Below are 144179 nucleotides of genomic sequence, written 5' to 3' on the forward strand. Positions count from 1 at the left end.
CTGAAGCTGAAAAACAAGCATGGCTGGACAGGTGCATCCTGGGAAAATTCTGGTTTTCAGCTTCTACTTCCAGATGGTTTCCTCAGAATATGAGTTGCTTTCTTGCTTCCACAGGAAATCATCTAGCAAAAAATGTTCTCAATGCATTTTTAATTTTTTAAGTAAAAGGGAGCAGTGGAGGGAGGGCCATTTTTAGTTTGCTGAGGTGGAGATATGTGTACTTAGCCGGGTCCTCTAAGTCACAAGTGTCCTAAGCAATGTGGTGGTCAGAGAAGTTGATGGGTAACAATATTTCTCCTTTAAAGGAAATGTGGTAAATAGAGACACCCTTAGTTTTTCAGACCCCAATTTCTACCCTCTCAGAACATCTATGATCATCTTCTTCTTGAGTCAAGCAGATGTCTGTAGTTTTTGATGGACCTCTTTAGGAGAGGCAAGTCCATGACAGTGGCCCTAGGAGCCACTCTGAAGTGCAGTGTGATGGAAAGACAAAACATCAGCATACTGAGTGACGTTCTTTAGGATCAATTAGTTACTATGTATAACTTATTCATTTTAACGAAAATGAAGACAAGAGGGGTGTTCCAATAGCACAGGGGCAAAATGTAAACAATTATATGTGGTATCATAGCCTTGGATCAAGTTGCTTTGTCCACTTTATAGAAAGCTCTTATGGTAAGTTTTAAAACTGCCAAGTTTTATTTTTATGTGCAGCATTATGAGCTAACATTTTAAAAATGTCTTTTATTTGTGGCTCACCAGCACAAAGACTTGACATGGAATTTTAAGCTGTAATTATACTTATGAAATATGGACCATTAACCATCCCTGGATAAATCTCCCTTCCACATGATGCTATGGGTCATGCCCTTCCCCCTCGCCCCCCCCCCCCGAATAAAAAACCTCCATAGATTCTACCCCACAGGTCCCAAAACTCAAAGCTACAATGCTGTTTCGATGCAGTGCTTGTTGCTATGGAGATTTCTGGGTGGTTTACACAACAAAACCTTGCAGCTTTTGAATGGGAAAAGGATGTAAGCAGCAAGCAGCATGAATGCAAATCTAAGGGTCTCTTTCAATAAATAGCTTTGGACTGTCTCTGTCTACTCATTATCATGATCCGTGTGTGTGTGTGTGTGTGTGTGTGTGTGTGTGTGTGTGTGTGTGTATGTATCAAGGAATTTCTCTCTTCTTCTTGTATATCCTCCATGGATTAAATATGTTCATAAAACAAATAAACAAACAAACAAACCTGTAATAGGTTCACTCCGGTAGCTGTAGGAATCGGACACAGTGTGGAGTCATCTCTAGCGAAGTGGAAGCATTTAGGGAGTGAGGCTGGCTCTTTCCAAAAACCAGAGAAACAGTGAGGATGCTTCTTACATAGAAAACACTGTTTTTGCTGTGCGTAGGCTCATAGAAGCACTCAGGCTCCTTTACATGTATGTATGGTTTGAGATTCTGTGTGGTACTATGAGAAAGACACACCTGTGATTGTCCCCTTGCTATGATTGTCCCTTTGCCCAGTGGCCTTTTATGGCTCTTATGGTGAGAATTGGATGTAGACTGAGGTCATCTGTATTGGGATTGTTTGCGTTTTGAGCTGAGCCTGTAAGGAGTCCACTTTCCTTAAGTGTGTTCCCGCTGCCCAGCTGGAGAGTTACTCATCCATTGGTAGAGCGAGGGAGGAGCTTTGTGCTACTGATCAGCTCATGGTCCACCATGGACTCATGCTGTACCGCTTAAGGGGAGCTATCGCCCGTTGCAGCAACAGTTTTCACACCAGGATACAGTGTAGGATGCTTGGTCATGAGTCCTTCTATATTTTCTATGTTGATAACTCAGTGTTTAGAAAGAGATATGCAAGGACTCACAATAAGCTTTGAGATAGAATCTCATGTGCCTCACACTGGCCTCACACTCTGTATGTGTGACCTTCTGATTTTCCTGTTTCCATCTCCAAGGACTGTGATCACGGGATGCTAGAGACAGAGCTGGGACTTTCCCACAGGCTAGGCAAGCACTGAACCAACAGAACTACTTCCTCAGCCTTGATTAAAACCATCCGTTAGCTGCCGATAAGACGCATTCACAGGGCTTTCATCCAAGCTCTCTTTCTTCGTGTCCTCAGCTACACGCAGAGTCCCTCTAAAACCATACATCAAAACTAGTCTTCCTATCTTGGTGAGTCCAAAATTCTGAATGTAAATCAATATCTATCATATCTTGTCATTATCAACTTAAAACATCTGTCTAGACCTAAAAACATCTTAACCCCTAAATAACTAAGCTCAATTGTAAGACTAAACTATCTGGTCTTGAGAGACTTGAGAAGGAATGAAAATTGAGTAATTGAGTAAACAGTAAGTGCAAGTTAGCAGCTTCCAAAATGAAAAAAATGACAGAGACAGTTTGCTGCCTGAACAGTTACATAAAACTCTCCATAACATTGGAGTATCATCTTCAGCCTTCTGGCCCAGTATAGCAGAAAGACATATTTGTGAGGCAGGAACTTTTGAGGACTTGCTTATCCTGTCTTGTCAGAGTTTGGCCATCGGCTCTGCCTGCATCCAAGCTTGCCCTTTTTGAGGCAGAATCCTGTCTGTGGTAGAAACAAGCACATTTTGCCCAGTGGCAAGACTGCAAAATACAAATAGCCAAAACACTAAGAATGTAACATTTATATAACTCCTGGCTGTTTCATGGTTCTTCTTGCTGTAGGTTGTCTATTGTATATATGTATAATAATGTAAATATATGTAGAACATCTTAAAAATATTTAATAAAAAACAAAAGAAAACAAACAAACAAAAAACCCTGGTCTTCCCTTAAGCTGCTTATTTTGGGCATTTTGTCACAGTAATGAGAGAAGTAACTGATATAACAAGCAAAGTTTCTGCTGACACAGAATCTGTTCCTTAGAGTTCTTCACACACACACACACACACACACACCAGAACATACATGTAGATATTTCACAGAACATAACTTACAGAAGGTATGTTGAATGAATGAATGAGTTTATCAGTGCCTAAATTTGCCAATCCAAGAAATCTGTTTTTCTATCCTAATACAGGAGGACATGAGCATTATTTATTTGAGGGCTAATCTAAATGTGAGAGCAAAGAATTTTCGTATGCTCTTCCTACTCCATTTCTTTCTTCTAATTTGAGGATGTCTTCCTTTGGCAGAGTCTATGAATACATATTCGACTTGGGTTTTTTTTTTGTGAATGAATCTGTACATCTTAGGAACCTTTTATAAATAAAAATTACATCAGCAATCCAAGCATGTATAGTGCACTAAATAAAAATAGATGAAAGTAATGATCGTCAATGTGCCATTTTAAGTGCTAATAAAAATAGGAACATTGTCATTTTGATAAATAATGCTGGTGTTGAGGGAAATGTGCAAATTTTCATTTCTTCCTTAGGAGACGCAAACCTACACCCATCTAAAAGCAGTCTGGAGTGATGACACGGTAGGCTGGTTCTGTGCCAGGGGAACATTCATTATCATCTCTTTTAATAAAAGTGCTGATGGCCACTTCTCAGTAATTCCTCTTAAGCAACAGATCTGAGGCTTCAGTATGGGGCTGCAGCTGTTTTTCAGCACTTGGCATTCTTAGTAGACAGAAAGATGTATTAAGAGCTAATGTTAAGACCTAGTGGGATAGTGCCTATCCTCAGTAAATAGTCTTTTTACCAAGCAAAACCAAAATCAAGTGTCTTGATGGCCCTCCCAAATGTTTATTTTGATCAAGACTGAAATAGCTTGCTTGAAATTGTCTATCACTTTTAACATCAACAAGTGTCTTGCCTGAAAAGATTTCCGAGGCTTTATCTAGTCTTATTCTGAAAATGAGGCAAGATGACAAGTTTGGCTGAGTTACTAGAGTTTTGTTATTAAAGGCTCTAAGAAGGGGTAAACTGTATGGAACAAATTCACTCCATTTTGTGCTTAATCCTGCAGCACATGGAAGGGTAGAAGCCATCTGGAGGCCTTCTTGTGGCAGGCTGTCCTCCGTCTCAAAACAGAGGCTGCTCTGCCACCCCCTACAGCTGTTTCCTCTTCCTTGCATCTTTCCTAAGTGTGACACTCCTTTTGGAATATTCTGTACACCTAATAGGCTCTTAATAAGTAAAATTTACTTCACTGTTCTTCATATTGGGTGCGTGAGTGACATTAAACAACGTCTTGATTCTATTGGAAATAACCCCAAGATGCTGAGATTTGCAGAAAGGCAGTTTAGTGAGGAGTTTGTCAGGAGAATGAAGCCTGTGGAAAATGAGGAAAATGATGTTGGGAATGAGAAGGTGATATAGTCCCAGAAGCATCTTGACTGTGTCTACAGAGCACTTTGTTGTCCTGCTAACTGTTTCTGGAAAGACGGCAAATGTCAAGAGAGAGTGCTACCTTGTAGAGTTCTGTGTCTAGATAGCTATTAGCATTGAGTCATCAGCTGCCAACATTCTCAGCGTGGGTCTTCAAGGGAGATATGGGCCACACCACAGCACCCATAACAAATACATGTTTGTTGAGTGAATTAACTGTTGCTGCTTTTAAGTGTAGGCGATTCCCACAGTACTGAGGTGAGGAGGAGCAGAGATGATTGGGTGAAAAACAGGGACGTTACTTTAAAGCTTAGGGGAACAATGGAAGAATATGAATCTTGCGACACCCCTGTATAAGAGTGGCAGAATGAGAATTACAACAGAGGTACATAGGGTAGAGTAAGGAAACCTCCCTAATCCTTGAGGTAGACCAGGCCATTGCCTGTTTCCAATATTTAATGATTTTTTTTTATTTGATGATTTTTTTGTGTGTGTGTTTCCCTCCCCATCTTATACCATGACCCTCCTAACTGCTTTTTGTAGTAATGACATGGATCTCCGCTTTTTCCTGTGACCCCTGCCTATAATCCTGGAACTTAACAAATACTTGTTTATCATTAGTTAAAGATCTAGGTCAAAAGTCTTTCCTCCCTTAAGCTCTTTCTGAGTCTTCTCTATGGACTAGGTAGAATTTGCCGTCTCCTCTTATATTTGGCCTCCCTATTGAATATGTTCCAGTTTGTTTATTTATTTATTTTGCCTAATGTTTGTCTCTCTTGCTCAGACTATATCTATTTGGTAGCAAGAAATATATATAAATGTATATATTTACATATATATTTAAGTAACTTCCAACTAATATTGCTTTTGGCAAGTAGTAAGTACTCACGGCTGTATGTGAATAGAGCTAATGAGTTACATGATACTAGTGCAGGGTTCCAGTAGTGGAGGGGACCTGGGGGTGTACTATAATTTAACAGAAAATAATGTTCATGAAGAAACACATGAAGTAAATTTAGGAATTTATTAGCAAGACTTTTCATTCTGGGGCAGTGGGCTCACGTGAGCCTATAGGAGTCAGGTAGAGAGAACCCTGAAAGCTTGTGTGAGAAGTGCAGTATTGTTCATAGTGTTCTCAATATTAGCACACCCACAAAGTCTCCCTCAAACTTGACTCAGTGACTCATTAGGTGCGTGAAGGACAAGTTGAGCACCATAAGGCAAAAAGAGCTTCTTCTTGAACAAGTATAGCAACAGTCAGTCCGCAGAGAGGCGACGATGGGGCACTTAGCTAGGTCAGCCCAGGGCAGGTCAGAAACAGAGCATGGCCAGTCACAGCAGGCAGTGCAGGAAGGTGGAGAACAGGTGACAGGAAGAAGGCTGTATCCTCTCTTGGCGAGACACCGACAGATGATCCCACACTCTGCCATCTGGAAGGCCTGCTTCCAGGTGGGTGGAAATGAGGATTCAGAGAACTTGGCAGCAGGTGATAGGTAGAGTCCAGCAAGCCAGCTGGCAGTAGAACTCTCTGGAAGAAGTGATGAAAAAAGTAATGGGAAACCAACCACAAGACCAGGACTCGGGAGAGAATCCGCTCTGTGTGAACGCCAGAGAGAATGAGATTGGAGCCGCTTATCCTAAGACTAGCAGCAGGTGAGGCAACACGGGAGTGTCGGGGGCTGGGACGGCTGTGCAAGGAGTGAGGCGACTGCAATGACAAAGTAGCATCAGATACACAGGAGGCACACTCAGCAACCTCCAACAGAAAGGGTTTTGCAGATAACGTAGATAATAAATCAGTCTTCAGGCATGGATGTCTCTGGGATACAGGCATGGTTGCTAGTCTGATAGTAAGACTCAGCATCCTGTGGAGACTCTGCAGATGCCACATCAGGCCACCACTGCCAAAAAATTTTGTCTGTTATTTGTCAATGTTTTTTGATGAGTTGTTATGAAAGACCGCTGCTATCTACTCCCATGCCTTGTGCTGATCTGTGGTTTCTCTCAGAGCTCCTGATGTGTCTCTTGCAGTGTCCATTTTCCATTACTCAGGATTAGTTCCTACTGAGGCAACATTTTTTCAAGAGAGGCTCAGCTGGGCAGTGGTGGTGCGTGCCTTTAACCCCAGCACTCGGGAGGAAGAGGCAGGCGGATCGCTGTGAGTTTGAGGCCAGCCTGGTCTACGAAGTTAGTCCAGCACAGCCAAGGCTACACAGAGAAACCCTGTCTCAAAAAAAAAAAAAAAAAAAAAAAAAAAAAAAAAAAAAAAAAAAAAGAAAGAAAGAAAAGAAAAAAGAGAGGCTCTATTTGGCAGTGTGTGTGTATGTGTGTGTGGGGGGCATGATATCACAGAAAACTGGCTGGCCTTTCTATTCAGTCACCCACCAGGCTCTGGAACTTGAATATAACCTGTTTCTCTTACATCAAATGTTGTCACTGGCTTTGCCAGCTGTGGTCTTGGTGACCTGGTTGGTTGCTTGGTTTCCTCTTGCCAAGGAAAGATAGCATCATGTCCTGCTCTACCTCAGTGGAAGATGGGACAAGAAGAAAAGCAGAGTGGGAGTGACAGGAAGGCTGGTGGCATGGTAATCCAAGGTCCCCCAAGTCCCAACTACAAGGCAGATAGTCCCAAGGTGATATGTATGAGGGACACTAGACAGGCTTGGTTGTTAAGCAATTCAGCCAGCTTAGCATGTCTGTTCTTCATCTAGAAAATCCCTTTGCAGAGACATTCAGGAAGATTCTCCACATTCTAGGAAAGTAAGTAATAGGAAAATGCTAAGAACTGAGGCACACCTGCCTCTCTTGTCCGCTGTTCTATACAAAGCACCCAGTCAAGAGATCAGAAGAAAAGTAGAAGTTCCTGGATTGAGTAAGATGGTGTCAAATGCAGGAGCAGCACTAGAAAACAGATGAGTGAAAGCCGTGGTGTTTCAGGTGGCACTTAATACAAAGCTCCAAGTCCTGCCTACCCTCATAAAACCAAGAGGGCTTAGAGTGCAGCCAGCCCATTTAGAACGACACAAGGTGGGATGACAGTCTCTGGGTCAGATCTCATCAGTTTTGTGGGCAGAAAAGCAATCTACCAGTAGTTAAGCACACACAGCTTGCTGAACTGTAATAGGGATAGATACACTCTGACCGGTGGCTTATACCTGTAACTCTAGCACTCCAGATGTCGGGGCAGGAAGAACGCTGTGGAATTCTAGGGCATTCTGTCTTACAGGGACGAATTCGGGGCTAGAATGAATTGCAGAGGGAGACTGGCTTGAAAAAGAAAGAAGGACAGACGTAGTAAAGAGGAGGAAGAAAGAAAAGAAACAAAAGCAACAAAAAAAAATGCAACAAAATAAAATATGTTTACTCATTGTCCGTAAAAGAACAATCCACCTTACGTTTCCTTATCATATAGTCTTTTATAATTAACGAAACGCTTTCTGTTCTTTATCTTACATGGCTCTTACCAAGACCTTTGTGTATAAAGAAAGAGTGATCTCACAAAGCAAGCTCCCCTGACATGTGCTGGACACTGAACTCAGAGCTCCTTAGCTTTTGTTTCTCTGTATCATTCCCTCTCAGGAAGGGCCAGACAACGGGAGAGACACACCAAGTCATTTCTACCTTATTAATATGTTGCATTTTGTGCTATCCCAGGGGCTGTCATAGAGTGAAACTGCATTTCTGTCAGCTCCTTCAGTGTTTTTTCTCAGCAGTTCCAAGAGCCTAGCACGATTGTGCAGACACCAACCTTGGATTATGTCATGAGGTCACGGTAACAATCTCCACGAATGTGTTTTATAATTTCTGGTAATTTTTATATGAAAACTACCTTTTACAAGTCCAGTCCCTCTTTCTATGCTCTCTCCCTGCAGAATAGCTCAATTCTTGAGGGTTTCAACATATAAATTAGCTAAGACTTTGTGTCTCATTTCTATTACTGTATATAAAACCTCACCATGCCATGAACATATTCCTTCCAGAGACACCATCCAAAGTTTCTCTTTGAAAATTTCATATTTAACTTACACATTCAAGATCACGTTGAGCTTCCCGAAGTAGAAGTTGGAAAAATGAACCACTCAGTGTACATTCGCGACTGATGGCTTTGCTGGCATGAAGACACAGAGCTGTAAACAGGCTGGAAGTGGCTCTGTACTTACTGAGCAATGCATCCAAGCACAGGTAACTCAGGTCAGTGTTCTGAAGAAAATAGATTCCCACAAAATAAGGAACTCAATACCAAGTGGCCAAAGGACCTAAAGCAGGTATCACTGATTGAATAAGCGCCAGGGAGAAGATTGCCAACAGAGCACAATGAACAGAAGCTGAGGAGCTGAGGCAGGCCTAGAAATCAGATGAGCCAAAAAAAAAAAAAAAAAAAAAAAAAAATCCAGCCTGTCAGGCTTATGAGGAGTGACAGGGCAAGAGGCTTAGGAGGCCCTTGGATGCTGAGATAATTTTAAGCATTGTTGAAATCCTTTGATGGATTTTTAGAATATCATGATTTGTATTTATTTATTTGTATCATGAGGTAAACTTCCAAAAATGCCAGAAAATTCCAGGAAATAGAGACCAGGCTAGAGAATAGACTTTGGATTCAGAGTGGTTAAATGAGGCTTCAGCCCCTTAGCAAGGTTGGGCAGAACCTGGGGTTCAGTCCTTGGCCACTAGAGCAGAGCTCTGAGGCTTTGGATCTAGAACCCCCTGCTGTTTCTGCTTATTAATGGGCTAATGGGGGGGGGGGGAAGTAGGCGTTTCTTCCATGTTTATTCCAGCAAGATGGCACCAGGATGGGGGTGTAGTCAGAGGAAAACCCAAATATGTACAAGTTGTCCATTTCTTGTGTTTTTTCCCTTTTCTTTTTAATTACTATTTTTTATTGTTAGGGTTTTTTTTTTTTTGTCTGTTTTCTAAAGCGAGAGAGAAAGCGTGTGGAGTTGGGTAGGTAGGGAAGGCAGGAGGATCTAGGAGGAGTTGGAGGAAGAGAAACTGTGATTGAAATAGTATGATTTTTTTCAATTAAAAATAAAAATATTACCTAACAGATGTTTTCATCTAGAAGGAATAACTTTGCAATATCACTCTAAAAGATGTATTTGTATGAGCTACACGGGAAGGCAAAGACTCACCTCTTTTCAGATGGAATTAAAATTTACGTCGGTGTTTGTTGAAAATATGTTTTTCTCGTTTTAACATCCAAATTGCCACAGATCCTGCTGATATTTCCAACGTGACATGACTAGCTGTTCCAGGTGGTCTGAGCAGGATGGTGATGAGCAGGGCAGGCTAACCATGAGGCGAGACTTTGTCAGTCAGCTGTTCATATTTACTGTGGTCCTGGAGTTGTTCACAGTGAACAAACCAGTTCATTCCCAACAGCTACAGATTTGTAACTATGGAAACCGAAGCGCAAAGGTAATTAGTGGGCATTTCCAACAAGTAACTCTGGCTTTAATCACATTGTCTTTAGGTAATTTGCATACACAGCCTAATTGTCAGGGACAGTGAATAGCTTTTCCTGGTCTCTAATGAACAATTACCTGAACAGAATGACTGAATTTTTGTTAATGACCCAAGAGATTCAGATGTATTCAACACACACCCGACGCTGACAAGCTCTGCCCCTAAGAAGTGGAATGCTGTGAGACAAACAAAAGAAAATCATGTTTTCATTAAGTTCATATTCCCTTATCCTCATTACCTCTTCTGGTCTTGAAAGGACATGAGCACAAGCCCCATTTTTGCTTTCTCCACAAACAAATTCAAGGCAGATGGGTCAGGTTTTTAAGTCTTTCCCAAATACTGTCAGTAAAGTTACAGCATGCTGTCCTTTAGTTGAGAAAGGCAGACTGTCAGGCCCTCCAGGCCTCTAGAGGGCACTAGCAGGCATCGTCCGTGCCCCTGCTACCAGGGCATCTTTACTCAGGCAGTTGTGAGTCTCTCTCTTCTTGACTGTGATTGTGTGACTTGTTTGTCAAAAATAGAGTGGGGCGTAAAAGTGATGGGAAGCTGCTCTCATGGCTGCTCTTTCTCCCACTGGATTCTTGTTGCATCAGTTTCTTGGGAATAAGCAAAGGAAACTTATTCCAAGTGCTACCATTTCCTTTTCAGACTCCATTTAATCATAAGGAGAAACAAATTTAAGGTCCCAGGCCCTAGGGGAGCTGGGGAACTTCCCAAGATTTGAACAGCTTCTGTTGTAAAGAGACAATTGTCTGGGTCCAGCCGTCTCTGGGACAACTTGTAAGGAGGCAGTTGTCTGAATCCAGCCATTTCAAAGACAACTTCTCCATCCTGCAGGCAGAGTCAACTCAGTTCAAGTTCTTAGGCCCAGGAACCAATTCCTAAACTGACTGATGGAAACTCCTTTGCTCAACCACTTATGTCAGACTATGATTGGACAGTGCTCCAGCCCACCCCACTCCCTGTCCCTTTATGGTGACATCCTTTAAATATGCTGTAGCTCAGCTTCCAAGTCTCTTTTGTGGCCCTGATTGATCAGGAGTGGATTGATTACAACAACATACAACAGCAGCAACAACAACGCACAACACACAACAACGACAACAATTGTCACCTGCATAGACCTAGTGTTTCAGTTATGTTGGGTTTAAGTGGATCCCACAACAAGTTGTTTCCTTGGTGAGGCCAGTTGCCATGCTCCAAGTCATGTGACAAAGAAGCAAGGCCATCTGACCAACAATGCCTAAATAACTGAGTTTTCAATCTGAAAATATGCAGAAAATGTATTTGGGCCAATAGCTTGGTATGTAAACTGGTCCTCAGCCATCCTCGGGTTGAGTTATCAGGTGATATTCAGCTTACAGTGATGGATAAGGGCACAGTTTATCATATAAATTAAGAAATTAGAATCTAAGTTTTATGGTTTTGAATGCTTGTGGTCTGTAGTATACCTTTGATAAACTCTTGTAGGCATGTGGCAGGTCAGGAATTTATGATGGCAAATGAGCAGAAAAGGATGGAAATTGGGAGAAAAGATTGGCAAAATGGTGGAAAGTGAGAACTTTGACCTGAATACCATGGGGATTTTAGCATATGCTATACATTGACTGATGTCTAGGAATCATATTTAACCTTCAAAGCCCTCTGTGTTTCTTATTTATTAGAGTGGGGAACAGGATCGGCTGATGTCAGAGAGGGATCTGAGGTGCACAAAGCACTTGCTGAATCCTCTCCTTTCAAGGGAAGAGTGAGGGAAAACATCTCTACAGCACAGATGCCCTTTGTTCTGGCTGTCTCATTCCATGCTCTGGTTTCACATGGAGCTTGAAGCTCATTTCCTGTTGGATTCCCATCTTGGATTGACATAGGTTAATAGCTAAGGATTACATATATATATGTATATATTGGGAAGTCGAACTAAGATTGCCAATGGATGGAATATATAAAGTATGATCAATTTTAGATATACAATGGTTTTCTCTTCCTCTGAATTAAGGTTTATAGGATCTCCCTGGGGTTGTGTGTTTTATAAGCCTTTCACCATTATATATGTTTTGTCTTTGGGGAAAGGTAGGTAACTAGCACAGCTTTGTAGAATCCCAACTAATCTGTGTCTGTAATAAAGCCATGACTAAGATCACACAAATCTAAATCAATAAAAAAGACTTCCTCTTGATTTTAGCCCACTAATTGTAAGAACCAAGTTCTAGGTTCTTTTGAACCTTAGGTTCTGCTCTCTTGAATGTTCCTATTAATCCCCTCCTCCAGCGACACCCAATATGTGAGTGGGCGTCTTGTTTCTTCCCATGAGTAAATCCTTTAATGCTTACATTTCTATCTTCCTGGGTGCCCATCATAGTGCTCAAATTGTGTAGTGATTTATATGTAAAGGACTGGCTCTGACTTCTTGATGTAAGGCATATGCACACAATGATCCTGTTTCATACTTTTAATATAGTTCTTAATAAGTTACATGAGCTGTTCAATATTTTATTGTAAAATGGCATTTTGTGTTAAATAATTTTGTCCTACTTTAGGTTAATATCAGCACAATTAAGAAATGTCAGGCATCTATTGAGGGGCGAATAGATAAAAGCAGCCTAAAAACACAATATAATAGTCTTCACCCCAAAAAGGATGCTTATTCCCACCTATGTCATGATAGAAGTAAACCTCAACAGATATTATGCTCAGTGAAATATCCTTGTTTTGAAAGATAAATACTATATGACTCCACTTCTCACATGTGAAATGTAGCCAATCTCAGCAACAACTAGGAGCAGCAACCAGTAAGGAGGGAGGGACAGTGACCCCTAGAATTTAGAAGTGGAGGTTTTCTGATGGGCAAGATGAAACTGTTATGGGGGTTTTCTGTTTAATAAGGTGAATGTTCAAAATAATACTAAATAATAACTCTTAAATACATAAGATAATAAAAATATTAGACAAAATTAGCGCTTCATCTTTAATAGGGTTGCATTAAATGCATTTTCAACTTATGCTATGTTCAGTCTGCAATGTGTTTATTAGGACACACACCATTGTGAGTAATAATCCTTTATTGGATATTTGGGCTGTCTCTTCACACATGCTACTGATTCCACAAAATACATAATTCTTCTTTTCTTATATTGTGAATGAATAACTAGCTAGTCAGGGTTCAGTATCTCTTAAGTAGTAGGACAGATGTTAGAACCAAAGACCGTGAGACATAAGCCTGAATAATTCTCCAACAACTGATTTATTGTGGCTTCGCTGCTTCAGTCTGTCAGATTCTTCTTTGGTTTTATTGTGACCTTTCTGACTATAAGACACCGGTGGTTTGAGAAAGTTCTGAAGAATTAGGGTAGATATATGATTCTTGAACTGGTAGAAACAACAGATGGGCTTTATTTCATTTTGTTCTTGAGATTATAATGTAATTACAACTTTTCTCCATTCCTTTTCCTCTCTCCAAATATCTCTCCTTCAAATTCAAGACATCCCCACACCTGAGGCTCAGGGAGCACTGAGAAAGAGGGCTTGGAATGGCTGCAGGAGCAAAGGATCAGGGAAGTTGCTGTGAGATTATGTCCTCTATTTATATCAGTAGCTATACTAATAAAGCCTCGTCGACACGACTCCTAATTGTGAGACAAAAAAGGCTGTCACAATGGACATACAAAAGGGAGCAGGGAAAACTGCACAAGGCCTCATTTTATCTTTAAAAGAGTTATCTTTATTTTTAACTATATGTATGTCTCTGTGCCTCTGTGTGAATATATGCATGTAGGTGCCTATGGAGGACAGTGGAGGGCATTGAGTTTCCTGGAGCTGGAGTTCCAGGTGGTTTTGAACCATGACATGGGTTTTAAGAACCAAGTGGGCTTTATGAAAGAGCAGTACAGACTCCTAACGGTGGAGCCATCTCTCTAGGCTCCAGGGTTATATTTTAAATCATGTGTTTTATAACACTTCAACTTACCATCATGTATTCATTGCATAGATATGAGTTTTAGATGAAACGTAAAATAGAAAGCAAAAAAGTTAATGTTTAATAATTTATAAAAACACCCCAGGGTACATAGTAGTTACTAATGCATTAACAGTGACTGAAAACATTAACTAAAAGCTGAAGAGAAATACCACAAGATCCAAAAAAGCATTAGTAGCTGAGCATTGCATGGATAATTGGTGAGCAAGAAATGTTAAAAAGTCAACTGTTAGAGAAATAAACCATAAGTGTTAGACATTTAGAAAATACCCTGAAAAATTTCAAAAAATATTATAATAGCTGAAAGACGCTTAAGATTTTGTGGTGTATAAAATTCGTAAGATGGGGCAAATGACTGGAACAAAAAGCCGCTGAGAGCCCTTTGGTTCTTTGCTTCCCTTCTTCCTCTGTAAGTCCTGGGATTTTAATGGAATCATTCCACTGAACTCACCTAAGCTTCATCTTTTTCTTTCCCTTACTCTGGGCAGGGTCTCACGTATCCCAGGCCTGGCCTCAAGCTCTCTGTGTGACTGAAGATGACTGAACTCCTAATCCTCCCATCTCCATCTCCTGAGTGCTAGTTTTAGAGAAACCATCCCTAGTTTATTAAATTCTGGAGGTCAAGCTCAAGGTTTCTGTGCATGGTAGGTAGGCACTTTATCACCTGAGCATCTCGGCCTCTGAGTCCTTATTTATAAATGGCTCAGTTCCAGGGACTTGACTTTCAAGTTAGGTCTTGGAATTGCCTAAACTTCAGGTTTTATGCCCAAATATCTAGTGTCCTTTTTTTTCTGTTATTTAAATTCCATTTCAAAATGTGATGTTATTATAACATCATTCTAATTTTTCCTGTTTTGTTCATGTCGCCGAAACAGGTAGATGGTACCTTAGAATCTTGTCTTTATTGGTATTTTATTTCCATGTGAATTTTACTTCTGCATAGATTCTTTCTGTTTGGTCAACTCCATGCCTTTTGCCCTGGTCCAATTTCTCCTCTGGAAATCTCAGGCTTCCTCAGATCCTTATGAATAATAAATATCATATCTGCAGGCCAAAAGTCATGATTACTTTTATCTAATATCTGAACAAAACCTATTCATAAACAACTGTTTATCTTGATAGCTTCTAAAAGCAGGTAACTTTTGTAATACTTATAAAACTGGCTTTACTTAATTCTTTACTGCCCAATATTTTATCACTAATTGAAAAAGAAAAACATTAATCTAAAGTGCGTGATGACACAGTGGTTAAGAGCACTTTGCTGCTGTTCCATAGGACACAGATTTGATTTCTAACATCCACGTGGTGGCTAACAATTCTGTTACTCTAGTTCCAGGGGGATTTTATACCATTTTCTGGCCTTTATGAGCACCAGCCATGCATGTGGCACATAGACATGCATACAGGCAAAACATCCATGCACATAAAAACAAATATAAATCCATCTGAAAATGTGTGGATTCAAATAAAGGTAGCTAAAAGATATGGTTATGATAGATATCTGGCTCTGGCCTTTACGATCTAAAAAATGTATGAGTGATGTCCTAAAAAGCTGATTTTCCTCCCCTTACTTCCCATGGTGGGAAAGGAGCTGAGGACATTTCAGAGCACTCATACGACTTTCCATTGTCAACGCGGCTGCACACACCTTGTGGGAATAGGTACCGAGAATCAATATTAGGAACACGGTGTAGAGAGACAGAACAATGCGCCTTCTCCCTGAAGAGGGAGACACGTTTTAAATGAAGCCTAATCTGACTAAGGGAAAGTGGAGCTTCTTTGTGCTGAATGACAATTACATTCTACCCTTTTGATTTCAGTAATTAATGAGTCAACATCATTCTCCTAATCAGGTAATTAAAATAAATAAAGAAATGAATAATTAGGCCCTGGATTTATAAGGCATAATGCCAATCCAGTAATTATTAGCCTTAAAACAGAGAGTGCGTTTCTAGCTATCATTCCATTTATTAAACAAACTGAGCTAAAGCAAGTCTGGCACTCTGCATTTTCATAACTCTTAGAAAAGGTACTTAAATATAGAAATGCTCATGGATAATTATGTTAAATGCTACACCTAGATCTTTAAAAATGTTTATTTTTGTATATGTAGTTATGCTGGAATATATTTATGTGTATCATGTGTATGCAGGAGCAAGCGGAACTCAGAAAATGCATTTGATTCCCTTATAAATAGAGTTACAAATAGTTGTAAGTCATCATGTGGGTGCTGGGACCCAAACTTGGATCCTGTGCAAGAACAGTAACTTTTCTTAACTGCTGAGCCTTCTCTCAAGCCCCGACACACCCAGGTCTTTATAAATCCAGCAAGATCATGAATTTATTTCTTATAAGGCAACATGAATCCAGTTAAGTTAAAATGTCTGACTCTTAAGAGTGTATGTTTCTGGAGTCCGAAAGGTGCTGTGGAGATTGTGCTGCTGCTTCTTATGTTGTAGGTTCAGATGTTGGGACATTCAGACTGTTAGAGACTGTATTAGAACTCATGCCTGCACGGCTCGCTGGGTCTCTAGGATTCTGCAGAGTTTGCCATCTCTGTTCTTCTCTCTCCTTTACTTGTTTTTGCCCTCAGCTACTCCCTACACGCCTTCAGCTGACAACCTGTGACCACCACCACCCTGCTGCCTCTTCTCTGTCGTGTGAGCAGCTCATACCTCACTACTGAGGATAAAAGTTAAGTAGCCAATAACATGCCAATCAGGAGAAGTTTTTTGTTGTGCCTAATGTGGCACGGGATGGCACGTACTGACAGATTTGGGAAGGGAACTGAATAGCCTGCTTGGCTATCTAGAAAGGCATGTATGTCAAGGGTATTTGCACCAATAGTGAAATAGCCCTTTATACAGATGAAGGGTTGTATTCCAACCAATCATAGGCCTTTGATGGACCACTGGGGGTGGTGGGGGGGGGAGGGGGAGGGGAGTGTTTTCTCATTTCTGGCCTGGATAAAAATGTTGCTAAGTTCACTATATTTTGTACTGGCAAAACCTTTGGCATAAACTGTTTGAAACAATTCTATCTGGAATAGTGATGTCTGGCAACCCAGGTGTGTTGGGTACCAAGCATCTGTGATGCAGTCCAGCTTCCTTCTGGTACCTGTGGTGTGTTCTGCTGCCACAACAGTCAGTCTAGGCATTTGCTAAAGATTAACTCTTGCTTCACAGTCTTTTGATAGAATTATGGATTTTTTTTTAGAGATATCACATGGAATAAACAGCTGTTTGAGTCAAATTTCTGATTTCATGATAATGTTTCTGAAGCATATTATTGCTTCATAAATCTAGAGGTTTTAGTTTTTCTAATGTACATAGGTTAAGTGTGGAATAGTAAGAACACACACAGTTTACAAAGTTGCCACAACCACCTGATGCTGAGTGGAATATAGCCTCCTTTTTGCCTTTAAGATGAGGGCTAATGTACAGAGCTATATGGAGCATCACTGGGCTATGGCAGAGAGGAGCAGAACACGACGCACTGAGCACTGGCTCCTTTTTTTTTTTTTTAAATCTGCTAAGACTATTTTAAAATTTACTTAAATTATTTTGTGATTTTTATCATTAAAACAATTTTTAAAAACTAGGGTAAAGCTTAGTAGATAATTCTAATCTTAGTGTCATCTTTGTTAAGTCTCCATGTGAATTTTTTGTTGTTGTTGTTTGTTTGCCAAGAAATTTTGGATTGTTTCATGAACATTTCACATATGGCTTCGGAGAGCTTGAATTTATACTGACAATACTCATGAGTTGTAGAACCCTGGAAACAGTTTAGTGCCCTAGAGATAAATATGTAGAACCTATATCAATTTTCTTTTACAGGTGTTAGGTAAGGTAGGCTTTGCAGTTATACACACTCCTCATAGACAATCAACTACTGTTATTAGTAGATGGTTTACTTACTTCAGTTATATAGTTAATATATAATAAATACAACAAACTATTTTAAAATATAAGCTTTTGTGACAAGTTCTTTTTTTCCCCTAGTATAAAAAAGTATAGTCTAAAGCATTGCCTAAGAAGCCAAGGGGACAAAGATAAAACGCCTCCTTGGCTTTATCAGAGCATTAAGCTTTGCTGCACGCTCATGTGCTCTAACGTGGCACGGGAGTCTGGCAAACACCTCCACTCGGTCTAGTCACCATTTGTAGGAAGGTAGGTAAGCAGCACCCGGTGCAGCACAAGACCGAAAGCATCTTTTCTTTTGGGTCCAGAAAATAGCTCTTTGTGGCCTACAAGGGCATCATGTGTTTCTTGTCCTGGGGGAGTTGTTGAAGCCTGGGAAGAGTAGAACCCATTATCCTAAGCTCCTGGTATTGAGACTAGAAATCAGTGTTCTCAGATCCCACCAGGGTTTCTAGGGGAGAGGAAGAGCTGATTCCCCATCGAAAGCTGGGGCTGTAGGTGTAGAAAGGAAAATGTATGTTAGGTGGCAAAACATGTAGTTTGGCTAGTGTCCCGTTCAAACGGTCTTCTGCAAGGGCTGAATCGTGAGGCATGATTTGTTGCTAGCTATCTTTTCAGACACCCAGAAAGTGTGATGGTTTCTAGAATCTCATAGGAGCTGTACCCAGCCCATACTCATCCCGAGAAGTGCCTTGTAGATGCCACCCAGCATTCCATTCGGCCCTTCCCATGAATAACCAGAGCTGTTTACCATGCTTGACATTTTCCTCTTCACGTGTTGGAGCAAGACCTTTCCTTCCTGGATGCACACCGTCGCTCAGTTTCCTCTGTGGGATACAAATGAGAAGAACCAACTCTACTCAATCTCCTTCCAAAACTGGAAACCAAACAAGGAAATCATGTGTTTTATGCACCTTTAGACAAGTAGAGGGTTGCTTCACCTTCATGTGCGTATGTGTCTGCCTCCTTTTCTAGGGTGTCTTGCTGGAACTCTAATCTGTATGTGGTTCTCACACCAATCATGGGCCTTTGTGTCTCTTTTCACCCTGTATTGTCTCTTTGGATACATCTAGGTACTTGAGTAAAAATATTCATGGGTCTCTCAGGCTTAGTTCAGGCCTCAGGCCTCAGGGTCTGTCACACTTCCCCCGTATGTGCTCTTCAATGGCCATTCCCATGTTGTGATAATATTTTTGGTACGACCCTTTGCTTCTCCCACTAGTGCATCAACAACAGGAATTGTTAAATGTACATCTAGGCTTAGTGACTAACAAGGAATATGCAGTCAGTAAGTATCACTCTTTGAAGTAAGCATTTATTTGTTGTCCCCATCTGACATATAAACTTTTTGAAGGCATATTTATATTATGAGTGGATACAGTGTTACAGATTATACCCATAAGCCATCAGCATGTGATAAGCAGGTGCTAGTAATGTTTTCTCTTTATAAAATATAGTCACAGATGATTTACAGAGGAAGAGTTTAATAATAAGTGTGGGTTTTTTTTTATAAGTGTGGGTTTTTAATATTCAGCTTTGTACTTTATAAATCACGGGAAAGAGGGAATTAGTGAGATAAAAGGGGAAAAAACACTCAGAGGTGGAAATAAGGGGAAAAAAGCAGGAAAAGACAGTGTCTAGTACGAGAGAGGACAAACCCATGAAAGTGTATTATTTGAAAAATTGATGTTTAGTATAGTTGTATGTGTATTTTAATGTTGTTTACTTGAAAGTAAAACTGAAATCAACTTGTCTTAAAAATGACAAATGGGTACCATAAATTATCCATATTTTCCACAGCCAGAGCACTATCCTGGTGTCTGTAAATGATTTGTATGCTGCATGGCAAGCATGCCCCATTGGGTACAATTATATGATTGTTTATTGAATAATTGCTCTTCTTGTCAAGTGTTTGATTGAATATTTGCTTGCTCCCTGTAATATTTTCACTGAGTAATTGTCTGCTCTGGGTAATACCTTCACTTAGTAATTGCTTGTTCTGAATAATATTTTCACTGAGTCATTTCCCATTCAGCATATTTTATCGAATGGTTTTCTTGTTGTGAGTCATGTTACCGTAAGTTTGATGAGTGTGACTTGCTGAATTCCATATTTTCTTTATATTAGAGTTTAGATATGAAACTTCCCACGTCCTTGCCCTGTACCTTCTGTGGGCTGCTCAAGGTTTGCACAACAGCTTTCTATTGTAAGCTATTTTCTAGAGCTGTGAACTGTGGTATGGAATGCTACAATTAAAGGAAAACAAAATGAAATTCTGATTTTATTGGAAAACATATCCTATTACCAGAAAGAAGAGAAATCTAACTCAGATTTGTGTGAACATTTTGGTTAAGCTGTCCCTCCAAAATTGCCTGGGGGCTATCTGAAATCATTTTTAATGACTGTAATATTGACCAATTTCATAGAGATTTGTTAGATAAAATTAAATGGCCATATAAGTGAAAGTAGTTTGAACTGGCTACTTATTAAATTCCAAGTACAGAGTAAATACAGGGAGGAAATGATCCAAGAAGTGAAACCTCTCATACTTGTCAGTCACCACAGGCTAAAAACACCCATACATCGCAATTTAGTAAGAGTTTTAGAGATTGCCAAGCAGGACAATGCACTCTAGCTCTCCCTTTTAGTTACTTATTCCTAACATTTAGAAGGAGCAGAATAATAGGTAGGAACTCACTGCTTTAGGGCAAAACATCTTTAAATTGTCTGGTCATAGCTTACTAGAAATTAGAATTTCCTTTTGTAACTCTAACAGTCACCTTTTATTAAGTGTGACACCATCCCATGTCTCATGGCTCCTCTGTGCAGCTGTGGTCCTCAACCAAAGCCTCGCTCTCTCTTATCAGTGCTGCTGAGGGCCCACGAGGTCTTTTTACAGCATCTGACTTTCAGTTCCTCAAGTGTTCCTGGTGTAGTTCAGCTCCTGAGGTCGCCCTGGCTGCTACCCGAGAATACTACCCTCCACTCTCAGGCATGGCTTCCTCCTAGCAGCCTCTGGACTCATGGGAGAACTACACAAGGCCAGCCCAGATAGTTCCCATTGTCGCTCGAAATACGACATACATTTTGGGTTAAATGCCAACCCTGGAGATGTAGTATAGGGAATTTCAATTAAAGAAGTATGAGCAGTTTCCATTTTGAATCAAAGTATAGTTGTTGTATATTACTGCTGGCTTTTTGAATGATGTTCATAGGGATTAGAGAGAGGTTCTCTCTTGCCTTGTCCTGTGTAAGGCAATTAATATGGGGAATAAAATATCTCCAGTGGAATACAATAAGGAAGACTTTATTTATTTTTAAAACATTTTATACTCTGGCAGTTATATACAGTGTACAATGTACTTAGGTCATAATCACCCTCCATTTTCCTCCTACATCCCCTCTCAGCTTCTTGTTCTCTCCCTCCCCCTCCTCTTTGTCCCTCCACCCCCCCATTTATTGTTTCTGATCAGTACTTCTCAGGAGTGCTTGTGCGTAGGGCCGTGCGCTGGCGCGTTGGAGATATTGATGTTGATCTCCTCAGCTAAGGGTGGGGCCTCCTGAGCCCCGCTCCCATCTGTGCTGCAGTGTTGACTGACTAGATCTTCCGGAAGTAGCCACAGCTGCTGTGAGTTCATGAGTGCATTGCCCCTTTTGCATTAAAAAGAAGACTTCTTTTATTATTTGAATTTTATTTAAATCTATTATTTCTAGGATAGTTAACTGAATATCGGTAGTAGCCTTTATGAGATTTTGGTAGAGTTTTTGCATACTTGTCATGGTAGTTACCAAGTCTATGTGCCTTTTCTCCTTTGAGTAAGTTGTGATCTCATCAAAGGAGTAGACGGTGTTTCAAAGTATGTTTATTCAGTACCTCAGATCGTTTGGTGCCAAGTAGTTCTGTTTCTTATTGGTCTAATGCACGGGTGATTGGCTTGAAAGGCAGGATACAAATCCATTTCTAGTGAGACAAAGGTGAAACAAGAACACTTAACATGGCCAATGAAAACACATGAAATGACTAGTTTAGAGAACTGTAGGCTCTGTCTTTCAGGGGACGTAAAATGTTTAATCTTTCGGCTCTAACATTAATATGGATAAATATCCATATAGTAAGAATAATTTCTTAGTATAAAATTCCACTGAATTCTTTCAACAAACAACGAAAAATTTCCCCTCTTAGTCACATAGTGTTGCAGTCACTTGATGTGCATCATTGAACAAAGCGGAGTTTATGTTCTGATATGGGGAATGGATTAATAACAGACAGTAATTATGAATGTCCAAATGGCAGTGTTGGGGAGAGCAAAAAGAAGAGCTGAGCAGTAATTTTCAGGAATAATAAAATTAAGAATTTACAGCTCTAAGGAAGTTGTTTACTAGTGCGTGTGTGTGTGTGTGTGTGTGTGTGTGTGTGTGTGTGTGTGTTTGGGTGTGCATGATGTGTGCACATGTATAGAGGTCAGAGAACAGTTTTATGGAGTCATTTCTTGCCTTCCACTTTCACATGAACACCAGTGATTGAACGCAAGTGACCAGGCTTGCACAGAACTCTTCTGTACCTGTTGAGCCATCTTGACAGTTCCAGGAATTGCAATACTTAATAGACGTTTAGAATAAACCTTAATTTAGGAAATCACCTAGCATCACAAATTTGAAGAGGAATGAATGCCACATGGACGTTTGCTGGAGCAACTACCAGTCCTAAGGTAGGGACATACTTGGTATACTCCCGAACGAGCCATAAGCCTACTGGGCCTGGGGCAACTAGGAAGGGATGTATGTGTGAGAAAAAGATGAGGTATCAGAAAAGCAAGACTCCAGACACCTAGGGTTGGCCTTCCCAAGGAGTTTGGTTCTCAGGATGAATGAAATTAGGATCCATTGCAAAGTTTAGAGAGAGAAAGAGTGTCACAGGTTGGCTGGCATTTGAGAGGATCACTCCTGCTCCAGTATTGAAAATAGCCCAGGAGGAAATGGCTGCCAGTTAGGAAGCATGGTAGGCTGAACAGTGACAAACCAGGGCCTGAAACACTCTTGGGTGAGATTTTTTTAGATAACTAAATAGAGATTTGAGTAGGTAGTTGGATAGGAAAGCGTGGCGCTTGCAGGAGAGCTATTTGGCTGCTGGTCTAAATTTGGGCATTATTGGCATGTATTTGGCATTAAAAGCCTAAGATGAAATGAGATCACCGGGGAAGGAAATGTAAATAGAGAACTGCAGGCTGACTCTGGGGAATAACGTGTGTTCCAGAGAAAGCGTGTATAAGAAAATAACCATTGCACAAATTTGTCAATAATATTAATGTTGAAAAATAAGGAACTTTTTAAGCCAATGATATCATCCCTTCGTGGGTGACAGTGATTGCAATGGCAGTATGTATAACTACAATAAAATATTCAGTAAAAGAAAACACAGTTCAAAACCAGTTCGTATACTGCAAGAATGAACAGAGACAGGGCTGTTATCACTTTACGGGAGAATAGGAGTAATTTGTGAAATTGCAGTCGTTTTAACTTACATATTCTATATATTCTGGGATATGCCAGGTCTCCGGTGGATAACATTGAATCAATTCAGACACTTTGTTTAGAACTACCATGTTGTATAAAAAGTAGAAAAATTAGCTAAGTTATTTTAAAGGCATATTTCTTTAAACCATACTCATTTTACAAGTGTTTTAAAAGCCAGGCATAATGGTGACTGCCTATAATCTCAGCACAGGAGAAAGGTTCCATTGATTTCAAAGATACTTCAGTACTCACACATCAACAGTATGACTGTAAGTCAGCTCCTGTCATTTTAACAGCATGGTAGACATTTGATACTATATGGCAATTTCATATGCTTTAAAAAGTTTTATTTATTCAGAATAAACCATCTAAGAAAAGGAAAGGAGGTTCTCCACTGTTTCCATACTACAGTGCAAAATTAATACTTGACTATTTATTTATTCATTAAATCATTCATTCATTCACCTTACATTCTGGTCATAGCCCCATTTCTCCTAGCCTCACAGTCCCGTCTTTCCTCCCTCTCCCTCTTCCCTATTCCTCAGAAAAGGGGAGCCCCCTCCCCTTCCCATCCACACCAGATCCTCAGGTCACATCAGGACTGAGCATGTACTCTTCCCCTGTTGCCTGGCAAGGTAGTCCTACCAGGGGTAAGGGATAAAACCAAGCAAGCAACTGAGGCCATTTCAGAGACAGCCCTTGCTCCCCTTACTAAGGGACCTACATGAAGCCTGAGCTGCCCATCAGCTACATCTTCGTAGAGGGCCTAGGTCCGGCCCATGCATTGTCTTTGGTTGATGTTCCAGTCTCAGCAAGCCCCTCTGGGCCCTGCTTAGCTGAGGGAGCACAGAGAAATATGAGAGTGGAGATCAGACCTGGAGAGTGCAGGCACGGGAGGACAGAAGGCCTGTAGAGAAGAGAGAAACTGTTGGCAGGGGCATCTCTGACAAACTGAAGACCTAAGTCGGGGTAGGCTCCTGGGGGTATATGAGAGGAAGCAAAGGCCATAGAGATGGAAGAGAACACCCTCTAACTAGACAAGCCTCCTCCTATTAGAGAGAGGGGAACACCAATCCACCCACGAAAACTTCAACCCAAAACTTACCCTGCCTACAAGATGTGCAGGGATACAGATAGAGCAGATAGAGCAGAGACTGAGGGAATGTCCAACCAATGCCTGGCCCAACCCAAGCCCCACCCCATGGGAGAGAGCCAGCCCCTGACACTATTAAGGATGCTCTGCTACGCGTGCAGACAGGAGCCTAGCAGAGTTATCCTCTGAGAGGCTCCACCCAACAGCACTTCCAAACAGATGCTGAGATAGCCAAACATTGGGCAATGCTTAGGAATCTGGTAGAAAGGTATAGAGAAGGAGCAAAGGAGTTGGAGGTGACAGTAGCTCTACTTGACTGTCTTTTTACTGCTATGATTTCATTAAATTATTTTAAATACCTTTTTTTTTTAGTTTTATTTTTCTTACATGCTGTTTTGATTAATGTGAAAATCCAAACAAAGGGAAAGTGTATCTTTGATGCCGTTAGAGAATTTTTAAGATAACTCTAGGGACAGATTCTTAGAGAAGTGGAATCAGCTTATAGAGGAGCTAATATTTGTGAACCTCTTTCTCTTTCTTTGTTTCTTTTTTCCTTCCTTCCTTCTTTCCTTCCTCATTCCATCCTTTCTTTCTTTACTTTTTAAGATTTTATTGAAAAATAGATTTTTTAAATAAAATATATCCTGATTACAGTTCCCATCCCCACTTCTTCCCCACTTTCTCTTACATCTAGATCCACACCATCCTGTCTTTCATTAGAAATCCAAGAGGCATCTAAATAATAATAATAATAGTAGTAATAATAATAATAATAATGTAAACAAGAGCAAACAAATCAGAATGGGACAAAACAAACTGGTTTTATGTTTTTATGGAATTTCTGTATGTAAGAACATGTGTGTCTCTGAGTCTATATGTGTTTGTGCTATTTTTTTTTCCTTCGGATCTTTTTCTTCTACTTTTAAAACATTTTTAAAATTCTTTTTTATTATTTTATTCATATTATATCTCAATTGTTATCCCATCCCTTGTATCCTCCCATTCCTCCCTCCTCCCATTTTCCCCTTACTCCCCTCTCCTATGACTGTGACTGAGGGGGACCTCCTCCCCCTGTATATGCTCATAGGGTAACAACATTTTAAAATATTTTAATTATTTTTTGAGACTTTTACATACAATACTGTATTTATGTGATTTCTACCCCTTTACCGCCATCTCTTCTCATTTTCCTTCTACTCCTCAAAATGATGACCACATCTTCTTCGTTATTGTTACATATGTGTGCACACAGATGAGTGCAGCTCTCAACCCTAGTCAAGTACAGTTTTGGAGGGAGGGCAAAAGATTGAGACTATCACTGAGATCTTCAGCTGGTCAAAATGTATTGAATAAATGACCATGGGGAACCCACCCCAAATCAATACATATACAATGCAAACCCTACACCTAAATCTCAGGGAAAATCATGAAAGAGGGGCGAAAAGAATCTAGGCTCCCTACATAAGGAGCCTACATAGGGACCAGGGTCCCTGCTGCTAGGTAAAGGCATCAGGACCAGGGTATGTGATATTAGGTAACACCATCTAGACATGACAGGGAAGCTGCACCCATGAAATCTTAGCACTGTGGTTGTCTAAACAAGAGCTACACAATGACATGACTAGTTGACATAATAACCCAGATGGGAGGGAGGAAGAGCAGCCAATAGTCTTGAAGAGAGAGGGAATCATTTTTCCCAGGAGTGAGTTCCCTGGTAGACTATGCACATCAAAGCAGTCAGCTCCAAATACATGTCCATATGAACAACACTAAATAGCACCAGTAGGTTGTGCATGTATATGTATGCATGTATAACAACAATTATTAAAGAAGAAGAGGTCATAAATCTGAAAGGGGCGGGGAGAACATGTGAGGAGATAGGTGGGGAGAGAAAGGGGTAGAAATGTTATAAATACAGTATTCATGGATGAAATTCTCAAAAAGTAAATATCTAAGAAAAAATATTTTTCATTTTGATTATATATTTTCATTGAAATCTTTTTTAAAAATTTCATTCACTTTACTTCTTAATCTTAGGCCCCTTACTCCTCCCCCGACAATGATTGGTCCCATCCTCCCTCTTCCTCCTATTCTCCCTCTCCTACTCCACCAGCCCACCTGGACACGTCAAGTCACATCAGGACTGAGAATATCCTCTTACCCTGTGGCCTGGTGAGGTAGACCACCAGGGGGAAAGTAATGAGAAAGCAGCAACAGAGTCCATGTCAGAGACAGTCCCCACTCCCCTTACTAGGGGACCCACATGAAGACCTAGCTGCCCATTGGCTACATCTATGTAGGGAGCCTAGGCCAAGCTTCAGTCTCTGTAAACACCCCTAGGCTCTGGATGGAACTAGAAAAGATCATCCTGAGTGAGGTAACCCAAACCCAAAAAGACATGCGTGGTATGTACTGACTTATAAGTGGATTTTGGCCATATAGTACAGAATAACCACACTACAATTCATGGACTCACAAAGATACTTTTTTAACGTTTCAATTTTTAATATTTTTATTTAATTTTAATTTTTCCTTTAAAAAATTTTTGGAAGCTGTTTAATTATACATCAGTTTAGCAAAACATCAGCAATTAATTTTCAGAGCCATGTTAAAGGCCCTGAAACTGTTAAACTCCATCACGGGTCTCTTTTTTTTTTTTTTGAAATATACATTTATATTATTACACATAAATAAAATAAACTATGTACAGCAAGAAGAACTATGAAGCAATCAGAAATTATATAAATGTTACACTCATGCTGTTTTGGCTAATTGTATTTGTCAGCCTGGCAGAAAACATCTTTCCTATCCTGCACTTCTGTTTACTCAGGTAATTAAGTTATATTCCATCTCAAGTCTCTGATGAGGTTGAAGACCAGATAGTTTAGTCTTACAATTGAGCTTAGTTGTTTAGGAGTTAAGATGTTTTTAGGTCTAGATAGATGTTTTAAGTTGATAGAGATGAGATATGATAGATACTGATTTACATTCAGAATTTCAGACTCACAAAGAAAATCTTAAAAACAACTAAAGCAATATAAACTAAAACTACTTTAATGAACCTAATGTAAAATGGAGTTTATTTTTTTTTTACTAGCTCTGAGTTCAATCCCCATAGCCTTCTGGTAGATGATTAACTTCCATATCCTGTGCTCTTACCTGAGTTTTTGTGACCCTGCATAAGTGGAACTAAGGACAGTCGCAAATATTATCGTTTACAGGACAGACACTAAAGCAAAGAGCAGTACTGGGGGTTCATCTTTGCCATCACCAAACTACATCAGAAACTGATGCTCCTTCCAACACAGCCTGGCGCTGTGTCCTTAGAAAGACAACAGCTGTTAGCGAGAGCTGGCTGGAAAGTAACTGACAACTCTGTGATTCGTTCAAGAATCATCGTCCTAAAATTACAGCTTCTTTGATGAAAACAATCTATGAAGCTGTCGTATAAACCTTAAGATTAAATTAATTTATGGCATGAGTAGGCATAAGAGAGACGAGAAAGTGCGTATGTGCATGGGTGAAAGTCAGCCCTCTCCTCCCCCCACCTCGCTTCTCCTACCGTTTCTGTCGCTGCTGCCACATGTGTGAGATGGCCAGGTTCTCCTTTCATTTCCACCCGCGTCTTTGGACAGATGCTAGGATTGCTGTTACAGACTCAAGGCGTCACACCCGGCTCTTGGACGTGGGTTTGAGTGCACGGTCAAATGGAAAGTACATTTTCCTGCTGAGTCATCTCACTGGCCATATAATATAATCTTGAAAGAATATTGAAGGAGTCAGACTTTGGGGGAGACCTGGGTTTGTTTTCCACTATAAAACCTTGACCTGGATGTAATGTGCCGAAGCAGACATGTCTAGTTGCATATGCATGGCCCGTCCTTCCTTTTTGTGTATTTTGTACAACACTAATGCACTCGCTCAAGATAACCCACAGTCTGGACCTAGTCTAGGTACCCCCACTAGAATTTCTTGGTTCTTGAAGGTTCCTTCTCTGTTTGGGGTCCTCTTCACTAAAATTTAAAAAAAGAAGCATCTGTTGCTTTCCTCACAAAATTTAACCATCGTTCTGGGATTGCTGTTTTCACCCCGTACTTCTCCACTTCGGCATCTTGCTTGAATTGCTAATTACTGGTTTACAGTGAAAGATATTGCAATCTCTAAAATGCAAATTGGCCTTGCGCTGCTTCAGGAACAGTGAAGAAGAGAAAACCGTGGGCAGTGGCTTCTCCCATTTTAATGAGGCACCAGATCAGTCATGATGGATTTGGTGATGCTGTAGTCACCAATGTGCCACCTGTTAGCAGTGTGAAGATTTACATCTCACGCATACCCATCATGGGCTAGTTGGAGGCTCTGCACATTTCCTCAGCAGCCCACGTTGATGGACATCGTACCATTTGGAATGGCATTGGAATGGCATCTCAGATAAACCTCCTTTTAAAGATGATGTATTTATGATGCATAAGGTGATGTTCCACTACACACAAATATAATGAAAGGGTTAAAAAATGCAGACCAAAAAGCAGAGTATTGAGGATATTACTTCCTGGCTGAGGTCTGAGGTGTGTAACTTATTTTCTGGCTAGTATGTTTCATTTGAGAAATCTGCTTTCTTTATATTAAGGAGTTTTCTCATTAGTCTGTGCACCCTACTGTCTCTTGTGCTGATGAGCCAGAACAATCGCATTGCGGTTGGTTTTTGAAGATGAACAGCTACTTGCACGCCTTTCATGGTTTGCGTTTTTGGGCCATTTTTTTTTTCTCCAGGGAGTCTTGCTTGACTAAGTGCTGGCTGGCATTTGTGGACTTCCCCAGCCTCTTGTCTTCAGGCAAGAAGATGATTATCCCATTTGACAAATGTGATGTCTGAACTTAGCATCCAGCAGACACAGCATCCACGATGGCAGGGCAATTTGAATATGGGGTAGGTGTTCTTGTGGGTTGCAAGCACTTTATTACCAGCACCAAAATATTAACTTACATAGATGTGATGCAGTGGCTTAAATCTAGTAGAGAAGGCTAAAAAATGGAAGCTTCTTCCGCCCCTAACAAATCAGATGTAATGAGGAAAAATTGAGAACCTGAAAATGGAAATTGCTTCCCCTGCAGTGAGCTGAAAAATGGAAAGTTAGCTCTTTCTTTTATTTCTTTTTTCAAACTTAATTTTATAGCAGGTTTGCTCAGCATCAACACATGCTCTTTTTTCCTTAGGATAATTCTGTTCATCAAGGTCACCAGAAGAATCCAATCCACTTTCTGTTTTAATCATAGGGCAAAGAGACACTTGAAAACCATCTTTAGCATCTTTCTTTTATGTACCTGTCATTTCTATATGCCAGAGGAAGCTGGAGACATTTGAAAGTGTTCATCTTTCTCTGCTGTGAGGACAAGTGTCAGTGGTTAGGATTAAGTACAATTTCTCTACTATGGTGTCTGCTTACCTTCTTGGGTGAAGACCTCACCACCAGGTAGGATTCCTTTTTAGGTAGCAGGGTGTTTCCCCCCACCCCCATTTTATCTGTTTCTAGAATGGGATACCTACTCTGTCTCTCGTTTACCTAGGACGATGCATTGTGCTGGTTAACCTCAACCTGGATAACCTCTTATTTCTGGCTGTGTCACTGTGACAAAGAATATAAATTTATACTCAGAGAAGTGAGAGAGGTGAATATTCACTCAAATAATGCAGCTTCCTTACATATTTTAGTTGATGATTGCTTTCAAAAAGTGCTAGGAGCGAACTACATATGAAAAAGCGAAGTTCACTTAACTCACAGTTTAGGAGTAAGATTGTTTGATCAGTATAGTGCCTGCTTTTTCCTTTTTTTAATCCTGTATAACACAATGAAGCACTTTTGGAAGGATGGATCATATATTGGAACATGAGGCCAAGGAGAGCAAGGGCTTTGTAACAACTCAGTAAGAACTAATTCTGAGACCAGGGTTCCCTTCAGAGTGCAGGGCTCTACCTCCGAAAGGTCCGATAGCATCATCTGAGGATCATGTTTCCAATGCACACATGTCTGGTGACCAAACCCTGACACAATTGTATATGGGGAGGTAAGGCTTCTGATATTGGGTGGGAGGACAAGAGAGGAGGTGCTGCTTATACAGTGGATCCTGCTTGATTATTGTTTATTGTATATTGAAGAACTCTACCTGAATGATTTCTCATTACAGCCTATTTCCACAATAAAAGATGAACAACCATACTTCATTGAACATTGTTCTGAGAGGAGAATAGTCAGAGCCTATGTGTCCTATATGGTTTCCCGTCCTACATGTACTCACATGAGCACACCTTCCTCCCCGGGAGAGAAAGCCCCTATTAGATATTGCAAAGTTCCATATCCTCTAACTTCAGTCTCCTTCCTAGGTCTCTGCTAACTTAGTTTTTAAAATTGCCCACTCGTGACGCGTTGGTGGTCTTGTGGTTGTGTCTTGATTTTCTTCTCTAGTGTAATTACTCCTGCTTTGGCTCCAGGACGTGCTGGCATCTAGGCTTTTGTGTGTTCTGACTTGTTTCTTTCTTCTGCCTAAGCTTCATTGATTACACAGACTATCTCTCTGGTAGTAACTGTATCATGGTCTATGATGCTGTACGATAGTGTACATGATGAATGTTCTTGTACGCTATGCGTTCACCCCTGGAACCCGTGAAAGTCACCAACTGTCACTATGGTTCTTCTGTGCTGTAGACAGCGTGGTTGACATGCTGGTGAAGAGGCTTTTCTGGGTCATCCCAGGCTACCCGTAGGCACTCTGAAAAGCAGAGTGAGTTCTTTGCCTGGTAGCGGAGAGGAAGGCAGAAGGAAAGTCATCAGAATTGGAAGAACAGTGAGGTGTTGACTAGTTGCTGGCTGGAATATAGGGAGAGACACCTACCAGGACAGGAAAGGGAGTCTCCAAGTCCGCTCCAAAGCCGTACGTTTATGACTTGCATTGCTGATGGAAGGCTCTGCCTCAGCCAATAGTGCCACCTCAGGGACCAAGCTTCTGACATGTAGGCCCGAGGGGAACACACTTCCAAACTGTAGGGATGACTTGGTCTCACCCACCCTGTTCACACTGACTTTGACTCAAGCAAAACATTCCATTCCCTTCCTTGGAGGTCAAATCCAAACCTTTTATTCTATATTTTCTGTGATAACAGTCTAATCTGCCATAGTCCCCATAGAACATTGGGTTCAACCTGTGACCTCTTTGGAAAAATCTCTCTCTCTCCAAAAATATTTACATCACAATTCTTAAGAGTTGCAAAATTACAGTTATGAAGTAGCAACAAAAATAATTTAATGGTAAGGAGTCACCACAGCGTGAGGCGGAGTATTAAAAAGTCACAACATTAGGAAGCGTGAGAACTACTACCCTAAAATATTATTTTAATGCCAGCCCTCAAAAACTACTGATGTGCGTGGGTTTATTTCCTTAATAAGTTAACTATGTTGATTACTTGAAACACACCAAATATTTCTTCCTAGGAAGTTGGAGGAGGTGGTATTTAAAAAGAAAAGTTTGAATGAATGTGAATCAGATGGCGCTGAAACTGCCGCTGCCCAGGCATAGAGCGCAGGCACCTTGCTTCCCTCCTCAGAGTTCTGAGCTTCAGTGGCCTTGCATTTAAGCTAGCTGGTGAAAGGACATATTTCAGTTTTGTATATTCTTGCTCTTGCACTTGTGAGCTTTAAACTTCTCTCCCACTCGGGCAATAGAATTTTTTTTCTAACTTCTTATTGGATGTTTGTACTTGTGCCTTATCCTTGGAGCTCAGTGTGCTTGTGGGTGATAATTTTGGATCCATCCTAGAAATATGGATCTTCACAGGTGAATATGCTTGGGAAGACCCTTCTGGATTAAGCAGAAGGGAGAGGTAATGTAGAAATGTAATGGGCAGACATTTCTCTACACGTGGTCCTGGGTCTGGTATTCAGAGCCACGTGTTAGATGCAGAGAAACCACATAAGGTAAGCGCTTTACAGCCAGGAAGACAGACTCTTATCTGAGGCTCATCCTTAGAACTCCCATTCCTACACACTAGACTATTCTGTGCAGTCTGATGCCTTTGGCCACTAACTGATTTTTGTTGTTGTTATTTGTTTGTTTTATCATGAATCCAGATGAAAGAATGAACAGGGGAAATTGACTTCAAGCCATGTAAAAATGTTTATTTTTATGAAAATTGTTCTTATGGTATGAATCTGAAACATCCCCGTCAGGCTCCTGTTTTGGATGGTTGGTCTCCAGTCAGTGGCACTATAGTAGAAGGCCGAGAATGTTTTAAGATATGGAGCCTAGCTGGTAGAATTAGATCACCAGAGCAGACTTCTGGAGGGTACACTGGGCCCCTGGTTCCTGCCTCTGTCTCTGTTTCGCGGTCTACTGTGAGGTGAACAGGCTCTGCCAAAAGTTCAGACTTTTCCATCAGAGCAATTTTGCCATAATGAGCCGAGTCCTGTTAAACTGCGAACCAACTAAATATTACCTTTCTAAAGTGACTCCTGTCAGGCATTCTGTCACAATACCTACATAGTTATAAACTGACTTAAGTCCAAAACAACATAATAGATTGTAATTACTACTTATGCTTAGTCATCAAGAAGCTTAGGACTTAGGACTTAGCTTTGATTTTGCTTCTCACTGATTGTAGCTAATTGCTGTAATGTTAGTTGGCCTCATATACTTTTCATCAGTAAAGTGATATAAGAATAAAGTATAAAGCATTTTTAAGTATAGAAAATTAAATATGAAACTCTAACTTTTATAACACTATGATTGTTTTAAAATTTTATTTCTATTTTAATTTATGTGTATTATGTGTGAGTGTCTACTTATATATGGGGTGGTGCCTAGAAAGGCCAGAAGAGAGCATCAGTTCCCCTGGATCTAAAGTGATAGGTGGGTGGAAGCTGTCTGATGTGGGGAACTAAACTTCTGCAAGAGCAGCAAGTGGGATGAGCCATTTATTTAGCTACAAATACTACAATTCATAAGTCTTTGCTGATTCAATCCTAGAAACAGTTTTGGGATAGATTGTAGAAGAACAACTACAAAAAAAAAAAAAGAATTCTTTCATTGTGGTTACTTTTCTTACTGTGTTATTCAAGTTTTTGTTGTTGTCACAAAATACCCAATACTGGATTCCTTATGAAGAAAGGAGGTTTATTTAGCTCACAGTGTAGAAGACCAGAATTAAAGACTCTGTAGCACTGTCTGTCCATCCTCTCATGAGGGCTGCTTGGCTTCCATAACCTGTCATAGAAATGCAGAAGGGTCATTTTGTGGAGTGTACAAGTCTTGTAATATCATGCTCTCATATAAGCATCTGGGTTTCTGGGAGTAAAACACTGGTCCTGTCCGAGGGCCTGGCTTTCTATGACCCAACCCCTCCTATGTTTGTGTGTCCCACTATATTTTATGTGTACCACATTGGTGACTGAGCTTGTAGCACCTGAGCAATTATGGTGCAATCCACACTCAACTGATGCAATCCTATTAAAATCAGATATATAGAAGTTACTGTAAAGCTTTATATTTTCTTTTAAACATTCTTTCCATGTTCAAATGCTGGCATAAAGGAATAAGAGTTTTCCTAGCTTCTCACTATAATATCTGAAAAATGAATAATTACAAAGTAAAAATGCATGTCCCAAGCAAAGGCCCAAATATGACCTTATTATAGAAATGATCAAATTCTCTTCTTCCTCTGAGAGTTGATACAGGTGATTGGACTAGTCTGGGAGGAAAAAAAAACCTCAACACTAAAAAAGAAGTGAGTCTGAAAATAGCTCATCTGGTTCTGTGAAGAACAGGAAGCGGGAATCCATCAGCTCTCAGACTGAGATCTTACAGAACAACTTGCAGCTACACATGGCCAGAGGGCAAGACCACAAGGATATGCTCAGGCAGTAAGGATCTTTTCTATCAGAACCATTAACACAGCAAGAAAACAAACAAACAACAAGCATATTAGAGAATATTTTTAAAAAACAAAATGGAAAGAAACAACATCTGGAAAACTCAAGAATATATAAAACCAACGTAACATGCCCTAAACATGATCTGAAGAAGGACAACAGCAAGAGACATTCCAAGTGGATGAGGAGTGAGGGCAGTGGGGGACCAGGAGGTCTCAAACTTAGACAAAGAGCCTACATGCACCAAGGAATGCCGGGAAAGTCTTCCTGAATGAAGACTGTACCAATTAGTTATGCAATACCAAGTTGTCAGCTCTGAAAACATACATACAAGTAACATTATAAAAACTGATATATATATCTATATATCTATATCTATATCTATATCTATATATATATATATATATATATGCAATAATATTGGAAAAGAGAGGCCATGAATTTGAAAGAGAGAAAGAAAAGGACATATGGAAGGGTATGGAAGAAGAGAAGGGAAGAGAAAAATGATTTAATTATAAGTTCAAATAAAAGAAAAAAGTGTAAGATTTAGGAAATGGGTATCCTTCACAACAAGGGAAAAGATATGAAAATGGAACACAAAGCCAAAGAACAGAAGAGGCAATGTGAAACAAATGTGAAAAATGAGAGTTATAAATGCAGAAGTGCTCAGAACCCAAACCAGAGTGCACTACCTGGTTTTAGTCATTAGAAGCTGTTTCTACAGAAAACTGAATTAATTACGTAAAGGTCAAGTTGACAATACCTCATGGAATTCACATTGCTCTAATGAGATCAGTTTTTTTTTTTTAACCATGCTTCTACACATTTATTCCAATATAAAACCAAAGCCTCCAAGACAGAGTTGACATTCTTTTTCTATTAAGATAGGCAAGACAACTTAATCTTTTGGGCCACCTTGCTACTTTTTGGAAAGCAAAGTTTTTTGTGTGGCTTTGTTTAACACACATTTCCAGGTTGTAGTTTACTTTAAAAAGATAAATGTAAGGGAAATTTACTGATGCAAAGAAACCTGAAATCCTAATAAACGTCAAAGCCTCCAAACAGGGCAAACAGTATAATACCAGCTCTTTCATCCTGTTTTCAGTCCCACTGTGCAAAAGGCCTTGGAGGTTGTCATCCTAATCCTCTCAATAAAAGACGGTGGCTCAGTCAGAAGATCGGTGTTGTAGAACAGAACTTCATATGGACATGCAGAAGGACAAGGAGTCCACCAGGACATAGTGGACATGACCCCTGGAGCAGGAGCTGCCCACTGAGATGCAGGCGGACACAGTGAGTCACTCCCGAGGGCCGCTATAGGGACAAATGTAGCTGGAACTCATGAGGTTTCCCTTCAGGGGTCCCACCATATTCCGACTGAATATCCACCAAAGATCCCTGGTGGTTCTGTCATAACAGAAGAGAAAGCAGGTGCTGTGTACCTTCCCTGTCACCAAGCCCCCTTCCGTTGGAAAACCTGCTCAGCAGAGGGCAAGAGTGAAACTTATTCCAATGGAAATTGTTTCACCCATTGAGATAAGTAAAACAAAGCATGAAAAGGACAAAAATAAAAAATATAAAATAAAAGCATAGTCCCCAAGACACAGGAAATAAAAGGAAAAACAAACTTGGGATATCTAGACACAGAGCAGGAAGAGCTATCTTTGGGAAGAAACGGCAGAAACCCTTTGGGAAAGTTCAGCCTCAAGCCTGACCAAACACTGAGGCCCAATCAGGTTACAACATGCTTCCCTCTCCCCACTAAAATGAGCATTCAGCACAACAACGGTGTTTTATGGTTGAAAAGCTGCAAGAATAAAGAATCTCTCAGCACAGCAGAACAAAGGCCAGCCCCACAGCCAAGAGCGGGCAAAAACAAGGTCAGTAGAATTGTCGAGCCTCTGGTGCCCATGGCCATAACAAAACATCAAACTCAGCCAACTCCTGGCAGGATTAAAACAAATCCTCACCTTCCATTTAACCTCAGTACATATTTAAGATACAAAATATATAGCTTTCAACAAAATGATTATAAAGAATGCCAGCGGCAGGAATAGTATAGTTTGAAAATATAAGTCACCTGAAACTGACTCAGAAATGATATATATGTGAAATTACCAGAAAAGGAATTTCATAAAAGTATGCTTATATGTTAAGGACAATAATGGAAGGGGATAGCCAACTTATGAAACTAAATTTGTAATGGCCTTAGAGAACTGGAAAATGTTAATGGCTGGTGAAAAATCAAGGCTGGATTTTAAAGCTCTGTAGCAGATGAAGAATGCCTTCAAGAGGCCGACCGTGGGATGAGAACAGAATGGCGGCGCTGAGAGTGGGTCCATGGAGACCTTCTAAGTCAGGGCTTCTCAACCTTCCGTTGCAGGGTGTTTGATGACCGTTGTGAACCCTGAGACTGCGAACTGTAAACACCTGTTTCTAGTTGTGGTGTGGCTCAGCCTTTGATCCTAGAGCTTTATTTGTTGTAAACAAGTAGTCGCGCTGTGGCTCAGCCCTAGCGCACACCTTTAGTCCAAGAACTTTCTGTACAGAGGAGTAAATAAAGTTAGCTCTAGGTCAAGAGCAAATAACCAGCTGATAGGGATTAAACAGAAAGGAGAGAGATTGAGAGAAGGGTATTTACGGCAGCTCAGAGAAGAAAGAGCTTTTGGCTTTTTCCTTCTGGGACGTGGGCTGAATAGGAAGGTCAGCTGGGTGCTTTCTCTGCCTCTCTGGGCTAGCAGGCGTTCACCCCTGCGTCTGACTCTGAGTTTTTATTGGTGGAACTGAATGATTGGGGCTTTCCTGTTTTCAAACAACAACCTTACTAATGTTGAGACCCTTTAATACAGTTCCCCATGGTGTGATGCTCCCCAACCATAAAATTATTTCATTGATACTTCATGACTATAATTTCCTACTGCTATGAATTGTAACTTAAATATCTGATATGTAGGATCTCTGATATGCAATCCTTGTGAAAGGGTCATTCACCTCCACAAAGGGGTCACAAATTACAGGTTAGAACCACTGTTCTAAGTTGAAGTAGAGAGAATAAATAGGATCAGATGGTTCATCACAGATTTTCAGATGATGAGAAGCATATGTCATTAGAGGATTGTAGATTTAAACAATGCAATATCACAAAACTCCTATTAGAATGGCCAGAGTCCAAGCCACTGGCCACACCAAAGGCCAGTGAGTTCAGGGAAACACTCATGCCTTGGTGGAAAGGCCAAAGTAATACAACAGCTGTGAATGACATTCTGGTAGTTTCTTACACAGACACACTTTTGACATGCTCCTTGTGTTTCTTGGCATTTACTCAAATGAATAAAAGTCTTTCCTCCATGCAAACACCTCCTCCCAGATGCTTATAGATACTTGATCCATTGTTGTCCAAACTTGTGAGCAAGTAACTTGTTTGCATTCGGGAGGTGAATTGTTAAATAAATTATGGTATATCCAGCGTGTTAGTTATCACTGAAGAGAAGCCTGCCAGCCATAGGAGAATGTAGATGGACTATAAATGGATGCAATTTTACAGGGCTGCATAATTTCTATACCACATGATTCCAACCGTACGCCATTTTAGAAAAGACAAAAATCATAGAGACAGTGGTGGCCGGGAGTTAGAGGAGAGGACATTCTAGTGGGATTCTAGATGAGAGAATCATGGGGGAAAGGCAAAGTAGAAGGACCCAGAGGGTCCTAGAAGCCTACAAGTAGAACATTATGATAGGCAGATTTGGGCATAGGGGTCCCGCTCAAACTAAGGCACCAGCCAAGGACAATACAGGCGGTAAACCTTAAACCCCTACCCAGATCTAGCCAATGGACGGAACACTCTCCACAGTAGAGTGGAGAGTGGGATATTACTTTCTCACATACTCTGGTGCCTCACCTTTGACCACGTCCCCTGGAGGGGGAGACCTGATGGCACTCAGAGGAAGGACAGCAGGTTACCAAGAAGAGACTTGATACCCTATGAACATATAGAGGGGGAGGTAATCCCCCTCAGGAACAGTCATAGGGGTGGGGAGTAAGGGGAAAATGGGAGGGAGGGAAGAACGGGAGGATACAAGGGAAGGGATAACCATTGAGATGTAACAAGAATAAATTAATAAAAAAAAATAAAATTAATAAAAAAAAAAATAAAAAAAATAAAAGTTATATCATAAAAAAAAAAAAAAAATAGTAAGAATATGAAGAGCGTAGGAGTATCTTAAAGAATTTAAAATCATTCCATATACCGTAATGTTGGACACATAACAGTTTATATGCATATTTCATATACAGGCATTTGTATACATGTGTGTTTTAATATAAATGCTATATAATTTTGGAGACCTTTGAAAAATAAAGTCTTATATACACATAGCTTTAAATATCAGACCCTCTTTTAGAGCAGCAATTGATGCCTGTAGATTAACCCGTTTACAGAAAGGCTTCATATACCCTCTTGCTCATGATGTACTTGCCATTTAGTTGCAACATTTGAGACAACTATAACAAAAGGCTAAAGAATTCTTCCTCGTTCAGCATGCCCAGCAAGTAGTTATCTGAGATTTTCATAGTTCCTATCAGTGCTTCCTGATGCTGGTGACCATTTGACTATTGGTTATGGAAACATTAATTTTAATGCTTATGGCTGAGGAAAAATTCTACTTCAACAGTAGTAATAATAATAGTAATAATTATAGTGTGTATTGAATTCTGGTTCTGTTTTATTTTTCAGTTTCTATAGGCAGATGAAACCACAATACTTTAAAGAAAAATTTTACAAACTAGGAAATGTTATTTTGATACACTTTAATCTGAATATTTATAGTCCTGAAGAAGTTTAAAACATCCTTATTTTTGACCTATAGCTGGTTGTGATCATTTTCCTTCTGGAAGCTATTTCATTACTTAACACAGGGATGAGACAAAAGAGCTGGTTTGAAAAAGCTGATGTGAAGCCAGTTGAGAGAACAAGATGTGTAGAACAAAGAGGAGAAGGCATCAAAATACCGTGTAAAGCGATGAAATGGAAGTAAAAGCCACCCTTAGATGACTGCCACTATATACATATACATATGTACATATATGTATATATATGTATATATATATATACAGGGTTGAAAAAAGCAATCTTAAACATATTAGAAATTGTAAAACAAGGCTATTTGGATCCCAGGTATGTACCTGATTAATGTTCCTACTTCAGTAACCTTAAAAGCTTATATATCTTGAAAGAACACCCCATGTGTAAAGCCAGAAGGCTTCAGAAGCCTCCTGACTTTGGAGGTTAGGTATTTGAGTAAGAGGCTCTGTTTCATACATCAGCTTTTGTGCTTGAGGTAGTAGCCAGTTTGTAAAACAAAGCTTAGGGGAAAGAATCCAGATTGAGGCTGGGTGTTAAGTAAAAAGAAGCCAAAAAATGTATAGGTGGGGTTGGGGCTCACTCCCAAGGCAAGGAATGGCTTACAGGCTAGTTCCCACAGTTTGCCAGTGCAGGTGTGCTCTGCTCAAGGGTTCCTGGACAAGTGTTTCAGGAGTCACTAACAAGGATCAAAGTAGAAATTTCAGTCGTGTCTATTGTGACAACTGATTCAGATCCCACCGGGAAGAGGCTTTGGGAGGTAGAACCCCAGCTAAGAAGCCAGAAGAGCGGAACCACAGAAAAGCCTTCAGTAGAATGAGCCTTGCAGTAGGATGAGCCTTGCAGTAGGATGAGCCTTGCAGTAGGATGTAGAATGCAAGTGATAAGAGAACAGAGTAAAAGCAAAAGTGATTGGTGAACTTCTTGGGGACATGGTGTGAGAAGCCCTTGTATCTCTCTGTAATTTTTTTTAATGTACAGAAATTGGAGGGAAGGAGAGAGAGAGGAGGAGGGATTGAAGGGGATGGGGAGAGAGAGACTATGAGGGAATGAGACTTGAAGTAGAAGGTAAGAAAATCAACAGAAACAGAGAAGGGTGAAGAGAGTCAGCACCCTCATGCCCTGTTGTTTGCTGTGAGAAAAGGAGCCGGTCACCCAACTCCTTTCTGTAAGAGAACTTATACATGATTAAGCTTCTAGCTTTCTTCACCTGGAACCTGGATGTGGCTTCTGTCATGCTCATCTGAGTTTCACCAAAACCTAAAGTCCTTTCTGACTGGACATGGAATGTCTAATCAGGCTTTGACTGTTGTTTCTAACAAAATCTCAGTCATTTGACTTTACCAATGTGGACTCAGGAGCCAGATGCTGGGGTGAAAGCCTGCCAGCTCAGAGAGGCAGCCAGTTGACTTTTCTCCTCAGCTCATGTCCCACAAGTCACCTCTTTTCCTTGCAGTCTCCCTTCTACTTCCTATGTATCTCTGTGTCCATCCTCCTGATTTCCTTTTACTCTCCCTGGTTTTTTTTTTTTTTCCTATGTTCATGCCCTGTCAACTGGTTGTTTGCTCCACCTCTTGACCTATGGTTGATTGGCTTTATCTAATACTCTTTACAGTATTCAAGCAGAAAGCTCTTAGATTAAAGGTGTGTGCTAAGGCTGAGCCACATCATAACTAAAACCAGGTTTTCCCAGTAAACATAATCTCAGTGTTCACAATGTGATCACATATTCTGCAACATTTGCTTCACTGCTAAAGCATAAATACAAGCTGCAAAACAGTTTGAAAAGCACAATTCACATGTATTCTCTGGCAACACAGGATTAGTGATATGAAGCTAAAATTACAAGTTAACATAGCCCAAAATGCCCAGATACTAACAGGTTACACCTTGTGTTTGCAAATATCCCACAAGTAAAATAAAATAATGTTGAAAATTAGAAAATATATTCAACTAAACAGAGATGGATCAGATAAACCAAAGAATATAGACACTAGAGCTATGATTAGAAAAAATATCTAAGGTGTGATAACAACATATTGAAATATCTGTGAAATAAATGAGTACTCACATATGTCCTCATCAAACTGTTCAAGCTTATTCAAATTCACTAATTTGCGTAGAAGAAGGACTTATTTTATGAGTTAGCCATAATCTTATTTGTAGAATTTTCAAAGACATCACTAAAAGGGAAGTTGTCTCTATCATCTCTTCATGAAAATAAATGCAAAAATTGTTTCACATAAGGTATTGGAATAAAATGCATTTAGCGTAGGCAGAAAAATAAAGTGTATCATAATATGTTGCATTTATTTTATAGTATCACTCCAAGTTTAAAGATGTTATTGTTTCATTTGTTTCCCATTTTCTTTCTCACTGAATTAACACCCCAACTTAGTGGAATAAATGCATCAGACATTTTCTTAGAAATAGCTCATAGAGATATGTTTTTTGGTGGAAATAGCTTCCTTCTTGAATGGCAGCACTAGAGAGGTCTGGTAATCTCCCACGCCTAATCCTTTTATCTAAGGCACAGGAGTGGGGAGGTAAGAAATCTCCATCCCCTCTGAAGCATGGGACGATTTGGTGATATTAGAGTTACTTAATCCTTTTGTAGTAAGACATGCCATATATTAAATATTATCAAGCCCAGCATCCTCATGATTAAACCCTTTAACTTTCATGTGTTCATTGAGAGAGGAGTTTGTAACAGTGAGAGAAGTAAATGCCTGGAGAAGAACGCTGACCGCTGAGGTTTTCATCATCTCATGGGTGAAGTAGTGAAAACCATTTGCTATCAGCTGCCTTGTCATCTTGTGTTGTAATTTCATTGTCTCCACTGCAGACTAGAAATATACAACTTTTCATTCACCATTGACAGTGGAAAAAGAATGAAATATTTTAAACAATGCATCAAAAACAAAGTTAATTAAAAGAACTAATGTTGCTGTCAGTGATTTAGGAAGACCTCACTTATTAATATGGGAGTTCTCATTGGCTAAAGCACAAAGTGGGCTCTAAGTAAATTCCTTTTAAAAGGTATTTATTTGTATGTTTATGCCCCATCCTTGGTTTTATGAAATTTACTTAGAATGAATTTAGGTGTAAACATTCGTATCTGAAAACAAGCAAAAATTTTATTAGATATGGGAAGTCCATAGAATTGACAAGTAACACCAACCTCAAGACAAGAATTGTATATAACGGTGGATGCTGGGACAAAAACTTGTGACATCTGTGTTCATGAGGTGAAGGTGCCTGTGATAAAACAACAGCTGCTTTTGTCAACTTCAAGGTGAGTGATGTTATTTTAGAACACTATGGTTTTACCAATTGAAACACACACTCCTTTTTTCTTTTTCTTTTTGAGATCTTATTTTTACAACATTTATCACTTCCTCTTTCTCCCTCCAATACCTCCCATATCCTTCTCCATACTATCCTTCAAACTCATGCCTTTTAAAAATCAAATATTATTATGTGCATATGTGTATTTATGCACACACACATACACAATAAACCGAAACTGTCTTTCAACTCCTAAAATTAAAAGGGAGCCTGTAATTGTATGTCACTGCTTTGAATTGTTGAGGATATAAAGGGAAAGAGAGGCCATTTCCGAAGAAGAGCCATGTTGTGATTGTGACCATGAATATTGATGAACAACCCCTTCTTTGAACCTTCCACAGACGACGATTATACATCGCTGTGCTGAGAGTTCTGAAACTTGAATTCAGAGACAATTTAGTGAGTGAAACTAAATGAGAAGAGGCAGGGTAAACAGGGTTATTAATGTTTGATTATCAATATGCCATCTCCATAACATGTACCTATACATTAATTATCCTTTTACTACAAATGGCCAATAATCTAGGTCACAAAGACCTCACAATAATTATTTACTGCATGCTGTAAAAGCCATCTGAGATTGTTTACAAAACATTCAGTAACACATAAGAAAGAACAATAAAAAATTAAAACCACATAGTTTTTGTCAAATACAATCAAACTGACAGATATTTTGAAGATTCTAGAAAATTTTGCAACAAAGAGAGGTGTGTGTTAAAATAGCATACAATGATACGACAGGTTCACCAGTGCACGGCTACAGGGAGTGCACCACCACAAATGGGTGATAGATGAAAACATCTTGGAAAATTAAGAATCAGCCTCTAAAACACACCCTTTGCTTAACAATAAATAAATAAATGAATGTTAAGGATCACTTGGTATTTAAGAGATAATAAAAGTCATTTTGGGAATCAGACACTTGCATCCTATACTAAGAGTTGAAGTGTCCATTCAAATGTATACTTTAAGCATATATAATGTTATGCACATTGATTAGAAACCCAAGGAAGCTAGGTTACAACAGCACTTGTGAATTAGGAACAGGTTTTGGAAGTAAATATGAACACAAGGACATGATAGGAGGGATGCAGGCTCCAGAGCAGGTAGGTTGTTTTAGCTGAGATGATGCCACCCCCACCCCCCACCCCCACCCCAAATTCTGTTTGTAAGAACAAGTTAGAAGTTGCTCAGTCACTTAGAGCAGAAGCTGGTGATGAAATTCAACAATTTAGGGACTTGGTTTTAGAGGAAGATGAAGAGGACTTAACCTTGCTTCTGGGGAAAGGACCACATCGATGTCTCGTGCCTGAGGAGCTTAGATGGCCAATTGACACCTCCTTCCAATGAGGGAGATTTTTGTCCACGGTCCCCACATCCTGATGCATTTTCATTTTCCTTGGGATATAGTTGTCACTAATCTGTTTTGAACTGCTGTTTGCTTCTAAATTGAGGCCGGCGAATTTGACCTTTTTACAAGGATCCCAAGATGATGTAGCCGTAAAACCACAGCAAGAGTGCTCTGACGGTACGGAAACAGCTTAGTCCATATTGTGCTGCTGCAACAAGCTAGCATATGTGCTAACGAAAAGACAGTGGCAAAGAACATACATCAATTCTTCACAGTCTGGTGTCAATGCTGGCATCTTCCAGCTTCGTCATAACATGGTGGAAAGCTTCACTGGCAACAGTGTCTGGAATAGGGCAAGAGGATGAGTGCAAACTGAAAAAGCAGAATTTGGGCTTCACGAAAGGCTCATCCCTGCAACTGAGAACTGTACCCTGCCCCACTACAGGGATCTCAATACAGTGTGGCCATTGACCTCGAGAGCTAGCCATGTCCTGAAAGCTCATCTCCTGGGACTGTGATGATAAGTTTCAATATAAATTTTGACAGGGACGTTGAAACCACAGAACAGCAACCAATGAACAGTGAACAAACGAAGATATTGCCTACCAAGAAACCACGTGGATGAACCGTTAGTATATTTTATTAAGTGACATAAATCAGGTATAGAAAGTTACACAATCTATGATCTAATTCATATGGAATCTAAAACTTCAGATTTAGATGTAGCAAAAATAGTGGGCGGTGGGGTGGCAGTGACGCTGGTTGCGGAAGGTAGTGAGGAGCACATGTGCAAACTACCAAAGGCTAAACATTTTCCGTTACAAATGAATGCGTCTGAGAGTCTGTTTTCCAGCATGGTTCCTGCGCTACGGTATTTGTTAGCAACGTGAAAAGAGATGACCTCCCCTAAAACGATAACTAGACCTATCATTAGTTATGTTGCTTATTAATTTAATTCTGGCATCCAATAAGCAATGTATACATGTATATAATATAATAAATCATATACATCGAAAATGTATGCTTTTATTTGCCCATTTAGTATTTTTTAACCAAAGAAGAATTTCACATACAAAATATCCTGAAAATCTAAAACTCTCTTAATATGAGTCTCATTTTGGCGATCTTTAACAGAAATTCAGCTCTATCTATCTGTAGGGAGAAAGAGGAAGTGTAGCCCTACATGGCCTGGGCACGGCTGCTACTTGCTACATCCTGTGGGAATCCCTTTCTATGTAACATTGTATCACTGTTGTTTTGTGTTTACAATCATCCGCCCATAGCAGCAAATTCTGCCTCCACATATTCAACTGCCTGCAGATGGAAAGTATTTATAAAAAACAAAAAGTGTCTATGTGGAATGTGTACTGTGTGTGTGTGTGTGTGTGTGTGTATTAGTGTCTGTTCAAGTGGTTCTGTATGTGAGTGTGTGTGCATATGTGGTATGTGTATGTGTATATGTAGTGTGTGTGTAGCATGTTTGTGTATTTTCAAGTGTTCCTCTGTGTGTGTGTGTGTGTGTGTGTGTGTGTGTGTGTGTGTGTGTGTGTGTATAACACAGCACATGTATAGGACTACCTTGGGTATTATGGGTTTTGCCTTTTCTCTTACTTGAGATGGGGTCTCCTGTGGCTTGTTCTGCACCTGCCAGCTGATCTTTGCGCTTCCTGGAACCCTCCTGTCTCTGCTTCCTGTTTTTCTATGAGAATGCTGGGATTACAGATGTTTCACTACACTTTTTACTACAGATAGGTTGTTCTGGGATTCTGAATTTATGCAGCAGGTATTTTACCCTCTGATCTATCCTCCCATCCCTGAATGTACTAATTTTCTTGTCATTATTTTCTAAGCAACATGACAACTCTTTTCCAAGCACTCACTTTGTGTTAGTAGTAATTAAGCAGGAGATGATGTAAACTATGTTGGAAGAAGTACTAGGTTATATGCAAAGACAACCACATGGATTTGGCATCCATAGTATTCTAGATAAAATTCATATGCTGACATATTTAATAAATTTAAGCTTAATAAGAACAAAGTACTGTATCTGATACCTACATACTCTTCACTACGCCTTCTTTTATATTAGCATTTCGTGGCATTTTTCTGAAGCCCCACTCCCACTATCTTCCTATGCATTTCTATATCGAAATGCTCAGGTATTGAGTTTTGATGCTTTCCTCACTTGCTAGCTCCCTGTATTTTCTACACAAATATCACTCATATCTTTCTACACAGACTCTTATGGATATTAAACTATAGCTGAGGGCTTTAAATGATACAGAAGGGGGAATCAGAGAATTTACAGCCAACTTTTCTTTTTTCCCACTGATCTGTACCTCTTAGCTTTGGTTTTGTTGACAGTTGTAGCTGCAGTACACTACCTTTAAATTATTTTAAATTCTCTTGCAGGAATAAGCTTCATGATGCATCAGATAATTTGACCTTGATTTTTTGGATTACACAGGTTGCTGTGCAAATATTTTGTGAATCCTGTATGGTTTCTAACTGATACAAAGATGCAGACTCATTAGGTTTGAAGTTCTCAACTCTGACCTCATTAGGCACTTCTAAATCATGCGTTAATTAGGTTACCTTCCTGTCAGCCCTGGCTGACTTTCTCTTTCCCCATAGTTGCAAAATTTTACGAAGAAATTGCATGACATTGCATTCTAGTGTTCGTATCTAATATCCAGGAGAGGAGAAATCATCATATATTTATGAAATAATTCATGGATGGCTCAAACAGCACATCACACTGAAAATTGGAAATCAGCATTATCAGCAGTGAACTGTGGCATGCATGGGATGGATCTAAGTAACAAAGCCACGTGCTTTGGCTTTCTCTAAACAATTCTTCCTCTGAGAATTCTACTTGCAGGTGCCTTGTTGGTATCTGAGTTAAGATGCAAGAGTCAAGGCACACATCTATGTGCCTCAGAGATAAAGCGCACATTCCCCAGTCCAAGTGTGAATCAGCTTTAACACTCTGCCTTGTATGTTCCATGATGGTGAAGCAGGAGGCAGGCCTGGGGGCTCAAAGTTCCCAGAAGTGGAGACATTCCCGATACAGAGTGAAAAGGATGGCTATTCGTTATTTGGATTCAAAGTTATTCTTGGGGGAATCAATACAAACTCTTGGGTTTTTCTTTGAGCCAATAGAACACAAGAATCAGAAAAGAATTTCATATGTGTAACCAGGAAAAATAAAATCCTATTTATTGCAAGATAACTAGCAACTTGGAAGGGTAGCTTCAGCGTCCCTGTCCTTGCCTGTCTGTTGGCCGGAGATGTTGGAGTTTGCACGGAGAAACCCTAAGGTCTGGGAAACAGAAACAATGCACTCATGTGATGATGGCCCACTGCAGAAACCCCCGGGTTCCAAGTCCCAGGTTCCGTTTCTGCGGCTGGTGCTTTGCTCTCCAACGCTCGGAAACGCTTGCTCACTTACCTTCCCTTCGTCCTCACAGACTATTTTTGTTAATGTTTTCTCTCCCCCCACCAACCTCAGGCTCATTTTAGAATCTGAACAGAACTCTTAGAAAGCCGGTTATTTTCCACTGTGTTCCTCAAGCTATTATACAATGGCTTTGGCGTTCCAAAGCTTTTCAAGTTAACTAAAAAAGCAAGCAAACAGACTAGTGTGAAACAGAAAGGAGTTGAAGCAGTTTGAACAGCTCCTGGAGCGGTGAAAAACAGAGATGCTGGCACGTGGGTTTCTATGCTGGTTCCAAAGTTCGAGCAATAGTGACAGTGGTGAGGGAGGGGTTCAGGAAGAGCAGAGCGATCGATTACAGACAGGGACTAACCAATTGTAGAACACAACAATGACAGCGGAAATAGTGCCACCTCCTTTGGCCTGGGTGTGACAGTAGGCATTTTAATGTATTCTTTTTGTGTAGTCCTATGACGAAGGATATGAAAACTGTGGCTTAACAAAGGCTGAGTAGCTTGCTTGACTTCACACAGTGGTTTAATCATTGATATGGGATGGCAGATGTCATACAGTTAAGCTGATATTTGGGTATTTAATTTCTTACCAAGTGAGTTAAAGGACAGGCTTCTTGTCCGTTTCTGTAAAGACAATTTTACTGGTACACATCTATACCCATTAATTTGTATTAATCTATAATCAGTTTCATACTACAGAGATAGAGATTGATAGCTATGCTAGAGACCACATGACCCAGAAGGCCTACGACATTGACTACCTAGCTATTGGAGAATTAAAAAAAAAAAAAAAAAAAAAAAAAAAAAAAAAAAAAGCAAGCAAACAAACAACCTTCTCTTGCTTTTTTTTTTTTTTTTTTCCTCCTCTTTTCTTCATGTTTTTTAAAACCACTTGGGGAAATTTTTGGTCTGGTTTCTTTCTCTTCAGTCTTTCATGTAGACTCCAACTTAGTCTATAAACGGAGGTTAAGTATTTGTTCTAGATAATTCTTTGCCCATTTTTTAGAATTGATCAATTCAAACTTGACAGGTGTCATCTTTCTATCTGCTTCATAAAGATCCAGATTCTCATATCATTTTCCTAAGGCTGCAAATAGAAATGCATTGTTCTCTGTGCCTCCAACCAAGCGTAGTGAGAGTCCTTGTATGATTTTGCAGCACTCTCAGAGTATAAAAGTTTTAAAAGAGGTCCTGAGTTCAATTCCCAGCAACCAAATCATGGCTCACAACCATCTATACTGTGATCTGATGCCCTCTTCTGGCCTGCAGCTGTACATGCAGACAGCACTGTATAGATAATAATGAATAAATCTTAAAAAAACAAGTTTTAAGAATTCTGGGTGCCCCTCTTGTTTTGCCTTTATCCTTACGATATTCTATTGTTCTTGCTTATTTTTATGGTATTGAAATGAAGGAATCAGGACTTAGGACCATATGTGCATGGGTGGGGGATGTCACTGGAGCATGGGGAACCTGCCAGTGGGGATACATTCTAAATGAGAGATTCCCTCTCTTCCAGCAGCTACCAAGTGCCAGCATCTCCAGAGTTAGAGATAGGATCTGGAGAGCACATCCACAGTCTATGCAGGAATTCTGTTTGTCTGGCTCCATTTGTGCTGGAAACCACAGCTGCTGTGACTTTCTGAGTACAAAAGCCATGTCATGCACAGAAGACAGTGTTTAACAGCATTCTTCCTCATCTGTCAGTTCTTAAATTTTCTTTATTACCTCTTCCACAATGTTAATGGGGGGGGGGGTCATATGGAGATGTCCCACATAGGGTTGAGTGCTCAGTTTCTTATTTTTAGCACTTTGACTAATTTTACATTTCTGTACTGAGCGCTCTCTGAAAAAGACACTCCCACTACCAAGGTTGAGAGCAGTTCAGATCGATGGGTATGAATATGCATATTTAAAAGGCAGCTTAACAGCAGGACCACTGAGCAAAATGATAATAATTGGCTCTACCCAAGGGCTTATGACCTTCCTAGCCATGAGCTTTTACCAGGATTACAGCATCAGGCACACAATTCCATTCTGTCCAGCGGAGAAGGCTTCAAATCAATTAGAAAGTGGTTACTTACTCCATAGCAGTCAAGTCACAATTGTCCTAGCGAGCACATCCTGCTTGACATGTCAGTAGTGCAGCATGCATAGATTAATTCTGGGCATGAGCATTGATGCTCTTTCTTCACAAGCAGTGAAACACCATTTTTATAACTAAATCATTAACTATGCCTTATTCAAGTACATTTTTGTTTAGTGAGCATCTGTTTTAGTATAAATAGATCTCAAGTAGGAAAAAAGAAAACAGCAAAGAGAATATTTCTCCCAAAGAAGACTCACTCTCTGGAAAGCTCTGTGATGTCAAGTCTCTTGTTATAACCACTTAATTCTTATTTCCGGCTTGGGTATTTAACAGCATGACTCACCAAGTGTTTGGTGTACCAATGAATGACTATGATGAAGCACCTCAAGTAATGAGATGAATGTGTTGTCCTTTTTTATGATTTTTCCTTATATCAGATTTCTTGTTCAGTATGTGACCTGGTTGTTACATCAGTTGAAACCATTGGCAGAATAATGTGGGGTGGGCGGGTGTATATACAGCCATCATATGCCATCTCTGTAGCTTGGTGACACTCATGCTTGCCACTGGAAAGGTTTCTAGACCTTCACTTTGTGATCAATAACCATCCATAACCCCGCCACACCACCTTTATAAGCACACAATTCCCAGTTGTTAGTTTCTCGCTGGGGCTTGAACATGGTGGCTTTAAAACATGCAGTTTATCGCTTCACAGTTCTGTTAGTGGGAAATTCTACATGCAAGCCCCTGAACTAAAATCAAGGTATCAACAAGATGGTGTCTCTTCTGGAGTCTGTAGAAGATAAGCCGTATCATCGCTCTTTCCAAGCCCTAGAGGCCACCTGTACCCCTTGCCTTATGGACCGCTTCATTCACCTTCAGGGCTGGCTGCCAAGCACAGCTGCATATCTTTCTCTGTTTCTTCTCATCCCTTTGTTAGGTTCCATTTCACCCCAAGACTTCTCCCTCCCTCTTAAAGGAGCATAAAGGTGACACAGGGTTCATCAGAATAATCTCCTATCTCAACATCATTTCCTTTACTACATCTACAGAGTACCCCTTGCTAGGAAGGTAACACGTTTACAAGCTCTGGGGATGAGAAACCCTGTCTCAAAAAAAAAAGTATATATTTTTTCTGTGTGTTATTTATTTATTTCTTGGCTGTCCTGGGCTTGCTTTGTAGACCAGGCTGGCCTTGAACTCACAGTAATCCACCTGCCTCTGCCTGCTGAGTGCTGGGATTAAAGGTGTGCACCACCATCATTTGTTCACATTATATCCTAATTGTTATCCCCTAACTCGTATCTTCCCTCTCCCACCCTCCCTCCCTCTTCTGCCCTATTCCCCTCCCCTAGACCTCTGTCAGGGGATTCTCCTCCCCTGCCATCTGACCGCAGCCCATTAGGTCTCATCAGGATAGCGTGCATCCCCTTCCTGTGTGTGCCTGCATGGTCTCCCCACCAAAGGGAGGTGATCAGTTCTGGATCACCAAAGTTCATGTCAGAGGCAGTCACCGGCTCCCCCTCCACCCAACTGTGGACATCTCATTCTCCAAGATAAGATTCTTGCTGCATTGTTTTGTAGGCTTCTTTAACAATAGGACTATCCAATTAGTAGAACTGGTGTCTGTCAAATTATTGTCAGTATAAAAGCAACAACCCTTTAAGCAAAGTTGGAAATAAAGTAGATGGATTAGAAGAAGGTGGGGAGAGAAAGGAGAAGATGGGGTGGAACTATAGTTGTAGTAAGACATCACTGCCTACAGGCAGGGTTTGGCGTCCTTCCTTCCCAGATACCTACTGCCATGTGCACGAAGTAGCTTCCTAGTAACTTATCACCATCAGCTGTTCCTGCAGACTTACGGAAATGTAACTACAGCAATTCTCAGTAGCAAGAGGGCTGTGCTAACAAAGTCATGCTGGAGGCTGCCTGTGTCAGAGACTACATGAGGATCACAGAAGTGATTACAAAGAGTCATTTCAATTCCTCTGAGTTCATCTTCCCCAAAACTGGTTCTAAATTCCATACAAAGCAGCAAACTGTAGCAGCCCAAATAAATAAATTTCAAAAGAAAATAAACAAGAGTCCTACACCACTGAGCATATTCCCAGAGCAGATAAAATTTGTTGAATTTTTAACACTTGAACTTTAGAGCAAGAGAGATTAGGGGTTTTTGTTTTGTTTTTGCTGCTACAGCTTATACTGAGAGATTGTGACAACAATAAAAGCTCCTCAGAAAACCCCTGCTTAATTAGCAAATACTTTAAGTGTGTTTGTCGGGATATCTCAACACTATTCATTCCAAAACCAAAGGTCACAAAGTGTGAGCAGGCAGCAAAGGTCTGGGTTTATGACTACTGCAAGTCAAATAAGCCCAGGGGATTCTGTCAGTGTATAAAGGAGTCCTGCTGAAGCAAAATGCTCTTCAACAACTCAGTTTGTCTGACCCAAAGAAAGTGGGGGGGGGGGAAGACAAAACCTTATAAGTGTTTATATACAACTACCAGGAAGAGCTGAGCAGAATCAGAGACCCATGAACATGGCACACTTTGCCATCCTAGATGCCGCCACATAGAGAGCAAAGGGAGGAGGAAGTCAGTCCAAATGCCGGGAAGTGAAAACTCTTGGTAAGAGAGCTGGTGCATTTTTCTCTCCTGCGTCTAATCTCTGGCGAGGCATGAGCACTAACACTTTAAAGCTAGAACACCAGGCACCTAAGAGCATTTATTACTCCCTGCATTCTCTACATTAGTTTGTGAGACTCTATAGCACCTTCAGAGAAGTAAGAGAAATTTTATATACTCATCTGAGTTATGAAGTTCATTGTTATCAGTGACCTTGAAATACATTAGGAAAGGTATTATTAAAGAAGCAATATTGGGTTTTGATCTTACACAGCAGATAGACATTAACAAGAAGAAGCCAACGGATCCTTTTCAGCAGACTGCAGAAACCCACACAGTGTGAAGAAATTGGAGGAGATAGGTTTTAGAATACAGGAAATTCTGAGTAGAGCAGAAAGTCTGATGTAAGACAATGAGTCATTTTTTGATTTTAAGGTAAGACGTCTGGAATCAAAATACTGCTCTGTGGAAGTTAATTTGCCAGCAGCCTCATGGTCAGTTAAAGGGGAGAAATCAGGAGTGACATGGCCCTTTAAGAAGCAGTTTTAACCCCACCATATGAGTTTGAATTGAGTTTGTTTATCCTGTACTATATAGCTAAAATCTGCTTATAAGTGAGTATGTACTGTGGGTGTCTTTCTGGGTCTGCATTACTTCAGTCAGGATGATCTTTCCTAGTTCCATCCATTTGCCTGCAAATTTCACGATTTCCTTGCTTTTAATAGCTGAGTAGTATTCCACTGTGTAAATGTACCACAGTTTCTTTATCTATTCTCCTCTTGATAGACATTTGGATTGTTTCCGGATTCTGGCTATTATAAATAAAGCTGCTACTTACATAGTTGAGCAAATATCCTTGCTGCATGGTGGAGCATCTTTTGAGTATATGCCCAAGAATGGCGGCAGGAGTGGATGAAGAGAGGGCACCAGGTAGGAGAGGGAGTGCAGCGAGAAATGAGAGTGGAGATCAGACCTGGGAGAGAGGGGTTGGGAGGACAGAATACCTGCAGAGAAAACAAAACTGTAGGCATCTCTGTGACAAGCTGGATACCTAAGTCCGGGTAGGTTTCTAGGCTATGAGGCAGACTCTAGCTAAGATGGCTAGTAGCAGGGGCCATGGAGACTGAGGAGGGCACCCTTTAACTAGACAAGACTCCTACTAGAGGGAGGGGGACACCAACACACCCACAAAAACTTTGACCCAAAAATTACCCTGCCTACAAGATGTGCTGTGATAAAGATAGATCAGAGATTGAGCAAATTTCTAACCAATGTCTGGCCCAACCCAAGACTCACCCAATGGGAAAGAGCCAACCACTGACACTATTAAAGATACTCTGCTGTATTGGCAGACAGAAGCCTAGCAGAATTATCCTCTGAAAGGCTCCACCCAGCAATGGTTCAAAACAGAGGCTGAGACTCAGAGCCAAACACTGTGTGATGTGGGGGGGGGGGGCGTAGTGTTGTGAAAAAGTGGGGGGAAGGAGAAAGGGCCCTGGAGGTGACAACAGCCTGTTGGTCCACTAAAAGGTCAGCAAAGCCAACTAGCTGGGGCCCAGAGGGGCTAGTGGTAACTGAAGTATCAACCAAGGACCATGAATTGCCTGGACCTAGGGCCCCTACACAGAAGTAGCCAATGGGCAGCTCAGGCTTCATGTGGGTCCCCTAGTAAGGGAAGCAGGGGCTGTCCCTGACATGGACTCTGTTGCCTGCTTTTTGATCACTTCCCCTTGGTGGGACTCCCTTTCCAGGCCTCAGGGGAAAAGGACAAACTCAGTTCTGACATGATTTGATGAGCTTGGGTGGGTGGGGGGCTCCCCTTTTCTGAGAAATAGGGGAGGTGGATGGGAGGAGAGTGAGAAGGGGTGGGATTGGGAAGAGAGGAGGGAGTGAGCTACAACTGGCGTGTAAAGTGAATAAATAAATTAATAAAATATTTCAATAAAAAAAGGTGTTTGAATAGAGTAACAAGAATATAAAATATGGAATGTGGGGTATATGAAACAATTGAAAATATTTGTTATGTAGTATGCATGCTAGATATTTTAAAAATGTGAAAGAAAGATGAAAGGCCTGGGTTCTTTGACGTTCATGAAGAAAACAAAAATTCCTAGAGCAAATTTGGAAAGGTGGGAGAAGGACCTGGCTGGAGACTTTGGAAGGGCACGGACCCTCAAAAGGTCTAAACAGGTGAGTGATGAAAATGCCAGGAGAAACATAATTATGGAATTGAAAAGGCGGCAACGTGTCAAGAAGCAAGAAGGCAGTGGTAGTTCATTATGGAGGCAAGAGGAACAGACTCCCTGCACAATGGTGGGTGAGCCGCCTTGCCACATCTTTGAGTGGAGTCTGGGACATAGAACTTCAGGAAAGTCTCATCCAGTCAGTATTAAGTCCTGAGACGACTGTAGTGTTTAAGTACAAAGCCCTGCGTGAAGAAAGGAAACACTTGGAGGAAAGGTGATTTCAGAGCCTCAATTGCAGCCAAGCACGGAAACCACCATGAGAATTTCACCAGAGAGAAATGACTGATGCTACGGCCAGTGGGGTACTTAAGGCAGTATTTTATACTTGTTCACTTTTATGTTTTTTAAGACAGGCTTGTCAAACTGCCCCATGAATATAACATTAACCATTTCCTCCTCAACACCAGGAACTGAACCTCATGTCTGGAACATGTCAGGCAAGCACTCTACCCACTGAAGTACATTCCAAGCCCCAAATTAAATTATCCACTTAAAAAGGAATATAAAATAGAAGCAGAAAACAAGTATCTTTTGTTTTCTCTCATATATGAAATCTAGGACAAAACTCTAGAAGAAAACATGAAAGTAAATGGGGCACTGTTAGGGAAGAAAGGGGACACCAATGTTAAAATAGGGTAATAGAGAAGCTGGTGTAATAAAAATTACTCTATACACAGATAAAGAAAATATTGTAATAAAACCCACCATTATGTATAATTATGTGCACTAATAAAAAGAAAGGCAATCTAGCTGAAAGGAGACTATCATACATTCAAATTCAGAACAAACTACCAAATAAAACAAAATACAGAAGAGGCTAAAGTGAATATGAGTCACTAGAGGTAAGAGGTTAGAAAGAAAACAGAACGTTAAGGAACATGACTGAAATGTCCTTGGAAAAGAAGAGGTTAGATGACGAATATAAACATGTTGAAGGCGAGAGAGAGGAAGCTCACACAGTCATTGCCACGGCAGCCTTATTCTTTACAATGACATCTGACTTTGTATCTTCTGCTAAGATTAGTAAGGCACCTGGGCAGACCTGCTAGCTTGAAGTGAATGCTGAATGTGGGGAACAGTGTGTGAGGAAACCAGAGTGATGTGAGATGAATTCGAAGGAGAGCAGCAAGGTGGAGGGAGGAGCTGTGGTCCTGAGCAGACTCAGGCAGAAGCACAGTACGGCCTCCCTCTGCACTGCTTGGCAGCTCGGGAGTATAAGATGAGATGGCACCCATGTCTTAACATAGGATGACACAATTTCATTTTGTTTCTGCCTCAAAAGCCCATATGTTAATGAACTCAAGTAGGCACTATTGGGAGGTGGTAGAATCATTAAGAAGTGAAGACGAGAAAGGCTTTTAATCATTCGGAGGCATGCCCCTGAAGGAGGTGCTTGGGTTCTGGTCTCACGCCTTCTCTGTCTTGTCCCCTGAGGTGAGTGGGTTTAATCCATTACACACACCCATCACTGCCGTCTGGCATCCCCATCAGCGACTCAAAGCCCTTATTCTACCTCAGCTTGAACTAGAACCTTAAAATACATGATGCAAGCATACTTCTTATCTGTGTAAGTTAATTACTTCCAATCTGTTATAATGGCGATCAGGTGACTAGGGCCGCTCCCTGTCAGTGTTGGATTTTTCTAGACATACACTTTAGCTCCTGCATTGGTATCTCCACTTCACTTTCTTGTGTGTTTTCTCTTATATATTTATATCCCAAGCAGTTCTTCTTGCCAAGAAAATGGGGACAGTAAGTAGGAAGCTCAAGGTACTGTCTCCAGTGAGATACTCTACCTGATCATGTAAAAGGATATGGTATAAAGGTCTCACAGTTCTCACAAGGACACTCCTCTTGTAAATATGTTGAATTAAGGATCCAGACTGTACTTACTGATGATGCCCTACAGTGATATCATGCAATTAAACTATGTGTGTAATTTGTACAGTTTGGAGAACTGAGATATGTACATGTGTTGATGTATCATCTATTGATGCATCTTCAGGATTTCAATGAAGTTTCTGCCTTGCATTCTGAAACGAACGATTGTGAGGTTACACATTTATTAGCCATGGTGACAGCCTTGGGGGTGCCTTTGCAGACTGGGGCTGATGGTGCTTTGGTATGTGTATCTATTGGAATACAATGGTTTTTGGGTCACCGTGGCATAGGAAATGTTACAGATATAATTTATAATCCTACAGGTCGAGCAATTATGGAGAGCTATAACAAGAACTTCATTTAAAGAGGGAAATAAGGAATAGATTAAATGGTACTTTGTTGACTTGGAATTTTTGAAAAAGTCAATGAGACAGGTAGCACAAGTGTTAAAGAGAACTTAGAAAGGACTGATTAGGTAGATGGGCATATATATGTGATGACCTCAGAGCAGAAGAAGCACAACTGTTAAAGAGAACTTAGAAAGGACTGATTAAGTAGATCGACACATATATGTGATGACCTCAGAGCGGAAGAAGGGAGGTGTGTTGCATTGGGAAGGAGACCTTGCATTTATTCCAACAGAAAGAAAAGCTATATCTTAAATCTTTAGAAATCAGATTTAACAGAGGGAGAGCCCTAAAGATATTGGCTGGAGGCAGAAAAAAGGGAAATCAAAAAGACCTAGACAGGCAACTTATATGCTAGTCCCTCTACATGGGAACAGCTCTGAGACTGGCTGAGCCATGGGTGTCTATACATAGTCAGTAAACCTTGTCGGCTACAAAAAGGTTCTCAGGACTTATCATGCCATTCTTTTGAATGGAATAAATAAAAAGTTTATGTTGCAGTTTGGTTACAGTCCTAACTATCTTATAAGGAAAGACAGATGTGCCTTTCCCCTTCTCAAACAAAGAGCAGAGAATCATCTCTAACTGATTTGTGCCCACTGCACATTCCACATGTATGTAACTACAGAACTGTATGTTACTTGTGAGAGTTTAAGTGTTTACGGAACAAAGGCCCGAACACCAATGGGATAGAGATGGCCTTGATGGACTCACCCATGGAGTTTCTGAGAAGAGTGTTGACATCCTTATTCCATACCCTGCTCAATCCAGCCTCAGACTGCTTCTAGCTGTGGTTTCATCAAAGCTTGCTTCAAAGAAAGCAGCTGATCCCAATTGGCCCAGTGCCTTTCAGACTGATCCAAACAGGACTCCATTTAAGCCTGCATTTTCACAGCATTTAGAGACTGGACAGCAAATGTTAAAAAAGCTATATATCTAAAAGGAATACTATGTCCCAAATTAGCAGGAAGCAATTAGCAGGTTTGCCTGTTCAGATGTACCGTAGATAGATAGATTATAGATAGATAAGTAGATAGACAGATAGAAAGATAGATGCAGATAGATGATAGTCTTAAAAACCTTAGAGACTTACAGCATTTAAAGATTTTTTTTATTAATTTAAGGCTTTTGACAATGAGACATGTCAGCTCCTGGCAACACCCCATTAGACTTCAAAAATGGTGATGAGCATTGAAGAATTTCCTTATGTAGTTTGCTTCATTTGTGGCAAGCTGCCACCATGTGAGAAAATTCCTCTGCTTTAACTGCTGGCAGTATGTTGTCCAAAATGGACAAACTTGGATGCAGAGAAGTCAACTGCCAAGCTCTACCAAGACAGGGTAAGCAGCTCTTCATATTTTTTGCTTTACAATTGTGTCTTTCAGATATACTGGATCAGAAGACTGAAGATAGATTATAGAGGAAAATTGGGTGAGTGTCCAGGGAGCCAGCTGTTTGTCATTTCTATATTTTCAGAATCTGCTTTCTCTGCACTTCCTACATACTCAGGTAAGGTTTATTCTTCTCATGCTCTGATTAGAGTTGATGAGCATATAGTTATAGTCTTACAATTACCTTACATTGTTTAAGATTTAAGATGTTTTCAGATCTAGAAGATGTTTTTATGTTGGTAAGGAAAGTTATGATAGAAAATAATTTAGGATTTAGGTACAGTGGTGTATGCCTATAAACCCAGCACTTGGGGAGACAGAGGTAGGCAGATCTCTGTGGGTTCAAGGCCTGGTCTACAAAGTGAGTCCAGTGCAGCCAAGGCTACACAGAGAAACCCTGTCTTAAAAAAAAGATTTAGGTACAGAACTTTGAACCCATCAAGATAAAATAGATAATAGAATACTTTCTCCAAAATACTAGGTGCATATGGATTGGACATTGTGACTGTAAATCTTGCCTAATAGTTTTCATTATTATTTTATAATTGTTATTATTGTATATAGTTTGTTATTGTAAGGAAAAGGGACTTTTATTGGACTAAAAGGGGGAATTGTAAAGAGATGATCTTATGTATTATATGGATGCAATCTTTGTCAATAAAAAAAACCTATGGCCTATAGGAAAGGATAGAATAGAAGGTTGGACACCTGGTAAACAGAAAGGATTCTGGGATAAAAAAAAAAGTGCACGCAGATATGAGATGTGAGGAAGACAGACAGATGGTACCTGAGCAGAGGTAACCAGCCATGTGGCAGAATGTAGATTAGTATGAATGGGCTATTTTTAAGAGAAGAACCTAGCTTTGTGGCCTAGGTATTTTAAAATATATTTTGAGTCTCATGAGTCATCATTCCAGGAGCATAGGGCCAGGAAAACAACAACAACAGGCATCCTACTACCATTCTCTATTAAGATAAAAATGTCTTTACCCAGTAGAAGTTCCTGTTACAGTTGGAATAAAAATGACTCTCATATATATTTGAATGCTTAGTCAGCAGAGAATGGAAGTGTTTGAAAGGATTAGAAGGATTAGGAAGTCATGGCTTTGGTGGAGGAAGTGTGCCCTTGTTGGAATAGGTGTGACCTTTTTGGAGGAAGTATGTCACATGTGGGGAGGACTTTGAGGTCTCAAAAGCTCATGTCAGGCCCAGGCTCTCTATCTCTGCCTATGGATCAGGATGTAAAGCTCTCAGCTAGCACCCCAGACCCTTGGGCTCCGCCATGCCCTGCTATGCCCCCACAATTATAGTGACCTAACCTGGGAAGGTATGAGGAAACCCCAAATTAAGTGCTTTCTTTTATGAGTGCCTTTGTTATGGTGTCTCTTCACAACAATAAAACAGTGACTAAAAGAGTTTACAATGGGCGATGGTCAAAATTGCAACTTACCCCTGGTTTCCAGACCTCCACCAATGCCACAGCAGTTCAGATGTCATCATCACAGTGAAATGGACTGTGGCAGGTGGAGGGTTCAGATATCATCTAATCTCACAAAAATTTCCAATGAAAATTTCCTCATTCTACATTTTTCTTCCGTGATTCTTTGTACTTCTTCTATAATGTCAAGGAGGATGGAGAATTTTAGCACTCCCGATCAAATTGTGACTGGACTTCTACCTGTTGGCATTATAGTTTGTTGGCTGGTACACAAAATAACCAGAGTTAAAATACAAAATTTGATGTTTTTCATTTTCTTAATATCCATTTATTGTACTTTATGTCAATTCCTAACAGCCCCCCTAAAATCTTGAAATTAATGAAGACATTGAAGATCTTTTTACCTTCCACTATGCACCACGACAATCTGTTTTGTTCTCATACTCTTACCACAAACGTGTGCCATGTCCAAACTTGGTTAGACATGGCCTAGCCAACATCATTGCCAACACTCAGCCCCTGCCCCCCCCCCCCAAATAATGCTTAGCCAATCATGGAGGGGCACACCTGTAATTCCAGCACTCTGTGAGGCACAGGTAGGCAGCTCACTGTGAGTTCCAGGCCAACCTGGCTTATACGCGAGTTCAGGTCAGCCAAGGCTACAAAAGGAAACTGTCTTGCAAAACAAAAACAAACCAAAAAACGAAAAAGCAGCTTGTTTTGATATCCAGTGAGTAGAGTTACCGATGCAGCAAGTGAGGTTACTCAGTTAAAACTGATTCTCTAGTTTATCATAGGCTATTTCCCGGAGACACTCAGAGAAAAAGGACGCAGCCCACAAAGACTGTTAGGCCGTGGCCAAAGCCATGTGCTCAGCCCCTGACTACTCTAATCTCTCAGTTCAAAGCCCTTTAACCCCTGGCCAAACCCTGATCTAAAACAGGAATATCAGGCAATACAGGAATGACAGGACTACAGCTACATGCCTGTATGCTGCCTGGAGTGCAACGAGGAGGAGCAGCATAGCATTTATTTACTCTTTTCCCATGAGTCTCTCTTATCAAACACTCCCTGAAGCCTGGAGTGTACCTAGAGGCCATTAGCTTCCGTCGTCTCAGTACAATCTTCCATGTTTTAATTAGTTGCACGGACTCTGAAACACTTTTAGCCAGAGACATGAAGACAACAAAACGATGGTTAGTAACAAAATAATTAGTGGCAGGTCAAACACTGAATCAGTTGATGCAGGAATTGGCAGAACACATGATAAACTCTGGTCTTCAAGTCTTTGTTTTTGAGATATAAAGGGATCTGTTTATCTCCTGGAGACTAAAATGAGCATTATCACTTGTTACTCTTCCTGTCAAAGATCCTTCTGATAATTTTCTTTATAATGGCATGCACCTAAGGCTTTAATTTGATTTCAGTTATGCTTCATCTATTTTTGTTTTCTGTTTTTATTACACTTAGAAAAAAGAGCTGCAATGGATACAGCCATGTTACATCCCAAGTACCCTTGATTTAACTTCCCTTACCTTCCCAATCAAATACAAGATGACAGAGAGCATAGGAAAGTTGTGACCGTGCCATGTGGGTAATGTATACAAGCTCATAAATTACAAGCTACCCAGGATTCAGGAGATAGTATTGTAAGTGGGAAAAAATCCGAAATCCCTAGGTAAAGCGAGCTTAAGTCAGGTTGGAAGCCACTAATGAGTAAACAAAGACATCACACTGTAACACACAGAATCTCAGAGGTTTTGGGTTTGGTTGTTTGATTTGGTTTGTTGTTGTTGTTTTAGCTCTGCTAAAAAAGAACCTTATCATGTCTTTGTAAATTATATTTAAGTTTATGGGTATATTTTGTACTTAAAAATTTTACTCATTAATAAGAAATTCCAAAAATATGGATCATTAAAAAATGATGGAAAAGTAGTCATGATTGACTATCCTGATTCCCATAAATATTGATAGCTGGAATCACTACTGGTACTGGTTTTGCAGTCTCTGTAGCTGTAGACTCACTCATGCCATGATGCTATTCTTGTGGCCTTCTTCTTACCCATGCAGTGGCAGAGAGTAAGCCTCTCTTTCCTCCTCTTCTTGGTATTCTTAGTCACCCACACTATTCAGTTTGTGAATGCATACAGCATGTTCTAGAGTTTCCAAAGTCACAATAGGCATTAGCCTGTGTGGGAGACACTCTGGGTAGGGTGGGTTTGCACCCTAGGACAGTGAGGCCCCTGGGCATACAACCTACTCTTGTCCCTTGAACCTTGGAATGTCTTTAGTTCATTTTTAAGCCTTATTGTCTGAATTTGATTTCTTCTGAAAATCAGTCAATACGTCTTTGTGATTGAGCTTTTATTTCCTGATATTTGGTTGCTTAGATGTATCTGTTTCTACAGGTTATGTACTCAGTGCTTTGAGATTCATAATGAATTCCTACCAACAGCTCTCACTGTGAAGACAGTGTGAGAAAGAGGTGATGAAGAGAGGCATTAAAGACTGTCACTTGAGTGACAAAATTAACAGAATTGTGTGTGTATGGAAACTAAGAAAAGCTTTCTATGCTTAAGAACCACAATCTTTTATACAGAAGATATGCACATCGGTTGGAGGACAGTAAATAAATTTGACTGAGGACTGGTTAAAAAGCTAGAATGATGGGACCTTCGCCAACACCCCACCCCTCTCTCTGCATGTGTATGCGTGTGTGTGTGTGTGTGTGTGTGAATGTGGAGGTCAGAGGCCAATCTTGGGCATAATTTCTAAGGTACTCTCCACTATGTTCTTTGAGACAGGGTTTCTTGCCAGTCTAGAACTTAGCATGCAGGCTAGGTCTACAGATCTATGACACCCAGGTACATTCCACAAAACACTAAGATTACAAGCATGTGCCATCAGAACAGGGTTCTTTAATGTTGTTTAACTGCAATTCTGGGCATTGAATTTAGGTCCTTTGGCCATCATTTTTTTCCATTGAGCTAGGCCCTACTCTGACTTTACAGATTATGCGTTTACTGAAGAACTTAGGTGTTTGCTGAATAACTCATTTCCTCCCAAGGTCTGATTTTTTTTTCAAATGAAGACAATAAGGAATATTGAGTAAATTTGCACATATTTGAAAATTTGAGGAATGGCTTATATGTAACCGAAAAGATGCTGAGAAATAATGGTGACAGTCTGATAAGATATCATGGAATAGGAATAAAAGTTTTACTCCAAAGGGCAAATTCATGAGCTCAGATGGAAAGAAATGAACATTGGCAGCAGGTTTACTTCAGGCCTCGAGTAGTGCCTTGCTCAAATACTTCTGAAGTACCATGCCAGCATCTTATAAAGCTCAAATACCATACACTAAAGTGTTTTCACATCAAAAGAGACGTTAGTCAATTATGTTAGATATAGATAAAATATCATGTGCTGAAATGGCTATTGTGTTTTAAGTTAGATGAATGGTTGATGGAAACAAGATTATAAACTAGCCAAAAACCTATAAACTCTAGAAAACACATAGCTATGAGTATAAAATATAAAAACAGAATAGTGGAGCTAACAAAGCTGTACCGAGGCATTGGTGAACATTTTAACATTCAATGTAGTTGAAACAGAAGATCCAAGTAAATAACATGTGGTCAGTACCTGCCATGTGTCCAAGCTTGTTTTATGTATTTTTTATAATTTAATTAAAGTTTTATAGAAACTTCGTGAGGCAGTGGTTGTTATGTCTACTTTGTAATTGAGAATCTGAGACATAGACAAGTTTAACAACTTTTTAAAGATAACAGTGCATTGTTGTGGGATATAAAGTTAAAGTTGTCAAATTTGTGTTCCGTGGGAGACTTACAATACTTTATAGACTCAACTCCTCCTCTTCCTCAGTTCTTATTGATTTTGAGACTTTGAATTTTCTTCATTAATCCAGGGAAAGCCATGTGGTCTAATCTCACTCAGTCAGAGCACTGGGTCTCTTGACTCAATTCATACATGCCAAATACTTTCTGGGACTCCTGATGGAGACATAAAGGGAGAATTTGACTTTTCTTTTCCTCGTAATATTCTAACAGGCTCATATGCAAACCAGGATCTGATCATAGATGTTTTGTCACCATGTGACGATGTAGGGTCAATGATAAATGATGTGAATTTGACATTGGGTTAGGTTACAGAATTACAGATTTAAATTGGTTTTCACAGTGGTTGTGGGGACGATTCCATTATTATCATAGCAACATGCAATTCCCAGTGCTCTACACAGCAGAACCAGCTCTCATACTTACGCCGTCTCCTTCTTAGGTTCTCATCGACTACCTTCTGCCCAGCTTAGTTGAGGATGCAGAGTTAGCGCAGTAAATATTTATGTTGGGATTCTGAGAGACCAGTAGGATGACATTTCATGCCCATATTTCGCTGTTTTCTCTTTGCTGTGGAAAAAGTCAAGTGAATTGGTTATTATGTGTTTTCACTGTCACTTGTAGTGGGATGCACAGTGATTGTTCTTGGACTATGACTCATTACCAGTCATATGAATGCCCAAGGACAGGCAATAGGTGTTGGGCCATTGAAGAGTGCGTCAAATGGTGAGGAAGGGCGCTAATTGCTCATCCCTTACAATGAGTTCTCAGCTTCTTTTCTAAATCCTTGCTCAAGGGTTCTTATATTGAAAAGTATTTGAAACTCAACTGAACGGAGCATAGGTCTCTGTGCTCCATAAAATTGATGTTGCTGTAGACTAAGCTACAAGTCTTGCATAATGGTTATGAACTTTTGCTAGGGAAAGGCAAACGTAATGGAAGTCGTTATATATTAATGAGAAATATTATTGGCATTTTCTTCTCACACGATACTGAAATAAAAATATCATTATTTTAGTAGCTTGCATTTGTCATATTTTATCAAGTATGAACTATTTTCTCTTACGGAAATCAATATATTTTAATACTATGTGGTAGTGAGTGTCCTCACTGACAGCTCATTCATCCATAAGCTATTAACTTCTCTGGCTCACTGTATAGTTGAATTCATTAGAAAATATCAGTGGTGAGAAGATATGAACCTTAAAGACAACCAGTATCTATGGAGATAATTTCATTATAGATATGCCTCTAGGAAAAGTAGAACTACATTGTGTGCAGATAGTTGATTTAGACCTGAAGTGTGCAGTGAATAGCATCCTACACAATCCTGGTTGTTTCTTCCCTTCTGCCTTTCCTAAACCTGCTATATCTGGAAACACTGTCAACTCTGCAGGTCTCCCTTTGGAAGTGTGTTTTATAAGTTCCCACGTCTTCAAACTAGTATCTCACCTTCTCCAGCAATCCTTCTGTGTTTTGTTCTTCATGCAGCCGATATAAGGATGCATTAAGCAAACAGTTAAGCTCTCTTACAATTTCTTCTGTGCTCCCTGTGGCCCTTGTGATAAAATCAAGCCTATACAGTAAATACTCTGAAATACGCTGCATTAAATTACACACAAAATAGCCTTAGCATGTTCTTTTTGCTGCTTTGGCTCTTCTTCCCTCCCAGCCATATAACATTTTTCTTCTCCTTAGTCAATATGTTCCAGACGTCACAGCCTCTATCTTCAGTTACAACAGACAAGATCACCAACAGTTTAGGGGAATTTCTATCTGCCCTGAAGATCTTTTCTTAGATCTACTATGATTGGTTAAACACCACGCCACTTATAACTTGCATTGCGTTTCATGAGATAAAGTTTCTAGACTGTCCAACCAAAGCAGCCAATTTCATTCTGGTTTTGTTTTGTTTTTTATAGCCTTTTCTTTCCCATTTATTTGCTCATTGTTCATCTTCGATTCTAGAGGGTTCTCCTGTGTTGGATTTCTATCACAAAAAAACAAATGCTTAAGATAAATAAACTAGTAGAGAGAAAAGGTTTTGCTTTGGCTCACAGTATTGGAGGACTCACTCTGTGCTTGACTGATTGCCTGGTTGTTGTGAACTTTGTCTCACAGTGTTGGAGGTTTCAGCCTGGCCTTGATTTCCTGGTTCCTGTGAGCTTTGGAAAAGCAACATGGTGAGAGCCTGTGGCAGAGTAAGACCCCCGCCACATGTTGATGCAGGAATCAAGAGGAAGAGGAAGAGTCTGGGTCTTGTTATGCCCTTCAATGACATGCCCCAGTGGCCTGAGGCCTTCCCACCAGGTGTTTAGTAACATCTCCACTGTGTCTCAACTAAGCTACTCCAGGTCAAGGCCTTATCACAGGGACCCTGGGAAACACTTAGGATTCAGGCCATGGTAGTTCACTGGAAGCTTAGAGGAGAGGCTGGTATCTCAGGTCCTCAATATATCTCTGATGAGTGGAGAAGTTTTATTTCATTTCAGCTAGGGAAAAAAACACAGGACCTACCAATAAAAGCATAACAAAATGTTATTTTAGGCTGGCAAGATGGTGAAGGCACTTGCTGCTTGGCAACCTGAGTTTTATTTCTAGGGCCCACATAGTGGAAGGTGAGAGCTGACTGACTCCCACAAGTTGTCTTCTGACCTCGACCTACACACTGTGGCATGAGATGTGTCTCCTTAAAACAAATCTTAAAGAATTTCAACAATGTGTAATATAATAGTAATATTTTAAATTGCGTGGGATGACTTAGAGTCAAATGGGCTGTGATGAGTGAATATGCTTTTAAGTTCAATTTTTTCCTTTTTGAAAGCTTGTAATATTTGTGCGTACTTAAGAGATACAGTATGATAATTTGATAGACTTATATAATGTTTATTATAAAATCAAAGTAATTAAGATTCCCATCTCTTCAGAACTTTTTTCCTGCATTTAAGGGAGCTTCAAAGTCTTTCAGTGATTTTGAAATATATGATAAGATTTATATGACAGTTATCTTTCTATGTTATGGAACACCAGAGTTAATTCCCCCTGTTTAATTATATTTTGCTTCTCATTATCTAACCTATTTTTAGCTTAAATTTTTCAACATTTATCTCCATTATGTAATGTATGTTTCCTCTCCTTTCTGGAAGCCATACATATAGGCCTGAGCCTTAAGACATTGAGAAAATATACCAGTCTCACAGACTCAAAATCGCACAAGGTTCATGGGCTCTTTTACAGGGTACAAAAGCAGCAAAAAGTTGCTGGGGAGGAGACTCTTACTGGTGAAGCTGCCTGCAAGTTTTGCAAAGAGTTCCAGCAGTGTGGTCTTGGTTTACTTGGTGATGCTGCCGTCCCTGACCACCAAGGCTCTTGTAAATAACCCTAGAATCAGCAAGTTCACTGATTGACTAAGACAGACCTGAGTGGAATGTTTTTCTTTGTTTTCTTTTTGTGTTACTGTCAGTGCCCTATCTGGAGTATGAATAATTTTTTCTTTTTGTTGCTGCTTAGAGGGGAAAAAACATAAAAAGAAATAAAAATACTGACAAGAACTTGACAATTTTGAATGACTTTCTGTGGATACATTATTGTTTGTTTATTCTTCGACCATGCTATAAACTATTGGCATACAAAGATAGAAGTCAAATTTCTGGTTATAAGTTTACCTGATTTTTAAAACATACTTCTTTCTACAGTGACTCTACCATTTTATATTCATAACAGCAATGACCAGTGTTCTAATTTCTTCACATCCTTACCAGATCTTGTAATGTTTTCTTTAATAAAGATAATAATCTTCACACCCCAGTGGTTTTGTTATCACTTATTACAGTTCTAAATAATGATAATTTTTTATCTTTTTTGCTAATTTTGTTTTCATACAACCTTGCACATGTGTGCCATGGGTAGTGACCATCTTGTTGCCATGTTCCTAACCCTTTGTCTACTCTTCTCCCTACAACTCTCTCTCTCTCTCTCTCTCTCTCTCTCTCTCTCTCTCTCTCTCTCTCTTCATTTTGTTTTGTAACCCACAGAGGTTAAGGGCTACCTGTGTGTCCATGGGATTGGAGCTATCTATTGGAACCTGGTTGGCTCAGCTATAGGTGTTAACTGAGGATAGTGATTTTCCCTCTCTAAATCTATAAACGGCCACTAGCTTAGAGGTAAAGGCTTGGGCCTTGTAAGTCCTGTTCCCTTCTTTGACTTTCAGTTGATAGGGCCATGTTATTTGGGCCCAGTGCAGGCAACTACAGTTGTAAATTAAGGTTGCGATGGTAGTGTTGACTCTAAGGGATGGCATCTTTACCTGTCTTCTGGTGGCTTTTCTATTCTTCCTACCTGCTTTCTTCCCTAAGCTGGAGTTACAGGCAGTTGCGAGCATCTCTCAAAGAGGACTCAAGTTTGTTTTCAAGCATCGATGTCAGATGACTTACAGTTGCCGGGATCTCCAGATGCAAGCAGAAACATTGTGGGTACCCATATTCTTGTGAGCGCGCGCGCGCACACACACACACACACACACACACACACACACACACACACACACACATGCACGCACATACACACACACATACACGCACACATGCACACACACGCACAGAAAGCAATAAAAACATTTAAGCACAACTATCCATTATGTTTAAGGTTGTTATATTTGAGGTTAATTGCTTAATATTATAAAACTTAATGTGTCTTTATAAAAACTACTGTACATTTCAGAACTACATGTGTCATAAGCAGCACAGACAAGGTAGAGAGAAAGCATTTTTATTACTCTGCCATACTTTGATGTTTCTAAAACTGATGCATACTGATCAGTGACATTTTGATTAAATCTTTATTTTTTTTTCAGCCAATTTTTCTTATACCTATTTCAAACAGACAATCATTATCTTTATAATATTTAATTTTCCTTCCTTTTCTAGATTAAATGAATGATATATAGAGGTATGCACAACTGCACACCATGTTTTATATTTAAAAATGATTTTTACGTGACAAAAAGCTGGATGGGTAAACTTTACTGCCCAGTGTGGCTGCTTTGAGGCTAATTAAAACCTGGTGGCTTCTGAATGAACCTGTGTGTCCCTACAGGGATGGAAATTGCTTCTTTTCAGTTCTATTGACTGGCAAAGCAGGTGATAACTTGCTTGTATCCTTTGAACAAGTTCATTAGTTTCCCATAATGGTTGTTGGAGGTAAACACTCTGGTATTTAATTAGCAGACTCTCTTTGGTGAGCTCACAGACAGTTACAGGCCCTCTTCCCTTCCGTTGGTGCTCTGGACCCAAATGCTTTTTATGGTCGGTCTGACTCATCTTCAGTCAATAGTTATGTGGCTAACAATAACCATTAATAACTATTAAAGCAACTGCCTGCATTTGTTTCTTTTCTGCTTCTTTTTCTTTTTCCCCCCCCTATGATCTAAAATAAGATCCACTAGCCATGAAGCAAAAGTTTTAACCCCTTCAATGCAAGTTCTCCAGTTGGCACTGCTCACTCACTGCAGTTTGTCTTATGTCATTGATGAGCACAAGCAACAACCTGCCAGTGTTGGCATTTATACACAGAATGCATTTAAGTGTTACGTCGGCAACAGCCCAATGCAGGTGATGTTCAGTGTCAACATGGACTGCGAGCCTACCATAAGCTTGTTTCTGGGACTGTGCTGGTCTCTGCCTCAGTGTAATTCCCACTATAATGGGGAAATGAGTAAATATTGAAATATATTGCATCTTTTATGCTAAATGCTAATATGCTTTGGATGTGTCTGAGGGAGTGAAGTTAGTAAACATGTTTGCATATTGGGTATTTGGAGCTTCCACACTGCCTGTTACCTTTAACACACACACACACACACACACACACACACACACACACACACACACACATACACAGAGAGAGAGAGAGAGACAGAGAGAGAGAGAGAGAGAGGCGGGGGTGGTGGGAAGCACTTACAGAAGTTGTGTGTTATGTGGCTGAGTATCCTGCAAGACACAGAATTATCTAAATGTTCTTTCGTGATGTTTTGTCTTACAAAGCCCAACAATGAGACTTAATACATGGTTGAGTTAGTAAAGTGTTTTCTGTGGATGTGTGAGGATCAGGGTTCAGATCCCTGGTGCCCATGTTAACTACCTGCTTGTAGCAACGCACCTATAATCCAGCACTAGGGAGATGGAGGCACGAGATAACCTGGGCTTTGATGTCCAGCCTAGATCAATCAGTGAACTTCAAGTTCAATTAATGAGTCTGTTACCCTCCCCACAATAAGGTAGGGGATCAGAGAGAGGAGTCAGCGGTTAGTTTGATGTTCTCACTGAGAACCAGAGTTTGGCTCTCAGCAGCCATGGCAGGCAGCTCACTGTTACCTGTACTGCCATCCTTTCCTGGCTCTAAGGGTACTTGCACACACAAATAAAATAAAAATATAAGAAAAGGAAAATATTTTCAGCAAAAGCAGAGAATGATTGAGAATGATTGATGCCTGATAACAGCCTCTGACCTCTAACTGCATACATCCACATGTTCTTGTACATACATACATACATAAACGTGTACATCCCTATAAGCACACACAATAAATGAAAAAAATTAAAAATCCTGCAATATATACATTGTCAAGTATTTTGTGTTAGACCTATACATTTTTTAAATGTTCACTATATGTAAGATGATTATACTTAGCTTTATAAGGCATTTGGAAGATGTATCGAATATGACACTAGGTTTTGCACATTGTGTGAGTTTTTTGACATTTTGAATGAAGCTGTCACCCCGGCATGCTGAAGTACACCAGTGCAGCGATCACTTAGATGCCAGGATACAGGGCAAGGGTGTGGGCGGTTGAATGAAAGCTCCTCAAAGGCGTTTGAATATTTGGTCCCCAGGTGGTGGCATTGTTTGGGGAGTTTAGGAGGTGTGGCCTTGTTGGAGAAAGGAAGTCATTGGCGGAGGGCTTTGGGAGTGAAACAGCTTTACCCAGATATGAAAATAATGGAAGATCTGTGATATTAGAAATACTTTGTTTTCCATGAGAACATTCTAGGGCCAGTGAGGTGACTTCATGAATAAAGGCCCTGACTGCCAAGCTGGACAACCTGTGTTCAACCCTCAGGTTTGCACATAGGGTAGAAGCAGAGAACTGATCCTGGTGACTTGTCCTCTGTCATACACATGCACACTGTGGCACATGTATGCATACGCGTGCACACATAAATAAATGTAATTTTTAAAGGAAATGTTATTATAGTAGAGCTACATTTATTAAGAATTACTTTAGTTCATTAACTGGAATGTAGAAAACTTCTTTATGAAGTTGGAAGCAGGGAAGTGTTCTTTATCTAACAATCTTAGACTTGAAATAAGCCTCAAAGTGAATTTTTCTTTTAGACACAGAGAAAAGGTCAGAGTTCCAGATGAGGAGTTTTGCTTGCTAAATCATTAGCACCTGTATTTCCAAGGAATTGGTAATCCCTGATATATTCTAAAGCTATCCGAGTTTGAATTACCACTATGAGTTATTTCAATTAGAGAAAAATAAGATTATGGTTTAGGGCTTCAAAGCTGTGGCCTTATACTTAAGGTGAGCATTGATCAGAACACATTAAAGTATAAAGAAGGTGTTTCTAGACATAAGATGGTAAGGGAAAATAATCTCTGAGAGTTCAGTTCCTAATTTGAGTCCTGTGAACTATTGCTGCCAACCTGGTATAGGGACTAATTTTACTCACCTTTTCTAAGTTTTAAGAAAGTCTAGCATCCAAAAAACTTAAATACCTCAATTTTAAGATATTATATTCTAGGAATGTAACACATTTTAGCATACTCTAAAATGTCATTATTGGGACCCAAAAAATGACATGTGCAGGCTATTTATTAGAAGACTAATAATATTCATAGTCAATTATTAGTTTTTATAGATTAAATAGGAGTGGTGCCATCTACTTGGTAAAGTTTGTAACATCAACACCACCGCTATGGCACTTTTATGGTCTTATCTAAACATTCACAGAGTGGCAAAAGACTCTAATTGCCTAGGGAATATTTTTTCAGCTACCTTAGTTATGGCTTCTATTGCAGTAATAAAACACCAAGACCAAAACCAACTTGGAGAAGAAGGGTTTACTTCACCTTATCATCCACGGAATCTGGGGCAGAAATTAAAGTCAGGAGCTGATGATGAGTATGGAGGAATGCTGCTTACTGGCGTGTTCATCCAACGTTCTTATAGCACCGAGGATTAACAGCCTAGGGAGAGTGCAGCAGCTCCTGTACTGTGGTCCTGAGTTGTACAAGAAAGCGAGCTACGGGAAGCAGTCCCAGTGAGCAGCACTCCTCTGTGGGCCTCAGGTTTGCCTCCAGGTTTGTGCCTTGAGGTCCTGCTCGGACTTCTCCTGAAGATGTTGAAGTAAAATTGTAGTAAACCTTAAGACGAAACAAACATTTTTCTTCTGAGGTTATTTTGCTCACTGTTTTATCACAGCAAACTAACTAGAGCGTTATGTAACCAGGAGAGCTTCCAGAAGATTCTGACTCCCAGTGTTCAGGCTGCCTTAGCGGATACGCAATGCGGCCGACCCAAGCTGCCTCTGCTAAGTCCTCCCTGACCTGAAGAATCAAGAGAACTGCAAATGCTGCTGTCTGATGTATCATATCATAGCATAGTTTGAGATACAACCAGCAAATAACCAGAAGTGTTATCTTGAAATGTGTGGGCTATTTTTAAGTCTTTCAGGTTTCAAATGCAGGCTGTTGGTCCATTTATGAACTGGTTTGTTCGGAAGGTAAAAGCTATGGATCTCATTCTTCTAAACCCACCTTCTAAAGGTGAATTTCCAGCTCCTTTTTTTTGTTTATTTTTTGCTAGCACCTTTTGTAGAATCGGCCATGTCCTTTCTTCTGCATGTTGCTGCCACCCTTGTCAAAATTAGGTGCCTTTGTTTGGTGTGTTACTTTTTTGGTGAGGTTTGTTTTGAGAGAGAGAGAGAGAGAGAGAGAGAGAGAGAGAGAGAGAGAGAGAGAGAGAGAGAGAGAGAGAGAGAGAACACAAAAACAGGAAGACATGGAGAGAAGAATAGTGGATAAGTAAGTAGGAGGATCTTAGAGGAATCAAAGGAGGGAAAATATAATCAAAATATGTTGTATGAAAAAATACATATACATACACACGTGCATTTATAATCTCTTAACTCTCCTGACGTACAAATGGAAGGCTGCACATTTACCCTGGGCCTGTAGCTGCAGTACCTACAAGAAGGCTATCAAACTGACATTTATTATATTTTAAAGGGAGCATAAGGCCTTTGTTATACCTTTCCTCTTAACCAATGAATAGCAAGAGGAAAAAGAATAAGTATCAAATTGGGGGGGAAAAAACCAATAACAATAAACATTAGTGAACTAAACAAAAAACCAGGTACCATGACTTTGTCAGTTTGTTTCCAGGTCCTCTGTTCTATTCCATTGGTCTAACTTTCTGTTTCACACTAGGCTACCTTTGTCACTGTAGCTCTGTAATAAAATATGAGGTCGGTGTTGCTCTGTTAATACTCTCTGGGGTTACTTGCCTGCTAATGGTCTTTTGAGGTTCCATATGAATTCTAGGATTTACTTTTTTCTTGATTTTTAAAATATGCCATCAAAATTTTGATAGGCAACACACTAACTGTGTACATTAGTTCTGTCAGCATAAGCTCTTTCATAATATTAATTCTGCCAGTCCAGGGACGTACAATGTGTCTCATTGTCCAGTAGCTTCTTATTTTCTTTTTTAATTACTTCAAGTTTTTACACTAGAATAATTTTACTGTTTTGGTTTTTTTTTTTAATTAATGTTAACACTAGATACTTTATTTTTGGAATTATAATGAATGATATTTTTTTCTAACCCATTTCTCTGAGAGTTTGTTGGTATAAATGATAGTTACTATTTTTCAAATTATTGTTTAGTATTTTCCATCTTTACTGTGTTGACTAGATCTGGAAGCTTTCTAGTAGAATCTAAAACAAAAAGTTGAGGGTTGGATGGGGAGGTGAAAGTATTTATGGGAGGAGTTTTAGAGAAATCGGGGGTGGAGCTGGGCGTGGTGACATCTTTAATCCCAGCAGAGGCAGAAGCAGGTGGATCTCTGTGAGTTCACAGCCAGGGCTGTTACACAGAGAAACTCTGTCTTAAAACAAAACAAAACAAAACAAAGCAAACCAAACAAATAAAACGGGCGGGAGGCGGGGGTGAGAGAGAGAGAGAGAGAGAGAGAGAGAGAGAGAGAGAGAGAGAGAGAGAGAGAGAGAGAGAGAGATTGGGGGTGAATATGATTGTATGAAATTCTGAAAGAATTAGTAAAAGTGATTAGTTAAAAAAATCTGACAATGTTGGAGACAATTTTGGGAAGGAGAAACCCTTATTCATGGTTGGTGATTTTAAAAACACCACTGTTATTATAGAAGTGAGTAACGTAAAGAGAACAGATCTGAAAGTGACGCAAGGATGAAAACACTGCGGGCCCAGGGAGGCTAAAGGTAGCATGGCCTTTGAACCACAGTGGAGTTAGAAATCACGATGCTCTGGTGCAGACCGCTGGAGGGTGGCAGCTAGCGCTGTTTTGTCTTCTAGAAATTAGCGTAAGAGTGGTTGTGTCACATTAAGAGAGTCGTGAAGACACAAGAAGTCACGAAGGAATTGCCAGATTCCTCTAGCTTAAAAGATAACATGACTAGGAAAATTACAAGGCTGTACTACAGTATCTTTAAAATACCCTGGGTCAGGGAGATGGGGGTAGAATGGAGTGTGGAGCTTATTGTTCCTCTACTGCAAGAGACCAGTGGCGGGAAGAGAGCTGGTCATGAAAAAGGCCAATGAGAAAGGCAAACGCAAAACCATCACACGTCCTTCTAAGTCTGAATTATTGAAGGTGAAGCAAACTAACCGAGCTCTGAGTGAGGACAACGAGAGATTAAATGGCATATACTTAAAGTCAGCTTGATGCTGAGATTGAATTTAAGCCCGCATCTGATTTCAGAATGTATGTTTTAAGCTACAACACTGTGACAAACCTGTGACAAACTTATTCTTGTGAGTTGTAAGCAGAGAGAGAGGCAAATACATGAGGCAAGAAAAATGTTTTTCCATGGTGACTGTGAATTCTAGAAAGAAAGCTTTCTAAAGATGGGTACGAATGACCATGTTGATGGTCAGGTATCAGGTATCAGACAGGGTGACAGCTTCTTTAAGGTTATAATCTGCATCCCGATTACTAGTAATACTAAGTTTTTTTTCATACACTTGTACTATTGTATATCTTCTGAGAAATGCCCTTTCAGTGTTTTTTTTTCCCATTTGGTTAGTGATTATTATTCTCCTTCTCATTATTCAGTTTTGTAGCTGTAGATAATCAGTTATCCCAGGCATCCCCCTGTGGCTTCCTCCCTTGCCGTGAAATTGCAGGTGCACGCTGCCACGCCTGGCTTTTTATGTGAATGCTGGAATCCCAACCTCAGGTCCACATGATTACTTGGCGAATGCTTTACTGAATGAGCCACCCCTCCATCATACATGTGCCCACTTAAAAACAAACCGTTGATTTTAAAATACCTTATACACCCCATATGTTAATTCTTGCTATATTAGTATTTGCAAATAATTTCTCCCACTCACTGGGTGGTCTCTCCGCAGTGTTGAGTGTTTTGTTTGCTGTGTGGAATCGCTTTATTAGATGGAATTCTTTTGGCTCCTGCTGCTGTTGCTGCTCAGGCTTTGGATTGGTTGACACCATTGTAAAGACTGACATCTGGAAGGACATCCCTTAGCTCCAGTGTGATGCTGAGACTCATCTGTGCTTCCCACGTGTAGCAAGAGGCAAAGAACACGTGAGGCATATGAGCTGGACTTGCCACATGTGAAGAGCAGTCACGCTTCCCCTTAAAAATTAAAACATAAAAAAAACATAAAAAAATTAAAACATGAAAGCAAGGGGGAAAAAAGCCAAATTACAATTCTTACGATTTCATATTACTGAATTTGATGCAAGACATAAATAATTTACTCTAGATTCATCAGTTCAGCCTCACTTAATTAATAATTAATTCAGTATCATTCAGATACCCTTGCAAAGCTATAAAAGCGTGCCCTTTAATGGTTTATATCACATTCTATACAGCTGTACATTATTGTGACTTTCATTTAAAATTCTCTTCCTATTCCATGATTCAGGACGTTTGTCCTAGCACCAAGTTTGGACTTTATATACCCTTTGGCTTGTTTCCACCAGGGAGTAGATCACACAGCTCAAGGTGTGTCCTGGGAAGCAAAGAACATCGGATCCCTTCTCTCACCATTTCCATGGCTTTCCCTGCAGTTCGGCTTCCCTCGTCATTGCAGTGTCAGTGGCGGCTGTGTGTTTGGAAATGTCTGAACCACCCACACCAACATTCTATGGGTTCCTGAAACAGAAATAAAGGGGACCCGTGGCTGCTGTCAGCTTGTTCTGTCTCAGAGGACATGTAGGTTTGTTTGTGAGTAAGAACGGTGTTAGTGGATTCTCCCTCTTTCCTTCCTGGCACATGTTGGTGGTGACAACCACAAACTAAACTCTGCACTGGATTCTCTTATTTGCCTTTACTCTATATACTTCCTCTAGCTCCATCTTCTTCCCACATTTGCTTTCCTTCCTAACCTATTTCACTGTGTGCTCTATGCTTGATTACAAATTAAGGTACGTATTGATTTAGCTCTTCTTGGTGCTTGGTAGCAATGCACCTATCTTCTGGCATCCTTGCCTTTTAGTGTGCTGTTCCCGTATGCTCATATACCCCGCACAGCAGTGAGAAGCAGCCACTCTCTCAGCATCCCGTCTTAGGCACTCCTTTCCTTGTATAAGTCAGTGTTCAGATGTAGAGCTATAAAAGCCCGAGCGGTGCAGACTGGAAACTGTCCATACTGGTAAAGTGTGGTGGACTCTGCTTTCCCTTTCGCCCTTTGCACACACACTCTATTCCTCATCAACAAGGTAATAAGAAAATACTAAATAATTCATTGTAAAACTTCAGGTCATAGATATAAATACCGAATGAACAAAATAGCTATTACTTAGTCTTAGTATAAAGAGTAGACAAAAGTCTCAAGTCTTCAGGAATTGGGTTGAAGTTTATATAACTTAAAATAATGTTAATATAGTTTAGTGTGAGAATGTTTTAAAATGTAATAATTAAAGTAAAATTATATTAACAAATCAAAATTCATTAATACTGTTAATTTGCTCATGTTTATTTCAAACAGTATTTACTATAAGATGGGGAAATCATTTTAAAGAATATCCTTGTTGCTTTTCAAAGACATTTTGAGATTTGGTATTCTACCATCAGTACTGTGTTTTGTAAATTTTACCAACGGAAGCATCTTTAGATGCTAATTTGGGGATTTATTTCTAGTTCAGAGGTTACTTAGACAATTAATAATCTGCTCCAACCTCGTTTTTGTTCCTCAAAAACTAAAATAAGACTTGACGCCTGTTAGGTACCCATTTGACCTTGATAGAATTGTGCTTCATAGCTATTTAGATCAATCTAGAAATCTCAGGAAGTCATTATTGCTTTGCACCTTTGAGTGCTGAGCTGGCATATAAATGTTAGTGGTACGAGGCACTGACATTTCATGTATAGATGTGGAACAGCACTTGCCTAGTGTGTGCAAAGTCCTGGGTTCAGGCTCTAGTACTGCAAAACCAAGACACAGTGGGAGGAAAACAAGTAAGACGATTGTGTCATTTTATCTTCCTGACAGATATGATGCCTATTGCATATCCAGTTCTTTAAAAAAGAGCAGAACAAATAATTATACCACTTAAAAAATTAGAACCAGAAAAATATGGTACGTTCTGTCCTTTGGGAACCATAGGCTTCTGGGGCAGAGTGGAATGAGCACAGGAGCCAGATGAACAGGGAGTTTGTTGTGGCACTGTGTTTCCAAGAAATGCTGTCAGCAGCTCGATATCCGCAAAGCGCCACCAACATGGCGGCTGTCAGCGGCTCTGCATCTGCAAAGCTCCACCAACATGGCGGCTGTCAGCAGCTCGACATCCGCAAAGCGCCACCAACATGGCTGCCAGCGGCTCTACATCCGCAAAGCGCCACCACCATGGCTGCCTAAACAAGACCTGAACAAGGAAAACACTAATAGACATTGCTACGTGGAAAGGAGTGAGTCTTCTGGGACTCTAATGGTAGGCGTGTGTGAATATGTGTGAATGTATGTGTGTGCATGTGCATGAGTGCGCATGTATATGCACGAGTGTGTGTGTGTGTGTGGGGGTGTATGTGTGCAAGTATGCATGCATGTGTGCAGGTGCACATATGAGTGTGTGTGTGTGTGTGTGTGTGTGTGTGTGTGTGTGTGTGACTGTGTGTGCGACTGTGCATGTGTGTATGTAATAAAGAAATAAATAGCATACAGGAGAGCATGGAAAGAAGTAGAGGGAGGAAAGGTAGGAAATGTCATGATTATATTTTATATTTTAATTTCAAAACATAAAAAAAATTGTGAAAAAGAAAGGAAAATCACACAGTGACACAAGCATATACTTGAACCTTGTGGGGGAACATGAGAAATATCATGTGGCAGTTATTAAGTTAAATCCTTAGGACTGTGACATTGTAAATGGTACAAACATTCAATTAGAGCTATAAAGCCCAAATTATAAGATCATGTGTAATTTATTTAAAGTAGCAGTGCCTTCTAGGTTGATACAAATACTTCTTACATTATTAGTGAGCTAGACCTTTGAAATCAATGAGCAAGACATTTTTATCACTTCCTAATTGGGCTTTACGTTGTAAAAACAGACTTTTGTATAAAATGGAAAAGCTCAGATTTTCAGATACTAGAAAAGCAAAACTTGGGATTAGCCTTTCAACTGGTTTTTCTTTTAATCTCTATTTCATAATAGTTTCCGTGTACTTAAATACCAATAATACTAAAAACAAACAGTGGAAATGAGCCATTAAGCAAAGTTGACATTTACAAAGGGGAAGGCTTTGTAGAGATTCTCTTTAGTAGAGAATTTGTAAACAAACAAACAAACAAACCAAACCAAATCCTTTCAAAAGGGAAGAGTCCCCCTCCCACTTTATAATGCAAATCAGGGTTTATTTATATTGGCCTGGCTCATCTTTATTTTGTGCTTTGGTTCTAACCCTGTGCGGTGTTGGTGTTACTGACTGCTGCTCAGGCTCTGTTGCAGCCCTGACCAGTGGTCGCTCATCTTTAGCTTTGCTTTTATTTTCTGGCACGAAGAGGTGATTTAGGTTGTATTAGCATCCTTTCAGACTTTCTGCACAGCTCTAGAACCAGGCATCTCTCCAAGGATCCATGAAACCTTTCAGATCTAAAGATTAAAAGCTAAGAACAGGGAACTGTGCTTAATGTTAATAATAGTGGCTGTTTTCTAGATAGTCTCAGAGGACAGATGCTCCAATAACTTTCTAATATCCCTGTGCGGTCAGTGGCCCTGGCTCGTCTTTTGGGCAATAGCCTGTCTTTCTACTTATACATATTTTTTCTTAATCTTTTAACATTAAGCTTGAGTTAAATTCTTTTCATGAAAATTTGCTTCTTCATACCATTAAACATTTTCTCTAGTAGCTGTCCTTTGTAATATCTATATATCTACTTATATTGGTATTAATTTATTGTTCATGCAGATATACAAGAGATACCAATTTTATGTAATTTGATATCTAAACCTAATATCATGTTGGATCTGAATTAAATTAGAAAACAGCAAAAATAAACTCTATGGCTTGATGTAACATGTCTTCTATCCTTTGACCGCTAAAGAAGTTCTAAATCAGAAAAGGAGAAAAAAAAAACCACAAGATGTAACTCTGGAAGAGGTACAAAACAAAAGTGTTGTGTGTGTGTGTGTGTGTGTGTGTGTGTGTGTGTGTGTGTGTGTGTGATATTTATGGTATGTGCACTTGTGAATGTATGTATATGCATATAGGCACACATGTACATGTATTTGCGTGGAATCCAGAGGAGGCTATTGGATATAGTTCCTTGATTGAACCCCACTTCAATTTTTTGAGGCAAAAGCTTTCATTGAACCTAAAGCTCATCTGTCATCTGCAGTGTGTGGATAATAAGTTTTGACGAGTTAACCTATATGGCTCATTGTCTTCGGGTTTTATTGCTGTGAAGAGACACCATGATCAAGGCAACTCTTCTTTTCTTTCATAATATCTTTATTGATTATTTTGGGAATTTCAAATCACGAGTTCCGAGCACCCTCACTTCCTAGACCTCCTAATTTTGTACCCCAACTCTTGGGGTACACTTCAGCATCCTTATTACATTTAAAATTCTTTTAATTAATTAATTCACTTTACATAATGATTTTATCCCCTGCCTCCTGTCTTCCCAGCGCTACCATTCCTCCCTCTTCTCCCACCTCTCCTCTCCTATTCCTCAGAGAAGGGGAGCCCTCCCCCACCCTAATTTATCAAGTCACATCAGGACTCAGTGTGTCCTCTTCCCCTGTGGCCTGCCAAGGCAGTCCCATCAGGGGGAAGTGATCAAAAAGCAGGCAACTGAGTCCATGTCAGAGACAGGCCCTGCTCTCCTTACTAGGGGACCCACATGAAGCCTGAGCTGCTCATCTGCTACATCTGTGTAGGGGGCCTAGGTCCAGTCCATGCATGGTCCTTGGTTGGTGCTTCAGACTCCACAAGCCACTCTGGGCCCTGGTCAATTGGCTCTGTTGGTTTTCTTGTGGAGCCCTGTCACCTCCAGGTCCTTTACTCCTTCCCACCACTCTTTCACAAGGCTCCCTATTCTGAGTCTCTACATCTGTTTTGATCTGCTGCTGAGTGTAGCCTCTCAGAGGACAGCTATGCTAGGATTATCACAATTTTCAAGAGCTCTCTTTTATAGCTTTCTGCCAAGGCTGTTACTTTTTGGGAGGTTGGGGGTAAGGGTAGGGTTGTCACAGAAGGACCACAGCAACTCTTATAAAGAACGACACCTAAGTGGGTCTGGCTTATAGTTCAGAGTTTTAGTCCATTATTAGCATGGCAGGAAGCATAGTGGTGTGCTGTCAGACATGGTGTTGGGTAAGAGCTGGGAAACCAGGTCTATACCTGGATTCATAGGCAACAGGAGTAGATTGTCACACTGAGCGTTAGCTTGAGCATCTGAGACCTCCGAGCCCATCCCTCAGTGCTCACTTCCTCCAATAAGACTGCGCCTACCCCAACAAGGCCACCAACAAGGCCACCAACAAGGCCACCAACAAGGCCACCAACAAGGCCACCAATAAGGCCACCACCTATGGACTTATTTGGGCCATTTTTATTCAGTCTTCCACACACATTCTACCAGTGCTATAGCTACAGGCGCATGCCAGCATACCTGGATTGTTTTGTCGCGTCTGGAAATCTAAACTCATTTTTATGATTGTACTATAAGTACTCTACTCACTGAGGCAACCCCTCAGTCCCAAAACTATATAATTTTTTTATTTACAAAACTTGAGTAAAACAAACTATCATGAATATATTCCTTTAAATTATCAAAGTATGAGAAAACAGAACAAGATGGGTCTTTTGGTTTTAGTGTGGAAGAATAAAGACATATTTACCTGTTTGTGTACTTGAAAATTATTCTAAGACATTGAGGCTGGACAACAGACACCGGTTTTAGTGTGGAAGAATAAAGACATATTTACCTGTTTGTGTACTTGAAAATTATTCTAAGACATTGAGGCTGGACAACAGACACCTGTGTTCTATAATTGTCAAACTCACCAACTACCTTTAAGCCTGAGTATTCATATGAAAAAAATATAGATCAGTACGTGTTCACAGCCTGAGCTTCCCTAAGACAGACAGAGATTCCAAAATAAAGACCTACCATGCTTTAAAGAGGTCAAACATTAAAAACAGTGGTTCAGACTAAAATCAAAGAAAGAGAAGGAAGAAACCAGACACCAGAGAGCAGAGAGTGAGGGCAGTGCCAAGACAAGGAGGCCTTCTCTTTTCATTGCTGCTTTGCTCAGAGTGTAAACAGTGAAGTTAGCAACACAAGGCCACAAAGACCATATGAGCTGAGAAAAGAAAGACATGTATATTGTAGAATGACATGTGCAGATAGATACTTTTATAACCCACATGAATCCTTGACAAAATAAACTCAAGAACTGAAGCAACACAGGAAGGATAAAGAATTAACCAAAACTAAGACTATTCACATATATAGTGGCAAGCAGTGTGAAAGGAGAATGAATAAAGGTTTACATGTGCAGCAGCCAAATATAAGCTGTTAGAAATAGCTTCAGAGTATATGTGAACAAAACTATAAGGCAAGTGTTGTTGAGTCAAAGGTAGAAGCAAAAGACAAGGGGGAGAATATCTCTCAGGATTCTTCAGGACACTTTGACAATAGAAGCTGAGACCATACCTCTGCAGTCAGCCTTCCACAAATCCCCATGCGTTGTTATGTGAAACTGGAAAGGGGAATTAGTAAATTCTGGTGAAAAACAACAAGTCTAGGTAAGTTTGGTAGAAAGGAAGGTCTCCAAGACAGGACTAACCTGACTTGATATTAGAGTGCGCTACAGATTCTGTGGTATTAAAGCACATGACTGGCCAGACTGATGAAATAGATCAGAAAGCTCAAAAATAGATTTTACCACATATAAAAGCTTAGTAAATGATAAGGATGGCCTCTCAAACCATCAGACTTTAAATTTAATGTTCTCTGTAGCAACATAATAGACTATTAGACAAAGATAAAATCAGTTGTTCAGACCAGATGTAGAGATTAGAGGGTCATGAGACTCTGTAAATATCACAATGACTCTGTTATCTGAGTATAGAGAAATGCTTTATAAATGGGACTTAGGCAATAAAAGAAAATAAAGGATAAATAGGTTATGGAAGGTAATATGATAATGATTTTAATAAACATGTAATTGCAAAATACATTGTATTCAGAGTTTAAAAGTCAAATAATACTAGAAAAACATCTATCATCTATCTATCTATCTATCTATCACATATCTATTACCATCATCTATCTAATCTATAAATAATTTACCATCTATTATTATCATCTATCTAATCTATCATCTATCTATCCATTGATCTAATCTCTCTCTCTCTCTCTCTCTCTCTCTCTCTCTCTCTCTCTCTCTCTCTCTCTCTCTCTCCTCTGACTCTATTTTGTGTGTGTGTGTGTGTGCACACGCGCATGTGCATACATGTGCACACCTGTGTATATGGTTAAATTTCCAAATCTATCTAAACAACTTTCAAGAAAGAAAAAGGAAAAACAGGCCAAAATATTAGAAGGAATGGTGTTAAATACTGACAAATTGGTAAATAATCAGACTTTAAACATGTGAAAAGATCATCTATTTCACTGCTAAGAAAAATGTTTGCTTCAAATTTTTCTGAGATGCTCCATCCTGTAAACTTATGTTAGAAACACTGAATGCGTCAAGGGATTAATCTGACACATTTATATCAACTGCAGTGGACATCCTCTTTAGAAGATGGTTGGCTGTGATTTTAAGAAGATGACATACACTCTAGTCCACCCAGCCTTGTCTTGGGCCTCAAGAAGGATGTGCCATGCCCAGGATTCTCTATTCTGTTGTTCATGTTGCTCTTCCTAGGGGGACACACCTTCCAGATTCTGCAGGTAGCTCTTGTCAACTTTCAGGGGAACCCGGTATAGCTACAACACTGTATTCAAACAAGGGGGAAGCCACTGAGGCCCAGAAATCTGATTGCTTCTGCTGCTCAATGCTAGGATGACAATTGCCACACCCTGGCATTGTTTATGGATACTGGGGAAGATACTCAATTGCTTATGTTTGTGCAATGATCATATTAGTGATTTGTAGAGGAATTTTAATCCAACAACATTATTACTCTGGGAAGGGATCATATCCAAAGAACTAGGTCTGGGTGATCTGTCTGGAATACAGACACATCATTAGTACACACCTTTAATCCCTATGGCTGGCACATAGACATGAAATTTTTTAAAGCCCTCTAGCTAGAATTTAGTATGTACTTTTAGTCACCAACTGTGATGTCTAATTGAGGGACAGACAAAGTAATGAATCAGAGAAATATTTGACAAAAAGAGTCAAAGATATGGTATCTCCAACTCTCATGAGAACAGACAGGAAAGAGAAGAAATTTAAGAGCAGCACAGAGAGAACGCAAGAGAGTTCATAGTAGTACAACAGAGACTGAAAGTTCAGTACAGTATAGTATAGTAGTGAATTCATACAATTCAGTTTGTGGAGCTCAGAGGCAATTTTTTTCCCAACCACAGTGATTCAGTGAGACATGGAGAGAAGCCTGTTTGAACCAGTCATCTTGGAGAGGAGTTTGAGCCAGAACAGCTGAGTTAAACCAGCCAGCCAGAGTTCAGAAGGAACTACAAAGGGAGGGCTTTTTCAGCAGTAAGTCTTGGAGGCTGAAAACTTTCTAGGCCTAGCTTAGGAGACAGAAGCTGGGAGTTGAAGCCTGTAAGGTCTGTCTGGACTTTCAGAATATGAGATTGTATGGAGGCTAGAAGCTTCCAGGCATAGGCCTAGGGATAGATAGAAATGCTCTGGACTCCAATCCACGTATTTGTAAAGCTTGGGTACAGCTTTCATCTGATCCCATCATCCTAGGAAATAAAAACAGCATTTACTGTGACTGGACTGACCTATTTCCCAAGCTTCCAACTTTGATATTTTTAGGGAAAACTCTACTAATGTAAACTATCTGATCAACCCCTCATATTTTATAGCCTAATATTTTTGTGTAGTTAAACAATACACTTTAGTGTTTTGCTTCACATTTAAAGGATTTGATGAACGTTGCTAAACTGAACAGCCCATTAAGAAAAAAAACAATGTTCTTTCTCTCTTCCTTTCTCCTTCCTCTTTCCCTCCACCCATCTTTTCCCTTCTCTCCGCATTCCTTTCTTGTTTACCAGTTAACAACCTCCAACACTAGTCCAATGGGAGAAACACAGAGTGCTCAGCGTGTGCTTGAAAAGATATTTTGAATTCTCCTCTTTAGGTCCCAATTAAGGGCCATGCAGGTGTTTCCAGACTTTTACTTAGGCATTTTTTTTTAATTTTTTTTTTTTAGTTTAAATGCTTTATTAGTTTGGAACAAAGGGCTTTTCAAGAGACAGGGAACATCTTGGAGGCTGAGTAGAGTTCAGGAGGCTGCGGAATATGAGGAACTGTAGCAACAAAGAGGTGGAGATATTGAGGTTTCCCTTTTCTTGTAATCAGAGGACTTCAAACATTTGCCCCAGAATAAGGTATTGTTCATTCAGGGCAATTGCTTTTAGCTTATGTGAGAAAGTGGAAAGGCTCTCAGCACGAGTTCCCATTCTATGTGTTTTAATTATTGCCACCTCATTTTGATTTGGCCTTTAGTGTGTGCCAAATGCTAGGTGCACTTAACAGGTGTTATTGTGGTAAGTCCAAGCCCTGGCTGTGGTTGTTATGTATATAAGGCCATTATTTGAATCTAGCCAAAGGGCTGAGAAGTGATTCAAGGGGCTCTCAATGTGAGATTCTGGCTTTTTTTTTTCCTACCAGTGGATCTGCTAAGCAGTACTTAGTGCTTTGGGGAGCCTTCCTGGAAGTTATTTCTCATGCTCATGCGGTTAAGAAGATTTGCGGAATTGGTAGTCCTGGTTAGGGAGGGAGAAGTAAGCCTTGTTTAGGGACTGAGGGCGGGAAGGGAACAACAGTAACCAGCTGCACTTCATGTTATCCTCCAGGGTAGATCCCAGGAGCTCTTTGCTTTCTGAAGTCCTTGTCAGCCTTGGTTTCAGAGGGATACGGGGCATGTGCAATATCACCATGCCGGGGAAGTGGATCTTTGCTCAAAGATAGTGTGACACTCAGTCACCACGATGACTTTTGGCTTGTTTATAGTGAGAACTTTATTATCCGTGCAAGGACTCCAGAACATATATTTGCTGAGAACTTAGAGGTAAATTGATTAATAAGCCTTTTTATTAACTGTTTCCTCAATTGCGATATATTGAGTATGAAATGTGTAAAAGTATAGACACAAAGGCAACTTTTTAACAGAAAAAGTCTCAATAGAAATTACCTTTGTTCAGGGGAGGAAGTCCCCCCCAGGCACAGTCATAGGGGAGGGGAGTAAGGGGAAATTGGGAGGGAGGGAAGAATGAGAGGATACAAGGGATGGGATAACCATTGAGATGTAACAAGAATAAATCAATAAAAAAAAGGAATTACCTTTGTTCTAGATAATTTAGCAAGATATTTAAGCTTTTATTTTTTTCCCCTAGTGGCAGAATGATGACTCATATGTGACTCATCATTAGACAAGAACATTTGTCCCTTTAAATGTAACCAACTTCTAAGAACAAAGCGATACCATTTGTCTATAAGGAGCATCTAAGAAGATGTCTATACAATACTTCATTCTTTATGGAAAAACTTGGTATTTCTGTGACTTTGTTTCTTTATATACAAGCTTCCATGTACAAGTTCCCCAACAGGATCATTGTATCCTTTCACCCTGTGATACAGAAATACATATATTTGCTTTGTATCCTCTATGAGGATGTACATGCCAGTGCTGGACAAGTAAATGACATTTCTGGAGCTACTTACCGTACATAACCAGGTCTTCAAATGTTATCACAAAGATTAACAAATGGGGAAGCTCAAGATGTCTAGCACAGCACGCCATAAAGTTTCATACAAGTTTCTAGGCTCCGACAGGTCAGCGCAGGCTCTAAGTATAATGTAAAATGGCTCGTGGTGTTTTTGCCAGAAGTTGAGATTCCACTGAAAATCTAGGATCTTAAGTCAGAGTTCTAAGCTGTTCAGTCCTTTAGCTTCATGAGATAGTCTTAAGTTACAGTAACTAAACTGGAATTTCAGTCACACGGAAAATAGTTATTAGAAAAAGTATTGTTGAAAACAGTTGCATGCCAGTGCGGACACTGCAAATTCCACTAGCATGCCTCTGCTTAGCAATGTCTGTTCTGTATTTACATTTTAGTTTCTATCTTGTTCCATCATGTCAATTGCCACAATCTAAGAAATGTCCACCTCACCAGATAAATAAAGCAATTTTAAAATGAATTGTATGTACTAAAAGTGAATGATCTTTCCTTTCCTCCTGCCTGAGTCACAGAGGATTCACACCCTGAGCACGTGCAGAGGAAAGGTCTTCAGCCTTGCCTCCCCTTCACTTGCTGCCTATTCATATTCCCTGCAATGATTTTTATAGCAGAGATAAATCACAGCTCTGTCCTATTAGGGCCTCAATAGTGCATAGAAGACATTCCTTTCTTCTCATTAACTGCTTTATCGAGCCTGGTGTGGATATTCAAATGTCAAGATTCTTACTTTGCTCATGTTTTCGCCTCTCATGATTTAGTTCTTATGAACATACTCATCTTTTTTATACAAAAGCCCTTACAAAACATAGGACTTCCAGGCAAGATGACAGACGTAGAGGCTACCTCTGTTAGAGCCAGTGAGAGACACAGACTGAAAGAATTAAAAATCTACACACAATTTCTTGCTTCTAAGAAATATACCTCTTTTTACAGATACCAACAAACTTAGAGCTAAAGGATGGAAAACAAACTAACATAACTATCCTGAGATTTGATAGCGAAGATTTCATGCCAGAATTAGTCAAAAGAGACAAAGACAAAGAATACAATTTAGTAAAAGGTATCATTAATCAAAAGAATGTAACCTTTATACATACATCAAACATTGGGGCTTCCAATTCCATGTAGCAAATATCTGTGGACTTCAAAAGTCAGATAATTAGATAATTTCCAGGTACTATAATAGTATGATAATTCTAGGTAACATTCTGACTATGGCTAAGAAATCCAAACTAGAAATCAGTTTAAGAGTCTTTGAAAGCAGTGGTTTTCAACTTTCAAAAGTATCACCTAAGACCATTGGGAAACACAGATCTTTACGCTGCAATTCATAACACTGGGGAAATTATAGTTATAAAGTAGCAGCAAAACTAATTAGTGGTTGGGTGACACTACAACACGAGGAACCGTATTAAAGGGTCACAGCACTTGCACTGCTGCCTTAGAGCGAATAAACCTATCAGATATCTACAGAATATTCTGTCCAACAGAAACAGAACACATATTCTCAGAAGCCCATGGGATAGTCTATAAAATGGACCACATTCTCAGTTGCATATCAAGGCTCTCCAAACATAAAAATCAAAATGCACTTTTGTATCTTATCGTATAGTAATATAATTAAACTAGAAATCAATAGCAGAAGATACTGGATGCACACATGAGGTTTAGATTTCATTTTGTTTTGCCTTTCTGTCAACTTGATACAAGCAAGTCTTCCTGGGGAGAGGAGGAACCCTGACTGAAAAGATGCGGGTAGCCAAGACTGTGTATGTTAGGCCCCAATGCACTATGGGTGATGCCACCATTGGGCAGCAGGTCCTGGGTGTTTAAGAAAACAAACTGAGCAAATCAGAAAGAGAAAAACAAGAAGCAGAATTGCTCCGTGGATTTTTGCTTCAGTTCACACCTCTAGATTTCTGCCTTGAGTTCCTGCCCAACTTCCCATTAGCTGTACTGAGAATTTTCTTTATCCATTCTTCAGTTGAGGGGCATCTAGGCTTTTCCTGGTTTCTGGCTATTAGGAATAAAGCTGCTTCCATGTTCTGGCTATTATGAATAAGGCTGCTAAGAACACAGTTAAGCATATGTCCTTGTTGTGTGCTGGAGCATCTTCTGGGTATATTCCAAGGAGTGGAATAGCTGGGTCTTGAGGAAGCCCTATTCTCAGTTTTCTGAGATAGCACCAGATAGATTTCCAAAGTGGTTGTACTAGTTTGCATTCCCACCAGCAATGAAGGAGTGTTCCTCTCTGCCCACTCCTCGCCAGCATGTGGTGTTGCTTGAATTTGAATTTTTGATCTTAGCCATTCTGATGGGTGTAAGATGGAATCTCAGAGTTGTTTTGATTTGCATTTCTCTGATAACTAAAGATGCTGAACATTTCTTTAAGTGTTTCTCAGCCATTTGATATTCCTTTGTTGAAAATTCTCTGTTTAGTTCTGAGCCCCATTTCTCAATTGGGTTATTTGGTTTGGTGGTGTTTAATTTCTTGAGTTTTTAAAAAAATATATTTTGGATATTAGACCTTTGTCAGTAGAAGAATGGATAAAGAAACCGTAGTTCCATTTACACTGTGGAATACTACTCAGCTATTAAAAACAAGGAATTCCCAAAATTTGTGGACAAATGGATTGAACTAGAAATGATCATAATGAGTGAGTTAACCCAAAAGCAGAAAAAGTCAAATGGTATATACTCACTTATAACTGGACACTAGCCCAAGGGACATGTTTCATGAAAGTCTTCACCTACCAGGAAAGTGGGATAGATGTGAGGGCATCCTATTGGGACTCTAGGTGAGAAGTATGGGAGAATGGGAAAATAGAAGGATCCAGAGGGTCCTAGAAACCTACAAAAAGAACATTATAATGGGTGGATCTGGGCCCAGGGGTCCTGTTCAAATTATGGCACCACCCAAGGACAATACATGCAGTAAACTTTGAACCCCTACCCAGCTCTAGCCAATGGACAGGACATTCTCCACACTTGAGTGGAGAGTGGGGACTGACTTTCACACAAACTCTGGTGCCCCATATTTGACCACGTCCCCTGGATGGGGAGGCCTAGTGGCACTCAGAGGAAGGATAGCAGGCTACCAAGAAGAGACTTGATACCCTATGAGCATACACAGGGGGAGGAGGTCCTCTTCAGTCACAGTCATAGGGGAGGAGAGTAAGGGGAAAATGGGAGGGAGGTAGGAATGGGAGGATAGAAAGGATGGGATAACAATTGAGATGTAATATGAAGAATTAATTAAAATAAATTAATAAAAAAAAAAAAGGAATAAAGCTGCTCTAAGCATAGATGAGAAGTGTCCTAGTAGTTTAATGGAGCATCTTTTGGGATATGCCCAGGAGTGGTATAGGTAGGTCTTGAGGTAGTACTTTTCTAAATTTTCTGAGAAACCACCAGATTGATTTCCAAAGTGGTTGTATAAGTTTGTACTCTTCCCATCAATGGACAATGCTCCTTATGCTCCACATCCTCGCCAGCATGAACTGCCATTTGAGCTTTTTGTTTTAGTCTTTTGATTCATAATATCAGTTAGTTTCTTTCAAGGTCTTGTTTTGATATCACCCAACATAACTGAGGCGGGGCGTGGAGCCCGACGGCAGCTGACTGGGGACCCTGCAGACTTTCTCCGAGGGCAACCTTCCAGGCCAGAACTGATTGTTACTGGCAATGGCTTCCACTGATGATGACAAGCCGAAGCTAGGGCTGTCATAACAGTGCTGTGTAGAGTAGCTTTGGTCAGAGTTTCTTTCCCTATGGATTCCACATATGACTGTTCCATGATGTGTGTGTTTTATTATGTTTGTGTTGTCTTGTTCAATTCTGGAGATTGAGCTCAGGGCCTCAGATAATGCTAGGAACTTACTGTGTATTTCCTACTGTGGATGAAGAGGGAATTCTATGCCATGGCATCTAAAAGTAAACTTATTTTGCATCTATATGCAAAATTCCATACCAGTGAATTAAAAATAACTTTGTGAGTGACAATTAAGGCATTAAGTAGAGGAGTAGGCTCACTAATATGTTGTTTGTTCTATCTTCCCTGTATACTTCTATATTCCCCTTCTTTCTTTTCAACCTCTGTCTCCAAACCTAAGAATGGAAGATAAAGGAAAAGATACTGGGAGACAGAACCTTATCACTGTGGACTTACGTGGCTATGGAAGCAGAGGTCGGAATGATGCATCTATAAGCCAAGAAGAGCCAAAGGTTGCCAGAAAATGGCCACCCTATAGTCCCATGTCTGTAATTCAGAGATTTCTGTTTAATCTCCTCAGTTTGTGGTGCTTGGCAGTAGAGTTTAGAAAAATAATGCAATAGGAATCCAGATAAAGCTAGATTTTGGGTCTGATATATTTTTGTCAACTCTGACTTTAAAAATGCAGATCGATGTCTGGGTTTTAGTCTTCTCAGCTAATTAACAAACCCTAAAGGTTTATTTGTTTGATCTTGAAGAAATATTGGCATTGCCCCAAAGCTTTTACTTGTGTCTATATTTAATAGTCTAAAAATAAATGTTTAAATATTTATCAATTTTTAGTATTTTAATTCATGTTAAAATGAACAACATTCATATAAAATATGTTTATGAAGATTTTATTTTGATGAAGAAATAAAAGGAACAGTTTAGAAAAGCAGCATGGTTTTACATTTTTTCTAATTTCATTCTTTATATATCACAATAAAGTTATGTTATGATATATAGTTGGGCATTTTATGTGCCCAGGAGCAGTATATTGTCTTAATATGGTAACTACAAAAAGTCCAGTCTCAAATTTTTATAGTTGTAGAAATACTTAATTGTTTCTCTGAAAAGATATGGATATTGTTTAAGTTTTGTCACGAAAAGCTGGTATTTATTTTAAAGATTTGTGTTGGAGAGATGGCTGAGTGGTTAAGAATACTTGCTCACATGTAGAACTTCAGCTCAAGGGAATTTGATGCCTTTTTTTAAGCTTCCATGTGCGCGCGTGCGCACACACACACACACACACACACACACACACACACACAGACAATCTTTGGAAAATTCCCTTGCTTAATGATAAGTATTTAATGTTATCAATGACCATTTTATCTTTGTTATATTGAAATCTCTCAAACTTAGGAGAAATAACTTTTTAAAACATGCCTTACTTTTGTCACAGAAGTCAGTAGAAAATGCAGAATCACTGTGTTATGAAGATTTTTCTGCTGACTCACTTTATTGTCCAAAATGATAAACTAACAACACAACTCCTGCACCCACGTTTCAGGAATTTTTGCCAATGAGGACTTGAAAGGATTGTAAAAGACGGAGGAACAGGACGTTTGGTATGAGATTATGTCTCCTGAGACTGTCAGAAGCTACACTGCCTAGACCTTAGCTAAGTAAGGACAACACTAGTACACATGCCAGAGTGTATGAGCGAAAGCCCAAGAGCCACAGCAAACTAAAGAATGTTGAAAGTCAGAGAAGTCGTCATCAGGGAAGAGCACACCAATTGGTTATCCATCTCTAAAAACATACACACAAGTTATGCTGAGCAGGTGATATTTATGTATGTAGGAATAGGTAAGTATATACATATGTTTGGAAAAACAACTTTAAAAGAAAGCAAGGAGTGGTATATGGGAGGATTTGGAAGGAGGGAAGAATGAAAATAAATGATGTAATTATAATCTCAATATGCAAGACAAATTAAAAAAATTACACTTGAGAGTGGGGAAATAGAAGGATCCAGAGGGTCCTAGAAACCTACAAGAAGATCATCGAGGCTGGTGGATATAGATCCAGGCAGGTCTACTCAATCTACTGTACCAACCAAAGACAATGCATGTAGTAAACATAGACGTCTATTCAGATATAGCCAACGGACAGCACATTCTCCACAGTTGTGTGGAGAGCAGGGACTGACTTGGATGAACTATGGTGCCCCATATTTGACCACTTCCTGTTGATGAGGAGACCTGGTGACACTCAGAGGAAGAGTAAGCAGGCTACCAGGAGGAGGCCTGATAGGCTGTTATCATGTGGTAGGAGAGGAGGTCCCCTTCTGTCACAGACCTAGGGGAGGGGAATAAGATGAGGGAGGGAAGGAAGGAGGAATTGGAAGATACAAGTGAGGAGATAATCTGAATAAATTACTTAAGTAAAATAAAAAAAATCACACTTGAAATCAAGCTGTTAAGCTTATTTAATGAGTAAATTTTCTGAAGTTTTAATTTTTCCTTAACATGAAAAACTTATATCTATTTTAGTTTTAATAATATATAACAAATTCATGTAGGTATATAATAAAATTGGTCATTTTTTTAACTGTCCTGTATTTCCTTTTTTATCCCTTTTCTCTTTTCTTCTGAAGCTCCTCTTCTTTCCAACAGACTCCCCCTACTTTGATTTTTTTAAAAACTCAATTGAGTTTAATTATGGTTGTAGTCATGAATGTAAGTGTGAGGTTTCTTTCTGGAAATTAGGCAACTTATCTAATTGACTATCCCATTGAATAAAATTATATCCCGTGATCCACTCCTGTAGTTCTTCAGTGAGGAATGAGGCCTCATGATCCCCTTTTTCACACATGATATAGTGATGACTGTCCTGGTCTTATGTAGGTGCACTTTATCAACACTTGACTTAAATACTGAGTGCAATGGCCGTCTCATACCCAGAAGACACTGCTTCAAAGCACTCCTTTCTGTCCTCTGCTACCCACCCTTTCTTCTGCAGTGTTTCCTGAGCCTTGGACGTAGTAATACAGATGCCTGGTTTAGGACTGAGCAGTCCACAGTCAGGTATCTCCACACTGTGACTTGTGAGTCTTTGCATTAACTGTTGCTACTGAAAAAAAAAAAGCTTCTCTGATGAAGGCTGACATCAGCACCAACATATCTGGAGAACATCAACGTGAAAATTCTCAAAGCACTCAGAATACAGAAACATATCAGAAGGATCATTCATCATGATCAGGTTGACTTTATTTTAGAGATGCAGGGATGGTTCAACATAAGCAACTAGTCAAAGACAATACACAATAAAAATGGTACCCATGACAGAAATCATATAATCATCTCAATCGATGCATAAAAGGCCTTTAACAAGATTCTTGATTCCTTCATGTTTATAAAAGCCCTGGAGAAGCTAGGAATTGAGGAAGCCCCCCTCAACATGATAAAGGCAAACCTTTGGCCAAATGTCACATTAGGTGAAGAAAAACTTAAACCATTACTCTTACAATAAGAAAATTAAAATAAAAAATTAAAGTTGCTCTTAAAATCATTATAGTGCTGGAGCAATGAGACAAGAGAAGGAAACAAAACAAATTTAAATAAAAAATAAATCAAAGTGTCTGACTCTTATAGAGTTTTTTTTTCATCTGGTTTCTACTGGTTTTTGGTTATTTCTTCCAAATTAGTGATTTTGTTATTGCTTAACTCTTGTTTTTTCCATCGCATTAAAGTATATCCATTACGTTTTTGAGACTTTTCTACTTTTTAATGTACTATCTTGTAGCTGTACATTCCTCTCTTCATTGTATATCATAAGTTTTAATATATCATATTTCAACTCTCACTTAATTATAGGAATTTTTGGATTTCATTTTAGATGTCTTCAATGACTCACTCATCATCTATACTATGATGTTCACAAACTCCATGATTTATTTTACTTTTTATGGTTTCTCTTGCTGCTGAGTTTTATTTTTCCCCCACTGTGGTAAAATAAAAAACAGTGAAAAATTTCCTATATTTTTCTGAGACTTGCTTTTGTGTCCCAGCTTGTGATCTATTTGATAAAAGTTCTCTGGGCTGCTGAGAAGAACGTATATTCTCCATAGGTGGAATATTCCATAAATTCTGTTAAGTCCATGTGCTTGATCTCTGGTGCCATCTAATTTTAGTAATTCTATGTTTAATTTTGGCCACATGATGTGTACAATGTGAGAGTAGTATAATCTGTTTCTGTTAATCTGTGACATTACACTTAGCAGACATTTGTTTTAGGAAATTGTGTTTCCTGTCTTTGGTGCATATATATATATATTTGTAATGTTTTCTTCATGGATTGTCCTTTCATCAGAATAATGTGATACTTACTATCTCAACAGACTGTATATTATTTGAAGTCTGCCTTTCCAGAAATTAGAATAGAACATCAGCTTTTTTCATTTAATTGGAACACCATTTTCCATTTTTTCACTCTATGATAGTACCTGGGTATCTTTCATTGTGAAATATGTTTTATGGACTCAGCCAGAAGACGAATATGTTTTCTTCTTCTTTTTATGCAATATAATATTTTTATTGAATATTTTACATAATGCACACTGATTATATTCACTTCCCAGTCTTCCCAGGTCTACTCCTCTCCCTTTCCCTCTCCCAAAGAAAAGGAGAAGAAAGTTTTAAAAAATTACTAAGTTCCATTTATGTTGTCCATATAATCTCGGGAGCATAATCAAACTCCCAGTGGCCAGCCCCTTAAGAAAAACTGAGTTCCTCTCCACCACTACCACTACCAGAAGCCATCAACTCTAAAGAGCTATGCTTGAGGATCACCATCATAATTTTTAAACAATTTTCTTCACTGGCTTCCTGTCTAGAGTGATTTGGGGTGGGGGGAGTTGGAGAGAGAGGTTATCACAGAAGACTTCTGTTCTGCTAGTCTGTGACATTTGATAGGAAAATTGAAACCATTAATATTTAGTGTTTTCCTTCAAAGTCTCTATTCCTGTCAATCTGTTAGATTTGTAATCATTTATGTTTCTTACTCTACTTTTTATTGGCAGCTGTGTTAGCATTATTTACCTTTGTATTCAACCTGAATGATTCTTTCTAGTGTCTTCTGTAGAACTCGCTTTTTGCCATAAATTCCTTTTTCCCATTTTTTCCTTATGGGAAAGTTTTATTTTTTATTCAATTATTATAGATAATTTTACAGGTATATTGACATGGATTAGCAATTGTGGTTTTTCAGAATCCATAATATATCTTTTCAGGTAGGCCCTTTTGGCTTTTAAGGTTTCCATTGAAATGATAGATACATATTCTGATAAGCCTGCCTTTGTAGATATTCTTTCTTGTAGCTTTCAGAACCCTTTATTTTTTCCTGTATATTTAGTGCTTTAACTAGTATATGATGTGGGCCATGCATACTTGGTGTTTTGTGTGAGCTCTGTATTTGGATGGGCACAATCATCTCTAGATTTTGGAAAAATTCTTTCATTTTAATTGAAAATATTTTGTCAATGTAAAACTTTTTCCCTTCTTCTATTCACACACCTTGTCTTTCAGATTGTCCCCCAAATCTTACATGCTTCTTGGTTATACCTAAAGCAAGAATCATTGATTTTGACAAAATAATGCAGTTCCTCTAACTTTTCTCCAAGCCCTGGTATTCTGTCTTCCACAGGATCTACTCTTTTGGTAAGGCATTATATTGAACTTTTTATTTCATTTATTTAAGTTTTCATTTCTATCCACTTTCAGCTTGCTTGTTTTTTAGTATTTCCATCTTTTTATATAATTCTATTTCACATCATGAATTTACTTAGTCTTCTCATGCATACATTTGTGTTCTATTGGAATTGATCCAAGAGTTCATTTGCATTATTATTGACTTATTTGAAGCTATAATTTGTCTTTAAATTTCTTTGCTAGAATTTTATGAAAGCTGCTTTCTTGGAGTTATTGGATTCTTATGTTTTGGAGGAGAATGCTATCTTTTTTGTATTACTTGTGCTTTGTGCTGGGTTCTTTACATTTATAGTTACAATACTGCTTAATTTCTTTTTTAATCAGTGACCTTTTTTCTTTCTGTGGAGGTGTTTATAGTATATGATATTTTCCTTTTTTAAACTAGTAGTCAGATCACCATGCTTTATTCCCAGGGGCTTCCATATGAATTGAGAGTTCTCTGCGATAGCAATCATGATTCACCAGTAAATTCACCACCAAGGTATAGTCACTCATTATGTGTCCATTCTTTTTGGTAGTAAAGGACAGAGATAGTATTAGGTATGGTAATCTAGTTGTCATCATGGGGGCCCCAGTTTCATCTTTGCTGCTGTGACAAAATACTTAGACAGTCCATCATTGAGAGGACTCAGGACAGGGGAAGCTCAAGTAGGAACAAACAAACATGGGAGAAGTCCATGTGCTGGCTTGTTTGACATCTTATGTTAGCTAGTGTTCTTATATAATCCAGGACCATCTACTCACAGAATGGTATTCCTTATAGTGGGCTAGGCCCTTCTGTATCAATTAATAATAAAAACCATCCCCAACAGACATGCCCCAGGCCATATGACCTGAAGAACCTCTCAGTGGAGATTCCCTTCTAGAAAGGGAACCTTTCTAGGCTATATCAAATTAAAGCTAACTAGGAGAGTGGGTATGAGTGAACAACAACAACAACAAAAAATTAAGTAAAAGAAGCAAAAAGTAAATCACAGATTAGTAATTTATATTAAATTTATACATAGGTACTCAAAGAGAAGGATGAACATAGGAAAAACAATATTAGAGTTAAAGCAAAGAATAAAAATGATTTTAGTGAATGTGGCAGTTTTGATTAAAAATAGACTGAAATGAGATAGGTAATAGTATGCCTTACAGATAATGTAAAATGGTTTCATTTCTTGGGAGTTTGAATTACAGAGACCCTGCACATTACAACACTCTACATTCTTGAGAAGGAAAAACAAAGAGAAAGGGGTATGGAGAAAGAAGAAAAGTGAAAAAAAAAAAACCTCCACAAATAGCAATATACCAGGTGGCCTGATATATTGACTTTGGGTATTATGTAGATAAGGAGTAGCTAGCTAGAGAGGAATAGGAAAGAGGAGTGGAGGCGGGCTCTTGGACAGGGGTCTCAGCACGATCACTAAGAGCATAGGTTGACCTAGGGTGGGGGCCAACGTCGGAACTGGTTGGACTTGAGACCATAAACAGTAGAAGGTCTAAAGTCTTGGCACCTATGCTGACTGCCCTAAGACATTTTGGTGTGTGTGTATGTGTGTGTGTGTGTGTGTGTGTGTGTGTGTGTGTGTGTGTGTGTGTGTGTGTGCTTCACACTGTGGGTGCTAGGAACTGAACCTGGGTCCTCTACAAGTCCACAGTTTTAACTGCTCAGTCAACTCTTGAGCTTCTTCCTAAAACTTTTTGATGTCAAAATTTACATCAGCTAATTTTGTGAAAGTGAAAAATTTACTTTTTAAATTTTTGAGACAATTATTGCTAAATGTTCATCTCTGATAACTTTGTTTAAATTTTCATTATCCCTCCCTTTCTTTTTTCCTTCCCTCTTTCCTCCTGCTCTTATTCCTTCCTTCTTATCCTTTGTTTTGTAGATGCTTGTTTCCACACGTAAAAATATTGTTCTATAAATAAAAATTTAAGACAGTTCACATTTTAAACAACAGAATAAATCATTTTCTTTGAGATAATTTACTTTGATATGCTTCATAAGTACTTTGTATATGTCCTATTTTATTCCACAGGATATTAAACACAAATCTATTCTGCCATATACAGTATCATTAATAATTATTTACTGTTTAATCAAGAACATTTATGAGTGAAACCATTTTCTCCTCCATGACCAACCATAGTAAACACAAAAGCAGCTAGATATCACTGTAGCTTGGTGCTGTTATGTATTCTGTCTTTGTATCACCAATATACATAATAATAAAGAGAATAAGATAAATAATGTCCTTTTATCTGATGAATAACAACTTTAGTCTTGTGAAATCAAGGTTCATGACAGGCTGCAGAACATTTTTCTGAAGCCACGGGGCTTCACCATGCACTTAAATTTTCTTTTCCTATGACATTTTCCTCTGAGACATTTGATAATTTGTAAAGCACAGTGATCATGTTTCCAATATTTATTAACGGAAGTACTTCATGGACAACAAGAAAATTTGCTTCCTCACTTTGTTGGGACTTGGAGAGATCTCTCTCACAGCAATGTTGGCAGCATTGGTTGCCTTAATGCCTGAGCCAGTCTAAGTAGTATCACATGTACAGTCTGTGGACAGGTTTGTCTCTGCCCTGGAGAAATGTCTTGTGAGTTTTCCTAGCTAAAGACAGTCATGAGGCAGATGCGACTGAGTACAGCAAATACTCTCGGTATAGTACTTATTTCTTATTTAGAAGCCCGAGGTAATATATGTTTTGATTTTTATTCGTAATACAAACAGCTATTCTCTTTGGAGAACCACGGTTCCTACTGAATGTCACCAATACTTTAAGGAAATTTTATAAGGTTACTTTTCATATTTTAATAATCAGCAGTGCTCACAATTCTTCAACATTAACATTTAACTCCAAGGAACAAGTCACAATGGCTGCAAAAACATTTAATGAATATTTTAATAAAAACATTTACATTCCAAAGTAGATGAAAATGGTTTTCTTTCTGACTCATACATTGAGATTTACTGGGCTTGTGCCCTAAAGGACATAATTGTAAAATTCAATTACCTTTTATATATCTAGAACCATTGCATCTAGAATCAAAAGACATTTATTGTTGGTAATAAAAAGATTAATAGTACTTATAGAATTTTTAATGGCTGTTTTCTTGGAGAAATAAATTAGCATCAAATTCAATAAAATTCCATTTGGCATTGGTAGGCAGCTTGAATACAGAGTAGATTTTGTTCTAAACTCACAAATGAATGTAATTCAGGAGAAAAGCAGAATTGATCCTGAAGGAAGCTTATTTCATAGTATTTTGTTTCAATTTCACTGGTCCTTTAGTTATGTGCATTTCTCAGAGCAATGCGCCCTATGGATAGAAATGGTTTTTCCAGATGAATCTTTTAAGGGATTGCTAAATTGATACAGCACAGAGAGAAGCCACCAAAATTGCTGCCTAGCATGAGATGTTCGTCTCTTTACTTGTTCTTTAGAAAGAAAGAACTGAGTTATATGAAAAAAGTCCTGCATTATTTAAACTACATTATACTAGAAATGAAGAAAAAAGGGAAAGGAAAGAAGGGAAGGAGAAAGGAAGGATTTTAAGAGCAATTTTCATCCTTATTAGTTTTTGCAATGCTTGTTACTGTGCTGTGACCAGAGCACAAGGGAAAAATTTGCACCAACGTCCATGTTTCATGATAGTAAAGACCTGCCATGACCCACTTTACTAGAGAGACACGTGGCCTATTTGAAAGACAAGGTCATTATTTGTGATTCAGTATAGGTGTACCTCAGACACAACACTTAAAACCACAGGGTTGGTTTGGAACAGAGTTAGCGATGGCTGTGGCTACCAAATGTCATCCTCCAAGAGAAAAGTAATTAGAAGGGAAGACAGTGAGGACCAAAAAGACACGGAGGCCCCCTGTGCTCTGAGAAGATACTGTTCTGCAGTGATCCTGGCCTCAGACAAAAAAGTTACAGAGATTTTGATGAAGAGGGTCAGAAAGTAAGGCAAATAAGAACTCACCACGTCCAGCTACTCAAGGAACAAGATGGGGCATCAATACGTCCTCCATCTTGTCAGACAAACAAGCAACATTAGTAGAAATGCGGGGAAAGGTAGAAAACAGGGAAAACTGCCAGTTTTCTATACAAACCGGAGAGTTAATATTTAAAAAGATTCCTTGCTAATTAAAGTTGTCACTATATTTTTTTGGGTCCTTTATGTAAAAATAAGAAAAAAGGAAAAGGAAAAAAGAAAAAAGAAAAGAGAAGGAAGAAAGCAAAGCAAAGCAGTACTGTGCTTGTATGTTGAGCAAGGCTGAGGCTGAGTAAGGGGAAGGATTGTTGGACACATGTCTATAGTGAAGCACATGCATTTTGTTCATTTGTTTAGTTTTGTTTTTATTTCTGTAGCTCTCCCCTTCTTAAGGAATACATTCCTTAGTTGTAAATTCTGGCTCAAATTAAGGGAAGTCCAGAGGTCATCATAGCTAACAGAATGCTTTCAGAACCAGCTCACCATAACCTTACAATGTTGAACCTTTTCAGACACATATACTTTTCTATTTCAGAATGTCGACACACTTTTATTAAATCAGATTTTAACCTTCCCTTAGTCTTTTTTTCTGGGCCCTAACAAAAGTGCAGTGTCTGAAAGAACCAGCTTCAGTCAGTACGGGTTCCTGATCTCTAGCCCCCAAGCCTTCTGTGATGTCTGACCACCCTGCCTGGTCTTCAGTAGAGATCTTGATGTCAGTTTACTCAAATACCCTTTCCTGTAATATCCCTTCGCATATTTTTTCATGCACCAAACTCTACCCTGGTCTTTGGTTTTCAACTACAAACTTGTTTATTGTGTATTTGAAATTGGGACCTAAGAGCCACCATTGTAGTGGTCCATGTGTCCCTCACAGTTGTGTCAAATAAAGTCTTTCTCATGACATTTTAATCAGCACATTCCATTTTTTTCTCTAAATATTTTACTAAATTAATTCTGGACAAGGGGACCTTTTAATTACGTTTTTCAGTAACTGAAGGATGTACATTGTTTCTCTGGGGAAACTTTAGTTTAAAAATTGGAGAGTTCTAAAATATTCCTGGTTTCCAGGAATAAATATCAAGCAGAGCCCACATTTTTGGTATGTAAGAATTTTTAAAGTATCACTTTTGTTAAACATTTACTAAAATACATACATTTAGAGATATGCTTCCATGATGAATTAGTATAAATATCTGTTAAAAATATAGTTTTTAATAATTATCCATCAGAAAAATATTTTTTAAATTCACTGAATATTTATCTTTGCCACAGCCTTATTTTTCAACATAATAATGATTAAATATATCTATAACTCATGGATTACTTATTATGTCCTAATTGTCTTCTAAAAATATTTTAGTAGAATGTATGTTAATTATACAAAGTAATGAGTGTCAATGTGACATTTTCATGCATGCAAATTATGTATTTTAATTATATTCATCTATCTTACTCTCTCATCAATCCCCCATAAAGTGAGTTCCAGGCTAGGCAGGAGACCTGCCGGTAAAAACACACACACACACACACACACACACACACACACACACACACACACACACACATATACACGTAAAATAAATTAGAACCATTATAGTTTATATTTCCTTAGGAGATTAGTACTTTTTCAAGCTGAAATAATTTAAAATTATTAAGAACCATAACACCTCAGGAAAGGTGCTTTTCCATCACTATTACAAAATCCATGTGTTTTTTTTAACATAACCATGTAAGTAATGGTTTTGCATAAACATAACCAAAGGAACCATTTTAAAGATATTAAAGTATAAGAGGCATTGAAATGTTTCTTCAATATTTATCAACTCAATATGATTTGCCTTTTACAAATTTATTTCTTTTTCTGAGATTATAATAAAATTGCATCATTTTTCCTTTCCCTTTCCTCCTCTAAACCTTCCATACACTCATCCTTTCTTTCTTTCAAATTTATGACCTCTTTTTTATTAATTATTACTATATGTATATATTTACATGCACATATATTCCTGAATGTTACTTGCATATATGTTTTCAGTGGCTGCCTGTTTGGTATTGGATAACCAATTAGTATGCTCTTCTAGAGGAAGACTGTCTCTCCCTTGACTTTACTTCTTAAAAGTGTTAGACATAATTTTTTCTGAAGCCAAAGAAAATGAATATTGAAATAGCCCTTCAATCTCAATCAAAGTCAAACCAAACTGAAAAACATCCTGGCCAGCCTGGCCACACTGTGATGTCACTTCTGTCTTCACTATATTCAATTGGTTAGTGCTTTATATAGGTTTATTTTGTTCCATACTAACAAATATATGATGAAAATATTATTTAGCAAATACTAGCAAACAAATATTCTCATTAACATAGTCTGGAGTAGAAACACCATTTGCAAAACTCATGAGCTCTTTAGAAGGCACTCGGTAAGCAGTTGCCATTGAGGAGTGTGGGAAGATCCAAGAAGGTGACACCCAGTGCTACAGTCTTTGACTCCAAAACATCAGCATCTGTGTTTCCCGGGTGAGAGAAGCCCCCATGGCTGCTGGGAATGAGAGGTTCCAGCCTCTGGCCACCTGACTAAAGTTCCTGGGTTCCAGGTTTGCAAGGTTCAAGCCTCTGACTCCTGGGATTCAGGGAAGCAGTCCCACCCTACTTTCCATGGCGCTCCCATTCTTCCCTGAGGAGACTGACCAGATCTCAGGAACTTATAGTATCTTGTTCCAAGATGGCAGTGCCCAGCAGACGTGGTGTCTGGGCAGCTTCAGCTTGGAGACAGTCAAGTAGTGGGCTGCTGACTCTGGGAGTTCCTCAGGCAAGAGGAGGTTTCCTGAGTTCCTGAGGGCACCTGCTGATCCTCAGGATCACACGGGCTAGACACCCCTACTTCAACCCCCGGCCTGAAGGTCTTACTGGGACATGGCCACCTGAGGAGAACGGTGGGCTATTCTCTAAGATCCATTAGCTAGTCCATGAAGATGAAAAAGGCCTTTAAGGAGAAAACAAATAAATCCCTTAAAGAAATACAGGAAAATACAATCAAACAGATAGAGGCTCTTAAAGGGGAAATGAACAGATCATTTAAAGAAGCATAGGAAAACCCGAACAAACAGGTGAAGGAAATTAATAAAATAGTTTAAGACCTGAAAATAGAAATAGAAACAATAAAGAAAACACAAACTGAGAAAATCCTGGAGATGGAAAACTTAGGGAAGAAAATTGGAAGTATACAGGCAAACATAACCAACATAGTACAACAGACCGAGGAAAAAAATCTCAAGTGTGGAAAATACAACAGAAGGAAATTGATACATCCGCCAGAGGAAATGTTAAATCTACAAAATTTCTGACACAAAACATCCAAAAGAATCAGGGATACTATGAAAAGACAAAAACTAATAAGAAGAGAAGATTCCCAGCTCCATGGCCCAGAAAATACTTTCAACAAAATCATAGAAGTAAATTTCCCCAACCTAAAGAAAGAGATGCTTATAAACAAGCAAGAGGCCTGCAGAAACCCAAATAGATTGGACCAGAAAAGAAAATCCTCTTACCACATAAATTCAAAATGTACAGAGTAAAGAAAGAATATTAAAAGCTTGAAGAGAAAAGGATCAAAAAGCAAACTTACCAGAATCACACCTGACTTCTCAACAGAAACTCTAAATGCCAGAAGGGCCTGGACAGACATCTTGTGGACACTACAAGATCAGAGACGCCAGCCTGGACTACTATATCCAGCAAAACTTTCAATCACCACAGATGGAGGAAAAAGGTATTCCATTGGAAAAAAAAAACAAATTTAAACAATATCTACACACAAACCTAGCCCTACAGAAGATAATAGAAGGAAAACTCCAACCAAAGGAAGTATAAGAAAGCATAGTCTGGTTAGAATAAATTTAACTAATGTCATTGTAAACTCTCAACCATAATTTGCTGAAGGCCTTCTGTTACTGGGTGTATCTGTTGTAATGAGCTCTAAGCCTCTGCTAATATATATAGTGGACACAAGAGCAGTCAGTGCAGATCAATTATGAAAGTCAGGTCAATCCCACCTAAGTTTGTTAAGACTTACTGATGTTTCAAAAGTGTATTAGCCCTCAGAATTGAATATGTACGTTTAAGTCAGACTGCAATTTACACACGCACACACACACATATGTGTGTATATATATGTGTGTGTGTGTGTGTGTATATATTTTTTTTCAGGCTTATTTGTTCTTTGGGGGTCAATTATAAATAATGAAATTTTAGTTTTTTCTTTCCTGTTTATATGTTGTTGGTCAAGCAGTTTATTTATAAATTTGAAAAAAATTGAACTAATGTCAGCCATAGCTTTATGGTAAGGGCAATGTTTGTAGTCCTAATAACTTGTTTGCATGATTAGGAGACAACAATTACTATAAGACTAGGTATGCACCCTTTATCCTTAGTTTATAAATAACATTAAAAGATCAGCATAAAAGAATCAATTCTGTTGTATGTTTTGATTCAAATAAGGAGAGAGCAATGCTATTTTTACTATTTATTTTGTTAATGACATTGATTTAACGAATATAGAAATAAATTTTCAGCTCTGGACAACAAAAATAAACAAACCCCAAACTTATCTGGCCATGATGAATTTGCATTTTCCATCTTTACAACATGTACCTAGATAATATATTTATGTTTCTTCATTGAATTTCCACAATTCCAAATTTTACTGAGTAGCAAGAAGTTCACAGGCTTTTTCATCTTCTTTTCGAGGAGTCCAGGTTTCCCTTGATATGGAGCTGTTGGCAAGCAGATTGTTTAATTTCTATCTTAATTTAATAATATTAGCTCTCAGATTTCACACCACACATCACACAGTGTGCATATCATACGTGCTCTCTCTACATAGCTATGCAAATAAGTTACAGAACGGCCAGGAAAGAGTCAAAGAGTCCACAGTTCAAAGGGCCTCGTGGGGGTAGAGGAGGAGGGCTCGAGCAGGTGCCGTCACTGCACATGTTGTTACAGAAGCTGCGGAGAGGTGCTCCAGGTACGCACAGCACCTTCTGGCGCTCTGTAGGCTAGCTGGCTTGGAGAGAACATTCTGGTCAATGAGGGTTAATTTTTCTGTGTCTTCTATTCAAAATGAGTAGTGTTTTCAGCAGCAAGGCTTTGTCATCTAGTCACAGTGGACAGGCAAGAGCAGTGACCATAGCCTAAGTTGTTTTGCAGAGCCCTGGGATCTCACTGACCAGTTGCTCATAGGGTGCATCCTGTGTCCGGCACTGAGATTTTAATTTAATGACCTATGTCTTCTTAGAACAGCATTGGCCATCCATGCAAGGTACTTCTGTTTCAAACTCCTGTAAAATATATTTTTTAATCAGCCCACATGCTAGCAGGTTTCCATAAGTCTATTTATATAACCTTATTTTGTGATGATCCATCCCTGCCCTCTCTTTTTGGAACCCCTCTAGGCTCACCTAACCCTGTAACTCCCAAGAGTCACTCTCTGTTCTTTCATATTACTGGCATTCAGCTAGACTTTCCACTTTTTTTTTCTTGGCTGGAAGATTGTAGGTTTCCTTGTATCTTTTTCATGTGCACCTCAGTTTGAGTCAACCTTTTGTCACTACATTTCCCTATCTACCACACTCTTTATAAAGAATAAATAAAGGAAATATGGTACATATACACAGTAGAATATTCCTTCACCATAAAGGAAGCTAAGGTAATGAAATCTACAGGTAAGTAGATGGATCTGCAAATGATCATATGACTAAAGCCACCTGGAACAGGGCAACCACTGATGTTCTCTTTAATATGTGGATCCTAATTTCAAAGGTTTTATTAAATATAAGGATTATGAAATTTCATTTTTTAGAGCTAAATGTATTTTACTATATATTTTTCTACATTTAAAATATATTGATAAGCTTTTTTATAAATTCACATATGCACACACATATAATTTTACTTATATTTCCAATGCTAGAGACACTATTTTAATATTTATGTTGTTTGTGACTTCTGTCTTTGTACTTTTCTTGAGCATTTTGTCAGGTGCTTTGGAATAATCCAACCACTGATGGTTGGTTCCTATTTTATTATATTGCATTTCCTTAATTTGTTTCCTTAATTTTAAACTTAATTTTTTATTACTCTTTCCTATTCTATCTGCTTGAAATTGAATTTTGGGTAATTTTCTAATCTCTTCTGATTTCTCAATTTCGCAGATATCTAACTGAAGGCAGCATTAGTTGTATCCTATATATATTGACATTTGAAAATTATTTTTTATTATTCTGCCGTATTTTAAATTATCTTTCCATGAATATAGTTTTTATTATTATAATTTATTCAGATTACATCCTGATTGTTATCCTCTCACTGTATCTTCCTGTTCCCAACCTTCCTCCCTCTTTCACCCTGTTCCTTTCCCCTAGACCTTTGACAGAAGGGGGCCTCCTCCCCCACCATAGGACCACAGCATATCAGGTGTCATCATGATAGCTTCTTCATCTATGTGCTGCTGGGCCTCCTCATGAAGGGGAAGTAATCCAATTGGGGCACCAGAGTTCATGCCAGAGGCAGTCCCCACTTTCCTCACAACCTTGGAGAATGAGCTGTCCATTGGCTAGATCTGAGCCAGGTTGCTAAGTTTGTTGCATGCATTGTCCTTAGTGGGTACAACATTTGTGCAGCCCCCTGGGTCCAGATCTGCCAGCCTTGATGGTCTCCTTGTAGGGATCCTGAACACGGTGGGTCCTTATATCCCCCCAATCTTGTATACCAATCTCACCCAGAGTCCAGCAGCAAGTCCCGATTTGTCCCAATCCCCCTGCTGAGTGGAGACCCTCAGAGGACAGCTAGGTTGGGCCAATATACAGTTATAAGTGAGTATGTACCATGCATGTCTTTCTGTGTCTGGGTTACCTCACTCAGAAGAATCATTTCTAGTTCCATCTATTTGGCTGCAGATCTCAAGATATCCTTGTTTTTAGTAGCCGAGCAGTATTCCATTATATAAATGTACCACAGTTTCTTTATCCATTTCTCAGTTGAGGGACATCTAGGTTATTTAACTCTAATGGTAAGTTTGAATATATTTAATAATTTCTATATAATTCTAAGTTTTCTAATTACCCTTCTTTCATTTATTTCTGGCTTAACTACCACTGACATCTTAGACAATTATTTCATCCTCTGAGATTTATTGATGTTTATTTTTCTTGTCTTAGTACACCTGATCTAGCATTTAGATTGATCATACATGTTGACTACATTTGTTAATATATATATATATATATATATATATATATATATATATATATATATATGATTTATACACATACAGTACACTTATTAGTTGCTATGTTTTTGTGTAAATAAATAACTTAAGGCTTAAATGTTCTATATCTTTTTTTATATTTTTGCCTATTATTATATCAATGACCATTACAATTCCCTTCCATCTTTGTGCTTGTATCTCTTGAAATTTGTGCACATTTTAAAGCTGTGCGTAGAGGTGGATATAAATGTATATCTTTTTTATAAATTTTCCTTTTTAATCACTCAAGAAGACATGGTAGGTGTGGAGGAACTATTGCTAAAGTGGAAGCTCTGTTCTTGTCTGTTGTGAAATCTGTGAGACTGAATACCATGCAAACCTCGTCAGAAACCCTGCAGACGTGTGAGGCCCAACACGGACGCTGAATCTTTTACTGACAATTTTTTTCTATTATTCATATCTTGTCAAAAATAACAAAGGTGAAGTAACCTTAATTATTAGTTGTGTGAAGAATATGAGGTAGATTCTTTAGTTTAAAAGGTTTGTTTCATCTTGTATATAGAATAAACAAAATATGTTTATGTTTTCTGTTGCTCTGAAAAATTCAGTAATCCTTAAAAGTACAGAGTATTGAATTAACAGCTGGACAATATAGATGAGAAGTAAATATAAGCATGCATATTAAATTGTGGATACAATTTTGTTCTAAGTATAGTTCTTTCTCTGTATATAATCTCATTAATATTTTATCCTTTGAGAATTGCTTATTGTTTTATAATGAGCTTTTAGTCACTTTCCCGAATATATTTAGCACTCACTCTGTGCAAAATTCTCAGTAGAGATTTATTTTATGAGCCTGGTCTCTCCAAATATAAGCAGTTTTATTAACTTCATGTCTAAGAGTACAGAAATACTGCAGGCCAAATCTTGCTACATAAACAATGCAAAGAACACACCTAGATATTTTTTAATTGAATCGGTGAAAAATCTCTTTCACCTGGTGACAAAAAATAGTCAATGTCTCATCCTTCAGGGTAAAATAAGTAAAAAAAAATCTAGAAAAAGCATAATAAGTGGCCTCTAATTACATTTAAACTGTTCAGTGAATGTGGGAACAGAGCAAAGGGTGGCCCAGCAGACATTTGTCACAGGCACAGTATTAGAAATAGAACATTTGTTTTTGTAGGTTCTGGCAAAAATGTTGAGAAATATGCAAAATTGTCTTCAAATGTCTATATTTAATAAAGTGAGAGTCTCTGAATCAGCTAATTGACATGACAGCAAATATTGAACAGAAATAGACAGCAGGGTGGCAATTATTAATTTACAGATGGCCTTATCGCTAGCCTGCTGGAACCAGCAGAACTTGGGAACAGGAGCGTAACTCCAAACTCCAGAAGCCATCCCAGATGGCAGAACAAATCTACCAGAGAATAAATTTCAACAATCATTCATATGCACAAGTAACAGTTAGGAAATCCAAGCTTTGATTTCATTCCATGCTCTGGCATCAGTCTCTCATAGGGTGCCTACAGGCATATTGAGAGCCAAGACCCAGGGAAATAAATTCCATTAGATTCCCCTTGTAAAGCTGGGTGTTGGAGCATGGAAGCTTGTAAGTTGTCTATTTGAAACCTTAAGTCAAATGAGTATATGAAAATCATATTTCTATTTACTTCCAGAGATAAACAAGGTTAAAATGCAAAGCACATACTGTTATATTCCTGTATCACATGTAACTAGAGAAATCTATGCAACGGTACAGATGCTCACTTGGCTTATATGGGTACAAATGTTTCCAGTGTTAAGCTGGTGCAATGTAGACAGCTACTTCACTTCCTTTTTCCTGTGTACGATGCACCTCATGATTAACAATCCTGAATATGATTCCAAAATGACCCTTGTTCTTTTTATCTTCAAGGAGTGCTGGTGTGTTCTGCTTTATGAGTCCATTTCACTAAGTTGGTGCATTCGTCTTCTTTAAATCACTGCTTCTTTTTCTAGTGTACACAGATATTTCTTCCTTCACAGCTGTTGTCTCTACTTGCATGCTTGAATCCTCATCCCTCCAATCATGTGCTAAACTGACCTCTATCATCTTTTCTCCGAGAGATTGCTCCCTCCTGAACTCTGTTCGTCCTACTTCCTGTTTTAAGCACCATGAGCACCACACGTTCGTTAGCCACTCTTTCTAAGAATGTCACTGAATCCGTTTGTTACAGTTCCCCCAGATCACTGATGTCTTACACCAACAACCAGTTGAACACTTTATCTAATGTTCCGTGTGTTCTGCCTGTGCCGCTCTGTCAGCATTGTCTGCTGGTGACTGTCTGGGGTGTTTTCTCACCTATAGTGCTGTGGGCATGTAATTTTTTTTTCCATTTTCTGTTCTCATCTCTTAAGTCTGCTATGGTATTTACTCCTCTTGTAGCAGTGCATGCGTCAGGACTAGATTTAGTTTTATGTTCCTCTTAATTGTCACTGGATTACCTCTTCTAACCTGATGGTTTTGAGAGCAACACATATATAACTCTGCACTCTCCTGAGGATTAAATGTATCCAGCAATCTAGAGTGTTTTTGTGAGGTACTGAAAACCTTTTAAAAAAAATCAATGCATAAATTAGTTTGATCTCGATTTTAGCCTCGTAAATGATATTCCTAATAGTTATATACCATCAATTACTGTGATGCCTTGAGTACAATCTTAAAGGCTTATTATATTATCATTGTCTTCTCCGTTTTAAATGTAGAACACAATGGAATAGAAAAACACCAAACAGTTAACTCTAGTATGAGGCTAATACATGAATGAATTAGCTAAATGGTGTGCCCTTGACCACGAGGCTCTAGTGCCCTTGACCACGAGGCTCTAGTGCCCTTGACCACGAGGCTCTAGTGCCCTTGACCACGAGGCTCTAGTGCCCTTGACCACGAGGCTCTAGTGCCCTTGACCACGAGGCTCTAGTGCCCTTGACCACGAGGCTCTAGTGCCCTTGACCACGAGGCTCTAGTGCCCTTGACCACGAGGCTCTAGTGCCCTTGACCACGAGGCTCTAGTACCCTTGACCACGAGGCTCTAGTGCCCTTGACCACGAGGCTCTAGTGCCCTTGACCACGAGGCTCTAGTGCCCTTGACCACGAGGCTCTAGTGCCCTTGACCACGAGGCTCTAGCTGCTAATTTGATAAACCTGATCCCCATCATTTCTTACCTGATGTAGTAAGTACTTTCTTAATTCATCTTACTAACTTTTCATTTCTTTCATATCTTTTGTGTTTGTTCTTTGTTTTGCTTTATTGACATATCCTCTCATATAACCCAAGTTGGCCTCAAACTCATAATGTAGTTAAAAATGGGTTTGAACTCCTGATAATCTTGCTTCCCGCTTCCACTCTGCAGTGCTAGGATTAATAGCGTGGGCCACCATCTCTGGTCTCTCTGTTACAGTATTTTGTATCCGTTCAGCCTACAAAGTAAATAACTGACACAGGGAGACAGAAATGTACTTTAAAGCAGCCAGCACTTCACCGGGCAGAGTCTGAACTGATTCTAATCTACTCGTAAACTAAACAAACTACTCTAAACCTTATAACACACATATATTCCAAGCACTTGCCACGATGACCCCGGGGCTTGTCCTTGTCAAGTCCCCACAGTCCTCCTCCAACCGTCAAAAAACCTCCTCCCTCTCCAACCATCAAACTTTCTCCTCCCCCTCCAGGAAGTCCCGCCTCCCTCTTCCTGTCCTTTTGCCCAGCTGATTGGCTAAACAGCACTTTATTGATGGTTGATACATTCACTCAGCGTTCCTCCACATCTCTCTCTCTCTCTCTCTCTCTCTCTCTCTCTCTCTCTCTCTCTCTAATTTTGTTTTGTATTCTTTTATTCTTTTTCTAGAATCTTGTTAAAATTCTTTACCAGCTTCTTAGGACCCAAGACAAAGTACTAGACATTTAACATTAATCATTAAATCTTTTATGTCATTTACTGTTCTGACTCATCTTTAGATGATGGCTCAGATTTAAAATTTAAGTACATTTGTATTTATTAATTTTGTGTGCATATACCATGGACTACGTGTGGGGTCAGAGACATCTTTTGGGAATCAGTTCACTTCTCTCCCTATGGGATCAAATTCAGGTCATCGGGCTTGGCAGAAATGCATTTACTCTCCAAGCCACCTCATTGGCCCCATGATTGTCGCATGTTTATTTTGTTCAAATTGTTGGCTCTGAATTGTTATTTTCCTGATGCTTCCCCTTGGGCAACCAGTACCTTCTCCTTCAGTAGTTTTGCTCAAATAGAAGCTTCTTATCCCTGTCACCAAATAATACACTTCTCTTGTAGAACAATTTGTGCAAACTTTTATTCAGTGTATGCCATATTACCATACTTAACTTGTTCTCATGACTCTGTTACATGAATCTGTAAAACACCATTTATTTTATTTATATGTGTTTACCCAGCATCAAAGATATTGTACAGCATACAGTAGTCATTCAATGTGCTTTCTACAGAAAGAAGAGAGGGAGGGAGAAGGAGAAAAAGGGAGGGAAGAAGGAAGGGAGGGAAGAAGGAAGATATTCTAAAACGATGACAGAGACAGTTTTCTACCTAATACTCACCCAAAACTCTCTATAACATTGGAGCATCTTCTTCAACCTTCTGGCCCAATATATCTGACAGACATATTTGTGAGGCAGGAACTATTGAGGACTTGCTTACCCTGTCTTGGCAGAGTTTGACCGTTGACTCTGCCTGCATCCAAGCTTGCCCTTTTTTTTTTTTTTTTTTTTAAGGAAGAATTCTGTCTGTGGTAGAAATGAGGACCTTTTCAGAAAAGATTATCTTATTATTTTATTGTTGTGATGAAACAGCACAACCAAGGCAACTTATAAAAAGAAGCATCAACTTGGGGGGATTTCTTACAGTTTCAGTGGGTTAATCAATGACCAGCATGTGAAGCATGGTGACATGGTGGCAGGCAGGCAAGCAGGCAGGCAAGCAGGCAGGAAGGGTGCTACAGCAGTAGATGAGAGCTCTCACCTGATTCCCAAGATGAAGGCAAAGTGCTACTAAGCCTGGCCTGGGCTTTTGAAATCTTAAAGCTTATACCTAGTGATGCAGCTCTTCCTACAAGGTCTTTGGCCCTAGCCCTTCCTGTACAGTCTGTCAACTGGGAAATATTCAAATATCTGAACCTATGGAGACCGTTCTCATTTATGCCACCAAAGTTAATAAATATATGTTCTTAATATTTAATGATTAAAGAAATGATAATTATTGAACTAAAACATAGTTATTAAAGCAAATCAGAATAAGATCGTAACATTTTTGTCATGAGTATTTTATGTTTATTTATATATTTATGAAATTATTTTATAAGCAATAGAATAAGTACAGATTGAACTAAAATTTCCATAAAGCATTTGATCAAGACAGTTGGTGTTTTTCCTTGCAAATATAACAAACAAAATATGATTAAAATGAAGAATTAAATTAATTCATTGCTACTTCAACTCTTTGTCTTGCGAAGATTTTTAGCTTCTTTGTTTCTCTCTCTTTTTTATTAATTTATTCAGATTATATCTCATTTGTTATCCCCTTGCTTGTCTCCTCCTGTTCCTCCCTCCCTTCCTCCCTCTTACACCCAAATTCCCCTCCCCTAGGTCTGTGACAGAAGGGAACCTCTTCCCCCACCATATGATCACAGCCTATCAAGTCTCATCTTGGTAGCCTGCCTATTCTTTCTCTGAGTGCCACCAGGCCTCCCCACCAAGGGGAAGTGGTCAAATATGGGGCACCAGAGTTCATGTCAGAGTCAGTCCCCACTCTCCACTCAACTGTGGATAATGTCCTATTTCTTGGCTATATGTGAGTAGGGGTTCAATATTTAATGTATGTATTGTCCTTGGTTGGTGCAGTGGTTTGAGCAGGCCGCCCTTTGTTTTTCTCTTTATGGTAACCCTTTACTCTGGCTTTAATGGTGTATGGTTTTGTTAATTATTGAAATTATAGATGAAGAAGATGTGAAATTGCAAAAGCTATAGAAAGATACTCAATAAGATGGATCACTACAGTTTTATGAGACATACATTGACTTATGTCTCTTTGCCACAAAGAATGGTTTTATAAATTTGAGATATTTTATTTGACTGGATCTAGCTTAGGGTTTCTGGTTTCCAGCCTTGTTGTAGGTTCATTGAGAGACACTGCCTCATGGGAATAAGGTAGAGAGTGATAGACTAGGCCTACTGACATCCTCTTGGGACATACAAATAGATACATATACCCTCACATACAAGTGTGTATAACACACACACACACACATACTTGCCAATAACACACTACACACACATACACAGCATACCATACACACATACACATATACACTCTTTATACTACACACATAAAAACATACCACACACATGTCACTGCACATAAATACACACACTAAGTACATACACGATACCATGACACTACACATATATATCACACCACATACACACACTGATCACACCATGTACAAACACACACCACCACCACCACCACACCACATGCAAACATATACACAAAAGATGTAAGTACAGCATATACATTTAAGGATTTTCAAGCACTATAGAATATTTTGTAGCAGAGGGATCTCCTTGACACTGGGCCCATCTGTGTTCTGAGATCCACAATCATTAGTTATACCATTCTGAGATCCACAGTTGACCTCACTGACTCCAAAGTGAGATTAACAAGCTCCAAATTATAATGTTTTGGAATCCTACGCATTTTTCAACCCTTTGAAACCTTTGTGTTCTCCCCTTAACTTTCTTTGTATTTGAAAAAAGTATATTAGCATATGCACCACATACCTCTAAGTTTTAGGTCAGTAGAAAATACTGTCTAACATGTGTAAGGTTCTGATCGGTTGCAGACTCTGTCCTCTGCTAGGCTGACGTGTTTGACCATTAACCTCCCTGAATCTAGTACCTCACCTGTTAAAGGAGGAAGACCTTCCATCTGACAAGGTTCAATGCAACATGTCAATGAGAGCTTCTGGCACACATTAGTTCTTGATATAAATCTCTGTTTTCTCTTCCCTGTGCGTTGTGGGTGGTTATGAAAATTAAACTACAACATTGGAGACATTTCTCTGCCAAATGGTTCACCAGGGAGCGACAAATCAGTGTGAGATTGCCACATGCATTTGAGTATGTGGTAGGCTTCTGATACAGCTTTCTTTCACAGCTAATATTTTTGTTCTGTGCAAAGAATCTGAATTCTGAGCTTATTTGAGGAAAGGCACGCACACACACACATACTGCTGACAGTGACAGCCTCGGCTGTGGTCAGAGACCACGCTTTCATGTCTCTTTTCAGCCTGGAAAGTGAACAGCTGAATTGGCAGACTCAACTAAGGCAGAAGCCGTAGGAGGATATGGCAGTACTGTTCCGTTCAGGGGCAGGTGTTGCTTAGGTAACTGAGCCACTGCTGCCAGGTGCTGTCACAGAGTCCATGGCAGTTGTAACAACACTGTGCAGGCTCAGATATCTGACAAGCTTGAAATGCACACATCTGTTTCTCTTTGGGAAGAGTGAGACAATATGGTTACACAGAAGCATATTTAAATCTAAGGTGTTAATGTGCTTGGTTTTTGTCAAAATTACGCACACAAGTAAGCAATTCTTTTAATCTCTTCCCACTAGATTTCTTTCTAATTATAGAAAACTGAGTTTGAGATTGACTTGGTGGGAATTATTAACTCTTTTCTTCCACTCCTCCCTCTTCTCCCTCTGTGGTGATTTGACTGAAAATGGCCCCATTAAGCTCACATATTTTAAATGTTTGGTCCCCAGGTGGTAGAACTATTTGGGAAGAATTAGGAGGTATGGCCTTTTGGGAGGAGCTGTGTCACGGGGGTGGGGGGGGGGCTAGTTTTGAGATGTCAAAAGCCCATGGCAAGTCTAGTCTCATGATCTTTTTACTGCATGCTTGCTTGTGACTAAGATGTAAACTCTCAGCTACTGCTCCAGCAAAAGCCACGCATGCCTGCCTGCTTGCTGCCATGCTTCCCACCATGATGATCATGGAGTCAGCCTCTGAAATTGTAAGCAAGCCTGCACTTAAATTTCTTCTATTGTAGTTACATTGGCCATGGTGTCTTCTCACAGCAATAGAACAACAACCACGACACTATTCTTTCCCTCTCTTCTCTGTCTTCCTTCCTTCCCTCCCTCCTTCCTTCCTTCCTTCTCCCTTTTATTCTTGGTTTAGGTGTCATGAGAAATAGGATTTTCAAAGGCTGATTTATGGATCAAATGAGTAAAAAGAATGGATCCTATGTTTTTGTGGTAACAAGCAAAGGCTGCTGAGTCTCTGAAGCCCAAAGTTTTGTACAGTTCCTCATTAACCATGGGGAGGCTGCTGATGGACCTGCATCTGCATTAGTTCACCACTATAATTATGAAGCCAGCTATGGCAGCAAGGACCCTGCCTACTTGCAGGGTTTCTGGCAACCCACTGACCTCTGTCCTGTAGACATGGCCATCCCAGAGCCTATCAGTATACATTTTTTTATAAAATTAATCTGTAATGTTATCACTGCTACCCCACTGCTCTCCACTATTCCAATTGCTTGTCCCTTCCCATGTCTCAAAATCCCCAACTCCCGCTTTATTTCCTATGGATTCCATTTCATTCTCTTCCTATCTAATCCCTTAGTCTTTTCCCCTTCCGTGGTCTCCTTTCTAGTTTTAATGACCTTTTAATGTTCAAGGATGCTGATGGTCCCCTTAGATTGCATAGCACATCCACGCTAGCATGTTGTTGGCAGTCTAAATACATGGGAAGAATATCCCTGTGGTTTTAAACAGTGGCCTTTGTGGGCTGATGCTATGATAGCATGTAAGGCATTTGAAGGACTAGCCTGACACCTAAGTTTGATCTTGGAATCCACGTATTGGTGGATGTGGAGAATTGACTCAGTGAAGTCCTCTGACCTCCACATGTGCTCTGCGTACATGTGTGCACGAACACGTGTACACGTACACTAGTAGTATTTTTATTAAATTATCTCTATTGCCAGAGAAAAAGGAAAATGAGGCATAGTAAACCAAACAACACGTATTGTTTTATTAATGAATCTTAACTGTTTTACTATCTTAAATCTATTATTTTCTGTACCTTTGACTTTTAAAGTACACAATTTGTTAAAAATTATTGTTTCGAGCCAGGAGTGCAGTCTCGGAAGTATACTCAAATGATCCTACTTCTTTTTAACTCTCTATGTGCTGGGTAGGTTCTGTGCTGTACTTTCCTGTTGTTTTCATTGTCAGGTGTCTGCACACACCTGAGATGTATGATTATCTAAGGAGGATAATTTCTTGAATATTTTCTGCTTTATTCTTATTACATTGAGAACTGAACCAGAAGTGGTATATATAGTTACTATACTTTTAGAATATTCCAGATAATGCATATTTGTGGAGGTGGGTTTTTTCTATATTTTTGAAAGTTTGAACAGATAGAAATATGGGTGGAGGGAGACAACTCCAAAATGTATTTCCAGCAGACGTTTTCTCTGTTGTTTCTTTTTTCCTCACCTCCTGCCCAGGGACCTTCCCTGTAGGACCGTGTTTTGTATATTCAGTGTTACTATAGTGGCTTCTCCCTTCTGCCTTTCTGTATCACCTGCCCCACTACTTCCTGAATCACTTCTGCTAAACATGACATTTGCTATGAAGTTCCTTTCAGAAGCATTAGCCTATGGGGAAGCGGATAATGAGAGAGCTAGATGTCATAGTGAAAAAAAAAAACAGGTTGCTGGAGCATCACTTGGCTTCCTGTTTGCCAGGAGGAAGCATCACACTACTTCCTGTTTGTCACTTGGCTTCCTGTTTGCCTATGCAAGAACAAAACTAGGGAGCCTTTCTTGATGACAAAAAGCAGTCCTAAGTTAGAAATGTTAAATGTTTCATTTGGGAGACAGGTAAAATTATTGATTCATTTTTGAGCTCTTCTTCCTTGACTTCTACCTTTTTATTGAGGGTTTGAGCAGCTAGGATAAGAACCAGGAGGGCCACTCTACCTCAAAAGTTTATTTGTTAAAGAGAAAGATAGAAAAAAAAAAAAAAGAACATACAGTTGGATGTGTATGCAGGTGGGGAGAATCTGGGAGGAATTGAGGAAGTGGAAATATAGACAAAATATATTGTATGAAGCATTTTTTAATAAATGCTTCAGTATCTAATGGTATCAATGACATATGCACAGTTTATTTGCAACAATAAAGCAATCATTGGAAGGTTTTGAATATTTCTTTAAGTAATATTAAGTCAAAAGATAACAAATTTGACTTTGGGGAAAGTCATCGGTTTTATTCGCGTACTGACTTCTTACTTGAAATGAAACAATAACCCTAAATATTTCTCTCTAATAGTGGTGGTGTTAAAATTACCTTTTTCCTTCTATCATTCGCTCCCTCTCTCTTTCTGTGTGTATTATATACCTTTAATGTTTTATATACTGCTATTTCTAATTTTGTGCATTATATAATTTTATTCACCCCATAACATTTAATATTTAGTTTTAATTTCTCATGTTTCTAACTCTTTACCTACTTAAAATTAATTTTTATCTCAAAAATACTTACTTGGGAATGATTTTGGTTTGTAGAAAGTTTTCAGAGCGGATTCGGGCTTTCTGTATTCTTTTCACCTGGCCTGTGCAGCATTAACCCTTCTTGGTGAGAGGTACATAATCATAGGAATGACATTCTTCCAAACAGATGGCAGCTTGATTGTGCCACCATTATGTACTGCAGACTTCGTCTTCATCAAGTCAGGCTTCTGCTATTTTTCCTTTGTTCCACTTGAGAATCTGATCCAGGAAACCACATTGCACATTTAATCTCTGTGTGCCTTGTCCCCCCTAGTGTCTTCTCACCTTGACAGACCAATTCTTCAAGGCATTGTCAGTTTTGAAGAATACTGGTATAATACCCTCATGTTAGAGCTGGCTGATGATTCTATATGATATTCTATGCTTATGTGTGGGTTTCAGAGAGAGCAACATAGAAATGAAGCACTCCTGTTCCTAATCATATCTGGGCCTCATGACCTCCGTATAACAAATGCTTAACTTGGTTGCTTAGTTACGACATGTCTACCAGGTTTCCCTAGCCAGTTCAATCCTTTTTCCATTCTATTCTTTACTCCTATGAAGTGAATCACTAAGCCCATTCCACAAGTAAGGAAACCGTTTTATCCATATGACATTTGAAACTCGGCTGCGAGAATGGCTGCTCCCTCCGTACTTATTCAATCATTTATTAGTATCAATATCAACTTATGTGTGTATATATGTGCATATTTATAATATAATTTGGGTTGGGATCCAATATTGTGTTAACTAATATCTCTCAGGCATAGTGGGATGGCTCAGTGTAAAAAGGCACTTGCCACCACGCTTGATGGCTGAAGTTCATCCCCGGGATCCACAACTCACATAATGTGCCCCTTGACTGCCACACAGAGGCACTGGTGTACATGTTTGTGTATGTACACACACAAACAGTAAGTACATATGATGTATTACTCAAATTGCTCTAGCTTTACCATCTATTGAAAACTGTTCCAGATTGGCTATTTCCTTTGGATCAGCCTTATGTTTTTGTTTTTTTGTTTTTTCTGTGCCACACAGAATGTATTTTTTAATGTATCAGTTAACTTAATTGACAGTAAAAAGGGGAACAAAAAAGGTTGATATTTTACAGAACACTTACATGACAGGCATTTGACTTAATTTTTTCTTTGTTTTAATCCACTTAACTTTGTAAAGGGAAAATTACATTCAGTTTCATGTTAAGAAGCTGAGATTCATTGTCATGGGTGACCTTGTAAGAGTAATATGGATAATAAGTAGTAAATTCAGGGTTGAACTGGAGGTCTTCCCAACTCTCAAGCAATCTGGTTCTTGTGTAAATTGATGGAGCATGGTTCATCCTGAGGTTAAGGCAGGGCCCACAGAGCCTGGGAGAGCTAGCCTAGCATGTGCACAGCCCTGCATTGGGTCCTTAGCACTGAACCAAGACAATGACAAACCAAACTGAAAAGCAAGCAGTAATTTGCAGTAACTTTGGAACTTGATTTTGGTCTTTCTTCATTTGAAAAGTTTCTAGGTTTTTGTTGGTGTTTGTGTTGTCTATGCTTTGGACCAATATGGCCGCTAGATCAGTTAGGCCATCCCAGTTCCTTTATAGGACCCTGAACTCTTACAGTGCATTGTTTGTCATAGTCCTTCCTGTGTGTACAGAATCTTTAAAGAGTAAGTGCTATATTTGGCTATTTTAGTTTTCTTGGGCTTTTCCTGACTGTTTCAGACTTGCATGGCTTGTTATGACCTTGGGAGTTTTACTAAGTGTTGTTCAGGGACTTTACAGAGTATTTCCATGCTGCAATTTGTCTGACATTTTTTTCTTACAATTCCAGTAGAAGCATCCACTTACACGTGAAAGGCAAAGGCAATCAAGCACCATTTTCACAGCACTGAGTAAACAGTATATTTCCTTACTGTGACCAACTGGTTGATAGCATTTCCCATGATTCTGTGCTCTGAAGTTCCATTTCTACTTTTCTCTCACCTCCAGTTCAGAAAACTTGGGAAGGAAATCATTGTGTGCACACACCTAAGCTGAGGAAAGTGGTATTTTTATTTACATAGCTTATCAGTTACTCATATAAATATAAATCCATGAATATTAATTTTATGCTTTGTGTCCTAATTCAGTCTGACTTTCTTTTGTTGTTGAGTCATTTTGAGCATTAAGACTGTGCCCCTCTCCCATATCTTGATCATTTTGGATTTTAAGCACTTCCTCACATATGTGGGGCTGTATGATGCTCTTTACCTCATAATGTGCACTTGCACTTGTGTAGTCCTATAACTAGCCATTTCCCCAAGCATCCTTAGGTCTTAGTTGCTTTTCTTTGCTGTTAAGAGACACTATAAGCAAGGCAATAAAGAAAGAAAGCATTTAATAGCGGTCTTCCTTATAGTTTCAGAGGGTAGAGCCAAGACATTCATGCGGGAGTGTGAGAGTGACAGGCAGGCAGGCCATGTCACTGGATCAGTAGCTAAGAGCTTACATTCTGGCCCAAAAGTTGGAGGTGGAGGGAGGAAGATCTGGCCTGGCATGGGTTCTCAAGACGTCAAAGTCCACCCCAGTGATGCCCATCCTCTAACAAGGCCTCGCCTCCTCCAACAATGCCAGTCCTCCCGATCCTTCCCAAACAGTTCCGCTCACTAGGGCTCAAGCGTTCAAACACATGAGCCTACAATGGCCATTCACGATCAAACCATCAAACCCTTATACCTTTTTTTATTTCTTAAACAATATTTCCTTTGTTCTTTGGAGATATTAATAGTCAATTCCAAACAGTCAGTACAGTAAGGATAACAATTTAAAAAAAAAACACTTTGTTTCACTGTAAACAGTAATCCATATATTCACAACATATTTCAAGGAGCAGTTTTGGAAATCAAAATACAGGCATCAGACGTAGTAAGTATAACTGGAGTGCTCTTATTTATAGGCCTCCACATTAAAGGAACAAAAGAGTATTGTTTTTACTATCCTGCCTCTCTGCACATGTATATATTTCTGACTGTAGCTAGATGTCTCTGTATTACAGTTATATGAATGCATATTAATTTATTGAGTGCTTTCTGTGTGCTTTCATATCAGATGAAGTGTTTCCTCTCAGAACTTAGTCCATTACCAACACTTGCCTACACTGTTATTGTCTAGAGGAAGTAATAGGAAAATGAGAACACTCCAGAGCTGTCTTCCCCAGAGCCTGGGTATCAGTGGTAGCATAGGATGAGCAGCACCAGAGTGTTTGCAGTGACGGTGCGCAGAAGGTCTGTGAAGATGTTGGCAGTGTTATGATCTGGTGTCACACTGGCAACCATCCTTTGAAGCAGTGGCATCCAGTGGCTCTAGAGGCAGTGGCATCGTTGGGGATGACAGTAGCTTTTTCTCCAGTTTCATCTAATAACATGGCTTCCACTAATGCTTTGGGGACTTGGCTTTCCTATTTTTCTTTTGTAGTTACTGAAGGAAAGGATGAGGAACTCTGACTAAAATAGATGTGAGCACTCTTTCAGAACAAAATTGAACCCAGAGAAGTTTCTGGGAAAAAAACTTTTAAAAAGATGTTTTTCAAGTCATTCTTCTGGTTGAATGACTATAGGTAGATTTTTTTTTAAAGAAGAACTCCTTCATTTAATCACACTCCACATTCTTCATGAAGCCGAAAGAGCCCAATATCCTACCTCTTCAATACTCTCACTAGTTATGAGCAGAAGCTGTGAGGCTATTCAGCTTTGAGAAGTGCAAGATTTTATGTATTTGTGTGTACCGCTTTTAGTAGAAGACTGCATCTCAAAGAAAAATAAATACATGATGCTCTTCAGGGTTCCGAGTAAAGAGAAACTTAATGAATGCTTAATGTCAAATTCTATAGGCTAAGTTGGCAAGAGAGAAAATTTTTTAAAAAATTAGAATATTTAAGGAATCTGATGGAATGAAGTTACATAAATATACCTTAAATAATAAAAAAAAGCATTCCATTCCACTGCATGCTTGCTGTCAAAGCTGCAAAGGTGAAATGTTTTGACAAATCCTGAGCATCATCCATTTTATTCTGTGGATCAGCACGGGTGTTCTTTAGTTTCATCAGATGTCTCTGTAATGGGGTTATATTTGGAAGGTTCCCAGTGTGGTGCAAAACCTCACGGAGAGAGAAAGTTTATAAACTGCAAGGCTAGAAGGAGGGGAGCGGCCAGCTGCTCATCCTGCGTGAATCCTCCCTCAGCCTTTGTGCTCTCTCAGCTGGACCTCTCAAGCATCCTATTTATAAATGAAGCTTTAGTCCACTGATTGGTGACAGAGATTCATTCGGCCAGCATATTTCTACTCACAGTGGAAGGAAGGCACTTCAGGACTGAGATAACACCAAAGGAAATATAAAATTTGACCATAAAAGAAGATGAGGGCTAAGCGGTGGCCTTCTCCATACCTCCGACCCACCAAATCCATGCGCTTACTGAGAATGTGTCCTTGGGTCCCTGTTTGGCTAATTTACAAATTATATTTACTAAGAGAAATGTTAAAATCTTACATATCTATAAAACTACCTGGAATTTTTAAAAAGAAATTTGCAATGTTTATGTTCCTTCAGTGAACTAAAAGTAATCCACATAGACTATTAGAAATGTCTACGAGAGGCCGAAGGGATATCTAGCTCAGGTGGAACTTTTGCCTAGCCTTCTCACAGTCCTGGGTTCTACCCTCAGGACTGTAAAAGTATTTTAAATGTCTCAAAATATTCAAATATTCAAAGCTGTTCACTGATGAGCTGGAGAATCCTCATCAGGGTGCTAATGTTTTATTGCAGTGCTACTTCAGGCTTTTTTTTTTCAGTTGGTTATAGAGATCTTTGTTGCCCTGACAGTTGCAGTGACAGTTGAAGATCCAGCATTTGCTTGTGGCAGTTGTGCCTTCGCATCTCGAATGGTCTGTGTGAAGACTCATACATAACAGCCTCTGCAGTCCTATATGGATAGGGTGACATTAAAGGTGGTCTTCTATTAACTTTGTCCCAGTTACAGAGTGAATTCTCTTGTAGAATTTTGTTACAGTATTTTGTATCCATTCGGCCTACAAAGCAAATAACTGACACAGGGAGACAGAAACGTACTTTAAAGCTGTCAGCACTTCGCCGGGCAGAGTCTGAACTGATTCTAATCTACTCATAAACTAAACAAACTACTCTAAACCTTATAACATACATATATTCCAAGCACTTGCCACTATGACCCCTGGGCCGGTCCTTGTCATGTCCCGGCAGTCCTCCTCCAACTGTCAGAAAAACCTCTCCAACTGTCAAACTTTTCTCCTTCCCTCTAGGAAGTCCTGCCTTCCACTTCCTGTCCTTCTGCCCAGCTGATTGGCTAAACAGCGCTTTATTGACAGTTGATTCACTTAGCATTCCTCCACAGAATTTTAAGCTCAGCTCTTTGTGGAACTGAGACATTTCAATTAATTTTCATTACTTAAGTGCTCGTGAGCCGGGCATGGTGACACACTCGGGAGGCAGAGGCAGGCGGATTGCCATGAGTTCAAGGCCAGCCTGGTCTACAAAGTGAGTCTAGGACAGCCAAGGCTAACACAGAGAAAGTCTATCTCGAAAAACCATTAAAAAAAAGTGTTCCTTTAGGTTAATAGTACTTACTAGGTACTAGGCATGGCTGTTAGCATGGATGTTTACTCATTTGCAGATGAAGTGAAGAACTAAAGCAATTTGGCCAGATTTATGCAGTAGGTAGTATAGAAAATATTTGATTCTGAAACATATCTTGACCTCTATTCTTCATTATCTCAAGTTTCTGTAGAATTAGCCTGGTGAAAGTTGTTCTCCGTCTTTGCTTCTGTTACAGCGTCTTGCCTGTTGTTGATGATTGTTTTTTAAAGAAAGGGTATCACCGTGTACCTGGAATTGCCTAGTGCCATGTTTGGATAAAGATTGTTAAGTATTTATTAATTTTTGTGTTTGGGTATATTATTTTAGAGGCCAGAGAGGGTGTTGAATCCCTCGGAAGTGGAAGTGCAGGCTGCTGTGAACCATCATGTGGATGCTGGGAATCAAATATAGGACCCAGAATGAGCAGCCACTGCTCTTAGCTCCTGACTAATCTCTCCAGCCCTGAATGCTCCATAATTTACCTATATCTATAACCAGTGCACAATTTTACATTAACCCGTAGTAGATGGATTAAACAACATGGCTTTTTATCTCCTTTTGAAAAGAAGAGGTGGAATGGGTAAAGTTGGAACTTTTCAGAATCCTGAGGAACTCCAGTCTCCCCGCATTGCCCCTCTGCCTTCCACAGCACTTGTCTGTTATCTCACGCTTCAGAATTTTACCCTAGTCTAAGCCTCACAGGCAAAAGGTGGAAGGATGCAAAGACGGACAACCAAGCGGATTTCCCTGAACTTCAGTGCTCCATTTCTGCCACCCCCCATTGGCCACGAATCGATCTCTTGTATACAACAGATTCTCTAGAAATGGGAATGTACGTTCACAGTGGGGTACCCACCGGAGCTGGAGATCTTTTATAGAAGACAGAGGGCTAGCAAGCGAGGCACTGAGGGACGCTGCAGCATACGCCACAGGCAGTAGTTACATGGTCATGGTAAGTCTACAAGATCTGACAAATTTCCAACTTCAGTAACTTAACATCCTTTTCACTTAAACACGTTCAGTTTGTTTGGTTATCTGATTGAACATCAAACTTAAATCTGTGTGCATTTGAAATAACCCAAGACACAACTTCTCAAAATAAGTAAAACCAGTAAGTAAAGATTTCTGCCTTTTTTCCATGAGACTTTTGAATAGAGGAGGATACCTCTCGTTTCTTTTCAACATTGCCTGCCACCAAAACAGCCCTTAGAGGATGTTGCATGCTTATCAAGACTTGCAGAAGGGTGAGCCTCCTTCAGCTTGTATCTCCTCAAGGGCTGTACCCAGGAATGTTGCTTATTCTCTTCCCGTTGAAGCCTAGAGATAGAAAGAAAGGTCGCCAGCTTCTCTCTGTTCGCCTAGTCCTTCTCAGTTTACCCGAGGGTCCGCTCTAGGCACCCCAGTCATCTCAGCCAAACTCTGATGCTCTTTCCACCTTGATCAGCAGGTGGCCTCACCTGGTGTAGTGAGCTATACTTGGTCTCTCTATATCTCTGTTGTATACTGTCTCTAAAATTGCATGATGTCACTCATGTGTTTGACACATCGAGGTCATGGGGATGGTGTCGAACTAGGAATGTGCAGGCAAAAGATGCAGGCTGAGGAAGAGAGGCTCTTATGTAAGTCTTGATAAACGTGCATCATGCTTTGAGAAAAATGAAAGATCTGCCCTGAAAACCAGGAAATGTAAAGGCTACAGGCTTTCAGGAACGTCCCTACTTGATGCTGTTTCACAAAGAATGGGGAGCTGTGTCTTGCTGGCGTGATCTGAGCCTTTCATATTCAAATTTCATGAATTTCTGTATAGTGTATTTCATATTTATGAATTTCTGGATAGTGTATTTCATATTTATTTTACATGGCATTTTCCAAGGAAACATAATCCTAACTCTGCTTTGTAGTCAACATGGTTACTCTGATTAATCTTCCTCTGAATTTCTCACTTCCCATAACTTTTCCCCTTCCCAAGTCATAAAAGAACCCACTATATTCCTTCTTTAGGAAGAAGTATTCCTAGGTTTGTTCATGGCCTTTTCTAGTTGCCTTAGCTGGTAACCCCTAATTTTTAATTAAATGATTGTTTATGAAAGTCTTTATCAGACTGGCTTTTCAAAGCATTACCATGACAGCGAGACCCTGAGGCTGTTGAGTTTTCACAGACTTTATCAGGTAGTCATATCTAATTTGTCTATGACCACAGGTGTCAAAGACAGTAATCTAACAAGCCCCAGTGGAAGGAATCACGTGGACAATTGTGGCATAGGATAAGCCAGCCGTGGGGCCACTTAGAGCATGCAATTCACATGTGGCTCCTGTTGTTATATGCCACCAGGTCTTATTTATTCCATAAAGCTTCATTGTGGTCTCTATTATGTAAAACACAATATCTGCCATAGTCACATTAAGTTAAAGTGCAATTGATTTGCCAGAGGCATGGCCCTTGATAAACTATCCTAGATAGAGTAATGGGTGTTATTGTTAGTGATATGTATTCAGTCCACAGGAAAGGGATTCCAATCTCCATATTTCCATGATAACCGTTAGTGAAGTTCTATGTAAGTCACTGTGTGCTACCTATTTATCCCATTGGGTCTTGCTGTTAAGTGTGACAATGTAAGAAACACTCAGCACAGCAATTCCTAAGCAGTTGGTAGGTCATTAATTCTATCTCTTTCTTTCTCTTTACTCTTATCTTAAAGTTATGCTTTAAGATCATCAAAAATGGAGAATTTTGAAATGTACTGTTTCATTTTTATGTGTATTTTATATCTGTGGAACTTTATAGATTACATGGATTTCTGTCTTTCTCTGCACAGCTGTTGTTGGGGGCAAGAATTATTTCTATAACTAAATATTCAGAAGTGTGAACAGGTGTGTGTGTGTGTGTGTGTGTGTGTGTGTGTCTCAGAGAGAGAGAGAGAGAGAGAGAGAGAGAGAGAGAGAGAGAGAGAGAGAGAGAGAGAGAGAGTAATAATTAAACTAGATCTAGGATAGAGACTGGAACTTAAGAAGACCCTGCACTGTCTTTTAGAGGGCATCTCAACCACCAATAATGCAGAGACTATTGAGTAGACCAAATGTTGCCCAGTTATATTGCCTGCCATAAATTGTGGAGATTTTTAAAAAGGTACTGAGAGGCCAGACATATTCTCTGCAGTATTATGGGAAACCGAATAAAGTTCCTTGTCTCTGTATTTAGGCTGCGGCATGAGAAGATCCTATGTGCTTTACAGCCTCTCGTGCTAAGAATCCATGTTTTAGCTTTGAAATAGTAAAATCCGTTAATTGCATAGTATAGCCCTCATACCATTAATGTATTCACAGTGTAGACATATTGAGAAATCAGTGCCTGTTCTTTCTGCCGAAACAATACAAAAAGTCATGAATGATGCAATATTTAGTGTGCTGTTGCCCCATGACTTTTGTATAGCTCCAAGTTCTCTGGTGTTTAATTTCTGCTGCCATGGAAACTGTCCTGCACAGTGCAGACTCTCAGTGGCTTCCTGCGAGAATGGTGGCAACACATTTAAGATGAGTGACACTGTCTCTATTACCATCAATCAATAGTTATTGAACTCTCACTGCCTGCCTTGAGCCACATCAGGAGCTCTGCAGTGAAATTTGCCCCAGCTTCTGCCTGGCTGACGTGAGACCCAGGAGGTTAGGCAAGCACAGTTGCTAACCGGCTCCAGAAGACCAAGAGCGAAGGCTCTAAATTCTCAGGAATTACAGTGTTTGTGATCGAATCATTAGAACCTGAGCAAAAATTGTAAAGCCCTCTAATGTCTAGTATAGATAAAGGGCTTTAGGGCCCATCAGGAACAGCAGTACTGAAATTATGACTGCTTAGAAAACAGACACCTGGCAGGTGCATTTTTTTTTTCTTCTATGGTCTTGGCAGGTGCATTTTTCTTTACTCCTATGGTCTTGCCTACCGTTTGTGTACTGTTCTATCCTGGTCCTTTAGGGGTTTGGAGGTTTTGAGATTTGCCAACCTTGCAGCATCAAGTTAGAGTGAAGTTTCGGGTCCAATTTATTCTTACCTTGGTTTGTCTCTAGGAAGTTTTCCCACTGCTTCACTTTCTATTTCTGATTGTAGCCAGCTTCCTGGGGCAACATCTTGAGGGGGCCTCAGATGTGGTTTCCCATCTCGCCTCGATGTTTCCCCCTGAACTTCTGTGTCTTATACTTTCAACATGCACCTAGTTCTCCCATCTTTGTTAGAACAATTAATGAAAGTAAAATAACCTTGATGCCCAGCATGATGCTAGTCCTATGTTAGAATCTCCTTTCCGCTACTAATTGTAGCTCCTTGGCCCTGATTTGTCTGATTCTTGGCATTAAATTGCCCTTTGCGCATGAGGCTCTTCTGCATTTCCTAATATCTAGCCATTTATCTCTTTGTTCCCACTGTACTTAAAAAATAACTGTGATATGTTTGGTCTGCTCTGTTGTACTTGTTTAAATGCCTGTATCTATATTTACCTTGGAAATTCTTTACTGACATGGCTCCAGCTCATACATTCTGTCATTTGTTTTGAGTTCATTAGTTGGTTATCAATGCAGATACATTAAATACAATGAATTAAGCAATAAAGTACAAGTTTTGACAAAGAAGATGGTCCTGTTTTCTCTAACTCGACTTTCTTATTCTTCTGAGATTAAAAAGTACTTTACATTCTAATGTAATAGAAGGTAGAAAGTGGGTAGAAAGGTACCACTCTGTTACCACATGATGTACCTAGCCCACCCCAGCGTCTGTAGTCTATATTAAGCCACTTTATAATTTTGTGTTAAACTAGTTAAACATTCACAAAGTAATTTGGGTCCCCAAAGCAGCTCATCAAAGCTAATTCTCAGTCGCAGATATGGTCCTTTGTAGAATCTGTTAAGTACCACTCATAGGGCAGGAAGTGGATTCACTGTTGCATTTTGGGGACACCTATAAAGGTTTTGATAGTGAATTGGAAGAGTTAATATTTTCAAAGTCACTTTTAACATATATATAATAGTTTGTCTAAAGTACAGTTGTCCTTTTAATTTTTCAAATGGGGAAATTGAAAACAATGAGTTTGTAAATCCTCTGTTAACTAAACTGATGACTAAAATTTAATAACAACACGACCACATTTTCTGTTAAAATGATTGTATGTTTCTGGTGTCATTACCATCTCATTTTGGCTAGAGCAGCAAAGGTTAGAAGCTAGAAGGTATTTTTCCCTTGGCTTAAAAATTATTTTTTCTTTCAGGCTGATATTGTTTGAATCATAGTAAGAAAATTTATAAAGCATCCTCCCTGTTTGTTGGTAGGTGGCCCTCTTCAAGGAATGCATCAAGAAGCCTGGGCCAGCTTTGTAAAATACTTTCCACCTCTTTAATGGGGCTTGTCAGGTGTGGCACTCCAAAGTGAAGCCATTCATATGTAAAGTCTAAGACACTTGTAAATTAAATAGAAAGGGAGCTTATTTGCTATTTTGGTTTATTTGTGCTTTTTTTGTTTGCACTTATTAACTTTCATTTGGATATGTCAAAATATTACACTCCTTACTTCTGAGAAACAAAGTTGCGACTACCAGTGGAGAAGGCCAGAGTTGGGTACTAATGATGGAATGGTGCTGTTTATCTGTGTCACAGTCATCCCTCTGCTGTTTTCTTTTACCGCCATTTTCAGAACAGTGCCAACATACACAAGCCATTGCATCAGATAGTATCAAGGTCTCTTAAACTGTACCCTTCGCTGAAAAAGAAATACTGAAGTCATTCTTTAAAAAACATTAACAACGTTCGAAAACAGAGGATTAGCATTCCCCATGCTATGTTTCTTAAATCCTAAATGAAAGGCGGCATTTAAGACAGAACTATTATTACTGGTGACTCATCAGCGTGACTTTCAGATGGTGATATCTGTTAAGTATCCACCAGCATATTAAGGCATATGGTTTGGTGATGGCCACACTTTTGGACATATTGAAAGTGCTTGTTGCCATATTTTACCCATAGATTCAGCAGGATTTTTGCCATCAAGACCCAGCTGCTGCTTTTCTGAGAAATACCAGAAGATTTCTTCCGTGGTTCTATCCCTTTCAACTTCTTTATTACATGCCACCCTTCTGTGAACCTGAGGTGGTATAAGAGTTTGGTGATTTAAGCAGAGGAGTTCATTTTCTTCCTCTACCCATTTCCTATAGTTGTTAGATAAGAATAGTTATATTTTAGGAAGGAAGAATAATTCACAATGCCTTTATCCAGTCACAGGGTCAAATAAGACAGTTATGTATAGAAAGTACTCAACGTTCACCACTATTTTTTGTGACTGTCAAGCAATCAGCAAGGGAGAATATACTGTACTACCAACAGATAATATTTTCATGGTCATATTTCAGCTGTACAAATAAGAAAATATTATGTTAAACACTTGGCATGACAAATCTCAGGAAATTATATTGAAATTTAATGTTACACATGAAAGCCAGAGATTAGGTTCACAATTACATCCATTAGTGTTGACAAATGCCCAGTCTCTATTATAATGCTCAAAGGATGAAGTGTCCAACTTCTTACTTGCCAGAGACCACCTATATTTGGCATTCGATATGTTGACTTCCTTACCTTTTTCAGCATTTAAGTTCCACATTTCTTCAGGATTAGATTTTCAGGACTCCTTGACCTAAGGTCACTAATTTTCTTGTCACTGATCTGGCTAAGTAACCCAGGCTGGTCTCAAAGTCTCAATCCTCCTGCCTCAGCCTCACAGATGCTGAGATCACAGGCATTTGCCACCATGCCCTGCCGGACACTTCTGACTTTCCTGTGAACTTTTGTCATCTCCACCACGTAAGGGTTTCATGGCTTCTTTGCACGGTGTTTCTTTTGGAATTAATTAATGACTTCTGAGAAAGGGAGAGTCTGTCTTCCTCAGGAGTGAGCCTCTAATTTGTTACCCAGTGCCAAATGAGTAGTGGCTTAGGGGGCAGGAATTAAAGATGAACAAAGTATCTACCTGTATGAATTGTCATAAAGAGACTTTTGTATAATTAACAAATGCTATTAAAATAAAAAAAGGAACTCGAGAAAGAATAATAGTCACGTTTACACTGAGTTCACAGTGTTGAGGCAGTTAATGGTGAGAGCACTTTGTTTTCTGCTTTAAACTGCTTTTCAGGGCTACTGTGACTGCCTCTCTGAGACTGAAAAGAAAAAAATTGCCTCCACTAATTTCTTTAGGCAATTTGTCTGGCTATATCCCAAATTAAGAGATTTCTAGTCAAGACAGCCAATGAAGAAGAAACAAAAGTGATAACATCACACAGTTACTTGTTAGTCTTATGACATTTCCTTCAGTTGTTAAATAGAATGTTCAAAGAAACATCTGCCTTTGGGACATTTTTCACCTATTTAAAGAACTGACATAAGTTCTCTATGAACATATGGGACCATGGTTGTCTTGTGTCAGCAGAAAGGTAATTAATGTCAATTACTTTGGATTCCCATGGTCAGGGAATATCTCACAGAAGATAGGAAATATAATGTCAATATTAAGGGCTGGATAAAAGTGATTCCATGTAAGTTATGAAATTATGGTTGAAACATTAGCAAGACTTTACAATGTCCAGCAGGGATAAGAAAGAACAATCTTGCATATGTTGGGGTTTTAGGTAATAGATATATGTAGATATTAGTGCACATGTTACTGATATTAAACTCACAAATAAAATAACTTTGTGGACGTTGCTAAAAGGGAAATGGTTAAGAGTGACTTTTGCCCATTGGCTAGATCTGGGTAGGGGTTCAAAGTTTACTGCATGTATTGTCCTTAGCTGGTGCCATAGTTTGAGCAGGACCCCTTGGCCCAGATCTGCCTGTCATAATGTTCTTCTTGTAGGGTTCTAGGACCCTCTGGATCCTTCTATTTCCCCATTCTCCCTTGCTTCTCTCACCTAGAGTCCCAATTGGAAGTCTTTCCCTCTGTCCCACTTTCCTGGTAAGTGAAGACATGAGACCTGCCCCTTGGGCTAGTGTCCAGATATAAGTGAGTATATACCATTTGACTCTTGCTGCTTCTGGGTTAACTTGCTCGTTATGATCATTTCTAGTTCAATCCATTTGTCCACAAATTTTGGGTATTCCTTGTTTTTAATAACTGAGTAGTATTTCATAGTGTAAATGGACCACAGTTTCTTTATCCATTCTTCTACTGAGGGACACTTAGTTTCCATGTTCTGGCTATTATGAATAAGGCTGCTATGAACATGGTTGAGCAAATGTTCTTGTTGTGTGCTGGAGCATCTTCTGTGTATATTCCAAGGAGTGGACAGTCTCCACAGTTGCATGAAGAGTGGAGACTGACTTTCACATGAACTCTGGTGTCCCATATTTGACCATATCCCCTGCATAGGGAGGCCTGGAGGCACTCAGAGAAAGGATAGCAGGCTACCAAGAAGAGACTTGATACTCTGTGAGCATATACAGGGGAGGAGGTCCCCTTCAGTCACAGTCATAGGGGAGGGGAGTAAGGGGAAAATGGAAGGGAGGGAGGAATAGGAAGATACAAAGGATGGGATAACAATTTAGATGTAATATGAATAAATTAATAAAATATATTAAAAAAAAAGAGTAACTTTTGTGAAGATCCAAGATGGTGGTGACCAGTACACACCATATCTAAACAGCAGGACAGAAGTGAGAACAGAGCAACTGACAGGCCTGTGGTGGACCCCAAAACCCCAAAAGTCTATCTTTCCCAGGTACTTGGCACCGTCACATGCTGTCAGGAATGTGGAAAAAAGGGAACACTCCTCCATTGCTGGGGGGAGTACAAATGTGCACAACCACTTTGGACATCAATCTGATACTTCCTCAGATAGTTGGGGATAGTGATACCTCAAGATCCAGCTATACCGCTCCTGGGGATATACCCCCCAAAATGCTTCACTGTAAAGGGACATTTGCTCAACTATGTTCACAGCAGCTTTATTCATACCCTCAGCCAAAGAACAGATAAAGAAACTGTGGTACATTTACACATTGGAATACCACTCAGCTAATAAAAACAAAGAAATCTTGAAATTTGCAGGCACATGAATGGAACTAGAAATGATCATCTTGAGTGAGGTAACTCAGGCCCAGAAATACACACATGATATATACTCACGTATAAGTGGATAGTAACCAAATAATACAAGATAACCACACTATGATCCATAGAGCCAAAGAAGCTAGTGAGGATGCTTAATGCTCAGTCAGAAGAGCAAGTAGGATAGATGCTGAAAGTGCTTGAGGAGAGGGAACAGGACAGAAGCCTAACACAGTGGTTCTCTGAAGGACTCCACCCAGCAGTGGATCAAAGCAGATGCTGAGACTCTCAGCCAAAATTTGGGACAGAGTATAGCAAGACTCAGGGAAGAGTTGGGGGATAGAAGGACCTCAAGGGGACAGGAGCTCCATAAGGAGAACAACAGAGCCAACAAACCTGGTCCCAGGGGGACCTACAGAGATTCATGCATCAACCAAGGACCATGCATGGAGAGGACCAGACCACCTGCTTAGATGTAGTCAAGAGGCAGCAGAGTCTCCATATGAGCTACACAATATGGAGAGTAGAGGTTGTCTCTGACATGGACTATGTTGCCCACTCATTGATCACTTCCCTCTGGTGGGGTGGCCAAGACACCCCACAGTAGAAGAGGATACCGGCAGCCCTGATGAGATGATAGGCTGGAGCCAGATGGTAGCGGAGGAGGGCTCCCCCTTTCTGATGAGAGGGGAGGAGGGGGGTGGGTGAAGGAGGGAGGGTGGGTCATAGAGGAGATGACTGAGGAGGCCGCCATAGGGATATAAAGTGAATAAGTTAAAAATAAACAAACTAATTTATAAAAAAAGATTGACTTTTGCTACCTAACATAAATTAGCTGAAACTACAAAAAGAAAAGAGACAAAACAAGAGTATGACATTAGTTGCTCAGAGTTCAGTGAATCTGAGAGCGGAAGTAGCAAAATACTCTATGGGGTTATTTTTTGAGAGGAGGAAAACACAATGGCTTGCTGGCTGATTCAAGCAGCTGAGAAAACCCGGAGATTATTATTGAACCAAAGGAATGTAGAAACACTGCAAAGACTCATTACACCTTTTAAACATAATTTTTAAACTAAAGTGAAACAAAGGGAATTGTGGGAGAAAGATGTCAATTACCATCTCTTTATCCTTTTCATGCCTTCTTTATGTCAACATCTTCACCACTGCCTTCTGCGCAATATGCCCAGGAGTTGTTAAACATAGCAAGGGCTGCTTCATTCTTTCACCTGTTGCTGATGGCTACATTTGCAGGACCTCTTCCATCCAGGACCAGGTGGCAGCTGCACAGGTCCTCATGGCCGTTGGTCCAGTGGCACTACAATCTAAATAGTCATTGATTATCCATTATAGAGACTAGTCTAACACTGTTAAGTAGCACACAGTGTCTAGTTAATTAATGTACAGAACTGTTCCTAACAAGAAAAACTTAATTTGAGGTAACTACAAGGAGGAACAACTCAACCATACTATTCCCTCTTGTGATTTGATCACTCAAAATTTCATCCTAAAATTTTACAACAAATCATTTACTATCAGGTTTTGTTTTGTTTCATGATTGTGGGACTTATTTTCTTAAACAGATCTCAAACTCACATAGATAATTTATTGAGGGAAAAAAAAAAGACTAAAACCCAGAGTCCAGCCACCAGCAAGTCCCAGCATTTATCCCAACCCCCCACTGTGTGGAGTCTCTCAGAGGACATCATGTTGGGCTAATATCACTTATAAGTTGAGAATATACCATGTCTGTCTTTCTGGGTCTTGGTTACCTCACTTGGGATGATTGTTTCTAGTTCCATCCATTTACCTGCAAATTTCAAGATTTCCTTTTTTTTAATAGCTGAGTAGTATTCCGTTATGCATATGTACCACAATTTTTTTGGTTGAGGGACATCTAGGTTGTTTCCAGAATCTGGCCATTACAAATAATGCTGCTATGAACATAGTTGAGCAAATGTCCTTGTTGTATGGTGGAACATCTTTTGGGTATATGCCCAAGAATGCATAGCTATGTTTTGAGGTAGCCCTATTCCCAATTTCCTGTGAAAGGACCAAATTGATTTCCAAAGTGATTTTACAAGTTTGCACTCCCACCAGCAATGGAGGAGTGTTCCCCTTTCTCTACATCCTCACCAGCATGTGCTGTCACTTGAATTTTTGATCTTAGCCATTCTTGTAGGTGTAAGAAGGGATCTAAGAGTCATTTTGATTTGAATTTCCCTGATGTCTATGGGCATTTGGCATTTACTTATGTGTTTCTTGGCCATTTGATGTTCCTATGTTGAGAATTTTCTCTTTAGCTCTATACCCCATTTTACAATTGGATAATTTGGTTTGTTGGTATTTAATTTCTTGAGCTCTTTATATATTTTGGATATTAGCCCTTTGTCAGATGTAGGGCTGGTGAAGATCTTTTTCCAATCTGTAGGCTGTCACTTTGTTCTGTTGACAGTGTCTGTTGTCTGACAGAAGCTTTTCAGTTTCGTGAGGTCCCATTTATTAATTGTTGATCTTAGAGCCTGAGCTATTGGTGTTCTGTTCAAGAAGTTGTCTCCTATGCCAATGAGTTCAAGGGGGGATGGAAGGTCCCAGAGGGGTCAGGGGCCCCACAAGGAGACCATCAAGGCCAGTAGATCTGGACCCAGAGTGGCCTGCACAGACTGTTGCCCCAAGTAAGGATAATGCATGCAGTGAACCTAGACTCCCTGCTCAGATGTACCCAATGGACAGCTCAGTCTCCAAGGTTGTAGGTGGAGCAGGGACTGCCTCTGATATGAACTCTGATGCCCTAGATTTGATCACTTCCCCTTGATGGGGAGGACTGGTGGTGGTGGCACACATAGGAAGGGGAAGGCTACCTGGATGAGACCTGATAGGCTGTTGTCCTCTGGTGGGGGAGGCGGTCCCCTTCTATCAGAGGGAGGGGAATATGACAAAAGAGGATAGGAGGGTGAGAATGGGAAGATACAACCTAGGGGATAACAATCAGGATAGAAGCTGAATTAATTACAATAAATTCAAATTTAAAGACGATTTTATATAAAAGACTAAAACTCATTGTGAAATAAAATATATATATTCTTTTTTAAAAATTTGTGCAATATTTGAGCATGATAGGCTTTTAGCATATTTAGTAAGAAAAAAATCTGTTTTACATATAAAACAAGCATTCACAATAGAAATGCAGTATAATTTTAATGACTGTTAATGAAGTTTTCTTCCATATTAAATTTTGGCATGTTGAAAATATCCACAGCTTACCAATGTGCATTTGGGTAGGCAGGAAAACTTTTGAAATATATATATTCTATAGATAAACAAAACATTTATAATTAAGCTTTTTTCTACTGGCTCTTTTCTCGTCATTAATGGCTTTCTAACATTGCTTTTTTTGCCAGTACATAAAATGCAAATTTCATGAATGTGCAATTTCCCTAATTTTGTAACTTCATTTTATTTTGGTCTCATTGTTTGTATTTACATAATTCATACATATTTCATACTTTATGACCTAAGAGACTTTAGGTACATCTCCGTTACTTATATTTTAATATTTGCTTGAATAGGAATGCCTTCAGAGGTAAATAGACAATTAGTATGAAGCTGTATTCAAATAAACTCAATATGTAAGCACAGAAATACACACAGGCACATTCATTCACAGGCACACTTGTAGATGCACACACACACACACACACACACACACACACAGAGAGAGAGAGAGAGAGAGAGAGAGAGAGAGAGAGAGAGAGAGAGAGAGAGAGAGAGAGGAGAGAGATCAGTAACAGGTTGAACTTTTATTGATTTTTCCCCAACTATAATACCAGAAATTTGTAGTTTTAAAATATACCGTGTTTGAAAATGTGTACATTGTATCTTATAATATACTTTTTGAGTAACTGTCTACTGAGAAGTTTTATAATTAGGTCTCAGAAAATTTGTTTTGTAGTTCAATTTGTGAAGTTCTCATTGTAAAAGAAAAGTTACAAAACAAAAATGAGCTTTTGAAAAATGTTCACTCAACATTTGTACAGATCTAGATGCTGTTATAATCATCTTTTCTAAATATCTCATGGTATCTACTGCTAAAAATTCTTACATATAACTTATTTTGCATGCTTATGTGTAATTAGGTTCAAAATTTAATCTTAAAGTATATGTAACAAATATTTAAGCAATAAAAATAAAATTTGAATCACATAAGCTCTAAATTTTTTGTGCAAATTATTGAGACTAGTCTTAAGACTTGCATCAATTTAGCTTGCTGACTGTTTTATCAAAAGGATTGCATATGGAGAACTTGTTGGTTTGACACAGGTATATAAAAATTAGGTCATATTAGCAGATGAATTGTAGTTTTGCTTACTAATGAATTTTGCATTTGTCAAAATTCAATTATTCTAGCAATCACTAAGTGTATTGTGAGACTCTCTCTCTCTCTCTCTCTCTCTCTCTCTCTCTCTCTCTCTCTCTCTCTCCCCGCCCCCCATGTGTGTGTGTTTTAATCTTTTAATCTTATGAATTTTATTTTTGTTTTATGTTTTTTCCTTTAAATTTTTTCTTTTTGCATATACATTTATATTATTCCACATATATACAATAAATTACCTATAGCAGGAAGAACCATCACACAATGAGGAATTACATAAATGTTATATTCTTAGTGTTTTGGCTATTTGTATTTGACAGCCTTGAAGAAAACATCTTTCCTATTGTGGTGCATCTAAAATTCTGAATGTAAATCAATCTCCATCACATCTTGTCATTATCAACTTAAAATATCTATCTAGACCTGAAAATATCTTAACCCCTAAACAACTAAGCTTAAGACAATGTTTGTGCACATCATTTTACTGGCATGGTCTTGTCCTCTCGCTGTTGTGAGTGTCCTTAGTTATTACTGATGTGACCTGTAATGCCTGTTTTTGCCCTAATCTAGCAATATCAGCTTCTGTTTCTTCCCTGTGTTGCTTCAGAGGTTCAGCATTTTTCTTCTTTTATGTTGTGCAGTTTTATAATTCCTTTTTAAAAAATAGTGTAACTATTAATACATTTAACTGACATTTTTATTTTACATTATATACTTTGTTCATATTCATGCCCCATTACCCTTTGTGTGTATATGTGTGTCTATGTCTCTGTAAATATATATGTCCTTATATATTTGTAATATCTGTGGAAGCCAAAGATGATGTTGGGAAACTCATCAGTTACTCTCATTTATTATTATTTTTTTGATAAAATGTCACTCACTGAGCCCACATCTCACTGACTTGGGCTGGACTTTGCATATTAGAGAAACCATGAGCTGGAGTGGAAGCTCAGGCAATAAAGCATACATAGGCTTGCCACCAAAATGTGAAGAGAAAATATACAATATTGTCTGTGATTCTAGATAATTTAACTTAATATGATCCCTTAATATAATTATATATACAAGAGAGTTTTATAAAACCCTGAGGACACGCACACATATATCCTCATATATGTGGATATACACAGCACATCACATCTTGATTTCACTCACCTTTGATGAGCTTCTAGGCAGATCCCATGCTTGGCTATTACAAATAGTCCTAGAACATATCTGTCTATCTCTGATGTGGCTGTTTTTGAGTAAATATGCAGGGATGGTATAGTGGAATCACATTTTCAGTTAATCATATCAATTTCTTATGCACAGTGTTTGTAGTATATACATTTCTGCCTCATAATTTTTGGTTTGTGCAGACCTTCTCTTCTGAAATCTGGGTGTGGGCACATAAATGGCAGGAATATTTGTCACCGGGAAATATCTCAGCAGTGTAGAATGCTCCTCACTTATATGTAGTATCAATTTTCTGCCTTAAATTGCACCATGTGGTCTAGTAACACTTGATATAAATATTTATATCTCTAAAGTTGATCCCTTTTTCTGTTTTTTCTTTGTAGTTTTCTATTAAGTATTCTGAGTTTTAGCTGTTAATTTCTGAATGGTTTCCATGGAGATTATTACATATTCACCTTTATGGTCTTGAACACTGTTATTAAGTTCACATCAGTGTAGTTCTATTTATCATTCCCATTTTAGATTTTCTTATTATATATTTTTCTCTTACTTATGTACAAACCATATGTTGCCATTATTGATTTGTACAGTCAAGAGCCATTTAAGGAAATTTAAATAGTTTTAAATTGTATTTTCCTCTATTTCCTTATTGTGGTGAGGTAAACAGTCAAAAATTTTCCATTTGAACTGTTGTCAGTATAGAGTCCACTGGTGTTAAACACAATCCCAAAGTGTAAACTCATTACAATAATCCATGACTCACTTCTTTCATCCCGAACCCTGAAAGACTGAATCCATTGTGTTAGTCAGACTTTTTTTTTTCCACTGTGATGAACAATCAATGGAAACAGCTAAAAGGAAGAAGGATTCGTTCTGCTTCAGTCTGAGAAAATTCAGTCCTTGACTGGTTTTTAATTACTCCATGTAGTGGAGGAAGAGAGCACCACGGTAGAGGATCATACTGCTGCAAAGGCGTGTGTGTGTGTGTGTGCGTGTGTGTGTGTGTGTGTGTGTATGTGTGTGTGTGCGTGCGTGTGTGCGCGTGCGTGTGCATGTGTGTGTGTGCGCGCGCGCGCGTGTGTGTGCATGTGTGTGTGTGTACGCGCGCGCGTGTGTGTGCGCGTGTGTGTGCGTGTGTGTGCACGCGTGTGTGTGTGTGTGCGTGTGCGCGCGCATGCATGTATATGTGTGTGTGCGTGTGTGTGCGCGTGTGCGCGTGCATGCATGTATATGTGTGCGTGTGTGTGTGTATTAGACACATACATACACACGCGGAGGGAGGGAGGGAGGGAGGGAGGGAGAGAGAGAGAGAGAGAGACTAAGACTAGGAACATAAAGCTCAAGAACATGCGCTGAATGATGCACGAGGATTTGCTAGAATATCTGATTTTGGCCTATAATCTTGTACGCTCCATTTTTCTAAGTCATTTCTTTTGCTTTCCTCTTGGTCATTTATTTGGAAAATATTTATTAATGTTTCTTCAGGTTCACTGGTTATTTGCTATGCTGTGTCCTACTTGTTACAAAATTACTCAGCTATAACTTTGGTGGTTGAATGTATATATATGCACACATATATTTGATTTTGGGTATTCCTATTTGTTTATGTTTGTAGCTTATATTTTTCAGTTAAAATTCTTCTTGTGCTACCTGCCTTTTCTATAGCATGGATTAAGCATAGGTCTAACACCTGTGTCATAGTACAAAATCTGTGCAATCTGTATCTCTATGCCTATTAACTCTTTCCACCCAAGGCTACTTTCTTATATCTTTCTATGTCTCATAAGCGTATAACATGTTGTAGAAACAATAAAAAGAATGAAAGCAGCAGTAGAGAATCAATTAACCCTGGTCTCTGTGTAGAATGTGATCTTACATGTAAAACCAGCAACACAGTAGATCAAGTCAACTCGCTCTCTCTAAGCTCTGTCAGTCCTGCAGAATTCTTCATATTAATTTCACCTCTGCCTTTAGATAGTTTTAGGTGGGATCAATATCCCGCAGCAGGGATTTGGATGTGATCACCACTGAGACTCCAGAGTTCTCCTCGTGGTTTATAGGGCACATGTCCGCATTTGAGTCACAGAAAATTTATCTCTGCTTCGTATGTAGGTGGTGTTCCTAAATTTGTAGCAGATTGTTTTTGCTCTTCTGTATTGTCTCTTGCCTTTTATTTCCTGGGAGCATTTTACTTACATGTTATTTTTCTCACTGAGGCACTTTTAACTCACAGTGAAGACCCAGGAAGCCAAGAAGAGGGAGCTGTAGGCCCCTACCTAACCTTGGGCCTCTAGGAGCCAGTGCCTCCCTCTGGACTGTGCTGCCCCTGCTCATGGGAGGCTCCCTCAGCTCCCTGCACTGTCTCAGCCTGGGGTGACTAGTTATATAATGGAGCATGTGCACATGTATGTCTCATGGGTGGGATGCTGTAGAGTTTAAATTTATTCTGCACTTTCGCATGTAGCTTCGAAACATATTTTTAAAAATCTATGTAACAACAATAAAGAAGAGGCTATTAATTTAAGAGAGAACAAGAGGCTACATGGGATGGGTTGGAGGGGGGAGAGGGAAGGAGAAATACTCTAATTAGACTGTAATTAAAAAATAAAATAAATACTTAAAAATATAGTTGGTTGCTCATTTTTGTAGTAGGAGTGTTACTTTTGATGGGGGCAGCTTTATGTCTCTTTTTCCAGAAGAGATTTATTATCATGTGGGTTTTAGTTTATTTTGCCTTCTTTGGATCTTTACCTCCAATAATTTCTTATCTATATGTACCTGTCATCTAATATATCTATCTAATATAATCTATTATCTATACATCTACCATCTATCTACCATCTACCTATCATCTACCTATCTTCTATCATCTGTCATCTGTCTATTATCTATCTATCTATCATCATCATCATCATCTGCTTATTTATATGTTTTAAGTGTGGGCGTGTTTTGCCTACATGTGTGTCTACCTATACACATATGTGCCTGTTGTTCACAGAGAACAGAAGAAAGTGTTGTGTCCTATGGAAATGGGGTTATAAATGATTGTGAGCTGCCATGTGGGTGTTGGAAATTGAACTCAGGATCTCTGGAAGAACAACCAGTGCATTTTATTACTAAGCCCTCTCTCCAACACCCTATTTCATAATGCTTTAAATGTACTAGAAATGTGCAGGTTATCACATTTATAGGAAAATTCTTATCAAAAAACCTTTTCTTATTATTTTAAAAATACTTTGAGGACTATATCAGCTCTTTAAAATCTTGAGAGTTTAATTAATGTCATTATCACATTTTAAAGAAATTCTTCTTATTTTATACTGTTTTCTAAACACCAGGAAGCAACTCAGAGTGCCAGATTTTAACTTTAGGTAATATCAGGTTAAATCATCTTTATAAAATAGATCAACAGCTTGTTCAAACTATGAATTCTACAAGTATAAGAACTTTTTGTTTATCATTTATCTTCCTTGTGTTTTAGAAGCATAATCAGGAACCTCTCTTGCCATATATGATGCTTTTCTTGGGTATTAATCTGTTCAGTTTACTATTCCTTCCATCTACCACTAATTTAGAAGAAGAGATCAAAGCACAATTCTAATTTTACAAGTCCCAACAGCACATTTTAGATAGGTTGTTGTTGGTATTATAAAAAATAAAGGCTTTATAAATATGACTAACTGTTAAAAGAACATTGAATGCTTGCTTGTTGAAGACAAATTCCAATAGAGGTCAAGTACTCTGTGCAGTATGTCCAAAATCTTATGACCCACAAATCTATCTCAATTGTACCTTACCCTGCCCCTGTCACTGAGGCAATGGTTCTGTCCTTAAAATGTATATTTATTACTTTAAATTATATGTATGTATGTATGTATGTACATATGTACATATGTATGTTTGAATTATGTGTATATGTATGTATATGCGTGTATGTGTGTATATGTGTGTATATATGTATGTGTTTATGTGTGTTTGTGTGTATGTATGTATGTATGTGTGGGTGTCATGTGTATGTGTAGAGGTCAGGAAAATGTTGGAAGAGTTGAGTCCTCCTCCTACCATATGGGTCCCAAGTCTCCAGCTTTGGTGGTAAGCACCTTTACATGTTTAGCCATCCCACTAGCCTTTCTAGTATGAATTCAGGATTACTAACCTGTGGTTAGGACTCTTGAAAGTCTGTGCTCTCTGAGTTTCTAGAAGCCTTTAGTAAAATGTTCTCTTAATGATTTTATGCTTCATTTCTCATAGGAAAATCAGTATTGGTAACGGGATAATCATGTAGTCAAGTAGCAGCTACATAAGGTACAGCCGATAAGAGCCAGTGTTCTCTGCACTCCTTGTTTATCCCCTCATTGACGTGGCTCTCTGCAGCCTAAAGAGAGGAGCAGTCCCAATTAGAGAAAAAAATATACCTAGAGAGTGACTTTTTGATGGATAGTGCAAATTAGGGTTGCTGCAAATAGGTCGTGAGCAACATAGAGGCGCTCCAGGTGTTTGCATAAACTCTGAGTTCCAAGAGTCTCAAGTTCAAAATCCTTTCAAGCTCAGATATTCAAACAGACAGCTTTGCATAAAGGGCACTTCCCCTAATTAGCATCCTAATGCTCTGCTTAGTAATGGAACCTTTGCGTGAACTCTAGCCTTCCTGGGAACCCAGTCTTCCCACCAAACACTTGGGCTGCTACTACTGGCATAAACCCGGAGTCTGCTCTTCTAGATTGTTCTCTTCTGTAGCCCTTTCCGTCTCCAAGCCCAAGAGGTTTCACACTGTAAGACTTTCACTGCTGCTGGGCAGTGCCCAGGTGTGCTTGGCCCTCTAAATTATTGCCTTTCACCCATTCTCTTGCTGGATTCTTTCTACTAGGTTCCCTTTTCCTGTGCCATGCTTAAGCGCTCCCTATTCTTTGAATGCTGCACAGTTCACAGTCTAGTGTGTGCGCAAACACATGGTGATTGTTGTCTAAATGCCTATCCTGGGCTGGGAAGACAGCTTATTGGATAAGGACACACTGCATAAACATGTGGGCATGGGTTTATATCCCCAGAACCTATGTAAGAGTTATGCATGTGTGTCTGTGGCTAATCTCAGTATGTAGGAAAAGAGACAGGACCCTGTCCAGCAGAAACAGCCAGCTTCATGTTTAGCAGGAGACCGTGTCTCAAGGGGATAAGCTAGACTGATAGAACATGACAGGGGTTCTTTTCTGGCCTACACACACACACACACACACACACACACACACACACACACACACACACACCACATGCACCCAAACAAATGCACAATAGAATGCCAATTGTAACTGCCTAAGGTCGGCATCTCTCACAAACATCATTCATAGACTCCACTGTGATTCTGGTCTAGGTGCAGATGGCAAGAGTAGGTTTCCTGACTGGCCTTGCCAGTCTCATGTCCAGGGCTCATTACATGCCTATGTCCTCCCAACCCTCAGCTCAGAGGCACATAGCTGAAGAGTTGGCCTTGAGACAATGAAATAGTATGCCCGTTTCTGAATGATTTATTTTTATTCTGTTGTCTGCCTCATCTGTGGAGGTTGGGAGATTAATATGAATGGGACTTTGTAGCTGTTAAAGCCAGCTCCATGAGTCTAAGAAAGAACTTCTCTAAGATAAGAAGTCTGTTTGTTTGTGCCCCGCACCCCACCCAGCAGTGAGCACCCCTAAACTGTCAGACTGTCACAGGAACAGGTTGTCAGCTGTTGTCGTAATGGAGGCAAGACCTGGAACTCTGCTGCTCATTTCTTGCTTTTCCGTCTTTGTGAGAATTGCGTCCCTGTGCATCTGTGTTTCAGCTCCTGCTGCCTCTACTTGCTGAGAGCAGTTTCGCTCCTGTGTGAGGGAAGCCCAGTGTTCGCTCTGTGTTTGTAAAACGCTGAGATGCTGCTGACTAGATGCCATGCTCTGTATAATCACAAGACAGAGAATCCTCCGTCCCCTTTGGATTCCTAGCGCCCTCCAAATGGGGAAGGTAGAGACTGTCCTTCAGCTACAGGCTCAAACACTCAACAGTTGTGAAGAAAGCCAGATAATGATAATGTGTGGTTCTCCCGATCATACTACTGCCCTTTAATGTCCAGTCTGTTCCCCCTCAAAGTAAAAACTCTAGAAAAGAACTTTCTAGAGAGAAGCAAGCCATACAACAGATTCTGAGTTTTCTTTGTGTGCACGCATCTCTGCTCTCTAAGGCTGTGAGGAATCCATGCCATCTGAGGTGGAGGCTTCGCGGAAGGCTAGTGCCATGAAGTGTGGGGATTAGTGTTCATGATTTGAGAGGCGCCCTTGGGGCCTTTAGATTTTTCTCAGTTAAAAGCTCTGGCTTTGGAAATGGTTATAGCAAAGCAAGAGAGCCCGGCTTTTTATTTTAGCTAAGAAACAAAGAAATCATAGAAAATCTAAAATTTTTATTTCTTATGTCTAGTTTCTAAAAGGGTAAAAACTATGAACCATTTTATTTTTCTGTACTTGTCTTGATGGGCTTCTTTCCCTAGCAATCTTACTGTTTAAATTAGTGTATGTAAAACTTGATAGTATGGAAATTTCCAGCTCTGACTGCCGTCTGATAGTGTGTGTGTTTGTGCATAGCTATTCTATTGCATTCTCTCATAGTGAAGGTGTGGGGATTGGAGTGCTTCCTAGATGTCCTCAGATATGTACCTGGCCATTTATTT

Source organism: Acomys minous, assembly GCF_964271855.1.
Source record: "Acomys minous genome assembly, chromosome: 4".
NCBI lineage: Eukaryota > Metazoa > Chordata > Mammalia > Rodentia > Muridae > Acomys > Acomys minous.